At 32.2% G+C, this 130923-nt stretch overlaps 2 protein-coding genes across 2 annotated transcripts; one reads left to right on the top strand and one right to left on the bottom strand.

Annotated features, from left to right (window-relative positions):
* Positions 1-1108: 1108 nt before the first annotated feature.
* On the top strand, positions 1109-16478 carry LOC148275802 (protein stoned-B-like; the record flags this gene model as incomplete). The annotated part of the gene is made up of 10 exons (XM_088235178.1): positions 1109-1283; positions 8388-8603; positions 10396-10540; positions 11311-11439; positions 11624-11729; positions 11853-12021; positions 12488-12602; positions 12722-12885; positions 12989-13143; positions 15882-16478. Coding segments are annotated over 10 exons (1589 nt in total), but the record flags the coding sequence as incomplete, so codon positions are not given.
* A 32045-nt stretch (positions 16479-48523) lies between these two features.
* Positions 48524-119744, bottom strand: LOC148275801 (uncharacterized). Its single transcript, XM_088235177.1, has 5 exons — positions 119267-119744; positions 92944-93056; positions 72026-75888; positions 51698-51844; positions 48524-48707 (listed from the first exon to the last, which is right to left on the bottom strand). Exons 2-5 carry the CDS (start codon positions 93034-93036, stop codon positions 48524-48526), a joined length of 4287 nt encoding a protein of 1428 aa, XP_088091303.1. The 5' UTR covers positions 93037-93056; positions 119267-119744.
* Positions 119745-130923: the final 11179 nt, after the last annotated feature.

Below are 130923 nucleotides of genomic sequence, written 5' to 3'. Positions count from 1 at the left end.
TTCTTAGTTTTTTTTTTCTTGCAACTGGCGGGAATCGAACCCGCGACGCCAGTTTCACAGTTAGCCGTTTAACCAACTGCGCCAGCACCAACTATGCACAACACTCTTTCTTCTATCGCTCTCAAACTATTTTTTTTTTCATCTATTGATATATTTAGCATACTCCTTAATTTATAAAAATAAAATTACGATTCATTATATCTGGCTGCGATACGCTCCTGCTTACTTTTTAATAATGCCCACGCTTACACACACCGGAACACAACTCTACATACCCTTGTTTGCCCAATCCCGAATTAGAGGACGTCAAATGGCCACCCGAATTCGAAGTCCTAGTAAAATACACATTTTAGAAATATATTTTTTACTTATATTTATGCTCAAGTTCATTGCGACCATTGTTGTCTATTCGATATCATCATACACCCGGTAGGCATATAAAAAACGACCATCACTCTCATACAAATACACCCTTTTGTTGTACCATAATTTAATATGTATGATTTTTATATAGAAACTTCGCTGGTCTGTCTTTAAACCTTATATTTATTATTTCATTTAATCATTGTTTAAGCTATGGTTCCAGAAAATAAATAAAATACATAAATACAATAAATAAATATCGATTGGAATATTGAGCAAAAAAATGATTACTATCACTTATTACTATACCATTATCTGCGAGTTTTCTGTCAACAAATGAGTTTGTTGTAACTCCAGGGGTGATATTCTAAACGCTCTCGTGGTTGTAGAAAAATCTTTTATTTCGCGTATTTACATACGAAATACGGGAGATGAAAGTGTTTTCTGCTGCCGCGAAAGTGGTTCAAAATAGCACCGCAGGGTGCACAAAAAAAGGTATATATTAATAAATATTTAAATCTTTAAAGTCGTATCATAGCAAGAATACTCATCAGCATCAAAGGAAAGGTGGAAACGATTTCAGGCTTTCTAAGGTGACACTGGAGTGGAGGCATAAAAAAAAATGAAAAAAAGGTGACACTGAACTGTCTCTGCTTTTAAGCATAAGGGAAATATGCTGTATTTGAATGAATTATCGTTGTGGTAATTTTCCGCCCTTGATTTGGCTTCATGTTTCGTCTTCCAGAAGCCGAAGGAAGGCCAGCTGTGCAGCGCACGGAGTCCCAAGAGACTCCACCAACCCCGCTGTTTGATGAAGACACTTCCCAACCACTGGAAGACTTTCCCAGAGTTCACTACGATGGGCCAGGTTGGGAAGTCCAACTTCGTCAGCCGAACAAGAAAAAGATCACAGGACAAAGGTATGTGGAAAATTATTCAAATCTCTTAGAGCCTTAATTTATTTGTGCGTAACAGAAATTTTCTAAGTAAATCTAAATTAGTATATTTTTTGTTTTTACAATAATTTGTTTTTTTTTTATGGAGTGTAAAATTACGTGTCAACGTGAAGCAAGACGATATTTTAATTAAGAGGCGGATCCAATAAAGTGGTAGGAGTATCTTGTAGCTCCGCCTTATAGAATTGAACCAATAAAAACGAAGAGAATCTATCACGACAAGATTGAGAGATACATTCGTAAATTAAAATATTGTCATTGCGTAAATTTAATTCATTCACCTGAATTTATCCATGAGGATAATAATATATTTATAAATGAAAGCATATTCATATTTATTTCTAAAGAAACTGTAGATATAAAACAAAAATATTTTAACCTGAATATAATGTGTCCTCGGGTCTGTTTAACTTTGCTCAACCTATTCTAAAATTGATATTCTTTGTGAATAAAATTTTAAGCAGTTTCGGTAGGTACGGGCGTAATTCAATTTTGTGTATATTTGAACAGGGCTGAAAGGGTTAATCCACCTTTCATATTATGAAACTTGACCACAACCCCACTTCATAACACGTATTTAATATTTTTTTTATGGAGTCCCTAATCGCAAAAGAAAAATAACCTAACTTATTTTGAAAACGTATTAAATATTCACAATGATTTTTACAATTCTAATGATGTAACTACCAATGCATGAAAAAGACGTTTTTATTCATAATTTTCGAATTTAAAAACGAGCATTTACAAAAGGGCTCGCAATAGTTTTTCTGTCACTCTCTCGTAGATGCCTCTCCGAATGCTGAGCAAAAAGACAACTGCACGTCGGACTGATTATGCCTAGCTTAAATCAACAAAGTCGAGGTTTTGTATTCCCGTTTTCCGTACCCCAAAACTGAACTGAGTATGTTTTTTATTTTAATAAAGAGTATCAGAATGCAATTTTTCGTGTCGGTACCTTTTGAATTTTTCAAAAATAGTTATTTGTATACGGTACATCCGAAGACGGCAGGTAAAACTGGGTGCTTTTAAGGTTGTTTAGATGATCCTTAGCTCACGTAAGAAACAATTTTACAAAAAAATAAAACGATTTACTCGATAAAAAAATCCACTCCTGTCTAATTTTAAAGATCGTATCCATCTCACTTCACACTTTCCATCTTTACAAGAGCAACATGACAAAATACTTTTTATATTAGTTCCATATGTCAAACAATGTTGAAATAAAATAAGATGAGCTTAATTCGTTAATTATACCTTGCTAAATAAGCTTGCGTAGCTTTGAAAAAGGTAAGAATAAAAAATATAAAATAAGCGGTTGAAAACAAAGCAATTTTTTATAATGAATAACCACAAAGTTTCTATTATTGTGTATTTGACTGCTCGGTTCAGAATGGTTGAACAAAAAAAACATTTAAATTAATTATTTGATAACTAAACTTACCTGCTTGTATTTGAAAGTTCGTTGAAGAAAGTGCGAAGTATCCAACTTTGCAACACACTTAATTATTGGATATTATAAAAGTTCACTCAGCACCCATATTCATATAAATTTATGTTATTGGCTATAACAATACACAACCACTCCCACGTAAATATAGAACAAGTTAATATTCAAATAAACAACATGAAAGTTTATTTTTAAATACTCAATACACTTGAATGCGTTTGTTAATATAAACTATTTGGGGTTTATAAGAAACGTAAGTGTCCCACAAACAATTATTATTATGTATATTTAATAAATTCGTTGTAAACTATTTTAAATCGTCGCACAGTACGAACTTATCGGCTTCTTTAATCACTTATTTAAAAATTAATACGCTTTTGAAACCGACTTTATGTGACACTTTCTATAAATCGGTTTTACCTTCATTAACTCTGAAAACTTATTTTTGGTGTTTTTAAGTCAAACATTTGTACGCGGAGTAAATATTTTGAGTAAACACAAGAATTTAAAAATTGCCTACGTCCAACTGCTGTGGATGACAAAATATAACTAAATTCATAAATTGCCCATGCACTTAGTGTTTACAATTTATTTTGTTAGTAGTATACAAAATTGGCGACAATCGTGGTAAGGAAATACCCGGTTTTCTCCGAACTACCTAATGGCTAACGGCTAATAGTTTACGGTCACAAGTCATAAAAGATAAGCGACTCGGATCGCCTACCTTCAAATTAAAGTAGTAGGTACGTCGATAAATTGGTTAAAATATTTATTTATTTAATATGTTTTAGACTATAGCAAATTACTTGCCCATTCCCAAAGACACATACAAAACAAAATATAAGTAATCCTTCAAGTCCACAGCTTGTGAGTTACAAAAATAAAGAATTAAAATAATTAAATATATACTAAATGCAAAAATATCAAGCATAAGGCAGATACATATTATACATAAATATGATCAAGGGAAGTGGTAGTCAATGAGAGTATTGATTTTCAACTATTTATTTTTTATTTTTTATGTGAGATCAAAGTAAACGGAGATATTGTGAATCAGGTAGAAGAATTTGTATATCTGGGAACTATGTTTACTAGAGATGGAAAGACAGAAAGATATTGAAAGGAGGATGAGTGCCGAGAACAGGGCGAACGGTGCACTGAAATCAACTTTGGCAAACAAATGTTTATCGCAGGAGGTAAAACTAGCAGTTCAAAATGGAGGTCTAATGCCAACTCTAATGTATAGGAGCGAAGTATGGAATTAGAAAAATAATTATGGAAGTAGGTTAAATGCTGTCAAAATGCGATCCCTCAGGCGAATGTGTGGTAAAACTATGTATGATAGGTGCACAAATGTCGAGATCCGTGACCTATGTAAGGCTGAGACATGCATTATCGACAGAATCAAAAAAGGGGTGCTGCGTTGGTTAGGACATGTAGAGCGAATCGACAGCGAAAAAACGGCTAAAAGGATCTACGATGCGAATGTTGATGGATGCAGAAAACGAGGAAGATCGAGAAAGACATTGCACATTGGACATGTCAAGAGTAGGAATAATCGGCGTGCGTGCATAAGAAGATGTATGAATGTAGAGGAAGCGAGGTCTGTATGCAAAGACAGAGTGATATGGCGTTCTATCCTCTCTGCCTACTCCTACGGGGAAACGACGTGATGGTTTGTTGTTGTTGTTATTATTTGAAAAAAATATTATATAATATATTATTCTCAAGCAAGCGTAACAAACTTCATTAGTCAGACGGTTTCTTTTATTGGTTTTAATATTATTTAACGTGTATAATAATTTAGTAATATGTGTCGGTTATCATCAAAAATGGATATATCCAGACTAAGCATTTTTTCATAAATAACACTTTTCTGAAACTGATTATTGCTATTCGACTAAATTGTTATTTAGACTATATGTAGGTAATAAAAGTATTCTACGTTATTTGATTTGATCGATTAGACTTAGTTTCCGTGTAAAACTTATATATAATTTGGATGTTACTCATTTTGATATATCGGAATGTATTTAACTAGTTTTGATAAAATTAATTCGTGGATTTAACCAAATTCAATTATAAACATCTTTCTTCCGCTTCCACTCCCACCAAGTCTACTATATACCATTGTGTCTTTCTACTTTCTTTTATAATAGTTTTCTGTGTATAAATATGTCCTTAAAAATGTCCATCGGGCGTATATATAAATAAAGATCATAAGGCTAACTGCGTTTTTTTTTAAACTGACAGCTGATATTTTTTTTTTAGATTAGCAGTTTGAATTAAAACACACATACTTTTAATCGTTTATTTATCAAATTATGGCGTAAATTTTTAAAGAAACACGATGTTTTTTTTAAAAATAATCTAAATAATTAAGCCAATTTTTTTTATAATACACATTTGAGTTGGTATTTTAATTATTTGTGGACTAAAAAATTGATGATAGATAATTAATTTACAAACTTCCAGTGGTCGTTGCGAAAAAATAGTAGGATACACTTTTGGCTTATTTAATGCTGATTACAAATCAATAAAAAACTCAAAAACCACGAAAAGTAAGTTACGGTTTAGGCTCAGCACGGCAAAATCATACATTTGAAGGGTTTTATTATGTATGCCGACGATATAGACATATTAAAATAAAATAATATGGCTGGCTCCGTTCTTGGGAGCCAATTTTTAAAATGCAACTTTAAATGAGAAACTTTGAAATAAGATAGAGGACAAATATTCTACACAGTCCCATTTATTTTTGTGTTTAGCATAGGAAAACAATCATAAACATGGCTATCTTAGGCCATGCAGGGGCCCTTGGGCACACGGGTTGCCCTTTTAGAATTTCAAGGCCCCTATCAGGCCGGGGGCCTTGGGCTCGTGCCCTACGTGCCCTTATGAAAAATATAGCCCTGTTAATAAATAAATAAAAAACAATAAGTAGGCCTATAATACTTAATAAAAAAAATAGCAATACGATAAACATAAATCCACACTTTATATTATTTTATCGTGCCGGGTGGATTTTTACTGTGGTGTGAAAACAGCTCGAAGGAATAAGGGTTTCTCCCTTAAAATGTTTTCGGCCAAAGTCTTAGAATTACCTAATTAGCAAATTTGAATATGCGAATTTGTCATTGTTATAAACCTACCTGAAGTATGTTTTGAAACTATAATAGAAAATGGCATCCCTATTTCTCAGAAGGAAATAATAACAACTGTTTTGTGAGCCTATTATTAGGGGTAGTAAACTTTATTAAAATTTGTTTGTTAAAAACACAAATAATTATTATTTCATCATTGTACTCATTCCCCTTTCCACACTCAGTGGTACATAGGGCACTTCATTTATAAACCAAATGCAGCGTTTTTCAATCATCTGTTACATAAAGGTAAGATGATTAGCTGTACGCTTCAGGTGTCAGCCAAGAAACATGAAATATTGCTGTGTCGAACCACTTTTTAGTCAATATTTCATGTTGACCTTTCCAGGAATCGAACCCGGGACCTCTAGAATGGAAGGTGAACGCGCTTACCACTACAGAGCGAAGCAGACGCATTTCCACTCGATTTCCTTATTTAGGATTTTAACATAAGAGCAGCTATCGAGTCGGAAACACTCGTCCTGGGTTGACACAAAGATTTATCAGCCTGGACACAAAGAATCCTAGCAGGATGGATGGGAAATATTGATATTTAAAGATTGTTTAAACTGCAATATTTCATTGTTCCTGGAATGGCACCTAAGGCGTAAGACTGATCACCTTACTTACCTTCATGTGACGGATGATCGAACTATGCTGCATTTGATTTAATAATAGAGTGCCCTATCCACCATTGGGTACAGAAAAAAGTGGAATGAAAATGATGATTTTATTGTTTACTCAAATATTAATTTTGAAACTATTTCATCAAAGTCGTAAATAACTTGTGCTGAAATAATGGGAATTGTTTTGTGTTGAGTGGGATTTGAACCTCGGTCCTTTGATCTGCGAGTTCACAACTCTACTACGGAGCCGTAACCCGCTTTTCAATGAGTGAAATGAATACTATTGTTTTAATAAACAAATAACTCTTATGCGTATATGTTCATGTGTGTATGTGTATGTATGTATATGTGGATAAATATATATATATGGATATGTGTGTGTATACATATGTACGTATATTTTATGTGTACATTTATATTCATTTCTATTTCTTCTTCCTTCTTCTTGTTCTTCCATATTTTCCCATCCCACTTCCTTTTGCCTCTAGCAAACTGTACGTTTTATTTTTTATATTTTTATTCCTATGTGAAACCCATAATTGGTCTCGTTATTTATTGTTATTCTTTACGTATTGTTTATAGCTATGACTGTGTTGGTTTAAAAAAACTCATCATCATCATCTTCAAACTCTTATCTAAACTTGATGATTCATAGGGCGCTGTACTGGTACACCAAATGCAGCGTTTCGATACATACCTAATAAAGCGTAAGATGAAGATATAAATAATTATTCGCGTACATATAACCCCAACAATACATTACAAACAAATAATATACTTTCGGACAAAGGGATTTTGAGTGTTATTCAATTAAAATCTATAACCTACTTCCACTATCTATTAAAATAATTAGTAACGAGAAAATGTTTAAAAAGGCTATAAAAAATGGATAGTAGAGCTAGGTAGAAGTAAAATGGATTGTCTCATTCGCCCAAACCAATATTGAATCAACCGCTCCACAAGTATATATCTTATTTTATTTTTATTTATTTATTTATTTTATTCAGAAAACATACAGTCATACAAAATACGATGTTATGTTAGGTTTTTGTTATTTTCATTGTGCGTTTTGTAATATAAATAATATAGATGTATTAACATATTACAACAGAGATGAAGAATATTTAAGAGAAGGTAATACAAAAGTCTAGGCATCTACAGGGCTTATGACCTGTCAATGGCTGATTTAAGTGGCCACTTTACACACTGTGTAAAGTGGCTGGTTTATGTGGCCACTTTTATATATATATCTATATTCCTTCAATTCTTTCATCTGTTGATGTTGATGTTGAAACCAGCCATTGATAGGTCATAAGCCCTGTAGATGCCTAGACTTCTATATTACCACATAAACCAGCCACTTTACACAGTGTGTAAAGTGGCCACTTAAATCAGCCATTGACAGGTCATAAGCCCTGTAGATGCCTAGACTTTTGTATTACCTTCTCTTAAATATTCTTCATCTCTGTTGTAATATGTTAATATAAACAGCTCCCCAGGGAGTTGAATCTAGTCCTTGTCTACAAAAATTTGGAAAAACTCAAAATATTGTTAGTACAGATGTACATATATACCTAGTTTTTAAAACTATGAATATTTTGTTAATTATCTCTGTTTATTAAGTTAATCTTCTTTGTTTATTCTCTAATGTAAAAACATTTCAAAAAGTAAATTGTTAAGTGTTTTTAGCACGGAAACCCCAGTGAGGTCACATTATTTTTATTATTAATTATAGTTTGTAAGAGAAAAATATGAATAAATAAATAAATTTTATTTATACAAAGTTTTGAATAAATCAATTGGTTGGTTATGTAGAATTATCTGTAATCTGATTTTGTTATCTCTTCATCAGGTTCTGGAAGAAGATCTTCATCAGGCTGGTATTCCAGGGAGACAATCCCGTGGTGCAGCTCCTCAACTCAAGTACGGATAAGGAGCCCTTCCAAGAGTTGCCCTTGCAGGCTTGTTACTCCGTATCCGATATAGCCGCTCAGCAGTATGACCAATATGGGAAAATCTTCACCGTAAAACTTCAGTACATCTTTTATAAGGAAAGGCCCGGAGTTCGGTAAGAATATTCTTTATTCTATCTTATAGTAGTCCATTTCTATCTTATAGTAGTCCATTTATATCTTATAGTAGTCCATTTATATCTTATAGTAGTCCATTTCTATCTTATAGTAGTCCACTTATAGTAGTCCATTTATATCTTATAGTAGTCCACTTATAGTAGTCCATTCCGGTCTGTCCTGTCCTGTCCTATTTTGCCCTGCCTTGTATGTCCCGTCCTGTCTTAGTCTGTTTTGTTCAATTCGTGAATTAATCAAATGGCAAATATCAGGGCTAAATTATGGAATGATTTTATTCTACAATGTTTGATTATGTCCAAATGCTTGCAGACTGGCTGGATTTCCTCCCTAGGGAGTTGTTCGTATTTAAATTTATTTCAACAGAGAGGGAAAAAGTTTTTGAGAAGGGAACATGGAAGTCTAGGCATTTACAGGGCTTATGATCTGTCATTGGCTGGTTTAAGTGGCCACTTTACACACTGTGTAACATTCACCATTCTGCCCATGTTTGAACATCCACATTTCCTCAACTCTTCCATCTGTTGACTTTTGTGAAGTAAAAGAGCTGAAACCGAAATCCAGCCAGTCTGCAAGCATTTGGACATAATCAAACATGGTTGAATTACTACCTGGTAAAAGAAGAAGTATAAAAATTGGAAATTGTTTCCAGGCGTTGCCTAGTAGGTGATTTGGTTCAGCTGGATGAATCCCACCCACGTGATAAAGGTTTCAGCTCTTTTTTTTTTTTTTTTACAAAATACATTTTTGAAATACAAAATAGGTAAATATACAGAACATCTTATATATAACGTTTCATACCTCTCTAATAAAGTAGATACTTGTGTTTAGAGAGGGAGTTCGTTTCACATTTTTTTTTTTTATAAACAAAGTAAATTAAAACAAAGTAAATAAAAATTAAAATTAAAAATAAACAAGGTAAATAAAAAATAAAAAATAAACATTCTTTGGTATGGAGTCAAGGAAGGGGTGAGTCTTAAATGTTTTTTAATTTTAGTTTTAAAAGTTTGATAATTTTAAGTTTTCCGGAAGTTTATTAAAGTTTTTTTTACCTATGTAAGTATAATGGTTTAACGCTGCTGTTGTTTTACATCTGTGCAAAATTAAATTATTAGAAAATCTAGAGTTACTTGCTTTTACTTCACAAAAGTCAACAGATGGAAGAGTTGAGGAAATGTGGATGTTCAAACATGGGCAGAATGGTGAATGTTACACAGTGTGTAAAGTGGCCACTTAAACCAGCCAATGACAGGTCATAAGCCCTGTAAATGCCTAGACTTCCATGTTCCCTTCTCAAAAACTTTTTCCCTCTCTGTTGATTTTATTCTATTTTGCAATGATAAGCTTTATGAAATTGAAATGTTGCTTTGAATCCCCTAGACTGCTTGAAGGACTAATATATCCATCTTGTAAGAGCTGAACGTAGATGACAGACTCAGACAGATCCATCTGTTTACTGCGTGTCTTCCAGTTTTTCAGACATTACGCCAGAAGAGACAAGAACATTATTGGAAAATTAATGGTCGTGGGAGAAGTCGAAGGAAGTAGAGAATAAAGTAAGGTTCCCCACTAAATGGACCAACCAAATCATGTCTGCCACAGGAAGATCGATGGTTTGAGCGATGGCGGTGTGTCGGGAGAGGTGGAGGAGTAAAGTCTCAGCTTGGTGCACAATTTTAAAAACTACGCAGTGCATGCGGGTTCCCTCTTAAAACATCGGATCCTTTTATCAGAATTATCCAAAAAATCTAGCAATTTACCTTTTTTTCGCAGACCTGGACAAGTGACTAAGGCTGAAAGAATCACGAACAAATTAAGTCAGTTTGCCGCTTACGCCATACAAGGAGATTATCAGGGTGTAAAGGAATTTGGGAGTGATCTTAAAAAGCTTGGCTTACCTGTCGAGCACGCACCACAGGTAAATTATTCATATTTATTTAAATATGTTGGTATTAAATTATTTTTAAATATAGCGAATTCAATCTTTAAAAAATAAAGTATTTTTAATTTGTTTTCTCTTAAAAAAATAAACAAAACTAAATATTGTGCTTTCGTCAATGAAACAGTCGAAATAATGAAGAAGATATTACATTTGGTTCAAACTATACACAATACTCTTTCCTCTATCGTTCTTGCTCTAACTATAGTGCTTTTTTTTCATCTATGGATATATTTTACATGCCCCTTAATTTATTTTAAAATAAATTAAGACTCCTTATTTCTGGCTGCGATACGATCCCGCTTACTATTTAATGATGCTCACACTTACATACACCTGCACATTTACTCCTTAAATAATAAATAAATACAAATACACACAGACACACCCTTTTGTTGTAAAACAATTTAATAATATGTATGATTCTTATTTAGAAACTTTGATGGTCTGTCTTTAAACTGTATATTTTTTAATGTTACTATATCATTGTCGACTGTTTGTTTCTTTAAAATAAATAAATAATTGAATTATTTTCTAATTTTTGTTTACTTATTACTTGTATTTTGTAATGTCTTCCCTATACCCTCAAATATAATTTCGGTAGCCAACAGGAGTAAGATATGTTTTAAAGCCGGTATTTTTTATCAAGATTGCCTGTGGAAAACTGCCCTCTTTGCCTACCCCTGGAAAATAGAGTAACGTTAGTGGCAGGATAATTTTTTAATGTGTCGATAATATTTTTTATTCAGGTCTCACAATTATTTAAAATTGGATCTACGACATATGAGGATATGAAAGCATTCTCCATGGTAATTGAAGAGGCATTATTTAGACTCAGTGCTCACAGGGATAGAGCCCTTCATTATAAAATGGAAGAGGTAAGCTTTTATCTTTAGGGATACAGTTACTTTTTTATCAATCGTATTAACTACCGATTATTAAATAACTATGTTGAAATATTTATCTCGGTAAACATTCCTTGGGAGTCAAATTCAATATTTCTCTAAATGTTTCCAAACATCTCTAATACCAAATTATCAAATATCTAACATTATTTTTTAGGTCCAAATAACAGCAGTGGATGAAATTTACGTAGAACAAGATGCTGAAGGCCATGTATTGAAGCAGATTGCAAGAGTTAGGCTTCTATTTTTGGGATTCCTATCAGGTACATAATACAAAACATTTCTTTTTTTTTTTATCAAATCTTTAACTTTTTGGGAAAACTATTTCAAAAGACAAGCTACCTGATTTTAAGATTAATTATCGAATTCGATTGATTGCTTTTCAGGAATGCCTGATGTAGAACTGGGAGTAAATGACATGTGGAGGCAAGGTAAAGAAGTTGTTGGAAGACATGATATCATCCCTGTTGCAACAGAAGAGTGGATCAGGTTAGAACTTGTGGAATTCCACTCTTGCGTTCAACCTGAGGAGTATCAGAGGACAAGAATCATTAGGTGCGTAGACTATTCAAACTTTGACAAAAATCCACAACAAAGAGAACTCAAACAAATACGAGTACCACTTTTCTACAAATGGAGGAGGGTGTTGTGTATTATTTTGTTAAAATCTAATTTTATTGTCCAATGTCCATTCAGAAAATTAGCAAATGAAAATATTCATAATAGATGTTTAGGATGGTAAAAGGAAGAGTGAGTTGTTGTTTGAACATATTGTTTTTGGCGGATCTTTTATTTATTTATCTTTTATTTAAAAATAACATTGCCAAGTATGTCCTTGGTACGAAACATTCCACTCACCCTAGTATTTTGTGTGTAAAAGTAAAACAAATAAATATTGACCCACAAAAAATAACGATTAAACAATTCCTAGTTTAAAAGTTTCCATTGTTTTGTTTATGATGTTCAGTAAAAAAAATTATTTCGAAAAATATTGAATTTTCAAAAATGTTGGTATTTTTAGGTTTAAACCTCCCGATGCTTGCTACATTGAGCTGATGAGGTTCAGAGTGAGACCTCCTAAGAATCGTGAACTTCCACTCCAAGTTAAGGCTGTTATGTGTGTCACTGGCAATAAGGTAAAACCTTGCTATTATAAACAAAAATTCTACCTCAACACTTTAGATATTGATCATTATTATCTACTGTTTTTTCATGTTTGTCGTGTCTTGGTAATTTGTTTATTTGTATTTTGTAGGTCGAGCTTCGAGCAGATGTCCTGGTACCAGGGTTTACGTCCCGTTCTCTTGGCCAAGTTCCCTGTGAAGATGTAATGATTAGATTCCCCATTCCTGAATGCTGGATCTACCTTTTCAGGGTTGAAAAGCATTTCAGATACGGAAGCGTCAAATCTGCCCACAGGTAAAAACATGACTTTTTTATCATCCTTGCAAGGTATCTTCATAGTTTGGTTATTCTAGAGGATTTTAAAAATCTTAAAATCATAATCCGTTTCTTTCTACAGGCGAACCGGAAAGATTAAGGGCATCGAAAGGTTCTTAGGAGCTGTGGATACGCTGCAAGAATCCCTTATAGAGGTTACGTCAGGTCAAGCCAAGTATGAACACCAGCATAGATCCATCGTATGGAGAATGTCACGGTTACCCAAAGAAGGCCAAGGTAAGAAAAAAATCTATGTACGTACATCGAACAATTTTAAATATTTCATTTGTCAGCGTTCAGATAATTATTTATGCGTAGTTCATACAAAGACTGGACATTACTGTATTGTCCTAGTGTGAACATAAATTTAGGCGACCGGACCATGTTTGAAGATATTGTTCTAGAAAAAGACGGGCAGGCTATCTCCGCTAGACAATGGTTTAATCCCAGCAACGCGCGCGTCGTCGTGTATCCACCCGGCAGGACAGTATTGTACTGTGTATATTAACCCTTATACTGCCAAACAACGATATATCGTTGTTGTTAATCCCTATCATAAAGTTCTAACTAGACTGATGCTGACGTCATAATCCCCAAAAGGGTAAATGAATTCGGGAACTGCTTGTTGCACTTAACCGTCAGTGGTATAAAACATTTTCAAAACATAAAAATTACTTATTCGACGGCTTATTATTTAGTTTCGTACCTATTTCAGGCCTACGGAAAATTTAATACAAAAAATATTTTCTTACGCGCAGTAAAAATTTAAGTATTAAATTGTACAGCAAAGTTTCTTGAAAATGAATAAAAATTAATTTAAAATATTTTAATGAAAACGAACAACTTTGAACGGCGTCACTTGTTCATATGAATCAACCAATGATAAGAGGGTTGTTTAAGATTTCCGGTTTGCTAATCGTCAATAAACCAATCAACAGAACTAACCGAGAAGAAGGGGAAGAGACCTTGCGACGTCACACGCGGATTAATGTCAGAAATACAAAACTTTAAAAGATCGTAGCGCTGATAATACGATACATAAAAATTGAAAAAAAAGCTTCGTCTATTAACCATTTTATTTTTTTAAACCACTAAACATCCTCATTATAAATTTATTTATGATGTTTAAATTCACAGTGCTTTTAAGAAAAGGGAAACGACTAAACACAGGAAACTTCTAGCTAGTCGGGACCTGAAACAGTGAACTTTTTTACATTCCAGAAACAGTGAAATAAAAAATAAATCAATGTTAATAGTAAGATTTTTTATCACTTATATGACATCTGAGGAAAATAATTTTATTTGGTGTTTTCCCCGCTATTAAACCCGATTCAGTGATTACGAAAATATTGATGTACTTCCGTAATGAATTACTAATTGAATACTTTACCTTTAATATAAAAGTTCTTATCTAGTGAGGTCCCTATATCACCGGAAAACCTCATAATAAAGAATATAAACAAATAAGTAAAGAGCCATAAAACATAAAAATAATTCACCATGGAACCTAATGATTGTCAATTAGGACGTTTGAATATTAAAACAATCATTTGTTAATTTATTATAATGGGTACCCACAGTAATGGGAAATCAAAATGTTTTAACTGTTCATTAGGTAGTAATTATTACTCTACTAACAAAACGTAATAATTACTATACAAACTCTATTCTACAAACTATTCTACAAAGAAAACGTACATGAGGTATATCAGCTCGATATTGATCCAAAAATACTTCAGAAAAAGCTTCTTCGATTTCGTGCTCTTCGTAAGAGTCATATTATAAATTATTATCACTATCACTTAAAAAGATATCATTATTGTCTAATTCACTTTCGGAATAGATTCAGCTGCTAAGCCTCTGAGTTTCTCGGCGAGATACTATTATTTCTTTATCACTTTTACTATCCTTTATAATTTTGAATGATATATTTTGTAAATTTATTCATAATAAAAAGGACGCTTTGCAGAGTTAAATTGTTAGTTAAAGTAACAAAGTAAGATTAAAAATATATATAAATGTAAAAAATATGTAATTTACCTCAGCTGTTTGTAATTTCGGCAACTGTTGTCTATCTCACTCAATCCATTATGCGTGAACTAGCTATTAGTGAAACGGAATATTTTTCTTAGAAGAGATATCAATTTGTGAGACAGTTGTACAAAAACATTATTTTTTTAAATTAAAATTATATTATGACAACTACCAAGAAATAATATCACTTAGTACATTTACCGGTTACCTTTAAGTTTCAATCTAAATAACTCCCTACAAACATTTGGACATACTCAAAATATTGTTGATTAAAATAACTTGCATAAAAAATTTAAAGTATTTTTAGGCATTACCTAGGAGGTAAAATAATTTATCCAGATGAAACTCACCGACATCAATAAAGGTTTTAGCTCTTTTAGTTTGCAAAAGTTAACAGATGGAAGAGTTGGGGTAATGTAAAAATAACCATGAATGTGGATGTGTAAACCTACCCAGAATAGTGAATATTTCGCAGCGTGTAAAGTGGTCATTTGAACCAGCCAATGACAGATCATAAGTCCTGTAAATGCCTAGACTTCCATATTCCCTTGGCAAAAATGTTTTCCCTCTCTGTTGCAACAAATTTCAAGATATATTTTACTCAATTTTTGTTTAGCATGCATTTATGGAAGTGGTAGGTTTGATAATATATAACAGAGCACTTTGCCCCGCAATCAACAAAAAAACAAGGGTTAATGTCCTTGTGTGAACTCTGCTTTAAGCTAAAACTGGTTAGCAATTTTCATTATAGAACTTCTTTAATTTTTTGACAAGTATTCTCGTCTTTGCGTATTTTTTAATAGTGTTCTGAGTCTCTCATTTTTTCTTCCATTCTCTTTTTTATACCTAATCACATTTTCGAAATTCTGCATTGCCTCAAGGTAACAACGAAAAAGACGGAATTATGAATCTAACTGTTTTCTTTCAATAAACCATTATAGGTGCCTACACTACCCACAACTTGGTGTGTCGCATGGCGCTCACTAGCTACGACCAGATTCCCGACAAGCTCGCTGACTGGTGCTATGTGGAGTTCACGATGCCCGCCACTCAGGTCTCCCATACTGTGGTCAGGTCCGTCAGCCTGCAGAATCACGACTCTGATGATCCTCCAGAGAAGTACGTGAGGTACCTGGCTCGTCACGAGTACAAGTAAGTTTTTGGAAGAGATTTATAAATTGCGTGATACCCTAAAAGCAGTGGCGTAGTCGGGCCAGAGCGCACCGGAGCGGCGCTCCGGCACTTTTTATCTGAGCAGAGCGGCGCTCCGGCTCTGGTCAGGAACAAATATTACGTTTCAAAAAAATATCTACTTAAGTCTCTTCAAACAATTTGAAATAACAACAAACGTATTTATTGCCGATAACTGGCAAGAGTCTAAACATGTGTCCCCCCCCCCTCCCCCTCCCACTTCACAATAGTGGTGGCGGTGCGCTTCGGTACTTTTTTATTTAGGACTACATCACTGCCTATAAGAAAATCCCAAGTAAATCAAATCAAACACATACACGTGCAACATGTTGACTGTAACACTCAAAGATAGCAAAAAATATTATTTTACCCCACAAACATACTTAATATACCAATTTCTTGCCGAATTCGTACATACAAATGCTTATTTATTTTTTTGTCACATTTAATGTTTATATCTTCTGCATAATTTATGAAAACTTAATTGGTCTTTTTAAGTTAAAAAAATGTTGTTTTTAATACTTATTATGTATGACTGTATGTTTTTTAAATTAAATAAAATAAAAATAAAATAAAATAAAATAAAAATAAATACGAAACTAAACTGTCTTAGAACAATTTTGGTCAATCGAAAAATCCCACTTGATTTGATTTTTTTATAATTTTCTTAAATACATATAACAATTTTTTTGGCAATTTTCTGCGATTTGAAAATAACTTACTATTGGGAAATGAAAATCAACACGGATTCGAACCTCGGGCTTTTGATCCGTTGAGTCTACGACACCAGCCACGGCACCACATTCCATTTATTTTCTTTTTCTTGAAATTTTAATGTAAGAACATAAATATTCTTAGTATTAGAAATCTTTCAATTAAAACTATGCAGAAAAGTTTCATTTTAATTTCCAAAACAACCATATCACCCACGCACACACAAACTCATAAAACTAAGATACATAGTTAAAAATTAAAACTGCGCCTGACAAATAAAGAACTGAAATTTTAATTTTAAAGACTGATATATTATATCCTATTTCTCTTCCACTTTCCATATATTGTTACTATTTTCAACTCTATGTATATCAGACACATAAATTTTAAAGGGTTATTTTAATTTTCATTAGGGTTGGTATAGAGCACACACAAGGCGAAGGACCAAACGCATATCTTGCAGCTACAATAGCCAAACAACCCCTGAGGGTAGAAACAGTTCCTGAAGTCGAACCAACTCCAGCACCACCCAGCTCAGATTCGGACTCAGACTAAGCTGCAAAATATTTTTGAAATACAGATCGTGCAATACACCCGCCATGTTATGATTCAACATTCAATTGAAACATTATTGTCACTAGTTTGCAAAAGCGCCTTGGACTAGGAGCTGATAGGTTTTCTAGTCATGAGAAATAAATAACAAGTGAACATGGTCATTTTATTATTTCTGCTCAATTGCTTAGGGCTCTGAATTAGTACACCGGTTTTTTAACATGCAAGATGATTAGACTTACGCCTTAACATTTCAAAATTCTCGTAGTCGCAGCACAATTTCTTTCTATACCTATCACTGCCGTTTACTATTAAATAGACACGTCATTCCATACTAGCTTCATCGAAGATATATTGCGTTGCCCTCGAGAATGAAGGCAATTAATTACTCACGAATTAAAATGCTATCGATTACGCATTTGTGACCTGTCTATTTAATTATATCATCGGTAGCTATAGTAGATAACTCGTTATACTGACACAAACTCTCAATGCAGTCATAAGCTTTTATGAATACATTAAATCAGTAGGAGTTGTGCTTCAATAACTCAATGTTTTAATACAAAAGGAGGACTTAAATATTAAATACTAACAAATCGGTTTTATCTTGTATGTGTATTATAATCATAAGAGTTCTAATCAGTCGAAATGAAATTAGAGTTGAAGATTATGAAATCGCAATACCTTTGGAAATTCCCACACTCCTAGGCTAGATACAAATTGACATGATTTGATAGTCTCAATTGAATGTTTTGATTGTCTCTTCAAACTAGTGGCCGATACGTCAGAACGTAGTCAGAACTGTACAAGAACACAATTCAATTGTGTGCTGAATTACGCGCAAGTATGTGCTGATCTGCAATTTTAGCATTGGAATGATATAGAACTGAAATGTAATCAAATATATTTCCGGTGACATAGCGCATTTTCCTATTTGCAAACTCGGGCTTACTCGTTGGATTGCGGATATAAAAAACAACATGTTCTCATCTTCCTATCTCTATTATTAGTTGTACGAGTGTGCCAAAGTTGAGTTGCATAACATTTGTTTCGGTTTGCTGTAAACTTTTTCTGTGGCGCTAGGTATTGCTATGGCAGTTCCCAGCAGGCCGCAAAATTTTAGGCAATTTAAAAAAACTCATTTGAACCGCTGTCGTGTCATTAATTTTAATTATTCCTCGTGTCCTAGTGTTTCATCAAGCTTCTTACAGATGTCTCCGAGTGGCAACATAAAATCATTCGGAATACTTGACCTCGACGCGTAAAGCGCGTACAAAGGCACACTTTTTTATGCGCATTTTTTTATGGGTGGCCCTCCGAGTACGGAAACGAAGAGCGCGCTTAACCGGTTAAGTAATTTCGTTCAAAGTATTATGAATTATTTTTTATATGTTTGCATTTAAACATTTTTGAAGATAGCACATGAATATCTTATAATATTTATAAAAAAAAATAGTTCTGATACCCTGCGTTTAAAACTAGAATATAAAATATATAAAAACATACAAACGGAAAGTATTTTAAGAAATGACGTATCGGTCTCAAGTTGGCGCCATTAAAAACAAAATTCAAATATTCAAAAGGCCCATTCACGTTACATTATCTGTTTCCAAATTTAATATTAAACATTCGTAGGTACATTTTACTGTGTTGTAAACGTGGTATTTTAATTGTTAAATTAAAAGACTTACCACTACAAAAAAAAGCTTTTAATTTTACTCTGACAATAAATATAATCAAATTATATTTTTGAATGCTTCCATAATAAAATCCTTGAAAGTTTTATCGTATAAATCACTTTATGTACGAATAAAATCAAACTGAATGTCGGCATGGCGTTTCGGAGCATAACATCATTTATCTTCCAATAATTGATTGAATGTTCTCCTGTATAAAAAATATATTTTAATGAGCTACTGTTTATCCTAAAGTACTTAATTCTTTCAACAAAGTAATATATATTTTTTCATTTTAATCCTTGGACCAAGAGGCTTATGTAATAAATATATTATAAACATACTTAATTATATAAATAATGAATGTCATTAAACAATACAAACCCGACCCATGGCAATTTACGAAATATGTTTTTGTTACTATAACTCAATTTTATTACATAATCACGTAATACTATGAATGTGGGTAAAGGGACCTGATTTTTCCAAAAATATATATTTTTTGTGAAAAATTATATTTGGGATGATTACATAATATCTATATTATATTGTATCATATAATATAAATATTTTAGTAAAATTTGTAAGTTTTAATTTAATGCAATATAATAAATTAAATGCAATGGTTATTTAAGCAATAAATGTATGTAAAAAACGTTTGTACTTCAGAGCTGTAAGTGGCATAGTTTTAAAAATGCTTCTGAATTTAAAAAATAATTTAATCTGTTTTTATCAATTTAAATGAACGATTATTAGAAAAAAACAATTAAAAATAATTACTTAATTTTTTTGTTTTCTGTTCTTATGATTTTCCCAAATATTTTGATTTGGGGGCATTTTTAACGAGTTGTAAATAACTTACTATTAAACATTTTTAATCGAGTTGGGGTAGAGTGTGGTTCGAACCTCGGATCCCTGGTCCACAAGTCCGCTACACCAGCCACGGGACGACAATCCGATTTTATTTTATTGTGAAGGCAGTGAATTTATTCAAATTTTACAATATTTTAAAGCGTTCGAAATTTGTTTTATACAGTTTATTCTTAATGTTTTTTTATGGGAGTATTTTTTTTTATTTGCTAAAAATAGATGCTTTTTTATTTATTAATTTTTTTTACAATGAAGTGATTTATTTTGGGGTCCATTTGAAAGAAGAACCATAAAAACGGATAGCGTAGAGATTTAGTATTATGAATTTTTTATCATGCGTAAATCATAAAATAAACTATTATGCTATTTAAATTATATCAATGTAATCATATTTATCAATATTATTACTTATTTGAGTAGTTACTACCGAGTTTTAGAGATCAATAATAATCACTAGTATTAAGTGTATATTAATTAAAAAGGCAAATGAAAAGAATAATGTTATATAAAGTTGATACTGTACTAACTGTATAGAAAAAAAATTCAGTTAAATGTATAAAAAATGTACATGAAAAAAATGCACGCTGGTACCTAATTACTATGTTTATATTTTAAGCTGTCTATTTAACTTTTATTTTGAGTTAGTTTATCCGTTGAAAATAAAGTTATTTTCTTTGGTGTACATTCGAAGTAAGAACCAAAAAATGCATACGTTGACAACACGTATACTGCTTTGCTTGTGAAGGCACTCGAGTCGAAAAAAAAGACGTATTTCCGAGTGAGATCGAAGCATTCCGAATGGATGACGCGTCTGGCATTTGCGTTTCGAAAAGAAAAACGTCTCTTTTCTCTTCCTTACTGTCTTACCTTCTCTGTTACTCTCTCATAGATGCCAACCCGATACAGTACAAAAAAGACCACTGCACGACGGACTGATTTTGGCCAACCAAAATCGACGTTTCGCTGTCCCGTTTCCCGCTCCTCAAAACTGAATCAATTCTAATGTTTTTTCAGAAAAAGTACAAAAAATAAATTTTCTGTGTTGGCTCATTTTCAGTTTTTCGAAGTCATTTTTCGTATTTGTATACCGTTCGTCTGAAGATGGCAGATAAAACTGGGCGTTTTTTGGGTTTTTGGGTGGTTCTAGCTGCCGTAAGAAACAGTTTATCTAAAAAGCAAAAAGAACATAGTCATGTCAATGGTAAATATCTATATTGTGTAAAAAAAAACATTAGTCTAGTGCCACACTCCAGGGAGAAAATACGGGATTATGTTTGTAGGAAGAAAAGAAAGACCACGTTTTCACGAGCCGGACACCGGCAGTATAGGTATAAATGTAGCCAGGGATCTATTTTTTGCATTATGGATTTTCTTATCATGACGCTGGTGATAGTTTATTTCATACCATGGTGTGTAATAAACTACTATGATGTTTAAAATAACCCAATGTAACCATCATAGTGTTTAAAAAATTTATTTCACAATTACCACTATTGAGATTTTAGATTTTAAATAATTAGCGTGTAACACTATTATTAAGTATGTAAATATGAAATCAAAATCGACATTACAACAAGCTATAAATGGTAGATACTCGTAGTTCTATGTTAAATATGTATTAAATAATATGCACTAAAAATATTACGCTTTTACCCACCCATACGGCCATACCGCGAAACTTCAGAGGAACATATTTTACCATGTGATTTTAAAAACATACTTCGGAATTTTTTTTTATTTTAAAAATAGTGGTTGGATAGGTTAGGGGTGAAGCTTTGTGAAAATTACATTTTCAAAGCATATTTTTTTTTAAATAAAAAATATAGGTTTTAAATTAAAAAATATTAGGATTGTTTTAAAGTTCAACGTAAGAAATGTTCCTCTGAAGTTTCGTGGTCTGGCCCCGAAACACCCCGTATATTTATACTATTTTGATCTGTACATTTGATTTTTATTTTGAGTAATTTAGTTATTTTCTTCACTGTACCTTTATTTGAAATAAGTTTTTTTTACTATGCGAAAACCATAAAACAAAACTGTTGCAATGTTTAAAATAACCCCATGTTAGTTTATCAATAATAGTTAGTTTTGGTTGAGTTTTCAGAATTCAGTTTTTAGAGTTTTCAATTAGTGTTAATTAGTGTTAAATTAATTAAATTTGTAAAATTAACGCCACAAACGTAACTCAGAGGAGATGTGAAAATATTATGAAAAACTTAACGTGTACTTTTGAACAGGTAGGTAAATTTTATTTATCTTTTTTATGAAAAAAAAAATCGAAAAGGTGATTTTAATTTATATCTATTGCAACATAGAGGGAAACATTTTTGAGAAGGAAATATGAAAGTCCAGCCTTGTCTACAAACATTTTGACACACATAAAATTGTGTAGATTTAACCAACTGGTGTAGCGAGACCTATAAGAATTAAAAATATTTAGAAATTCGGTCAGTCAAATCTCACCTAAATCGATAATTTAACACACGTCAACAGATAGAAGATTTGAAGAAATATGTTTAAAGGTAGTCAAAATGGTAAATGTTACACAGTAAGTAAAGTAGTCACTTAAACGACCTAATGACTGGTCATAAGTCCTGTAAATGCCTAGACTTTCATATTCCATTCTCAAAAATATTTTCCCTCAATAAATTTAGATCCCTAAACCTCCCTAGGGAGTGAAATCCAGCTCGTCATCAAACATTTGGACATACTCAAAACATTGCGGATTAACATATTTTCATCAATTTGAAACGGTTGCATGCTATTTTAATATTCTGTTATAATAAATTAATATTATTTATGGCACCATCGTCATTTTAAGAGCCATATAAAAAAAATGTAAAAAATATTTATATTAAGACTGTACAATTGAAAACTTGTATGTTACCAAATGACATTACTAAGAATATTAATTTAGGCTCCATTTCATACGACTACGTATTATGGTTATTTTTTAAATTATTTTAATAGCAGTCGAAACGACTAACTAGTGCACTATCAGGCTGACTGCCCTCGATTTTATTTTGCCAGATGCTTAAGAGGAGCTACAAAATAAATAAATATAATCAAAACAATAATCAAAATCAGTCCACCCTAATTTTACTGAAAATTTAAAATTTAAATATAACGTATTTATTTAATGTTAAAAATCATTGAAAGAACTTCATTCTCTTTCCACACCTAATAGTGCATAGGGCACGGCATTGGTACTCTAATCGCGATCATTTTGCTACATAAAAGAAAAATCATCTGTCTTACGCTTCAGGTGCCAGTCCAGGGACTATAAAATATTCTAGTGTTAAAACACCTTTTTAAATCAATATTTAACATTAACCAATTCGGGAATCAAACCCGAAACCTCTTGCATGGCAGGCAAACGCACCACGAGACCGACATGTTTTTCATTTAATTTATTTTCTTTTAAATCAAAAACTACGTTAATTTTTGTCTCATATTTTTTTATATTTTATTTTTATTAGAAGTATTTTTTTAAAATTATTATTTTTTTATTTATGTAATAAAAATATCTAATTCCAACTTTCGTGTAAAAGACATCACTATAACTACATTTTTATTCGCAAAATATCTAATTTCATATCAAAAGTTATAATATATCAAAATTGTTTGTATTAAATCATATTCTAAAACGTTGTTATGTTATCAAAGTTTAAAAACGTAATTCAGTAATATTTTGATAATCATAATCGTAATATGGCAATGTACATAACATATAATATTTAGTTTTTATTTTGATTAGATTGTAAATAAACATTTATGTTTTTTATGGACCTCATCTAATGATAGGTTTTGCAGCAATGTACCAAAAATAGTATTAAGGAATTCATCTCGTTCAAATGTACATATAAATGAACAAGACATATTTGAAGTATGAAGAACTGTTTAGTAAAAATAGTTTAGTCTTATATAATATAAATAATTATAAATAACACCTTGTATCAGTATTAAAATGTTTAAAAAGTAGATAATTGTGATCCTGTGATCGAAATCATTCGCCTATTTTAAAACTAGACATTGCAAAAGTAAAAATACGTAAATAAAACGCACAGTATTTATTAAAAAAAATACACATCGCAAAAAAAATAAAATTATACCCAATTCGACGGTTGTAGTGCAATATGTCGCAACCCTAAAGAAATACAAAAAAAATGTGCAGAAGCGCCTAACAAAAAAAATTGTTTACTGGAAAAATGTCGTAGCCCATAAAAATTCTTTGACTCGAAAGCACTTTTCATAAGATTAGCGCTCCAAAAATAACGATATAATAAATTATGTGCAATCCTACTTAAAAACAATATGTCTAAACACCAGTTGTAATTTTTTTCCCGTTATTATTAAAATAATGTTTACCAATGATAACAAGAATAAATAAAAGATAGCAACGTTATTGACTAATTAATACAACACGTTTTCAACCTTTCCTGTGAAATCATGTAAGCGTGGGTCGCGACATAATGCATTATAACCCTTCAATTGGTTATGCTAAGTTGATTATTTTTCCGATCAAAACTATTCTAGATTTGTGTTTGATATCACGATGGATATTATAATGCGTATTAAATTAATTTGCAACGAAAGAGAATAATAAATTATCTAGGGGCCATTTTCATTTTGAGAGGGTTACTTGTTTTACTTCAATATTTGCATGCAACACATTTTACCAATTTTTACGAGAACCCAATAATAATTATTAACCTTTTTTTTTACTTAAATGTTTTTGGTGAATATGAAAATATCTATTCGTCGACCATGCCGCACTTCCGATAAAATAGAGGCATTTCTCAATAAATCTGATTTTGAGATAAATAATAAAAAAAAATAATTATGAACAACTCTCATAAAAAAGTAGGCACCTTAGCTTTACGATTTATATAACAGTTACATAAACACTTCTTTAAACGCGGTCATTCTCAAACAGTGTCATATTTCAACCATTATCTATGCAACAATCGAGATTTTTTTTGAAAATGCAATTGAATTTTTGAGACAAACCTAAATAAATATGACGCATTGTCATTGCTTTAAGGAGAGAAAATATAACCAAAAAAAACTAAATAAACGAAACATGGTTTCAAGGTATGTTATTTTAATTTTCAGTCCATTTTGGAATTAAATTTTTTTCATTTTGACTATTTTTTTATCAGTTTTTTCTATGTATTGAAATGTCATTTTCGTATTATTAAATCAAATCATGTTACGTTAAATTTACTGATATATGCGGAAATGTGTAAGATTGTTGCGTATCAAGTAAACATAACCAGCCATTTTATGAAACCAACCCTAGATGTTTTGAAATATTCTCCATGCAGTTCTTTAATTAACTTTATTTATATAAGGTAATAAGGTTTCAAAAAGTGTAATTTTTTTTAAAGCAGAGCGCAAAAGACATCTAATAAAATTTAAGTGTTTAGATCATTGTAGACGTGTTATTTAATATCTTGAATAGGTAATTGACAAACATGGATATATAAACATTAATAACAAATGCATACTATTAAATTTGAATAAGATGCTTAAACACTAAACTTAATTGTGATTACAATATAACTTTGGATTCACTTATAAAGATTTTGTGATTACATCAGATTTGTTAGTTTTAAAAATATTAAATATTTGGGACAAATGGCCAGTGAATCAAAATAAAACAGCTTTGTATTATATTGCAAACAAATGTGTATTTTATTAATTAGAAATTTAAAAAATCAAAGACAAAGTGGTAAATTTCAAAATGTAGTAAGAAATGTTTAGAAAATATAGGTTGGCCAATAATAAACTTTAAAATGTATGTACTGAAGCGGTGGTAGTAATATTTGTAGAACTGTTTAATATTATATTTCTATATGCTGTTATGAAGGCGAAACGGCTGTCACAAAATACCAAAAATATAAGTAGCAGCAAAGAGCAGGTGTTTTTATTTATTTTGTAATGCAAAAGATTTTTAAATTTTTTTTATACATGAGTTGCATTATTTTTTACCTTGCTTGTAATATACAAGGTTTATATTGTAAAAATATGATTTTTCTGTTATTATATTACTTTATTTTAGCTAAACTGTTGGGATCAGAAAGGATATTCTAATGTGGACCAATCAGGTACTTCTCAGCATTTGCTCATGTGGAGAGGAAACCACTTAAAACTCTTCAGGAGAAGCCGGCCTGTTGACAGTAGTCAACAGGCCTTTCGTTCCTCTAGAAGAGTGTTCGGCATTTTGCTCCCCATTTTGGTTTATTTTACCAATTGCCTCCACTATATTGATCATGTATGATACTACTTTTCGTGTGAGTTCTTCATTACCTATCACCGATGGGATGTCGCAAAGATCTTCACCTAGGCTTCTGCATCGCGCCTCTAGCTGCTGTCTTTGAAAGCTGAAAAAGGGGCAATGCATCAAAAGGTGAGGGACATTTTGAGGAGTTTCAGCTGTCAATCTCGGAGAGCTTGAAGCGATGCAGGTAGCTCATGAACCCACCATGACCCGTGAGAATCGGGGTGAGCTCGTAGCCAGCTTCCTGCATTCTCCTGAAATCATAGGCATGAAAAATTGTACATTATGGTATGTGAGTAGTGTGATGGCAAAACGGTATATCTGTCACTTTTTCAAAAACATGAGTTTTTACATAAAACATGCTAAAATCTGAATCTCTTTCATATGACAAAAAGGATATATGTATCTTTTCAGGGCAGCGGTTATTAAAAGGTGTTTTGCGGAACCCTGGGGTCCCGTGGAAAGGTCACGGGGGTTCCGAGACTTAAGGCGTATTGTCGTAGAAAACAGGCAATTGACGTCGAAAAAAACATAGCCTTTCTTTCCATGGCCAACATTACGAAGTGCAAACAACAAGGGGTCATGGGTCTTAAAAATATCATTTTTGTCATTTCACTTTTTTTATTATCTAGATGGGGTTCCGCCAAAATGGTAGATCAATATTAGGGTTCCATAGCCAAAAAATTGTGAACCGCTGCTGAAGAGCTGCTTTCAAATTGGACATATTAAAATATGGGGCTCATCTGTTCTTTTCACACTTTAAGCTATGTGACAGAAGGAATTATCTGCTTTATTTTAAAGGAATAACCCGCTAAGCTTCTTTTTTGGTGGCTTGTCAGCGGATGGAAGATAGAGGATATAGAAGGAAGTTGTGAAAAATACAGCACAACATCCAGACCGATTGAGAAAAAAATCTAAAAAATATTTTTTTCTTGCCACTGGCGGAAATCGACCGCTACGCCAGTTTCACAGTGGCCGTCTAATTAACTGCACCACGGCGCCTGTCAAACAGTTATCAGGAGTCCCTTTCTGTTACAATATCGTTTCGTAAGTTCGTTCATTCACAATCCAAAGTCTTATTTCGCTCTCGTTCCCTCTAATTCGATACGAATTAATTACGGAATAAGGCGTCTTTCTTCTCGTGTACAGTTGGATAAATGACACATATATCCTTTTGCCATTCGACTACCGATGCGTTTCTTTCAAATAAATCAATAATAGCAAGAAAAATAAAGTAATGGTTTTATCACTGAAGACATTATAAACACCCTTTTTAATACGTAAGAGAGTCTTCATTTATTTTTTATTTAATTCTTAATTATTTCATTCATTAAATTGATGGCAGGGTAATATAAAACCTTTGTAAAATACAGTTTTAGAATTTAAAGTTTCAAACAAATGCTGACACTCTAAATAGTTACGAGTTTCGTTTTAGAAAACTATTTATCGGATATGTATTTATTGAACTATTGTATTACTTTATCTAAAAAAATTATGAAGGAATTTAACCTACAATTAAGGCACATAATATAAAAATATGTTTGTGTGCCCTACTTCAAGATTAAAAATAAGTAAAAACAATAAACAAAAACCGACGACGAAGAACAGAAATATGCATAATACTGTTACTATCAAAGTGAAATGATTTAGACGGGCTGATAAAAAACAAGAGTAGACAAGCATATTTATTTTGTTATACCCACTGGTCATTCCTAATCGAGTGTTTCAAATTTTATTTTATGGGTTGATAACGTATTGTATAGTCTATATCTTTGAAATATTATTGTTTAATTTTCAAAAACTTAACTGGTTTTGACAGCAGTTTCGCCTACCAGCATAATTAAACAAATTATCTTAATAAGACTTTTAGTGTGTACATAATATTATCTTCATTAGTACGCCACGCAAAACTATTATGACAAAAATCAAGTTAATGCATTATGCCACTGTTAAATTATGGATTCTGATGCGTAAAATATTTTTATCAACCCATTCCATTTAATTAGTAGGCTAAGTTAGTTTGTAATACATCTATTTATAAGTTTTTTTTTTTTATGAATAATGATTTCCATTTTATGATATCGCGATGCGAATCATGGGAGTGAATCTAGTCAAAAAAGTAGTTTGTAGAAAATATGATTATGTAATTAATAATGTATGGTGTAATTGATAACACAGTCACTGGTAAAACGGTTTAAATTAAGTCATAGATTTTAAGCTGCACAAAAACAAAAAGTAATAAAAGAAACATAAATTGAATAGATAAAAAAACCAGTTGTGTAAGACACACTGTGATGTTATTAATTTAATAAGTATTTACGTGAGCTTTAATTATTTTTTTTTAAACACTTTCTGCCGAATTTATACTGATTTGAATTAAGTGTTTGAATTGTGGTTTTGCCAGAACTTAAGTGTTTGTGTGATCGTAAAATTTTATTGCATTTTAAATAAAAAAATATGAAAGGAGTTTTATTTACATTTTGACTGTTTAAAATCTCGCTGCAATATATTGATGACACAGTGGTATGGCGTGATATTTCTACATATCAACATTGTGCTAGGCCGATGAGGACCATTATATTATTATGTTGCATTTGTAGCATTTCAAAGCAATTTCAGACCTCAGAAAAAAAGTACTTGAACATTATAGTAATAATAACGAAACGACCAAAAATATGAGGATGCATGCAAACACAATCATACCTACTCAATTTTTTATTTGAAAAGTTGTCTAAATGTCGTAAAGCTCCATTTTAATATTTAATGACAAAGTTTAAGACTGCATATTATGTTTGTTCACGTTCGTTTGTTAAGTTCGATTCTTCCTTTTTTGGATAGATAAGCTATCCACAGAATTCTTCGTAATTATTCTAAGTAATATTACATGATATTCGGTTTAAAAAAATCATATGTTAGTATTACCAGCATGTCCCTAAAACTTGCCAATACAGTAGCTTTTATTTATGTAAATATTGGGATAAATATTTTTAATTTAAAAAAAATGTTCAACCACGATTTATACTTTGCTTTTTGTAGTAATTGTGTAGCCATGTACATATTATAATTAAGAGTTTCTATAAAGAATTTTGAAAACGAGTGCGCTACGCAAATAAGTGTACCTAATATTATGTTTTATTTTAGTACTTTTTTATTAGTGAATGTCGTCTAACACTAATTGAATTCTAAGGACAAAAACAACGCGCATTAGGTGTGTTTTGTGATTTCACAAACAAAAGCATTTAAGTACATAATTTCAGTACTGCTAAAAACAGAATTCCGAATAAAATTTAGACATTGATTATTTTTTTAGATATTAAATTACCTATTTTGGGTGACTTCAATTGATTATGTATTTCCAATCAATTATTCAATTAACACACGTTTTATGATTTCATTTTTATGTTCAATATGGTTTACAGGAATAAGTTCCTTAATGTTCATGAAGAGCGAAATGCCTGCTACTAAAAATAAAATAAAAAATCGTGCGTTTTTATTAAATAATTTGTTATAAATGTGCGTAAAGATAAACATCATTTTTATGTTTTGCATTAAATTGAGAATCATTATTTTGTCTTTATTTGATTAAGATATTTACAAATAAAATTTGTTTAGATTATTTAATATATTTAGTCACGATAAGAAATATGAAAAATCGATATATAATAGTATGATATTTGAAAAATATATTTAAATCATAAAATAAACTAAATTATTTTAAGGATCACAATACATATATTAGCTTTGCAATAAAATGTGTAATTTTATGTTTATATCATGGTATCAATGTATCATTGTACAGTTAAATATTGCTCTTAATAAAAATATACAGTCATTGTGTTAAGATAATAATATGTGTGTAAAATATATGCTATACAAGCTTATATACGTATAGTAATCACGGTGAATTAGAGTGTTTGCTTACACATAAAGTTGTTGATGTATTATGTAAATAAGAATTTGAACAAACAATAAATTTAATAGGTATATAAAAGGGAATTCTTATTTATTTATTTTTTTAATAGGAGTTAGTTTTTGGGTATTTATTTAGCTAGTAAATACACGCAAACATGTTACATACATCTTTAAATTTAGAAGTAGAATAAAATACGCGTAAATAAAAAATACAGAATTGACATTTGAAATGTTACAAGTAGAGGCCATTTTAATGTTTTGAATTCACATTAAAAAAGGTCCTAGAAAAGTTAAAATGCTGGGCGGCTTTTCTATTTTACATACATGCTTCAATTCATATATTTTTGCCTATTATATTACCTAAATAACAAATAAATGAAAACTGCTGATACTCTTATCATAATATAAATGTGTAGTCATATAATAAATTCAAATTTTTAATTTTAATTTTAATATTATCCATTTTAAATGTAATACAGCTGATTCGTTCAACTGAGAATAATTTTAATAACCGTACTTTTGTTTTATCAAGCCGTCATCTTGGTCCAAGGATTATAATATTACTTAATTAATAAAACTGCTTGGTGATTCGTATAAATATAATTTAATCGTATTGTAAAGTGTTCTATGGATAGCGAGAATCCTTTTAAATGTATTTAAACTATAAACATATTGCTGATTGTGTATTATACTATATACATAGTTATTGAATAATGAAATATTAGTGTCACTATGTTGAAATTGTACTCCAATGTTTATAAAATGTTGTGTTTAATAATACAAGTAATGTTTATAAATCAATAAAATATTGTAGAAATTATTTGGAATATCTGCATTAAAAAACTTAATCAAAATTGTGTTTCATTTTATGTTTGTTTTACCCATTTTATTTGCAACATTTCGATGCTTCTTTTTCTTCTTCTTCGATGGCGCTACAGCCCGAGTCGAGCCTTGGCCTCCTTCAACTTTTACCTCCAACTGCGCCTGTCCTCAGCAGCCATTTTCCAACTTGCAACTTGAACTTCAAATTGCAACATTTTGATACACCTAATGTTTATTTAAAGGAAACATACGTAGAAGTTTTTCAGTACCTTAGCCTTGTACATGACACGTAAGGCTACTAAATACAGGGGTCCAAATATATACAAAAAAAATGTATAATGGAAGAATATCGAAAATCTAAGCCCAGAATTTATGAAATTTATAGATATGTTCAAGTCATAAGTTGCGATGTGTACTAGCTACTTATCACGGGGAAGGGAGAGTTGAACCCACAATAAACCAGGACGCTATAAAATACAACAATTATTTCTAAGTCTGGGTATGAACCCAGGCTCGAAAAAAAGTAATTAATCATGTGTTTTGTTTTGTGATCTCGCCGGGAATTGACTTCCCGTGCGCGAGGCATGTTTTATGGCCATGAGAGCCTCCCGTGTAATATAAGGGTGGAAACACAAAGAATCACAAAAAATATAATTTATCTGTCTTGAGTCACGAACTTAACATTTTTTTATTTCTTGGATATAAAACAATACATTAATTTACCATGAAAAAATAAAAATGGAATATATTACTGATTGTTATGTCGTAATCATTCGCTAATAATAGTCCGTTCGACCTTGGTTGAAAAAAATCCAAATTAAAAACCATTACTAAAAAAGAACTGAAAACCTACCGCATTTGTACTTTTATAGTTAATCTTAAAAGTGTATATTTGGTATTAATAAAATGTTAAGACCCAGATGAGCAGAGTTTCACTGCAGTGTGACAACAGATAAGGTAAATAAAAACAACATAATATATATTTTTAACATACATAATCCTTTATTTTCTTACACGGTAATGAAATATTTGATTTACACCTTTATCAACAACAGAAACAATTAACTTTAACAATACTTTCAATTATTATGTTACGTAAAATTTAATAGATGTAATTATGAAGATATGGGGAATTAGCGAAGACTTTTGTAAGATTCAATTAGTTATTGGCGTATAAAAAAAATATCAATTGGACCACACGACTTATAATTTGTATCAAATTAGATAGGCCTCCTGGCGTGTGGAGCACAAACAATTGGATAAATAGTTATGTTTTATAATTTAAGTTTGATTGTTGATAAAAAATACTCAATAATATTTTTTATTTTTAAGATTTATTAGTATTAATATAATATTTAAAAAAAATACTTTTGGTATAGTAATTTTCAAAACCATTGTGTCAAGAGACACCAAGACGAATAATAATTTGAAATCACATTAAAAAGACTACCTGATATTTTAAATACATTCAGGCTTAATGGGCCTTTAGTATTGTAAAAAAATCGATTTATAAGAAAAGTTTTTGACAATACGAATTTAAGCTGTGAAATCCAAGAATTTAAGACACGCGTACTGCCATTTTTACCCAAAATATTGCGATAAAAACGTTTTACTCTGTTGATCGGTGAAAAATTGTTTTTTTTTTTTACTCCCAAACATATAGATACAAGAAAATGAATCTTGTTTAAATTATTTTAAGAGTAAGACTTTAAAAAGAGCAATGGAAGTAAAGTAACTTTTTAAATTGTACAAAGGAACCATATAATTTGGATTCCCCATATCTGTAGTCATGAAATATATGTTTGCAAATAATTGTTTACGTGGGTAATTAAAAATATTTCGTTAATTTTAACGCAATTTATGTCAAAAGTTCCGTAATAGATAACAAGATAAAAATTATTTTATTTAACTTATTACAGATTGTACAATATTTTTCTTTTTCAATATCAAAAAAGCATTTCAACAAATTTCAAATTATATTTATAATTTGACCAATATCGTTTTTTATATTTTTAAGCCGAATTTTTCAAACATTGTAACTTTTTTAAAATAAAAATTTAAGTTGATTCAAACATCTAAACAAAATCACATAATAAAATGGATGACATAACAAAGTTAACAATTATTGCCGACTAGTTTTGACACATTTATTCGCATTTCTTTCTTAACGCTATCAGCAGACCTACGTTTGTGATTGAGATTCCAAAAAAAAATGCAATTCAGTAATTTTATTACAGATAAAAAATATTATGTAGTTTTAAGTTATTTTTTTCATACAGCTTTTAAAAAAGAAATACGCGAATATCTTCATTTATTTGGTCAGAAATGCGTATAAAGTATGTTTTAATCGTTACTAATTACTAAATATAAATCATTTGTTGAGGTTTCAATAAAAAAATAAACCTCGCATTTTCTATTGGAATTAAAAAATGGTTAACAAATGCATTAAGAATGTGTTTTTATGTAAAATATTACTCCGTATTAATATGTTTTCTATATGTAAATTATTATGGATGAAACGTTTGTAAACTTAAATTACTTTCTATATTTATTAATAAGTATGTATAAAAATGCAGGTATACAGTACACGAAATCCATAAAATAGTAAGCAATTAGTACATTCAGAAGTCTTAAAATTGTATTTTTAATTTAGTGTGCATAGTTATTATAAGTGCGAAAAAAGAAAGGAAAAGACATCAAAAAGGCTTAGAACGAATAAAATTACTTTTATACATACAAAGTTCAAAATATGAAACAAACATTTGACGTATTTGAGGCTAAGTGCACAAATGCAGTATTTGTGAATTTTTACTTAAATTGTTTGGTCTTTCTACTAGAAACTTTCTAGTAATGATAGCATTTTCAAGTCGTTGCGCCGGGCCGTGTGCTTTTCGAATGGTACTGCAGTATGAAAATTATGCTAACTTGAAACATTCCAGAACTTAAATGTCTACATGTTGTAAGTTGTAAATGTAAGATGAAATATTTAATATTGTACATAGTAGATACTTTTCTGAAAAAAATCATTAGGAATTACGGCACTGATGTATTTTGCGTCCATAATTATTATTGGTCATCACATTAATTATTGATCGCATTAATCAAACAAATTTTGGAATACATGAATTTTTTTCACAAATATGTTTTGATCGAACAAAATAATAATTGAAAAATACCGTTGAAGTGACATGTATGTATTACATGCAAACATGTTTTTTCTCGACTTATTTTATACGTCGATTTGTTGTTCATCAACAAAAACAATATTTATGCATTATTTGGCTAAAAAAATACTTGGGTACTTCTAAGGTGGACTTATTTTTTAACTAAATAAATACGATATCTTTTTATCAATTTAAGATTCAAAAGTAATCGTATTCATTTATTACTTTTATAGTATAACGTATAATGAAGTAAGAAATCAATATATTATCACGGATATCGAGGCTTTACTGACAGAATGCATTACGTAAACAGTCTTCAAAAATGATATAATAAATCTTTAATTCGTAAATCTTTAATTTCTCAGATTCGCATCCCTTCCGCAAACCCCCTACCCACCCGCGACCAAAAAATGCGATAAAAACGTATTTGACCAACGAAGCGATCCGCACCAGACGCGGACAAGCGAAGCGGCTGGGTAGGAGAGGGGTAGGGGTTTGTGGAGGGACCGCTTGGCCGCAAAATTAAGGATTGACTATATTTTGAGGCTACAATAATTTTTTTTATTTTTAAACTAACTTTTTGAAAAAAAATTCTTAGGATTTTTTAGCTTACCACGAGGAACGTTCGTCTGAAGTTTCGCGGTCTGGCCCTGAAAAACCGTGTATAGTTAAAATATTTTTAAATATAGATGCGAGATGTTGATTCCAAATTTTATGAATAAAAAAAGATTACTCTTTCACAGCTTTAAAAAATTTCAAATAAATAATAATTGCGGGAGAAATAATGCGTTGCAAGAATAAAAAAGCTTTAAATGCGATTATCTCGGAATTTTTTTTAATGACCTATTACATTCAGCCAGTAAAGCCAAGATATATATGTATATAGTGGAGGCAGCCCTTAACACCCGACTTGTATTCGATCCAACCTAAGTTCCGGAACCTACTTGTAAACATGAAGCAGCGTAAAAAGGCGCGACATACAGGTTTGAATTCACAGTAAACTGGTATAGACAGTTTTTACTCTAGTACGCGTTTTGCAAGGCAATGTTCACGCGAAAACGCTCATTTTTCGGAACGTAATTTCAAAATATCGTTCTATCAAGTATCATCTCTATTTTTATGCCAGATGAAACGCACATTATATTGCATATTCCCCTTATAACCGTCGAAAAATTGTTTCACATTTCGACTTTAAAAATTGCGTACAATTACATTTGTATCACATATAAACATTTGATTGATCGAACGCTAATGGCTTAAAATTCAACTTATTAAATAATAATTAATACAATCTACGTTTTTAATCTCCACAAAATGCAATCCGTATTTTTCAACACTAAATTATTAACTAATGTGAGCAACGAAAATATTTATTTATTCATTATTATTGGTTTATTAAAAATACGATTAAATTCACAAATGGATTGCAAAGCCTTAAATTCAATTGGAGGCAATATACACACCACATCAAGCGTAATTAAAATAAATTTACGAAAGAGAATAATATACATTTTATTAATTAATTTCACTTTTGATCACACAGCACTGGCCTATATATTTTTTTCTATTTTTTTAAACACGCTCTCCAAAAACCTACCCAGATATTGGCGAATAAAATTAATTCAAAATGTATTCAAAATATACAAATGCATGAATGTGTATTAGAAAATTAATCTTTAATAGTACATTTTAATGACTACTATTAAATAATTACTAAAAAGAGATTTTAAGTTTTCAATGGTAATTTCATAATTTTATAATCGACAGCTTTTGAGATTTAAACGGCATGCACTCGTTGGGAGGCTGTCAGCGTGGAAAAGAGAGCTATCTGTATTTTTTGTTTCATAAAGTTTTGACAGCGCCCTTGTAGGCCGGTTTTGCATTTCTTGTGATGTTCAGACACATGAAACCTTCCAACTGATAGGCGATATAGCTAGGCTACATGTGACTGTAGTCTGCTCTTACAGCATATATAACAGAAAAAAAAAGATTAGAAAATGTTTGGCAGGGGTGTCCCTAAGGCAATTTTAACTTAACCACCCGTCCTTTCCTATTTTCCACGCCGACAGTCTCCCAACGATTAAATGTTGTTCAATCTCTAAATCTCTCGATCATAAATTATTCTTGTCGTTGTAAACTCGGTGAATAATATATCTCATGTGAGAATCATTAAATTTTAATAATCATGATATACATAACTCTAAATAACGGTAATTAACTTATATTAAATCGTGATAACCTTTCAATGGATCTTATCCCAAAAGCCGATAGCGATATAGCTAGGCTGCATGTAAATATATAAAGTAGCAACAATATTATTTCATTAACTCTCTCAGAATCAACGGTTGTATTTCAAATATTATACTGCACATAAAATGAAATAGATTTTATTACTAATTTAATATAATATCGTATATAAATAAGCAGGTAACCTTTGATAAAGAAAATAACCATTCGTCCTGGTCGTAGAACAACGACGCATGTGATTTTTTACAACTTTGAGGGCGGTTAATTTTTTGGAAACTGTCACAACTTGATTAGCACCATAGTATGTCCTTTGATACCGGAAAATAAAGCCTGCATAAAACTTTTTCAAGATCAAATATAAAAGAATGCCAGTGTCTAATTTCGGAAACAGTTCAGGTACTTAGGCAATATCATCACAGAAAATCTAGACTCCGACATTGAGATAAAATGCAGAATATAAGCAGCCCGAATAGGATTAAACAAAATGAAAAATCTTCTTTATGACGATAATATAAATCTTAAGCTGAGACAACGAATGGTCCAATGTTATATATGGTCTGTTTTACTGTACGGTGTAGAGGCGTGGATTCTAAAGTTAATATTATAAACCGCCTTGAAGTATTTGAAATGTGGATCCACCGTAGAATGTTAAGAATATCTTGGACCGATATAATAACCAACAATGAAGTATTACGTAGAGCCAATAGAGAACTATTCACCACTGTTAAGCTCCGTAAGATTTCATATTTTGGCCATGTGTTGAGCGGTGATAAATATGCCATCCTTCAGCTTGTTATAAAGGGGAAGATCGAGGGACGTAGAGGGGTCGGAAGAAAACAGCTTTCCTGGCTTCGAAACATCCGAGCATGGACCAGGATTAAAACTGTGGAGGAGCTGTTTCGTACTGCTTAGGATAAGGAAACTTTATCCCAAGTGATCGTCAACGTCAGAGGGACCCGACATGACACGTGAAGAAGAAGAAGGAGTGTCTTATTTCTCACAGATCCATCGTTGTTCTACAATCACAACGAAATTAAAATTAATTTCGTGTTTTTGTAATAATTACGAAGTATTCGAAAGCAAAGAATTTTACCCTAACCCTAAATAAATAGTTAGAAAAAAATGTGGTACCAACATTTAAAATTAATTAAATTAAAACAAAATATTCGTCACGTCAATTCATTTCAACATATCTTTTAATATATATTTTGATTCCTCACTTTTTTAGAAATCGTGTCACTTAAAACTTATTTGTTTATTTATTGCTTGTTCATCATTTTCATATAAATATCATTACTGAATAGTTCCAAAATTCACAAGAATTTAGTCAGAAAATAAAAGATACTAAAATAGGTACATTTATAGAGACTAGATTGCTGTACACGAGCCCATTGCGTTATTTCACGTGATTGGCCCATTTCACACCATGCCAAAAATCCACAAGGCGTGATAAAATAAAATAGGGTGGATTGATATTTATTGTATTCTAATTATATTTATTTATTTGATGCCAGGCAAACGCAATAACCAGTACACCTCGAGGCCGACTAATCTCCACTCGATTTCCTTTTGCAGAATGTTTACCTAAGAGTAACCGTTAAATAAATTTTAAATATACACCAAAAATATTATTTAAATTTACTTGTTATATTTTTATTAAATATTTTATTAACTGATATTTTTGTCAATCAATGTTTTGCAAAATACAAAATTCTGGCTTTTTGCTGATGACAAGAAAATACTTAAAGTTATCGAATATTCCGATGATTTTTTAATTTTTCAACAGGACATTGATTGTTTTAATAATTGGTGTGACATTCTCGGTCTCACAATGCTGCAGGAACGGCGAGAAAGGGGTGACCTGATAGAGACATACAAGATACTCAACAGTCACTATAGCTACCCAAATTTGGATCCCATGTTCAAGCTTAAACAAGATGCTCGTCTTCGAGGCTACAGTCTCAGGCTGGAGAAAACGAGATTCAATCTAAATCCACGGAAGCATTTCCTGAGCAATAGCGTTGTTGATGGTTGGAATAAGCTCACAAGAGCTGATCTCAATGCGTATTCTCAATGGGTTCAAAAATGGACTAGATTTGTTTCGGAAAAGTTAAAGTGCGCCAACAACTAACTTTCATTTAAATAGATTTAAGCTTATCAGCTTTAAGCTGCTCGCTTAAAATTAATAATAATAATCAATTGTTTTCATTTCTTTCTCGCTAAGAAAAAACCGATAGATTCAACCACAAACTAAAAAAGATTTCCCTTTCAATGCCTTCTTCAATAAAGGATCTTGATATACTTTTAGACACCAAACTCTTCTTTCGTGAACATATTGATAACATTGTAAACAAATCACTTTGGTTTTATAAATAGAATGGTGACGGACTTCAAAACTATTAATAGCATCAAAACTCTTTACTGCTCACTAGTTCGACCTCATCTAGAATCTTTCTTTCTTTCTTCTGCAGCCTTATTCTCTCCACTGCTGGATAAAGGCCTCTTCCAAACGTCTCCATTCCTTCCTATCACCCGCTTTCATCATCCACGTTTTACCGGCAATAGAGGCAATGTCGTCGACTCATCTTTTCTGTGGCCTTTCAACACTTCTTTTGATTGCCCACGGTCCCCACTTTATTATTCTAGGTGTCCACCTGCCACCATTTTGCCTCGCTAAGTGTCCTGCCCACTGCCATTTCAATTTCGCTGCACGATCCTAATATCTACGACTCCGGTTCGGTGCATTATTTCTTCATTTCTTATTCTGTCTCTTAGACATACATAGAGCATCCGTCTTGGATCGTTGCGTGCATTTTAATTTCTGGCTACTTTTTTGTGTTATAGACATGGTTTCTAGTCCGTATGTTGTCACCGGCAATATGCACGATTCATTAAATTGTCTTTTCAAGCATATAGGGACTTGTTTATTTTCAAAAATATATTTAAGTTTGCCGAAAGCAGCCCAACTGAGCCCTATTTTTTTGGTAACTCCGCTATCTGGTTATCTTTACCAAGTTTGAATTTGTGTCTTAGATAAATATATTCATCAACCACTTCGACAATTTCTTTTTATGTTCCCAACCATGTCACCAGAAGTCAAAATCTGCTATTTATCAAATCTTCTAAGATCAATTTTTGTTTTTATGTCCCAATGTCCAAAATGTGTAGATGTAGATTGATTAATCTTTCCGCTTTTCGTAGATCTCTTCGCCATTAACACAGTGTGGGATAAATATGGTTGGCGTGGGTTAGCTTAAAGTCTTATAATATCTTGATCGTGTTCTTGAATTCTAGCATACGTTTATTTAATTACCCTTGTTTGTCTTTGCTACATAATTTTATGTTATTTTTGTTCAGTTTCTTGGACATCTATTTCTTTATATAACTGTTGTAAATGGCTTAGGCCGTTCATATAACATATTTTTTTAAACACAAATGTCAATCCGCTCTAATTAAAATTCCCATAAAACCTAAAAAAAAAAACTGTGCCGTAGGGATTTGGACGAAATGTGTGAAATGGGCCATTCCCTGTCAGATATCACGTGGCTCGGCTGGTTTATTTATTTGGAAATTCTAGTAATTATGAACAGACTTTAGGTGCTTTAATTAATTTTTGCTCTTGTCTATCATAATGTTTGCGCACATTTAATCTTGCAGATAATTAATATTATTTTTTTATCAGAAAGCTTTCAAGTGTAGCTTACCGACAACGTATGGTTAAAAATAAACAACCATTTGTTGATTTAATTGAAAAGCAATAATTTATTTATCTTTTTGCGCTAGCGCTTTGTACAAAAATTTTGTAGTACACTGGAACCTTGTTTTACACGGTTTCAAAATAATACGGTCCAAAAATAAAATAGAAAAAAAATCAGCATTGATATATCCGGAGTCTGGAGGAGAAAAAATTGGAGAGTTTCTTAGTGGGGTACCAGGGATACCCCTGCTATAAATACGACTTTAAAAAAGTAATTATGATTGTCATGGTAGTATTTATAAAATTGTTTCATAATATTTATAGATTTCTTCGAAATCTATACATTTTTTTATAAAATACTGTTGCGAGGGGATGCTCTTTGACATCGCGCATTTCTCACTATGAGACGTTGAACAGCGCTGATCTTATGTCACCCCACCCGTTCGCGGGGAGGTATTGCGTGGAGTTGGGAGGGCGAATGCATATTAAATGTAATTCACAAAATCTGGATTTTTGTGGTTACTGCTGAAAAAAAGCCGCCAAATAGCGAAAAACACGTGCAAACTGACCAACATATCAAACAATATTAAACTGTAGAGCGTTGAATTGTAATGTTTGCTGTTTGCACGGGGAGAAAGTAAAGACAAATGCAAATCAATTTTTTTTTAAATGAAACAATAAAAATCACAATTTATTTTGTTTGTAATCCCGAAAAGATTTCATATCCAAGGAAAACTATCTAGCATTGTTATTTGATAGTTTAGTTTTTTTATACATGGTACTGTTTGGAATGAATCCTTGTGTAAAAAGAGTTTCCAGTGTATTGTGTATTTTGAATATAATCCAGAATAAAATTTAACAGTAGATACATTTTTTGATTTAGAATTTCTGTTGACTTTAATGTTAGAAATGAATAATTGTAATAAATTTGCTTTTCAGTGCCGATATAAATTTATTCAATACATATAAACGAGGTAAGCTCTTGGTAACATCAAAATTATTTCCTGTATAAACATCTCATTAACATAACTTAAGGAATTGTTTGAAAAATTTAAATGTTTAAAAAAAATCTTTTACTGCTGGGTCATAGAGGCAAGCGTTTTCCCACGAGGTCACTATGGACACTACTGAGTTCACCGCGCCCGCAAAATGCTTGCTACTATGGCCAAGCAGTTATAGGTACCTCCTTAATATTTTAATAGAACATTGGTTCTTAAACTGGTAACGAATCGACGAAGATTCTGAAACATGTGTTATTATCTCACAAAGTTTTGAATTTGTCCAAATTTTTGCAGACAAGAACTGGACTTCAGCCCCTTAGGGAGTTATAAATATTAACATGTTACAACAAAGACGGAGAACATTTAAGAGAAGGGAATATAAGATAATGTAAGGGAATGACAGCTCATAAACCTCGTAAATATCTGGAGTTCCGTATTCTCTTTATTCAAATGTTTCCATCTTTTTTGTAATATTTTAAAAATCATTAAGGTATTAAGTGTAGAAAGAGGTGTGAAGAAATTACGTTCTCAAGAATTCTTTTTTAGCTGTTACCAAAAAAAAAAACAATTATCAGTCGCTTTTTTCTCAAAATCCATAAGTACACTTTCAGGGGCCTTAATTTTGCTCAAAAAAAAAGCCATGAAACCACTTTTTTGTTCCATTGATAATAAACCACTGATGGTCACCCTGATGCAATATTTGTAAGAGAGGGGACAGCAATCGAGCTCATAACTTGGTCCAGAATTAATATATTTATTTTATTTTTTTGTTAAAATTACTATAGTGTTAAAACTTAGTATTATGGTTGTTAAATAAAAACGTTTCAAATTCCTCTGACTACACGAAACCCTTTAAAGCTACAACAGTTAATTTGATATGCCTATTATTGTAACAATTGTTGTTTCCTGCCTTAAAATAAATTTACAGAGTACATTAAAATGAAATTATTAATAAACCAGTAATTAAAGCGATGTTTGTTTCCTGTTATTTTATTGAAAAATTGCTGTGATTGGTTGTATATTTTTGTATAAAAGCCTCAGTTGGAACTGACAATGAACAGATTTTTGTCATAAAAATAATTAACTTATATTACAATAGATTACATATTGAAAACCTTAATTATATTTAATAAATTTAACGGTTTGAGCGAAACCAGTATTCAAATGAGCAAATACCAATAAATTAATGAAATATGAATATTGTATAATATGGTTTCGGCCGGTGAGTACTGTTATTATGCATTATGAATCAATGGGTACTAACAGACAAATGATGATAATGAACCAAAAAATAAATAATTTATTGGATGCTACATCGATCAAATTTTTTTTTACACTATTTTGAGTATGCCCAAATGTTTGCAGACAAGGTTGGATTTCACTCCCTTGAGAGTTATTAAGAAGATATGCTGTGTTAGAGATATTTGATTGTGCGAAAAAGACATCCGCTTGATTATGCAAAAATAAAATCGAGGTTTCATTGTCCAGTTTTCCGCACCCCAAAACTGAACTAATTTCGTTTTTTTTAAAGAAAAAGTTTTAGAATGAAATTGTCTGTCAGTACCTTTTCCGTTTTTCAAAATTATTTATCATATTTGATATGGCAGATAAAACTGGCTGCTTTTTTGGGTTTTTGGATGGTCCTATCTCCTATAAGAAAGAATGTATCAAAAAAGCGAACCAATAGAGACATGCCAATGATAAATATCTATACTGTGTTAATAAAAAACTTGAATACTTTGGTATGAAGAAAAGTCAGACCGCGTTTCCTTTCAAATTTAAATTTATGGCAATAGAGAGGGAAAACATTTTTGAGAATTATTTCAACCAGTCAACGGCAGGTTTAATCCATGTTAATGCCTAGACTTCCATATTCCCTTCTCAAAAATGTTTACCTTCTGCATTTCAATATTTGTTGGTTTTTTTTACTGGTTTCACTTTTACCGTGTAACTATGTGTCTATGGGGGATTTTGCGGTTTAATATTGAACAAAAAGCGAGAATTCAATTCTACAAATATTATTTTACTTTATATTTCCTCTAGACATTTATTTTAATCAGGTTGATGAAGTTTATACATGGACTTTTGGATTATCTAGGATTAACGTAGGCGTCGCGTCGTTTAGACAAAACTATCTTATATTTTCTTCAATGGTGCCTTTTATAACAAGTGATAACAAATATCATAGAAATACAATAGAAATTAATAGTCAAAAGTTTGTAAACAGCTAAAAATCAAAGTGAATGCTATGCAACTCGAACATCGGTTACCTGAAGGCGAGGTGTCGGCATTAAATATTTGTAATTTAAGGGACGCGGACGTAGAGAATACACTCCTTAGATCCCGGCCGTTTTTAAGCCTAAACTTGGCTTATCTCGGGATTTTCGGGGTCGCCACAAACAGGTCTTCTTTGTATTCCATTGCGCCTTGAAACTGACCTTATCTAGGTTGTATTAAGGGCACTTTATAACGACAAAAAAACCAACCAAATCAATCTCAGGTATGGTAAAAAACTACACAGGTACAGAGGTACATACAGTCCTAATTATATTGTTATCGTAGAAGGGACTTCCTCGCGCGGAAAACCATATTCACAATTGAATTATTTTTACAATAAATAAATTTAATTTTTAGTTTATCATGCAGAAATTGACAATTTTTTTGTTTTTTTTTGTTCTGTTACTACTAATTACAGTATAAAAAAAACTTTGAAAGAAAAATTGACAAGTTGCTTCAAATTTGAGTCCAATTTAAACCACATGGTCGTATCCCGAGATTACGCATAAAAATTCCCGTAAGCCCGGAGTTATCAAAGATTCTCGGGATTGTATTCCCTAAGTACACGGCAAAAACAGGCTGGCTGAAATTTTTCTGCTTTCGAGATATTAATACCACTTTTTTACATTAAATGAGTTCAATTAAAGAAAATCTGTACCTCAGAGGCAGATCCAGAATTTGATAAAATGCCATTTCGATTTTCGTATCCAGTTTATGATCATGTCCATTGATTTTGAAAAAATGTTGGCCTTATAATGAAAGAACCAATGTATTAAGATACTGGAAATACAAATTGATGCTATAAACTATTAGATATTACTTAGAGAAAGTAGATTCTTTAGGCTTGTTTCGAACATTTGATGTTTGGTTTTGCATCCGTTTGCCTCCGAGGCACAGAAATATTTAAAGCCAATAAAACGTGGCTCCTTGTCTTATAAAGCGTTACAAATAATGGTGGCCAAAAAATGGCTGGAAAAAACCGTAAAAAAATCGATGATTGGTGTAATTAGATTGTTTTTGACTATTCAAGTGTGAAGTTTTTTAAAAAAAAAAAAGAAAGCGTTTCTGTTCTTTGATTGTATGTAAAAATATATTTTGAAATAAATATTAAATGATAACCTTTTTTCATCAAATATGTGAACCGAGTGTCACACAAACAAGGTTTTTCGTAAATGTTATTAAATATTTGTAGATAGCCACTTACCGACTTTTCTATGTCTACCGGTTTCGAGACGTACCCGCTTCTTCATCAGGATACCAATTAAACCAACATGAAAAACCCACTATACACCTTCACCATAGTTGTTGCACAGAAATATAATAAATACTTTTTTATGTTTTTTAATATGTTTATACTCTTTTAAATAGAAAACTTAAGAAATAATCAATCAAACAATTTTTATATCTTGTCAATAGTTATTATAACAATACTAATAATGATAATAAATGAAGAAGAATTCTTCGTGTAAATACTGTACCCACAAATGTATCAACTTTTTTAACCAAATAATATCAAACCCGCTTTGTATAGAAATAAAAATATTGATAATTTTTATTTATATCCCTACAGAGATGAGGTAGAATTTTTTTTTTTTCAAATTCAGGATTATGGATATTTGAGCGTTTACAGGTCTTATGACCTGTCATTGGCTGGATTAAGTGGCCACTTTAAGTACTACAACATTCCCCATTCCGCTTATTAGCGAATATCCACACCAGGTAACATTTTTGATTTTTGTATTTATGTTACGAATTGAGAAACCATCCACAAGCGAGTGGAGCGCCATCTATGTATTGATATTGAAGTTAAGTATTTTAATTAAGCAGATTACTTTATTTTTATGTAGTTAAGACTCTTCCAAGTTAAATTAAGTACTAGTAATCGCCTGCAGATGACTCTGCAATTTATTTTTACTTATATTTTACCAGATGTTATTACACAACATTATTTTTGGTACGTGTACTTGTACAAATCTGGATTTGAAATAATCCATAATCCTGAATTTGAAAAAAAAAAAAAAAAATCTACCTCATCTCTGTAGGGATATAAATAAAAATATATACCTACTCCCCTTGGGAGAAAATCCAGATTTGTACAAGTACACGTACCAAAAATAATATTGATAATTATTTATTATTTTTTAAAGAGAAATACTTGAGTTCTTATTATTAACGAAACTATTTTATTTTGAGACCATTTTCTAAAAATCGTAAATAACTTGTGTTGGAAAAATGGAAATCAAGTTGTGGTAGAGTGGGATTTGAGCCTCGGATCTTTGGTGCGTGAGTCCACAATACTACCACGGGACCACAACTCTGTTAAAATAATATTAAAAGGTTATTGCTTAGTAATAAAGAAAAAATAATTTGTTAAATAATTCAGGTGTTTACCAATTAAAATGCCATTTTTGTCCTTCTATTTACGTTGGAAAAACATCAATGTTCATATTCGTGTTAAAGAACATATGAGGTGTCTTAACAATAACAATTTCGCCGAATTCGCAAATCACCCAATCAATTTTAATCATGTTAATTATTAAGGCGCCGTGGCGCGGTTGGTTAGACGGCCAACTGTGAAACTGGCGTTGCGGATTCGATTCCCGCCAAGAAAAAAATATAATAAAATCACAAGACAATAACAAGAAAAAAATCCAAGAAATATTTTTTTCTCAATTGGTCTGGGTGTTGCGGTGTATTTTTCATTACCTCCTTCCATATCCCATCTATCCCACTTGCTGACAAGCCTCAAAATAGAGACTTTACATGTCATTAAAAAACCCAATTTAATAAAAATACAGGAGTTAAAATTTTAAATACAAATAATTGAGGGTTAACAATAAATACTTTGTAAATATTTCAAATTAGGAAAGCTTTTACAAATAATGCTCATTTGATCAATAATCAAAAAACCTTTCAATATAGCCCGTTATACGATTTTCCATTGTAATGGTCGCACTAAAGCTCGAGTTTACTAGGACAGCGGTGCCCGTATTTTAACGGCCGTAGTGAACATTAATGCGATTGACAGCCGTCGTAACGGTGACTAGAGAGTGGTTTCCTATAAAAATGGTGTTGATAACACCGTTAAAAAATAAAACCACTCTCTAGTCACCACTACGACGGCTGTCCACCGCATCACCGTTCACTACGGCCGTTAAGATACGGGCACCGCTGTCCTAGGAAACCCTAGCTTAAATCAATTAAACTCAAGCTCCTAATTCCATTCTCCCCCTCTTTTTCATACAATATAAAATATTTTCATAATCTAATTAGTGCATGTGCTTATTAAAATGCGTGTCGTGTTGGTTTTATATTTTTGAGCAACAACTATGGTGAAGGTGTATAGGGGGTTTTGTATGTTGTATTAATTGGTGTCCTGACAAAAAAACGGGTACGTCTTGAAACCAATAGACAAAGAAAAGTCGATAAGTGGTCATGTACAAATATTTAATAACGTTTAGTAAAATGTTTGACCACTAAGTTAATGCTTTAAATATTAATAACAAGGTTTTTCATCTTCCTTTCTCTCTTCTGTAAAATTCCTTAATCGGTGTTGGGCCCAGTTTTGCCGTGTACCCTTTATCTTCGACTAAATATGTGTTTATTTACTGCAATATTTCATAATCCCTGGACTGGAACTTGAAGTGTAGAACTGACCATTTTACATTCACATGTAAATGATCACTGATACGTTGAGATTGGAGTACCAATAAAGTGTCCTATGCACCAATAGATGCGAATAAAAAAAACATTGATAATTATAAAGTAGCCATTATAGTCTTGTTTCTAAACCGAAGAAGTGTATTTGGGTTCGATTTTTGGTCGGGTCAAAAAAGTTTACAAGGGAATAAATAAATAATTTAATAAAATAAACGTTTTTTTTTCTAATTTCCTGTTTTTAAGTACTTTTAAACATATGTTTTGTGTCTAAATCTACGTATTCCAGACTCTGGTTATTTAAGCAACAAAAGATTGTATCCAGAAAGTCACATTTACATACGCTTTTGCAAAAATACGAATATTCAAACAAGGGCATAGCGGTTGTAAAATTCAATATGCTTTGTAAAATGATCACATAAACTCTATCTGTGTTCAATTATTTGCATATTTATTAGAATTACACATTGAATTAAAGTACTACATTTAAATAAATATTTTTTCAATTTGTGTAACTGTTATAAAATATTTATTATTTTAAGAAATTGCTTGGTAATACAATCGCACTTTTGTGGTTATTTTCTTCAATTATTAATAATTGCTATGAATTATTATATTTTAGTTGTTCTAAAAAGATGTTTATCTTTTTAAACACAGTGGGTTTGAATGTTTAATAACCCTGGGTTAATGTGTTAGTGGCTGTCGGTGAATCAAGTAAACATACAAATTTCATTTGTGTTAATAGGCACAATAGAATTATTTATATGAAAACTTATTGCTACGCATACATAAAGCAGAGGTATTTAAGTTTTGAATGGACTGTACATGTACAGTATTGATACAGACCGCTTGATTTGAGAAGATACATAGGCAAAGTGAACATATTGTACGTATAATAGAATAGTTATATTAATTTTATTAAAAAAATAGATAAAATATAAAAGAAAAAAAATTAGCAATAAATTCAAGTTAACTGTAAAAATCTACACGATAGTATGAGCAGAAAGGGGTTAAATGTGGGAAGGAAAGAAAAAGTGGAAATAAAAAACTCAAATATTCAAATACATAGTGCCATTTCAATGGTGATTTAAAAGTAAATAATGATGGGACGTTTCTGACATTAGAAAGAAGATCATTTCACAATCGAGCAGCTACTACTGTGAAAGAGGAGCAATAAAATTAGAGCGGTGTACGGATATTGAAAGAGTTCGTTACTAGAACGAAGAGATAGCTCATGTTGTGATATAGGTCGGGAGACTTCTCTTAAATAAACGGGCTTAGTGGAATAATAAAAAATATTCTGAAGAAGTGATTAATGTGAAAGTTTGTTCTTTGCCTGATCATTAGCCAGTGTAGTTGCGTGCGGCGATCGGTTATGTGGTTCTTATAAAATTGAATTGTTAGAATTAATTTTCTTAAAGCGAAATAGTTTTACAAATTGCTAATTGAGAAGCACCATCGAAGACTAAACTAAATTGATTAATTAACGATATAATGTATAAATAATTGGTACAAAGTCATTATATGACGAGCCAGCGCTCGCTGGTGCACGGGTCACCAGCGTGCTGAGCAGGAATGACTGGTGGTACTAGAGAGAGGGGTAGGTACGTTGGACGTGGCGTAGAGGGGGTCGTTTTCTTGTTAATGGCGCCGATGAGCTGCGCAGTCGTTTGGAGAACCACTCGAAGATGAACGATCACCATCCTAAAAAAATATTCATTTAATGTAAGACAAAAATTACATCAAATTCGACATATAATTTAACAGAGACAACAGATAAACATTTTGCCATTCTGAATGGTATACACTGCGTAAATGATAACTTAATTTAGCCTGAGATGGGTTGTGGTACCGTGGCAAATAAGTGCATTCATAAGTGCAATTGAGGGTGTTACTTATTTTATGGTACCAGAGAAATAATATTGTTAATTGAATCGGCATTCACTTCGCAACACTTCATTATAAATTATTATGAAAATAAAACTTTGTTATTAGTGTTACACAATTTTTATTCTTTTACAAGAACACTACTACAGTTTCGGGAAAGCACTCCTCCCACCGACGGGTGATTAACTAATATGGTAAACACAGAATATTGTTCACAATATCATAGAATTAAACAAAAAATAATCAAATTAATCGGTGTAACTTAGAGCAGGGGTTTTTTTTCTACTTATCTAAGGTGTAAGCATATAAATGGATAGTTATCTAAAGTACAGATATGAAAAAATGAGGAAAAGGACGTTAAATGGAATTTATTACTGTAATGGAATATACGCAAATCTCCCAAAAATATCAAACTATTAAACTTCAATCTGTTTTCAATGCAGCAGCAAGGCCTTTTACGGGAGTAAAAAAATATTCTCACATCTCACAACATCTTCGAGATTTGCACTGGTTAAAAAGCCCAGAGAAAATAAAATACAAGCTTTGCTGGACAGTATCATCCCTTCATGAAATGGCTCCAAAATACCTATCGGACCTTTGTATTAGGGAAAAAAAATTTCAAAGAAAATCTACTCTTAGGTCAACATTTGATTCAAGAAGAGGAAAACTTGTCGAAATTCGGCGCTCCCCAAACACTAGATTTTGAGATCGTGCTTTTGCTGCTGCCGGCCCCTCTGCCTGGAACCAATTGCCTTCAAACTTACGAATCATCGACAGTCACAGTCAGTTCAGATCCCAACTAAAATCCCACTTCTTTAGACTATCATACCCTCAATTTTAAATCTGGAAATATAATGTTTCACTTTAGTTTAGTTAGAATGTAAGTTTAGGTATACAATTGTAAAGCGCCCTTGAGGTGATTTTTTACAAAAATGGCTCTATATAAATCAGCCAAATATTATTAATATTAATATTATTATTGTATTGATAGTACCTACTCATTTCATAAGCACACCCTAAAACTCCTGCACCAAGTAAATAACAAAGGCAGTAATATGAATAATCTAGAAATAATAGAAATGCTCAAAAAAAATAATTCTGAGAACAACCTAATTAATAATCACACATTTAACCACCCCTCGCCTTAATTGACTATGTTCCTTTGCGACCCCCTCACTCCACTCACCCACTTAGACCCGCGTCTGTTAACACTCTCTTAGCCGAGGGATGTCTTCCCACATATTAAATCTTAGGCTTAATTATTGTAACTTCCACTTGAGTGCTAAATTTTAAGAAATAAATTCCACTTAACGTCCTTTCCCTCATTGATCATGTTTTCATATCTGTACTTTAGATAACTACCCATTTATACGCGAACACCTTAGATACGTGCCCCCCGTGATAAAAACCCCCCTGCTCTAAGGTACACTGATTAATTGGTTTATTTTTTTAAAAATTCTATTGATATATATATATATATATATATAGTTGGATAATTAATATGGAGCCATTTTTGTGAAAATCACCTCAAGGGCGCTGTACAATTAATAAATATCCCAGCACGTCTCGCAGCTACAGAGCGCATGGACGGTTGTGAGTCTAGTTTCTTGTTTTCAATTAAGATCAATTAAAAATTATAACAGATAGGAGCTAGATTACAGGACGTCTTGCAGCTACAGAGCGCACAGACAGCTAGAAATTTAGCCCCCATTTACGCATTTTAAAAATTGACAAATAAATTTAGTGTATTAATGATATTTAAAATTAATAATAATATGAACGTGGTTGAAATGCGATCTCTTAGACGAATGTGTGGGAAATCAATGTATGTCAGGGTTACGAATGATGAAATCAGGCGAGAGTGTAAATCTGAGACAAGTATAATTGATAAGATTAAGAAAGGGTCTCTGAGATGGTTTGGTCACGCAGAACGAATGGACGACGAAAGAATGGTAAAACAAGTATATATGGCAAAAATGAACGGCAACGTTAGACGAGGACGACCAAGGAAGACGTGGCATGATCAGATAAACCAAAATCTTAAGTCTGGTCATGTCAAAAGCAGACAGGACCGAAGGGCATGTATGACAAGATGTATGAATGTGGAAGAGGCTAGGATTTTATGCCAGGATAGACGTGTGTGGCGGTCCATTCTCTCTGCCTACCCCTACGGGGAAATGGCGTGATGGTAGTAATAGTAAGTAATGATATAAAATAATAATTATAATAAAATAATAATAACAATATAAAAGAAGTCTGATTACAACACGTCTTGCAGCTACTAAGCGCATAAACGATTGGAATTCTAGACCCCATTTACAAAATATAGGTATTTTAAAAATATATGAAAGCTAGATAACCAATCATCATGCAGCTACAAAGCGCATGGACGAGTGGAATTCTAGCAAAGTTAAAATTACATCAATAAGTTTACAAAAAATAGAGCGTAGTAGTAAATTTGTCAAGTGTTCATGCCTAGAAGTAAGCAATAAAAAACTAAATAAATAAAACACTGTTTCAACTCCATGGTTAACAAAGGAAGATAGTTGTCCGAAGACAAGCTTTTGTAGACAGTAGGCAGATACCGACGCCATGTGGTCCACTGGCTGCTTGATAATTTCTGGAAACGCACGTGTGTAGTTGTGCACAATATTTTGTGTTTACTATATTAGTTTTATATCACCCGTCGATGGGACGAGTGCTCTCCCGAAACTGTAGAAGTGTTCTTGTAAAATAATAAAAATTGTGTAACACTAAAAACAAAGTTTTATTTTCATAATAATCCAGAGAAATAACATTAGATATACTCGTAGCCCATATAAGTAAATACAGATACCTGAGAAATAAGACTAGATCGGTTACTTCCAGCACTCATGTCCTTGGTAAAGGGTCTTCCTATCTGATGAACCGCTTCCGAGGAGTCGTGACTGCCGCAGTACTCTATAGAAGATTCACTGCAAAAAAAACATTTTATTTTATTGAAATGAACGTCAATTAAATGCCAATACGGCACTATAATGACCTCAGTATTAACGTCGTTATTTTAAATTCTAAATGAATTATACAGTTTTTTTTTTTCGTGGATTTGATTATTTGAGATACTTTTATCAACATTGTTGTGGACGCGCAAACTTAGAGTAAAATTAGTTTGGAGCCCCGGTATCTGTTAGCTGAGTGCTGAACCCAGATCAATTAAGATGAGGGTCTGGTCTCAGCAATGCCGCGGAGAATATACCATAGACACTGCATTAAAAATATCAAAACAATGATCTACCTATGATATAAGCCCAAAAAATGACAAAAAAAGAATTAACAAAAATATGGTAGACGCCCAGCGACGAACCAGCCACATGGTAACGCGTAGAAACATATATTTATATGTTTTATTATCCATAAAATGTATATTAAAAACAAAGCAAACAAACCATCACGCCGTTTCTCCGTAAGGGTAGGCAGAGAGGATAGAACACCATATCTACCATCGCCATTCCCTTTACGCACCTAATGGTGCATAGAGTGCTGCATTCGTATACTAATTGCACTGTATCTTGATATTTTTTGTAACATGAAGGTAAGATGATCAGTCTTATACTGCAGGTACCAGTCTAGGGACCATGAAATATTTTAGTGTAAAAACGCCCTTTTTTTAATTTTTTTTTTTTATTCAAATAACAAATATAAGTATACAATAGTACTACTTTGTCGGCCTCGTATATTTCATATCAACAATGTCGGGAATTGAACCCAAGACCTCTTGCATGGTAGGCAAACGTGCTGACCATTACACCACGAGGCATGTGGTACCGGGACCAAGCTGTATAATAATTGTATTGTGGTATTTTGAGAGTACATTGTTATAGATACGTCAATGCGCGGAAGACGTGTCTATAAATGGCTCCATACACGTATTTATTTTATTCTACTTAATTTATTTTTTTATTAAATTGAAAACATAGTATACACAATTTTATATAATATTCCCAAGGAGTTTTTTATTACATTTTCAATTTTTGTTTTGTAATTGTTTCAGTTATGATATATGTATTAGAATAGGTTTTATTTAATTTCATTAGGGGTTCATATAATAACAAACATATTACAAGATGATTTGAAAATTTACCTGCTGTTTAATTTAAAAAGATGCCGATGGGGCATCTGACTTTTGAAAAGACTACGGTGGGGCATGGCATACAGAGGGCTGGGAAACACTGCTCTAAATAGAGGCTTAGTGGGTTATTACTTAAAAAAAATATATATATATAATAATAACATAACAACGAACCATATAATTTATGCCTTTTATTTCATTATAAATATAAACATACGTGCAAAAAGCATGATTGTCAATTAGGACGTTTGAAAAGTAAAGCACATATTAAAAAATAATCAGTAAATTTATTACAATGGGTAACTACAGCAATGGGAAATAAATATGTCGAAATAAGCTGTTCGGAAGTAATTATTATTCAACAAAAAAAAACAGAATTATCACGGCGGGGTAGGGAAAGAGGATGTAACGTCATATCAATATGTCTCTGCTCAAATACCTCCCTTCATCTTCTCATGGCATGCCGATAATTAAAAAAGGGTGATAAAGGTTTCAGCTCTTTAACTTCACAAAAGTCAACAGATGAAGTAGTTGAGGAAATGTGGATGTTCAAACATGGGCAGAATGCTGAATGTTACGCAGTGTGTAAAGTGGCCACTTAAACCAGCCAATGACAGGTCATAAGCCCTGTAAAAGCCTAGCCTTCCACATTCCCTTCTCAAAAATGTTTTTTCTCTCTGTTGAAATAAATTTAAATAAATAACTCTCACTAACCAACGTAAAAACGCCTAGCTTTGGGTGTTTTGATAATACTTTTAACTTATTAAAAATAGTTTCGGTTTCGACTGAAACTAGAATAGAAATTCGCCGAAATTCGGTTTTTTTTCAGTCGGTCACTGCAAATTTATGGACACTTAAAAGTTATGCTCATTGCCTAAAATCAAGGCGTTTCACAGCTAACTTTTGGTTTCATTGTGAAATACTGTCGGCATAATTTTACAGCGTATGTTATACTTTTCCTTAGAACGGTCTTCTGTCGTTTAGGCAACCATGAAGAAAAATATTTATTTAATTTTTAATTTAGAACAAATTAATCGGATAGCAATGTGAATATTTCTGTTATAACGTGGTTATAACAAATGCCACATAATTTAAAATACACCTTACAGATGAGAAGATTTAATTTGTGGATATTTGCCTTCCTTCTCGTCATTTTTTTAACGGACGGTCATGTCGTCGTGATCAAACCTAACTCTACGCAGAAAGTTGCTGTCAGTTTTGAAGATAAAATGCCTTTTTTACTGTAACTGAGAAAATCAGAACAGATATATCGTTTCCTGCGAAAATACGTTAATTTTTGTGCACAATGGAAATTGGCACTTATTTTCGATAGGCTATTTTTTTCAACTAGCCAATAAAATAAAAGCTTTGTTAGTATCATTTGAGTTACAAAATAGAACTTAATATTCATATGTTTATATTTAACTATAATATTATATACCTAGCTGCTTTAAACCTTTTAACTGTATTTCTTTCATATGTTTGTATTTTATTTGTATACATGTTTTTTATTTGAAATATCTCATACATTTTTTTCCTTCTTAAAAGAAACAGCTCCTTTTTTTATATATTTTTTTAAACACCAACTATACTTCTAAACACTGTTCTATCGGTTATTTCTTTGTACTGTATTTTTTACATTTATGTTTATGCATCATCTCCGTTCTATCTTATATTTCTTCATATTGTTTTTTTTTTTAAATATGTTGTTTATATACTCATTTTGTTTTATACCAACTTTTCTTCTAAACTCTGTTCAATCTTTTTTTTTTTATTAGAAAAAAAAGGAAATATAAGCGTTCTTACGATTTACCCAAATATTTAATTTTGAGGGCCATCTTCAATGAGTTGTAAAAACCTCACTATTAGAAAACGGAAATCATGTTGGGGTAAAGTGGGGTTCGAACCTAGGACCTCTGGCCCGTGAGTCCGCAACACTAGCCACGGGACCACAGCCCGATTCATTTATTTATATTGTATTTTTTTAATTTTATGTTGTTTATATACTCATGTTTTATATAACTTCTATGAAAAATTAATTATTAAAAAAAAACCTATTTAATAGAAAATAAAATAAAAACGTTAAGGTTGTTTTTATTTAATTATATGTTAAGACCCCTGTATTTAGAAGCCTTACGTGTCATGTACGAGGCAAAGGTACTCGGAAAAGTTCGTTATTGTTTACCTTTCAAATGGGATGTTTGATCTCTGAATTTGGTTTATTACCTTTATGAGTCCAATCACCATTGTTGCAAAATCTAAGAAAGCTTCAAGTATTTAAAAATAGAAATAAATGTATTTGTATGTAAATTATCTAGAATCAATACTATTACTTAATGGGAAAAGGAATAAAGAGGAAATAAGAATAGATTAAAGAAGAGGAAGAAGATGTTTCTTCAGACGCGATTTATTTATTAATATACACGGCTCGCAGTGCCTTTTAACTTACGAAAATACATATTTAATAAAATATAAACACTCTAATATAATGTGAAAAGTAAAAAAAGTATTACTTTACAAAAATACTTTAACACAGCAGTATCATTTAAAGAGTATAAAAATAAAAATAAAAATTTAAACAATGTGTGCTTATAAAATTTTAAATTTGAAAAAGAAAGGGACTTTTTTTTAAGGATGTACAAAATATTATCATCATTCCCAATTGCAGCGTATCATTATTATGTTTTGTTACGGAAGGTAAAATGATCAGTCTTACGCTTTGGGTACTAGTGCAGGGACTATGAAATATTCTAGTGTGAAAACACCCTCTTTAATAAATACGTCATTTCAACCATGTCGGGAATCAAACCCAAAACCTCTTAAAAGGTAGCAAACGTGCTGATCATTACATTACAAAATAAAAGTATATTAAATTCAAAGAGAAATAAAATTATTTGAAAATCTTTTTGTCAATAATATTTAGATATAACAAGTTAGATTCAGAAAGAGATACTGTAGAAACATCTTTAATAGTGGATGGGAAGTGATTCCACAGTCGTCCCGCATGGACGCAATTATGAGTAAGAGAAGAAAGAGGAATTGTGGATCGGTATTAATAATTAGAGCTTTGAAAATTAGAATGAAGAGGTAAACCACAAACTGATAAGAGTTGAAATTTTTCACGGAAGTAAATAGATAATCAGAAATTTATTCGTATTTATATCCTATTTTATTTCATTCGAATAAACGGCTCTGTGAGCCATTTACATGTTTAAAAAAAAGTACAATTATAAATTTTATTTTTGATGAAACTTTTATTCAATTACAAAAAACATCCGTAAAGATAAAATCAGAACAATGAGAAACTTCAGCCTTACGGGAAATAAAAGACAATATATGTTTTCTTGCGCACCGTAAAAATTGGAGCATTAAATTGTGCGGCAAAGTTTCCTGAAAATATACGAAAAAATAATAAAAATGAGCTACTTTGAACGACGTCACTGGTTCGTACGAATCAACCAATGATAAGAGAGTTACGGAAGATTTCCGGTTTGCTTGCCGTCAATGGACCAATGAGCAAAACTTATCGAGAATAAGCGGAAGAGAACCTGTGACGTCACACGCGGAGTTATTTCAGAAATACAAAACTTAAAAAAATCATAGCGCTGTTAAAACGATGCACATTTTTTTTAAAAAGACGCTGTATAATAGTCCATTAACGAATAAAAAAACCACCAAATCTCATCATTCAGTTTGGACTTGCCAAAAAAAAATAAGGCTCTTGTGTTTGGCAAGTGTGTACTTAAACATATACACATACAAGTAAACAAATAAAAATATATTTGCATGTAAATCAGTTATATCAATTAACTATCAACAATTACAAATACTCAAAAAGTGTGAACAGGGTAGAAAAAATAAAAAAGTAAAAAATATAATAAACAGAGATAATAATGAAACGAAAAGGTAAATAATTGAATCGAGCTTTGGAAATAATTAAAAAATGTAAAAAATTTTTGAAGACAAGGAAAAAAATGTGTGTATCGCATATTTTCTTAGTTTTACGTAAAAAAAAGCCTTTTTTGTAATTCTTATTTCAAATGTTTTAATTTTATTCATAATTTGAAGTATTATGAACTAGAAAAAGTACTTAACATTTAACTCATGAAATTATTTAAAATTGTATATTTTAAAGAACTGGCCCGAATTATACAATAACGTTTATATCTTTTAAGTAAGTATATATCAACATTTATTTATGCTCTTAGCAAGAGTTTAACTTGGATTGATAAAATAATGTTTGATAAACTGTTTTCCAACTTTATATCGATATTGGGTAATATCGGAAGCAAGTCAAACCAAAACTATTTTAGCATGTAACTAACTTGGCCTTCTAATGGTTAGATCTAAATTTGTTGCAACAGAGAGGGAAAACATTTTTACTGATAGTTAAGCTAACTTAAGTACGTACATGACTAACTGAAGTGAATTTTAGTAGTCATAAAGCTAATTTAATAGAAGGAACAAAGTTTTATTTTAAAAACTAAACAGATTTTGTGACAAGAATTTTTTTTTTTCAAAATTTTAAATACTTTGTTTTGTGAACCACTTTATTTATTTTCTCGGCCGACTACTTTCAGCCACAACTTATTATTTAACTCTTAAAAGGCTGTGCTAAAAAAATCCTCAACGAACGGTGCTGTAATGCAAAAATAAGAACTTTAAAAAAAACATAGAGACATACTGTTTAATAATTCCTTTTCCATAATTATTATAAAAAAGTAATTTAGGCAAAACAAATTAAAAATCACAATTTTTCCCGGTCATTTAACTAGCGTACGCTCCCGCGCACTACCAATAACCGACTGATTTGAACGAAAGATAAAAACGCACACGACTGATGTTTTCTTTGTCTTCTGCATGGTATTTGTATCTAATATTGCTACCTGGATGCTGTTTCATGCAAACATCGGTCACAGTACAGCGTCTCTGTCTTCCCTGTTATAAGTTCTATTCTTGTGGTTTTTCTTATGCAGTTAAATATATTTATTGTTGTATTAGCATCACTTTCATTCATTCAATTATTTATCGCATATCTTGGATCCTTGGACAAAAAAAATATATTAAAACCCAGCATATGTATACAAATTTTACTTTCCAAATCAGATGTTAATTTTTTTTTTGAAGATTAAAAAAAACAACTTTATCGTTTAAGTAAATAAGAGAGATAAACCAAGTCTTGTATAGTCTGTAAACTCACGTTAAATCTCATGCACACAATAGTTAACAACTTAATATACGTACATAATATATCAAAGAAAGTGGGAAAAAATGTTCACTGTTTCTTTCATATCTTTATATATATAATTCTTCTGTATGTGTGATGTCACTGAACTCCTCCTTAACGGCTTAACCGATTTACGTGCGGTTTTCAGCAAAATGTAGATCTATGGGCTGCGGTGTTCATAAATATACATTTTCAATTGAATCTGTAAAAAAAGTTGGAAGCACAAATCTTGTTTTCATCGAACTACCAGAGTTGCATTCAACGAGAATGCATATTTACAAAAAAAATGGAAGGATGTTGTTTTTTTGTGTTTAAAAAAAGTTTGTTTTTAAATGTTTACAAACAACATTCCCCTTTTATGTATCCTAGTCCGGTTATTTCCCTACATTCCTTATAATTTCTTCCCACTTATTTATTTTGTTGGCTTTTTAGTTACACTGAAATAATATTGACTGACATTCAATACATTTTTGAAAATCGAATCATGAATAAAGTGCACCCCTGTTGGTGAGAAGAGCCGAGTTTGACATTTGCAAACAGAATTCTATATTTGAAAATCAATTATTTTAGTTTTGAAATTCAATCATAAACAAGTACCTAGGTACCTGCGAATCAATAAAAAGTCTTTTTCCAAGGTAATAGCAGGTAAGCCAACGTTCTGGCAGGACAACGTCTGTCGGGTCCGCTAGTATATTATATAATGTCTGTTTAGTTATTAATTAACCCTCAAAAAGGCCGCATGCTGTTGCTGAAACTAGTCACCTGTGTAAACAAATAAAGTGGTTCACAAAACAAAGTATTTTTAATTTTCAAAAATATTACATATTGCTATGATTCACAAAGTAAGTGCTACAAACTTCTAAAACATACACCCACGATAAACAATAAAATATATTTCACCACGTTTATTTCGTGCCTGTACACAATAAAATTAAAAAGCTGTTTCGTTGGTTTCGAAAGAACGGGAAAAATATTGGTTCGAAAAGAACTGGAAAATCTTGGTTTCAAAAGAACCGGCAAATCTTGGTTTCAAAAGAACACGAGAGTTTTATTTCTGAATAAAATGGTAAATCTTGGTTTTGAAAGAATCAAAAAAGAACCTACAAACGTAATTTTAAAATGAACCAAAAAACTTTTTTATACGGAAAAACCAAGAATATCTTGTCACGTAGAAACTATCTGATATCCCTTCCAAAATGAACGGAAAATTATTTTTCTGAAAGAACCCGCGAGTCTCGATCCCAAAAAAAGCGGGATCTCTTTAATGTTGAAAAACTCAAAAAAACAAAAAAACTTATAATATAAGAAATTAAACACTGATTTGAGTGTTACACACTGTGTAACATTCACCATTTTGCCTATGTTCGAACATCCATATTTCTTCAATTCTTCCATTTGTTGATTTTAGTGAATTTAAAGAGCTGAAACCTTTATTGTTGCGAAGAGATTTATCTGACTGAATTATTATTTTACATACTAGACAACGCCTGTAAAGTGGCCACTTAAACCAGCCAATGACAGGTTATAAGCCCTGTAAATGCCGAGACTTCCATATTCCTTTATTTAAGGTATTCTCCATCCCTGTTGTAATTTGTTAAACTTTATTTTATTTTTACAAATATAAAAACAAAAATGCCCCAACAAGGCGAAACAATTGTGGAGAAATTTTAAATAAAAAAAAAATTTTAAAAAAAAATCCATCACGCCATTTCCCCATAGGGGTAGGCAAAGAGAATGGACCGCCACACACGTCTATCCTGGCATACAATCCTAGCCTCTTCCACATTCATACATCTTGTCATACATGCTCTTCGGTTCTGTCTGCTTTTGACATGACCAGACTTAAGATTTTGGTTTATCTGATCATGCCACGTCTTCCTTGGTCGTCCTCGTCTCACGTTGCCGTTCATTTTCGCCATATATACTTGTTTTACCATTCTTTCGTCGTCCATTCGTTCTACGTGACCAAACCATCTCAGAGACCGTAAAATTTAAATAAAGTGTTCAGTAGACTCATATCCGTGTTTGATTTTTTTATATTATAAGTGTAAATATGGAGTTCTACAAAATATAAACCAAATCAATAAATAAAACGATAGAACTATATGAGAAAATCATTGTAACGAAAAATCGGGGATATTTAGTTCCTATTTTCAAAGCTTAAATTGATCATATTACATTTACTAAGTTAATGAAGATGTACAGATTCCCAATAAACAGCGGATTTCCATATTTAATATCGTTAAATACGAAAATGATTAAACGTTTCCAAAATGAAAGGGCTTGTAATAATTCACAAAGTTTCGAAACCCAACAGCAAGTGATTTCACTTTTATCGTTTACCGATCAAATCAATACTTTATGGGGTAATTAAATCAAATTGCTTTTGCCATAACATTTTATATCAAGCGTAAAATAAACTACTAAATATATTAAATATGAAGAAGGTGTAACCTTTTAAAGAAAACTAAATTAATTTTGTTTTTAAGGCAATTGTTTTGACACACTTACATTATTGTTCTGGTACTTTCTTTATGAGCAGTGAAATTCAGTTTAATTAAATCCAAAGGACTCTATTTCATGCCTTTGCACGAGGACGATATTAAAATATGACAGATATACGAAGATTCAACAAATCCTTTCGGCGGTGCTGATAATGCTTTCGGTCAAGAAAAAAAAAAATTTAAACCTCGGTTATAATTTTCAAATAAAAAAGTCAATTGTTACCCAAATAGTTTTATTTGCCATCTTTGGTCATACGATCTACAAATATAACAATTTGAAATAATGAATTTGAGATGAATAACTCACTCAGATACTAAAATAATATTAAAATTCCTAAATTCCACACATTCCAAAGGTATCAAAAATTACAATAATCTCCCCAATGCACTAAAAACTAACATATCGATAAATAAATTCAAAGTAAATTTAAAGAAATTTTTTGAACCCATGTAAAAACTGCATTCTGTTTAAATAAGTATTAATGTATTATTATTTTCTGTTTTTCTTTTTATATCCTACTACCATCACGCCATTTCTCCGTAGGGGTAGGCAGAGATAATGGACCGCCACACACGTCTATCTTGGCATACATCCCTAGCTTCTTCCACATTCATACATCTTGTCATATATGCCCTTCGGTTCTGTCTGCTTTTGACATGACCAGACTTAAGATTTTGGTTTATCTGATCATGGCACGTCTTCCTTGGTCGTCCTAGTCTCACGTTACGTTCATTTTTCCCATATATACTCGTTTTACCATTCTTTTGTCGTCCATTTGTTCAACGTGACCAAACCATCTCAGAAACCCTTTCTTAATCTTATAAATTATACTTGACTTAGATTTACTGATTTCATCATTCGTAACCCTGTCATACATTGATTTCCTACACGTTCGTTAAGAGATCGCATTTCAACCGCGTTCGCTCGGCTTTCATCCTTCCTCTGCCAGCTCCATGTTTCACTTCCATACATAAGTGTTGGGACTAAAACTCCATTGTGCACTGTCAGTTTAGCTTCAATTGACATATTTTGATTAGCAATTACTGTGCTGAATGCTCCGTTCATTTTGTTGCCCGCATTCACTCTCCTTCCAATATTTATAAAATAAATAAAAAACCATAACAGTGTAAGTCACTCTCCAAGCACAAGAGTTAGTCTCTTTTTTTGGAGTTACAGTAATAGCATTTACTAGATGTATAAAAATAAATTTGTATCTCCAAAAAAAGGAAATTCGGTTCAATTTTGGGTTGCGAAAAACGGGACAACGAAGCTTCGAAGACCAACGGGCAATAATTGTCTTTTTCGCAAAATATCGGGGAAGCATTTGTGAGAGAGTGAGAGAAAATCTATGTTCAAATGCCTATTCATCATATTTCCCTAACATTACATGTCCTCTTAATGTAATAAGAATCTGAATTAATATATTTTTTATTATAAATAATATGTATTAGTTTAGAAGTTGATAATAACTGACCGCTAGTTTTTTTTGTTTTTTGTACGCTAATCTAAATAAATACGTTACGTCCTAACGCTCCTATATACCTGCGTGAAAAATTTCAACGCTTATCCGTTCATGGTTTACCTCTTCGTTCTAATACTCAAGGCACTCTCTTAATACCCATCCACAATTCCTCCTTCTTCTCTAACTCATATGTTGTCCATGCGACTCGACTGTGGAATCATCTCCCATCCACCATCAAAGATGTTACTACATTATATCTGTTTAAATCTCGCCTGAAGAAACATCTCCTTTCTCTTCCTTAATCTCTCCTCCTTTCCTTTTTCCTCTTTTTTTCCCCAATGAGTAATAGTTTTGATTTAAGGTAATTTATAAACAAATACGTTTATTTCTATTTTTATAAATCTTTAATTTTTAATCTTTTTTTTCTACTGAATATGTTCTGTAACATGAAATTTAAAAATAAAACTTTTATTTTATTGGTTGGTTGGAAGAAATTTCCATTTGGCAACAAGCCCGGCAATGTACAAATGCTACTAATATTGACTTATTTCACTTAAACATACAGCTTTACAATTGTTCTACACCAAAATATCAATTTGTAAAATTGATTGTACAAGAATAATAATTTTAAAAAGAATGAGACAAACAAAAAATGGAGGATGAAAAAATATTATTTCTTTTTAATGAACATCGTATTTTGTTTGATATTGCGACTGCTTTCACATTTCATATATTATTTTATTTGATTACAAGCATTCAAAATTGAATAAAAGCACCTACCCCTTTCCCGAAACTATATATGAAGACTTGTGTCTTCCTTTGGTTACGCATATTCACCATAATTTTTTAAAAACTTATCAAGCAAAAATGTAATATTTCTTAACAATTAAATCGCAAAAATAACAAAATATAGAAAATAAAAAAAAAACATTGTACGCCTCACTGCAGTATTATCAATTTGTGATGAATCAAATACCTATGGCCAGTACAATCACATTATTCTAATATCCCTTTATCACGTGGGTGAGATTCATCCGGCTGAACCAAATCTCCTACTAGGCAACGCCTGAAATCAATTTTGCAATTCTTATACTTCTTCTTTTACCAGGTAGTAGTAATTCAACAATGTTTGATTATGTCCAAATGCTTGCAGACTGGCTGGATTTCTTCCCTAGGGAGTTGTTCATATTTAAATTTATTTCATAATTAACACCAGTTTTTATTATATACATTCAAACAAAACTTATATTTGTTATTACCTTATACCTAAATGATTTTAATTTAGATTCTTTTATTTCCATAATTATATAAAATCATGATTTACAACCCCTGCTTGCACTTGTATATAACATAGAAATTCGTTTAGTCTCCAACCAGTCTGACGCTGTCGGTCACGACGAAACCCGATCACTGGTAAAAAATTATTTAAAAAGTGGAATAAAACTGTATACGTATTTTTATTATTATAATTAGATAAATTTAACTTATCGTTCTATGAAGCAATAGCTCTATTCAATCATTGTATATTCCATACCATTTCACTTACTAGGGTTGGTTCATTTTTATGATGTAAAAACCTCAAAATTATTAATGACGGTTATTTGCAGACTATTACCGTTAGTACTGATAAATATCTCAAAAATATATTACAAATTCAAAACGTAATTCCGATTTCGTGAGTCGAATACAATCATCAAACATTTTAAAAGCTCGGTAAAAAATAACAAGGTAAATTTTCAGCTCCACTTATCTGACTAAATATTTTAATCACACTCTGAGCTTATTTAAACATTTCACCCACACTCTGAGCTTACTTAAACATGTCCACCACAACTTGTTTTCCATTTTCTAATAGTAAATTATTAACATCAATTTGATCAAACCCTAATCCGCACCTGATGGTGCATAGGGCACCCACTAACGTGTAACACTGAGAGTAGCCAATGTCATATAGCATCTTTTTGCAACAGTATTCTATGAAAGACATGATGAATTTCGAAGAAAACTCGAAATATTATGAAAAAGTTTTATGACAATCACAATTAAATAAAAATTTATAGCATTTAAGTAGGAATATTTTTGACACTTGTGCAATAATATTTACACACATGTCCACCCTCATTTCATAATAACACCCACTACCCATCTTCTCACTCACTTACACTAACACAAACACACTAGCATGTATTGTACGAGTATTTAATGTATTTTTGTGGATATCTGTCATTGGTTTTATTCTCTGTATATTTTATTTTTTATATTTTTTTTACATGTATTACTGTTGATATTCTTAATAAATAAAATGAAATGAAATAAAAAATATTCCTGGTTACCCCCTTCAGAATCTCAAGGACTTCCTTACTTTTTATCAGATTTTTTTCAGTCTTAATGTCTAGACTTTCCTTTCTATAGTGAATTTATATTAATTCTTAACAAATTTACTCTTTCAATATTACAATCTAGATCATTAACAATTTATTTTTAATTGAAGGGTAAATTGGTTAGTAAAACTTATATTGATCCCTATTGTCATTTAACAAAAGCCTTTTATTATAAGCTGATTTAAAGCCTTGGAAATCTATTCACTATTTAAACAATCATAATTAGCTTCCTTATCGCTAATGGCGAGATTCAAGGAATACATGAGTAATTAATATTATAACATCGTCAGAGATTTGAAATCCTGTAAGGGACGAAACGTATAATAATTTCAACAATATTTTAAGTAATATATAAATTGAAGACGAGTGACGAGGGACTTTTTTTTTATTATTATTAACACTGTTTTTCTTTAAATACATTTGATTTTAAAATAATGATATCAGTTTCTGAGATGTCACAAAAAAATTCAATTATTCCAAATTTGTATACACGTTTTTGATTTCCATAAGCGGTGACAGATAAATTTGATGAATAGTCAATTAATTATTTTTTTATTTTTTTATAAAAGAAATATTTGCGTTCTTATGATTACCCAAAATGCTATTTTGAGGGCCATTTTCAACGAGTTGTAAATAACTCACTATTAGAAAATCGAGTTGGGGTACAGTGGGATTCGAACCACGGACCTTTGGTCCATGAGTCCGAGACACTAGCCACAGGACCACAACTGGATCGAATTAAATTTATCTCGCAGATAGCTCCTGATGAGCAAAAAGACAACTGCATGTCGGACTGATTATGCCTGACTAAAATCGACAAAATCAATATTTCTTCGTCCCGTTTTTTGCACCCCAAAACTGAACCGATTTTGACTTTTTTTAAAGAAAAAATATCGTAATAAGATTTTCTGGTTCAGTATCCTTTTTGTTTTTCAAAATTATTTATCATATTTGTATACTGTACGTCCGAAGATGACAGATAAAACTGAGTGCTTTTATGAATTTTTAGAAGGTCCTAACTCCCATAAGAAACAATTGATTTAAAAAAGCAAATAAATGAAGACACGCCAATAGTAAATTTATATAGCGTGTAAAAAATTATTCCTCTAGTGCTATATAATCCAGGGAGAAAATATGGGAATACATTTGTATGAAGAGAAGTCAGACAGCGTTTCCTATTAAAAATTAATGGTTTCCTATTAAAATGTATGAAAGTCCTTGTCTACAAACATTTGAACAAACTTTTTTATAGCAAAAAACACATTAAAGAACATAGACTTGAAAAACGTGGTAAAAAGTAATGTGGATCTCCCAAATTCAATAAACAAAAATTCAAATAAGAACATGGTTGACCATCTTACAGTCATCATCAACCCCTCAGACTCTACGGCCAATTTCACTGAGGAAAATAGTCAGTAACCATCTTTAGCTTGCGTCTCTTAAAAATTTTCTATTGTTCCGGCATTATATTATATTGCTTTTATTCCATGTAAAAGAATTGTCTTTGTGCTAAAGATTGAGTAATTTAATATGTTATTTTAAATAATATATTTTAAACAATGAAACAAAAAAAGGATCAAGCAATCGAAATGTTCGAAGGTATTGAGAATTCTCGCGAGTCTCATTTCATTATTCTATTCAGATATTTTAATACGAAGCGAGGAATTTCATTATAGTTTCCTTGCTCTGAAATAATTAGTATTCAACGCTTGTGTGTCCTCTGGGAAAAATTCTCTCTCGAAAGATCACCGAAGTTACACATAACTAATTGTAAAACTCGCCATTATTTTATGTATGTGTCGCTTTTGTGAGAGAATTTTTAAGTCTAAAGAGGGAATCAGAAAAACATGTTTTTAACTAAATTTCAAATAAATACAGCATAATATTTAATAAATGTCAATCCACCCTAATTTTACCGTGCCGTGTGGATTTTGAGGATTCGTGTTAATAAGGCGTACGCGTTCAATAAACACACACTATTGTACCCTTCGGAAGCCTGTAGAGACACACTAATATTTAGGCTATTTAAGTGTATTGGATGGCCTCAACTAGGATTGAGTTACCTTTATAATCCTATGCAAAAATTTCAAATCACCTTTATCGCCCTTACACCATTTATCCCTGACAATCTCTCAGACCTTATAACTCTCGAAGCTAGCCGAAGCGTGTCCTAGTAAGTAAGTAAGATAGCTTAATTATATGAACTTTTCCAACTATGAAAATTTCCGTCTTATTACGAATTAAATATTTAACTTCAATTCGGCCTCCATAAACTCCTCAAGTTCGAGCATTTTGAAAATTAAGTTGTTGGAAGAAATTTCATTTGAGGCACGTTAAAGTATTCCGAAGTTACAAACTTTTTAATAAACAGACTTGACAAACGAGTTTGGAACCATGTGTTTTATGAAATGAAAATGGCTGAACCCACGTTCAACTTATTATTTATGTGCGTCCTTTTCTGAATTTTCAGTTCGGGGTGTGAAATAGAACCAGAAAAAGGAGCAACATTTCAAGAATGTAAACTACTAAAAACATACCTGACAAATCGGAAGCAGTATGCATATGAAAATGAAAAAAAGTCAAATACAAACACTAAATTTTGGAGTACCACAAGGATCTATTTTGGGTCAACTATTGTATATTTTATAGATTTATTGATTGATTTGATGTTTATTTTATAGAATTCCATATTTAAACTTGTAATATTAGAAATCAAACTTAAGTCTACTGAACACTTTATTTTATTTTTTTAAAAGTGTTCCGTAGACTCAAAGCAGTGTTTGATTTCTAATATTATAAGTATATTTTATATATTAATGACTTATCACTGTTCAATTTTAAAGAAAAAAATATTTTAGTATGCCGATGACATTTATTTATTTATTCATTTTACATAAACGGTATAAATTGCCTTTAACATATATTTAACATAAATATGAAAAAAAAAACATACCTATATAAAAACTTTGGACTATTCTGTAAAAATATTCTTGAAAAAACTGACGTATTAACAAACAATAACATAAACGAAGATCTAACTATGTTGACTAAATGGAAACACATAAACATTACTCACACTTAATGAAAAAAAAGCAATACCATCGTTAATAATATTTTTAAAAGTCATAAAATAGATGCTTATGTAAACGAACACCGACTAAGTGAAATTGAAAATGTTATAAGGACTTACAACAGACAGACAATTGACATGGACAACTCACATCAATAATGTATTTGGCAAAATGGCAACTTTATTGAGTCTTTTTTCAAAAATCCAAAACTTTGTTCCAAAAACGGAAAAATTTCATATGTATGAAGCCTGTGTCAAATCAAAAATATACTATATGCAACAACTATAGGGAACAGGAAGTCAAAATGACATAAACAGAATACAAAGACAACAAAATAAAATATTAAAACTACTATATGACCCTTATCTAACACCAACTAAAGAGCTCTTTAAAAAAACTAAACAATTAAATTTATTATTATTTTGTTTTTTTCAATTATTTTACATATTTATTACAGCAATATACAAGTAATTATTTATGCAACAAATTAATTCAGTAGTAAAAGTAAGCATACATATTTTTTATTTTTGCTGTTGGTTCATCTAAACTGCCTAACTAGGAATAGCTTCCCCGTTCTAAGGCAGTAAATTATGTATTTTATAATGATATTTAAAAGTATTTACAGTTTTATCATAATGTGTGCTTTTTCAGTCTTAAAGGTAAACAATGAATATCCAGAGAAAACATAAATAATACCAAAATCTCTATATCCTAAGTCCCAAGTCATTACTAGTAAAATAAGCAACCAGCTTACGTCCTTCTACATCGGACAACAAATTCTCTGACTCCCTCCGACCAATATGGATTAAGAATGCAGTCAACACCTTCCTCAGCCTGGCAATCCCACCACATTTCCACGAAACTGGGATAAGGTTATACCCTCGGGCCTATATAATAATGTAAATGAACTTTTTCAACTAGAATCTTTAAAACTTATTCATAAGTTGGCAAACGATATTATTGTAGACGAACAACTAAAACATGAAAAGAATTGTAATAAACATGGATATAATACAAGAATATCAGAACAATATCACATAAAACATTTTAAAACGTGATAAGAACAATCGAGACTAATAAACCAGGGACTGAAATTATAAAATAAACTACCGGACGAAACTAAATAAAAGACTCAAAGAAACTTTTCAAAACACGTAAAAAATGTTATTATCAACAACAGAGTATGAATTAAAATTATATGTTATTTTTGTAAAATGTATGTAATATTCCGTAAGGGTTAATAAATAAATTTTCAAAAAAAAAAAACAAAAAAAGCCCTGGACGAGTGATACAAAATTACAACTTTAAAAAATCTTCTTTACAATCTCAATCCTGGGGATTGGTTTGCAGCAAAGTCCTGCATCTCGTCTTCCACTGCGCTTTATTATCTGCAGTCCTCTTCAGTTCAGCATATGAGGCGCAGTTCAAGTCCCCGCATAATACTCTTGTCGGGGGCACTCTCTGAGATTTGTCCCCGCAGCCATTTCTCTGTTGTGTCATGGCGCATAATGTAGCCGATCCATTGGGCTCGCTCGACGTGGTTTCTACAGGAAATTCCTAATATTCTTCTGTAGCACCACATTTCAAAGGTCTCTAGTCTTTTTTATCTCCTTCGGTGAGGCACCATGTATCATAGTCGTCCATCAATTTGGCTCGAAAATCTTTAATTTTTTTGGTGAACGCATGCCTTGCTTGATGTATGCGACAGTCGACTTCACTTTTTGATTGTGCTTGCAAGGCACACAAACTCTTCGCGTTTTTAAGTGTTGCTCCTAATATGACTCCACTTATTTGCTGCTCATTACGGGCCACAGTCATCACTTAAGTTTTGTTCCTGTTTATTTTTATCTTATATTTATTATTTAGTACATTCTCCACGGCTGTTAGAGCTTCCGCAAGTTTTTATTTTATTTTACCAATCAGCGCGATGTCATCAGCAAACCTCATAATATACACGTTGTTTCGGGGCCAGACCGTGAAACTTCAGAGGAACATTCCTTATGGGAAACTTAAAAAAAAAACCCTCATAATTGTTTTCTAAAAACTTAATTTTACTTATATTTTTTTGTAATTTAAAAATAAAGTAAATCTTTTATTTCTGGGAGATGCATCCCTTCTACAAACCCCTACCCCTCCCCTACAAAAAATATAAATAAAACGCATTTGGCCAATGAAGCGATACGCACCAGTCGCTGACAAGGGAAGCGGTTGGGTAGGGGGGTGGGTTATTCTGAGAAATTGAAAATATACTCCATTTTTAGATCATAAAAAATATATTATATCATCAAAAAAATATAGTTTTTGGAAAAGGCATATAAGGTTTTTTTTAAGTTTACCATGAGGAATGTTCCTCTGAAGTTTCGCGGTCTGGCCCTGAAACACGAGTATATAAAAAAATCATAGCGCTGATAATACGATTCATAAAAATATTTTAGATTTTTGGCTTAGTTTGATTGTCTATAAATAAATTTGAAAAATATTTAAGAACCACTGAACTTCCTCATTACGAATACTAACGCGAGAAAATTAATAGAACTTTCGAAATTTGTAATAAAAAACGCTTTATTGAGTCCGTGTCGTACCAAAGGTTGGAGATAACTATTTTAAAGTGCTAAATGATAAAAAAAATGTAATAAGCTCAGATAATACACAATAACAAAAATGGTGGCATAATCGATGACAAGATAGGTATAATTAGGTACATAATGGTAGACTAGATATTTTCGGATTATTTTGAAACAAGTTTGATGGGGGTGAGTTAAGAATGCGGTGCTTTGTAGAATGGTAAAAGGTGGGGTTTATAACTGGGAGTGGTAAATGTTTATCGTATACACGAACGAGACTTGCACGCACGACCAATCTGGGCGAATTATGTATGTTTGAGTAACTTAAAAATTAATTTGGTTTAAACGCAATAAAAGTTTAATCAAGGTCAAAAATAATAAACTCAATGGTTACATTTCATCGTATTTAAAAAAATAATTATGAAGAATCTAAACTGCTTAAAATTAAACAAGAACTCAAATTTTACTTGCAGTGATGTCCATAGAATCAAAAAAATTATTAATTAAAGCATGACTTATTCATTTATATATTCTCCTTCGTCTTTTCCACATCCGCTCTTAAGTGGGGCATATGGACAACAAAAGTTGCCTCCAAGAGACCCTATTGCCCGCCAGCACTCTCGCCTCCTCCCACGTCAATCTACAGCCCCTTAGTTCCGTCGAATAAAGTCGAAAGATCGTCGTCGACGGACTTCTAGGACGGCGTTAACGCACAAGTTTAAAGAACAGGCGTAGCACGTGTTTAAGCCAGGTCCACCGCCGCATCCCCAAAACGCTCGTTAGGCTGCTGGGTCCGTTCTCGGACTTCAATGTTAGTTATAAAATAGAACCTTATGCGTAATATTTTCCTCGAGCTCTCAAAACTCAAAAGTTTGGTGTTCTGAGCTTTGGTAAGGTGACAAGATTCGCACCCATATAGGAGTACTGGTATTGTACAATCGGCATTTCGTGTTGACCGAGTATAGACTAGAGTTCAAAACAACGGGCATCATGTTAAAAGTTGCTCCAGCAATTCCCAGCCGGGTTGCGAACTCTTTGTGCATGCTTCAATCCTCAGTTGTGTGAACACCGAAGTAATTAAAGCTGTCAACTTTCTCGATCCCCTGTCCATTATTTTAGAGAAACTATTTTAGAGAGTCAGGGCAGGATATGACTTTTCAAGAACCGCATTGTCTGCATACTCCAAATCGCACAACTTTAGGAGAGTTCACTTCTACTCGTATGCCTCGATCAGGTGGTATTAATTTGCATAAGATAAAATCCATTAATATTTTGAATAAGAACGGTGCAAGGACGCAGCCTTGCCTTTTAAATATTAGAGTAGAGATAAATTCGCCTCATAGTGTTGGCCTCTTTGCCTCTCATTATTGAGGGCCTGGGTTAGATTCCTGTCAGGTTGGATGTAAAGCATTGATTGTAAAGGTTGTTTGTAGTGGAATATTTCATTGTTCCTGGACTGGCACTTGAAGCTTGGGACTAATCACCTTACCTTCATGTAATAGATTATAAAAATATTGCGGAAAGCGAAATGATGATAACGAAATATTACAAATTTTGAATTTTGTTCACTTTTTGTTATTGGACGAATTTTAAATTAATTTAAATTTAAAATGTTTTTTTTTAAGAAACTTAATTAATAGCAACTATAATCTTTGCACTTAAATAAATATGCTAAAGTCTATTTTTACCTTAATTTTTTTTACTGCTTTTATTGAAAGTAATTCTTTTATAATAATATTTGCTCTTTTCAGAATCACAAAAATAAATTGCGCAAAAATCCAAAGTTTTAATCAAATTTTATTCAAATTTATATTTACCTGATAACACTCCGCCTTTCTTTCTTGGATTCAGTTTTCAATCTGGTTACAGGAGCACTTATCCCATCAACATCACCATTTTCTTCTAGCAATGGTTCTTCATCTTCTTCTTTTTCGGGGCTTGCATCATCGGGGTCCTTCCCCGACTCGTGGCACTCACATTTACAATCTTCAGGATTCACATAAGTATATACAATGTTAGCTTCACTCGATACCTCTATATTGGTTCTACTCGGAATAGTCTGAATTCGTTTGGGTAGTTTTCTTCTCTCCGGAATATCTTCAAAGTTAATCCATTGAGACTTTGGCACTGGTGCTCTAGGAGGTAATGGTGGTGCAGGATCAGAATCAGATTCGTGACTCGTTGAGCTTTTCCTTGTTCCGGCATTTGAGATTCCTTGTTCCGCGAATTCAAACCAAGTTTTTGAACAAGGTCCCGAAGAAATTCTGCGTGGAGATTTGGTTTTTTGTTTGACTTTTGTTTTTTCTTGAGATTCATCTTTCTCTTTTGGCAAACTTATTTTTAAACGTTCAACTTTTATTGAATCTGGTGTGTATACTTCGTCAGAACAATATTCTTCTAAACAGCTTGGATTTATTGGTGTTGTTGATCTTGGCCTTTCTATTGGGAATGTTTTCATTTCTAGGGTTAGTCTTTGTTTTACTGGAACAATTGGAACTGCTACGGATCTTTCCATCGGCAAGGTTGTCGGAACATAAGGAAGTTCATCGTCAAAAGAATCTTGTTGGAGCACCAGCCCCTTTCTTTCGTGATCTATGGGTCCTGGTTCACGGTGACCGGCTTTTTCAAGAGCTAGTAACTGTTTTTTCCGTATGAAATCTAATTCAGAATCTCTTTCACTTTCTGAAGAATCGACTGCAGCATCTTCTGAAAGGAAAGAATTTCCTCTACTAATTTTATCTAGAGAGTCTCTACACATAACTACTGGAGAACTTTCAAGAGTTTTTTCGCTAGAAGCTAGACACAAATCAGATTGCCGCGAATCTGACATTTCAGATGAATGAATACAAACTTCATCCGTTATTATTTTAGCAACTTCTAAATCAGTTTTACTACTTAGTTTATCAGATTTATTGTCGATAGATGGGGAACGATTTACAATGTCGTCTGAGCGTTTTTCACTAATTGGGACTTCGATTACACTATCTTCGGATATTTGACTTTTGTTATCAGACATTTGACTCGATTGACTATCGGTTTTCGATAAGCTAAATTGCAAACTAAATAATTGATCTTTACTGCCTACTTTCGTTGTGAAAATGATATGCTTTTTTGTTTGATTACTCATTTTATCATCCTCATTTTTGATTATTTCAGGCTCAACATCTATTGCACTGTGTACACTATTGTTTGTTTTGTGTATTTCATTATTGTGTTTCATTTCGTTGGCCTGAAAAATATTTTGCGTTTTTTTTAACTCTGGGGAAGGTTGAATTGTTTTTTCTACCAGCATGTCAGGAAGTTTTTCTTGCATCTTTAATTTTTCTTTGTGTTCTGTTCTCACATTTGATTGAACATGGTGAATATCTACTTTTTCTTGCGTTTTTTCATCACTTTTTGATAAATCTGTCGAAGACGATAGACTGGTTTTAGTAGATTGATCTGAGTTTGTACTGTTTTTGGTTGATATATTACTGTACATTTTATTTATTTCTTCCTTATCCTTATCTGACATTAAATCACAACGTACTAATCTATCCTCGCTTGGGGAGTGCAATGGAATTCTAATGCTTCCATCAGGCAAAATAATTTGCTTGGCAACGGGATCCGTACATTTGGTTTTACTTTTATCTGGCATATTGACAATTTGATGACTTATTGAAGGTCTACTGGAGCTGGGAGCGCTTTTGGGTCGATCAACTTTCAATTGTAGAGATTCTTCGCGAAAGTTCATTTTCGCTGGAGGATTTTCTACTGTTACATTTTTTTCATCTTCATCTGAAGGAGTATGTAATGGTATTCGTATAAATCCATCTACAGGAGTATCGTAATATCTTAATTTTGAATTACTTCTCAAATTTTGAACGCTCTTGGCTTCCGAGCTATATTTATATTCCATAGTATGTAGACCATCCAAGTTTGGTAAGCTTTCCCTCGCTACTGGGGAAGCTGATGCACTTGATTTTCGAGGCTTAAATATTGCCAAAACGGATCCTTTCGACTTACTTGATGTTGTTGGAGTAGCAGTACTAGATTTATCTCTATCTCTGCTTTTACTTCTTGACCGAGAGCTGTGAGTACTTCCGGCTATCTCTTTGGTGTTTCCGGTTTTATTTTTAGACGAACCTGTCGGAGAATCGGGACTCACAATTGTTTCTCTCGATTTAAATAGTGAACAAAATGACGATTTTCTCGAAACATTAATGCCAGGTGAAGGAGTACGACTTCCATTATCTTTAAGTGGAATTCTCTTTCCTGTTTTGGGGCTTCCCGTGGGAGTTACGCTCGGAGACCTGGAGTTATGACTTTTTACCGGAGCAGTGTGCTTACCCTGAGACTCTAATTCACCAGAATACCGACTTATTTTATTTAAACTTTCATCACGTTTTACTAACTGTGAAAAATGCGGAGCACTTTTTTTTGAATGGTCTTTTAAATTTAATGTTACTGGTTTTTGCATTCCTTCTTGTTGGTTTGATTGTTCACCGTCGTCTTCGTACATGTGATCTGGTTTTAATTTTATTCTTATATATTCAGTTCCAGATGCGCTTTCACTTGCTTTTGTTGGTTGTTTTGAGGTAGCTTGTTTACTACTATTGTTTGAGCGAGAAGGTTTAACTTTGGGTGGAATGACCGGCTTTGATAAGATGTGCAAGGTATTTTCTGGTTTTCTCTCATGTTTATAACTTGCTCCTAAAGTTGAAAGAGTGATAACGGGAGATGTTAATGATTCTTTTCGAACTGATTCAATAGAATGTTTTCGGGCATTATTTGTTTTACCGGGCTGAGCTGCTGAAATTGTTAGTTTATCAGGTAAACGAGTTTGCTGAACGACTGGCGGTTTAATAGTTTCTCTTGGTTTTTTCACAGATACGCCTTCCGCTAATATGGCATCTCTGGGATCATGTTTCCTCGAAAGTAATACTTGTTCAAGAATTTCCGAATGATTTTTATCATTCCCTACCACACAGACATCGTTTTCTAGAGGTTTAGGTCCACAAAACGATGTTTCCAGCAACATCTTATGTGGAGACGGTGATCTTGATACGCCAGAAATAACGGATAACCGGCTTTGGCCCGATATATGGCTAACATTACTATGGCCAGAAATATGGCTCATATTCGAGTGTCCGGAAGCGTTAGAATGCCCGGAGCCTTGGCTTCCGATACTCGATAGTCTACTCGTTCTTCCAGATATTGAAAGTAGTACAATATCTGAACATTGACTATCTTTTCTATGCGGATCTTGCACTTGATCCTGTTTGAATATAAGAGGCGATTTACGCGAAGGCTGTTTGGATGTTTCTTTTTCAGCTATCCCCGGATTGGGTTCCAGAAATGCCAGCTCCTCGGTGGAGGATCTGAGATCAGCGGTGCCATCTTCCGTGAATCCTAGCCCTAGCTTGTTCCCTTCCGAGTCTCTGTCTTCGACTCCGAAGATCGCATTTTCCGGAGAACTATCTCTGGAGTCATGGTGACTGGAACTGGACGCTCTGGAGATGTCTATCCTTGGGGTGGAGGGGGTTTGGAGATTTAGAGAACCGAGAGGAGTGTGCGGACCCAGACCTTCCATGGTATGCTGTGGGGCGGAAGGAGGGGCGTGAGGCCCAGGAGAGGCACTGCTGGTGTCTTCTGAGATGTCTGGCAATCGGATTATCGGCTTCTCATCAGGACTGTCCTGCTGCAATGGAAAAAAAATACTTAAGAATTGTTCCCTTTAAAAAGTACCACATCTATATTATCAAGCTCAATTATATTTAAACTACACGTTTGTTACCTCGTTTTACGTTTCGAATAAAACGTTAATGGATTTTTTTAAAATATTTATTGAACAATGCGTAATAGTAATATAAATACTATATTCGTTATTAGTATCGTTTGCCTATCATGGAAGAGGTCTCTGGTTCGATTCCCGACATGGTTAAGATGATACATTTATTTGAAATGGTGTTTATACACTAGAATATTTTATAGCCCCTTCAGGGTCCAAGCAGTCCACTGCCACCAGAAGCGTAAGACTAATCATCTTACCTTCATGTAATAAAAATTATCAAAATACGCTGCGATTGATTTACCGATGCAGTGCCCTATGCACCATTAGGTGCAGAAAGGGAATGATGACGATTCGTTATTAGAATGCCTTACTTCGCTCTTTTACTTGGCGTATAATATAATATTAAGTGTTAAAATAAGTTGTGTCGCTTTTTTCCAAATTTAACAATGAGAAGGTTCATTCACCAGACACCAGTCTTGAAGATGCCTACTGAGGCGAAAGCGCTCGTTGGTCAAAACAACAAAAAAGTCAAACTAAACCAAGAAGTTTCATTGATAACTTTATTTATAATTTTATCAAAATCATTAACTATGGAGTTTTATCAAGAAATATCAACAAAAAATATCAATATGTAAATGTGTGTTATGTCAGAGGCAAAAAATAATTATAAATGTTGCAGTGTTTCAGTAAAACATTATCTTTTTTTTTCGTAATATTCCATACACAAAATATTCGACGGAAAAAGTCTGACAAGAAACAATAAAAGTTGACGTGTGGCAGGAGAGCCTATAGATAAATACGGATTTCTTAGTGTTAAAACTTTAGAAAATTATAAATATTTCAGTGCATAAAATATGTTTACTTGAATAGGAAATTGTTTAGTAATAATTTAAATCGTATTAGTAATAGATCCGATAGTGTACTGCCGGTTTTAGGATGCAGAACTAAGTTTGCATAGAGGCACTCCTCACATGTCGGTCCAAGATCCTTCAATTTGCTAACCAAGGAACTACAAAACATCAAATCAATGGTACATTTTAAAGAAGGTTTGAGGTCTTGGATTAGCGTGGAAGGAACAGATACACATTCTTTAAAAAAATAATTTAAATTAAAAACAAATGCATTCTGCAAATAAATCATGTTTTCGTAATATCAGCATATGTTAATTTAGTTTTTCTTTTCTTTTTTTCATATTCATGTCATTCTGTATATATATGCCATTAACTTTTTTATAATTAAAAAATGAATGGCCCACGCTCAGACGCTGAAGTCTTTCTGGGCATTTTTTCCAATTCATGTTACAGCTTAATTTTAAGATGTATTTTTCTAAAGTGTATTTTTGTAATTATATTTCTTTGTAAATAATATGTGTGGAAAAATAAACAAATAAAAAAAAAATTTAAAAAATTGTCAGTGGGTTTTCAAGAATAGCATTATGACAAAGCAATCGAGATGCCCAATCGACTGTTGTCGAGTGAGTGACAAAATGTCATATCTTTCCAGCATAAGGCTCATGGACACATCACAGATGAACAGCATGGGTTTAGGAAGGGCCACTCGGCTGAAACTAATTTAATGACATTTACTGACTATATTACGGCTGCATTAGATGCAGGACATCAGGTTGACTGTTCATATAACGACTTTGCCAAAGCCTTTGACACAGTCGATCATGATGTTATGATAAACAAGCTGCGTGAGATCGGTTTCTCGGATGGAATACTAAAATTAATGGCGAGCTACCTCCGAAACCGAAATCAATACGTTTCATATGACTTGTTTGCATCATTTTTTTTTTAACTTACTCAGGTGTCTCCCAGGGATCCAACCTGGGCCCACTGCTGTTCTCTATTTTTATCAATGATATTAGAAAAGTTGTAGCCAAATCACGTTTTTTATTATTCGCGGATGACTTGAAACAATTTTTGAGGGTAAAAACTTTGGATGATTTTCTTACTCTCCAGGCGGATATAATAAACGTATCTGAATGGGGAAGTCGAAATAAATTCTTGTTCAATATTTCAAAATGCTAAGTTATGTCTTTCACCAGGGCCCACAAAACGCTTTTTTTCCGCCATAGAATGAATGAGCGGAATCTTATGCGGATTTCAAAGGTTAAAGATCTAGGCATCACTTTTGTGAGTTCCCTGATATTTCATGATCAGATTGAAACAGTTTGTAGTAGTTCGTTGAAGATGTTAGGATTGTACTGCCAGGGTTTATGGTAGTACACGAGTACTGAGAGTTCTTTATAACTCATTGGTGCGAAGTAGACTCGAGAGTGGCTCGATGATTTGGGGACCGTGTGAGTTAAAGTACTCTCTTATGGTGGAGAGGGTTCAGAAGAAATTTCTTCGGTTTCTCCACGTGAAGGAGTGCGGTTATTATTCATGGCTTTATTTCACTGAGTTCCTCTAGGGCAGTGATTCTCAAAGTGGTCTATATCGACCCCCAGGGGTCTATGACAACCTGCAAGGGGTCTACGTCAACGAAAACAAAATTTGGGGGTTCATGAAATGAAAATGGGGGTCCACGATGGTGGATCTCAACATACACTGATAGTACTTCTGTACTTCTGGTTGCAAACAAACATACCCGTTACTTATCCTGTATTATAGAATATAGCGAGCAAATTTTTAATTTCCTTTCCATCGTCATACCTAGTGGAAAGGGGGTTCAGCGCTGTTACCAATCTCCTAACGAAAAAAGAAACATACTGGACATCATTGGCCGAGGAGATTTAAGATTAAACCTGACCAAATGTTGATAATGTATTATTAAAGCATCAGGTTCATCCTTCCCACTAAAAACATTTACCTATTGCTTAGTTTATTTTATGTTTATTTTATGTTACGATTATTTTATATAACAGATACAAAATTTTATTTTGAGTAATTTAAATTCAATTAATAAATGTACAAAACTTAAAATTTGTTTTAACTTTAAGTTTTTAACACTAAACTTCACTACAGTTAGAAATTTATGAAAAATCAATATCAGGTAAGTAGGGGGTCTACCAAAAACCGAAAAACATGACAAGGGGTCTAGGACACAAAAAATTCTGGGAACCTCTGCTCTAGGGTATGCTCGGTTACAGCAGTTTAAAGGCCAGAAGGAATGTATATTTAACTACGCACTCCTTTCGATTGACAACCCTGAAATTATGCGGAGCAGTGGCTTTTATGTTCCGGATAATTACCTTAGATAGCGTCAGCATAGACTGTTTCACATTCCAATATACAGGACCAACCAGCCAATTATGCCCGTTGGAAGGGCTATCTCTACATTGAACAATATTACTTTGGACATTGACATTTTTCACGTCTCTGAGGTAATTTTTCGGTACAAGATTCTCTTACTTTTTTAACACATTATTCTCTGGATATCATGTATACTTATGTGTTATTTTTATATATACCTAATTTTACCTTATTATTTTAATTATTTCTACATGTATGAATTAAAATATTCCAGTTTGTAATGTACATATATATGAATAAATAAAATTTAAATTAAAATCACCCCCCCCAATCGTGTAACGGCGCCGCGCCGTACCGTGATACGGTACGACGTCGTGCCGCGGTACGGAGCCGTGTGCGGTGCACCGCGCCGGCTCACGGCGCAACCGCTCGGCAGTTGATGTTTCTCAAAATATTCGTATCACGGTTCGTACTTAAACTTGCAGTTTTTGTCTAGACATGGTCCGCGAAAGACGTATTCTTCTCTTGTTATGGCTAAGACGATGAATGAAGAAAAAAACAGAACCTAAGAAAATATTTGACGAATCCATACCTTTCAGAAATGAACCAAGATGGAGGCCTTTTTAAGAGAAAATATGAGGTGCTGAAAATATGTGGTGATAAGTTTAACCAATATTTTAGAATGTTGCCGAGCGCTACTCTTTTTACACGGTACTGTGTGAAACGTGCCTCTCGTGTTAAAAGAGGTTCCAATAAAAGAAGTGTTGGAAGGCCACAGAAAAGATGGGTCGACAACATCGCCTCTATTGCTGATAAAACATGGATGATAAAGGGGGTGATAGGAAGGAATGGAGACGTTTGGAAGAGGCCTTGTGGAGAGAATAAGATAAGAAGAAAAAGAAGAAAATAATGTAATAACTAATGCGGAAAGAACAGTGACGTAACTAAATTAAAATTGAGTACATAAGAATATTGAGGAATAATCTACCCACTTACGTTAGAGACGCTCCTTCTTTATTTACATTTAAATCAATATTAAAATGTCACTGTCTGTATGTTTTAGTTACTCTTTTCTCTTTCTGCTTTCCTTTCCATCACCTCTCCTTTCCTCTCTTCATAGTAGAGAGTAAATTTTTAGTGAATTTTTGCTTTAATTTTTTGTTTAAAATTACAAAATATGTCCATGTACTTGTAATTTTCTCAAGCTGCATGTTTTGGGTAGGTAGGAAGAAATTGCCTTAAGGCAATACGCCCGTCCTTATATGTATAAAAATTGTAAATGTATATAATGTGTTAAATTCACAAATAAATACTTTTGTGGTTTGGTATTTAAAAAGTCACAAAATAATTATCTCACATAAAGTTAAACTTTGATTAATGACGCGTTTCCTTTCGCACAAAGGAACGAAAAATCTGTGTTAGCGTCTTTCGACTATTTTTTCCCGAGAAACATAATTTTGTCATTAAATTTCCCTGTCATCCCGTGGTTTGTGCGACAATTAATGAGATTTTTAGCGCCGAAAGTCATTCATCACAGTTATAATAAAGTGCTCTTAGTGATTCATGGAATTAACCTACTTTATATACACACGCGTATATAAACGAACACAGACCTCATGTTAATTTGAAGATTTATTGCACCTTAACTGAGAGATGAAATGATAAAAAGCGCCAGAAAATCGTGTCTCAAAACAATTAGATTTTAAAGTTTATATTTGAAGCACTAACTTTGTGGTTATTCATTATAATAAAATAAATAAAACAACTTTGTTTTTAACCACTAATTTTTATTTTTCACCGACCGGTTTCAAAGCAAACAAGCTTCTTTGTCAAGGTTTACGTAACTAATGAATTGATTCCTTTTTATTTTATTTCTATCATGTTCACTAAATATTACACGTGGACCCAATAAATCAAGGGTTTTTTTCTCTTACACGGGTGGTAATTTGATATCATTATTTTCGAAGTAAGCCAGGAGAGGACTAAAAGAAATATTGTTTATTTGGTTATTAATTATTGTTTTCTTATTATGAATCGCTTTTTTAATTTCTAAGATTTCTAAGTTGTCTAATTTAAATATTTTATTTTCAACATGAAGTACTTTTAATCCAGTGTCTTTTTAATAATTTTTCTGAATTCAAAAATCATCTGATAGAACTTCAATAAAGACACTGGATTAAAAGTACTTCATGTTGAAAATAAAATATTAAAATTAGACAACTTAGAAATCTTAGAAATTAAAAAAGCGATTCATAATAAGAAAACAATAATTAATAACCAAATAAACAATATTTCTTTTAGTCCTCTCCTGGCTTACTTCAAAAATAATTATATCAGATTACCACCCGTGTAAGAAAAAACCACTTGATTTATTGGGTCCACGTGTAGTATTTAGTGAACATGATAGAAATAAAATAAAAAGGAATCAATTCATTAGTTACGTAAACCTTGACAAAGAAGCTTGTTTGCTTTGAAACCGGTCGGTGAAAAATAAAAATTAGTGGTTAAAAACAAAGTTGTTTTATTTATTTTATTTTATTACAATTAGATTTTAATTACTTTTTATACAATTTAAGTTATGTTCACATTTTGTGCGAAATCTAAATATGAATGATTTATTTGGGGTTGTTTATTTGACTTTAGCAAGATTTATGCAGGGCATTTTTTCTAGAAAAGTTAATGAAAATATGTGAAAAACAGATTAAGTATGTATATATATTCATTAAACATGTTTTAATACGTCTTATAGCCAAGATTTTTATATTATTTATTTACTTACTTATTCAGTCAAAATCACACTTTTCAGGCCGTGTCCGTGTTAAACCATAATAATTGAATAGAAGAAACCATAGAATCGGGTTGTGGTCTTGTGGCTAGTGTCTCGGACTCACGGACCAAAGGTCCGTGGTTCGAATCCTACTCTACCCTAACTTGATTCCCATTTTCTAATAGTGAGTTATTTACAACTCGTTGAAAATGGCCCTCAAAATTAAATATTCGGATAAATCATAAGAACGCAAATATTTCTTATTATTAAAAAAAATAAAAAATTAACAGTAGTGAAAAATACAAAGTAAAAAAAAAACATAATTAAAATAACATGTGATGCAATAGAATAACAATCCAGTTTAATAAAGTATAAATAACAAATAATAATGTTCCAAAGAAGATAACATAAAAAATAAACAGATATTAAAATTTTAACCATACAAATTTCGTTACTTGGATTTGTATTTTGTTTGCATTAAATTTACAGTACACAGGAAGAAATCAGGAGGAGAATAATGGCTGCCAACCGTTGTTACTACGCGCTTCAAAAATAATTACGGTCCAAACTAGTACGAAAAAATACTAAAATAATACTGTACAAAACTCTGATTAAACCAATCAAAAACCTGGGTTATGACAAAAAATATTGAGGGAACCATTGCAGCTTTCGAAAGAAGAATCTTCAGAGTTGTCTATGGCCCTGTGAGAGAAAATAACCATTGGCGTCGTCGCTACAATGGAGAGCTATACGATATCTACTGAGCGCCCGATGTAATCAACTCCATCAAGGTGGGACGCTTGAAGTGCGCTGGCCAGTTAATTAGAACTGACGACGAAAACCCCATATAACGCCTAACTCTATCTGTGCCACAAGGACGACGAGGACCAGTAAGGCCCAAAATACGATGGATGGACTGCATCAGCGCAGATATGACAATTTCGGAAGTGAGGAACTGGATAGGAAAGGCAGCAGACCGACAAGCGTGGAGGAGACTCCCGGATTCAGCCAAGACCTACCCAGGGCTGTCGAGTTTATGATGCATTAAATAAAAGTAATTCACAATAGAAGAATCATTCTAACATTCAAAAAGAAAATTATAGTTCTGAGTTTGGACGTAGGTAAATATTTGAGGGCATTGGAAGCAAAGATAGCAAAAATGGCCGTGCCATACAAACATTAAGAAAGTTTTTTGAATTCGTGTTTCTATTAAAGCTTATTTATTAGTTTCTTAAGTTAAAATTCAGTGAAAAGGACATTTCTAACATAAAGACTATCTTTGGCGTTAGTGTAGCAGTTTTTGTTCTTTTTATCGAAAATACCAAAACGGGAGTTTGCTATTTTTGCTTCCAATAGCCTCATTTGACAAAATCAAATCGAATTTTAATTAAATCAAAAGAAAAAATTTTATCATTTCAGTAAAACATTCGATAGAGAGAAAAGGAGGAAAGATGATAAGGAAGTTCATTGCTATGGGAAATTGGATATAAAAATGTTTCCGTACACGCGGTAAAAATTAAAGCATTTAATTATATGGCGAAGTTTCTCGAAAATGCATGGATTTTTTTTTTAAATGATAGCGTTGTGATGGATTTCCGGTTTCCGAAAAGCCGATTCGCCAATCAGCAGAACTCACTGACGAGAACTTGTGACGTCACGGGCGGAATAATTTTAAAATTGTAAAACTTTAAAAAGACATGATGAATATTGATAAATGTTGGCTTAGTTTGATAGTCCATTAATTTTTTTTTTTAAACGATTGAACTTCCTTATTAAAAAAAGCAGCAAAAAAGAACGGCATCACTGAAAGAAAACTACCATAAATAATTTCACAAATGTTAAACTAAATAAATATGTTTGTTTGTGGAAGTAATAATCATTATACTGCATCGCTTAACTAAACTCGGAGTATATTGATCATCTGTTTCACGAAGGTAAGGTACCAGTCCAAGAATATGAAATATTGCACTGTAGTTACCTTGTTAATCGATAATTCATGTCAACCTTCCCAGGAATCACACCTGGAACCTCAAGCATTGAAGGCGAATGCGCCAACCACTACACTACGAGGCGGACTTATCTCCGCTCAATTTTCTTATTCAGGAGGCCATTGAGTCGAAACCATTCGCCTAGGATTCTGGCTCTATTTCTCACACAGAACTTTATTCTCAATCCGCCCGGATAACGAATACATTTCTCGGTTTGAAAAATAAATGGAATTAGGAAGTTCAGTGCTAGGGGAAATTTTATTTTCAAAATGTGTTCTTACACGCAATAAAAATTAGAGCACGTGCGGCGACATTTCTCGAAAATGTATGAAAATTTTTATAAAACTACTTTTTAATAAAAATGAACTACTTTATCAATTACGTTTTGTGATGGATTTCCGGTTTCTGGGAAGCCATGCTTTGCGTGTTTCTATGCGTACGGAGTTCTCTTTGTAAATGTCTCAACTCACCGACGACAACTCGTGACGTCACGGGCGGAGTAATTTCAAAATTACGAACTTCTAAAAAAACTTCTAAAAGTCAAAGCGCCTATAAGGAATAAAAGAAAAAAAAACCACTTGACTGTGGTTATTGATTTGACTTTCTTGTTAAATATGTCAAATATTTTGATTAATCGTTGACCTGGTATTGTCGATTAGATGACCTTTTTAGATTTGTTAAATTTTAGAATCCATCGTTCGTTCTCTTTATTTTCTTTATTGTTTTAAAGTTTTCAAATCCACTTAAAATAACGTACTTTATAAATAATACAATAATATACAATATACACGTGTGTTTCAGGGCCGGACTGCGAAACTTCAGAGGAACATTCCTCGTAGTAAACATTAAAAAAAAATTCAATCCGAAAACTTTTTTTTATAATGTGAAAATTGAGTAAATCCTTAATTTCTAGCACCCCTTCCACAAAATTAAGACGCATGCTCAAAAATAAAAAATCAACAAATTATCCAATCTACCTCCGCGAGAAGATTCAAAATAGCACCCCTGAGCGTTCAGTGTATTCAACACTGTAATTTTGCCTCCTTATCTTTTAGCTTGTAGAAAACCCTCGTTTATTTAAAAATATCTAATAAATGCTGTTTTAATGCTTCTTTTTTTGCTTATTTTTATGTTTAGATTAGTTTGTCTAAACAACCGTTTATTTGGTTGCTAAACGAAATGAAAATTTTCCGTTTTTCTTTACAATTTCTTTGACTCAAAAGATCTGTCTACACATCGCATGTAAATTGACTGTTAGCAAAAGCCTTTTTCATTTAAACACACATGTCTGAAATATATTATGCTTTTTAAAGGCGATTGCGACTTTTAAACTTCGAAGTGATGTTTGTCACAAAGAGGTTAGGCACGAATACAGAATATGTTGACATCGACTCTGAAATTTGTAAACTAAAAAGTCTTTCAAATAATCACACGAAATTTACAAAAAGATCTGGCAAAATATATGAGTAATGTAATATTTAATTATATAATCGGCGCTTAGTTCTTAAATCGTTTACTAAAATATATTTTAATGCAAAGGTTGTTTTTTTTTGTTAATATTCTTTTAACTACGCTGTGTAAGAAGAAATTGCCTTAAGGCAATATGCCCGCTATTATAACTATATATATTGTGTTAAATAAATAGTGTTAAATAAATCAATACGTCAAAACATATTATTACAAAATTTTCGTATTTTTGAACATGCTGCACCGGGCCACAGTGTTTTTTGAAGTGGTAGATTTAAAAAATCTAAAATACCTCATTAGCCGGCAGTGAATAAATTATAATTTTAAAAATCCTATATTATTTGTGTATATTTTTGAGTCCCTAGGTAACATATTTTTTTCAATAACTTTTTGTTATTCATCATATTACTTATTTTTTTGCGCAATCCTACCCCATAATGTTATACAAATATAAATTAATATACAAATATTTTTCTGACTAATTTTTTCGATAATAATTTACATTTGTCTTTGCTTTTCTCTCTTGCAAACAGCACACATTACAATTCATTCATTTTGCGGGTATGCTTCTTACTATTCATTTTTTTAATTTAAAACTGCAAATACAAAGAATGAGTATTTCGGCGGGCTTATTGCTAAAAGCAATATCTTCCAGATAACCAAAAAACAGACAGCTCAAAAGAAGAGATTGGTCAAAGTTTTGTACTAAAAACCCATAAATATATATCAAAAGATACATTCCCATAATAAAATAAAAACTTTAATAAACTCACTATTTAAAAATAACAGCTGTTTTTTAATGGGGAGATAAGGCTTGCACATATTAACATAAATACTTTTATGTTTTAAAGTACATTATGTTATACGGATTAACTTATGAGGACTGTGGGGTCAGATAATGAGTTTTAAAGGAGAGAGAAAGAGGAACTAAGGCAAGAAAGGATGAAAAAAATGTATTTAAAAAAAATAATTAAATAAAGAATAACAAAGTCTGTAAAATGTTTACAAAGGTTGATAGTGACTCTGCTATGAGTAAACCAAGAGTTTACGAGTGGTATAAGCGTTTCCAAGGTGGCCGTGAAGACGTTGAAATTGACGAACGGCCCGGACGCCCCAGCACATCAACAACCGATGAAAACGTGGAAATAGTTAATGAAATGGTTATGAACGATCGCTAAATCACAATCAAAGAAGTTGCTGATGATGTTGGCATATCGAATTTGTCCAAAATTTTTGAATTTTGAACAAAAACAGCGGGGAACGGAAGTTGCTTAGTTGTCACTAAATGAAGTCAACGACGATGTAGAATAACTAAAACGTGTTATAACAGGTGATGAAACATTGGTTTACGGATATGACGTCGAAACTAAGACTAAATCGTCCCAGTAGAGGCATTCTGAATGCCAAGACGAAAATCGCCGAGCACGCCGCGCACGTCTAACCTTAGCGGCTGCCATAGACAATGAAAAAAAAATGACAATCGGACTCTTTAAGCCCGCGAAATTAAAAAATTCCATTAATTCATTTTCTAATAATATAGCACAAATTTTACCACACAATATTAGGCCAGCTTTTTATACTAATAATAACATAGGTAAAATATTAACAAATTGCAAAGATAAGGATGATAAATTAAATCATTCGGGAATTTGTAAATTAAATTGTTTAAATTGCCCAAATTTCTATATTGGAAAAACTTCACGTAAATTTAAAGTTAGAATCAAAGAACATAAATGATGTCTGAGTAATAAAAAAATTTCAGAATTCGCAAATCATCTTATATCCGAAAACCATGAATTTAATCAAGAAACGTGTGTAGAAATTTTGCATGTCAATAAAAATGGTTTTCGTTTAGGTAATTTAGAACGATTAGAAATTATGAAACTTTTACTTAATTATCTCAATTCGCTCTTCCAAAATATTGAACATATTGTTTTATATATAAAACCGGTAGGGATTTCATTAACTTAATTTGCCAGGGAATTTACGAACTTAATCCGTTAGGAGTTTTATTATTTTTATTTTATTATCCGGTAGGAACTTCTCTAATTTAATTCACTGGGGATTTCGTGAACTTATTCCACTAGGGATTTAATGAACCTAATCCGATAGGGATTTCATAAAGGCCGAAAATTTTTCAACAAAGACAGATTTCAGAAAAAAAAAGAAATATGTAAGCTGATAAGAGAAATCACTTTACAACAATATAATATTCACCATTCTGTAAACAAATATTTGGATATACTCAAAATATATTCCATTTACCACTCTAAAAAGCTAAGGAAAGGGAAGCTTCCGAAAGTACCTCGATGAAATTTGCCAGCCAGGGAGTCCCGAAGGGGGAGAAATAATCAAATTACAAATAGGGGATGGTGAGAAAGCTTTGACACGAGATGAAATCATTTACAGGAAATAATGAGCCAACTTATTAGTAAATAATTAGATAATTACGTACTAGTCAAATTTACATTTGAAAAAATTGACACAAAATTAAGTGTCAATGAAAACAGATTTGAATACAAAAAAAATTGTCAACCCGATAACTCATTTTTTTTTATTCTCATTTCTTTTTCCGCACCTAATGGTTCAATAGGGCACTGCATGTTTTTTAATTATGTACTTTTTTATTTTATATTAAAAAGTAATGCGTAGTAGGAGAAGACCCATGCTTAGGCAGACTAACATATATGTTTATTTATAAATCTCTATATACATACATGCACACACACGAGTGCACCCATGCACACTCTTATATATATATATCATCATTATTATTCCCTTTTCGCACCTAATGGTGCATAGGGCACTGCATCGGTACACCAATCGCAGCGTATCTTCATCATTGTTGTCACATGAAGGTAAGATGATCAGTATTACGCTTCAGGTACCAGTCTAGGGACTGTGAAATATTCTAGTGTGAGAACACCCCTTTATATATATATATTTTTCATGTCAACCATGTCGGGAATCGAACTCGAGACCTATTGCATGATAGGCAAACGCGCTGACCATAGTAAGTGACATTCGACATTGTGTTCGACATTTCTTTTCGTTTCGTCATTGTGTGATTTGCCGTTGCTCAAAGCAAAATAATTTAAAAAGTGCAATATCACCGGCCATATACATAATTCTTCTGTACGTGTAATGAATTATTAATATTGAAATACTGAATTTAAGTAGGTAACTAGGTTTTTTTTTATGGTAGAATTCCAAAACATAAAGTTAACGTTTTTTAAAAAATAATAAATGTCAAACTCTGCTCTTCTAACAACGGGGGTGCACTTTTTTAGGATGGCGATTTTTATTAATGTATTTAATATTGGTTAATATTATTTTAGTATTACCAAAAATCCAGTAAAAATAAATAAATGGGTAGAAATTATAAGGAATTTAAGGAATGGGTCTGATTGAGATCCTCAAAAAACGAAGTCTGTTTGTAAATATTCAAATACAAACTTTTTGATTATGCAAAAAAAACACCTTCCAAATTTTTTTTATATGTATTTTCATCGGATGCAACCCTGGTAGGTCGACGAATAAAACATTTATGTTCCTAACTTTTTTTTTGCATATTATGCGCAGCGCAAAAGCTCAATATTATGCAAAAAACCGCACGTAAATCGGTTAAGCCCTTTAAGAAGAGTTTAGTGACATCACACGTAACATAAGAGTTACATATATAAAGATACTTATGAAGGGTTCATAGTCCATAATCAATGACACACGTGCGAAAACGTTTCACCAGAAATAGAAAGCAATCTCATCATTTTCTATAGAATCCAATACAGCAACTCTAATAGCGTTGCACACGAAATCAGAGGCATTATTCTGCAGTACATTCACACCGTCTCTATCATGAAAAATTGACTCCAAAGGAATGTGGTCTATAAAGAGACCACAGGACGCAACGCCAGTCAGTCAGCCCAGCAAGTTCTGTTGACTTTAGTCCAGCTCGACAAAGTCATTCTGTTCCAGCATGTACTCGTAGTTCAAGTGCAGTCTCTTCAACCCATCATCGCCGGTACGCTCGTGTTACACAACCAAGTGCTGTAGTTTATTCGCCATGTAATAAATACGCATCAAACAGCAACCTCGTTTTTTCTCTGTCAATCTCTAACTGGGGTAGGAGCTCTAACCCTCAACAACCTAATCCTACACTTATATGTATTGTTGTAGTGAATAAATTAAATTAATTCAAAATATGTAACATCACTATCATCGTCGTCGTTCCCTGTTTGCAACAAATGGTGTATAGGACACTGTATTGGTATACCAACCGCAGCGTATCTTGATCATTTTTATCACATCAAGGTATAATGATCAGTCTTACGCTTCCGGCGCCGGTCCGGGGACTGTGAAATATTCCGTAGTAAAAAGACAATTTTAAATAAATATTTCATTTCAATTATGTCGAGGATCGAGCCCGAGACTTCTTGCGCGGTAGCAAACCCGCTGACGCTGAGACCACGAGGCACAACGTGATAAATTATTTTCTACCACAATGATAAAAACATTTAAAATTCAAAATGTATGAAATCGTAAAACTTATCACACTTATCACTGCCCATTTCTCGCAAATCTCATTTATCAAAAAGGCCATCACAATTCCTGTTCGTCATCTCGCAATCATTAATAATTTTGACGGCTCTCTCTATAACCAAAAGTATTGATGTTATTATATGCTTAAATAAATATTATTTTAAAGATAAATCCATAAAACTCACAAGTCGTGTCCGTTTTTTTTTCTTATTTAAAAATGAGCATCATCATCATCATTCTCTTTCTGCACCTAATGGTGCATAGGGTACTGGATTGGTACACCAATCGCAGCGCATCTTGATCAATTTGTTACATGAAGGTAAGATGATCAGTTTTACTCTTCAGGTACCAGTCCAGGGACTATGAAATATTCCAGTAGGAAAACACCCTTTTGAATAAATGTTTCATATCAACCATGTCGGGAATCGAACTCGAGACCTCTTGCATGGCAGACAAACGCGCTAACCATTACACCACGAGGCCTACATGAGCACCTGAAGTAAAACAAAATGGCCAATGTTACACGCCATTCGAAAGAAAATTTTATGCTCTACGAGACATTGTATTTTTATTTTTATTTTACATGTATTATTTTATTTTATTTTAAGCCTTCAACATGGAACGTCAAGTAGATCGAAATGAGCATTTTTGAAACCTCCTTCTATTCGCGTTCAATCAAGGAAATAAAGGAGAAAACAAAAAGTGAATTAATTTTTCATTATTAATCTTTCAATACATGATTGACGAATTTATTGTAAAATAATTCATCAGAACCCTGGACGAATGTTTTCGGTTCGATCGCTACTCCTAGATAAAAATCCTGTATAAGGGAATCGAGTGAAGATAAATCTGCCTCGTTGAGCAACGATTGACGTGTTTGCCTCTTGAGGTCCCGGGTACAATTCGAAATATTAATTCAAAAAGTTTTTTGATCTCCAATATTTAATTGTCCCTGGACAGACACTTGGATAGTGGGGCTTATTTTTATGTGGCAGATGATCAAAGTGCGCTACATTTGGTTTACAAATGTAGTGCTCTATGCACAACTGGATGCGGAAAGCGGTATGATTATGAAAAAATCTGTCCTCACAAGGATAACCCGTGTCCAGGACACATTACAATATACTTTTTTATGTATTACCAACGAGAAATAAATTTTGAAAAAGTAATCTGATTCGGGTTTTGAAAGAAGTTTTTTTTGTGTTTTTATTAGAGTTAATGATATTGTGAACGAATATTGTATTGAAGGGTTTTCTCCACTGCTCGATAAACGGCTCTTCCAAACGTCTCCATTCTTTCCTATCATCCGCTTTCATCATCCATGTTTTACTGACCATCGAGGCCATGTCATCGACCCATTTTTTCTGTGGCCTTCCAACACTTCTTTTGTTTGCCCAAGGTCTACACTTTATCTTTCTAGGTATCCACCTACTATCATTTTGCCTCGCTAAGTATCCTGCTTATTGCCATTTTAATTTTGCTGCATGATCCATGATATGAACGACTCCGGTTCGGCTCCTTATTTATGAATTTCTTATTCCGTCTCTTAGACATACCAAGCATCTGTCTTTCCATGGATCGTTGCGTACATTTTAGTTTCTGGCAACTTTTCTGTGTATGTCGTCTTCGGCAATATACACGATTCATAGACACTTGTCTTTATAAGCATTCGGGGACTTGTTTATTTTCAAAAATGTACAATGTGTAGTACTTTTAATTAATTTAACATTGACTTTACCCTCGTGCATTTGTTTTTTTTTAAGATTATTCTTGGAGCTTTGTTTTGTATTATGTTGAATTTGTTCAAAAATTTTCGTAGTTTGATAGGATAATGCGCTGCTTCGGTAGTTGGTGTGTGGTTGATTGTGTTGTAGGTGATTCTGCATGAACCTTTTTCACCAAATCTTCTGTTTTTCCCAAAATTGAAAATGTTTTATTCTCTGCAATATTTTATGTGACCTTAGTGTCGTGATGAAATGTATGTTTAAAGTGCACATTATATAGATTAAAAATGTTAACAGTAAAAATAAAGTTTATTAGAACATTCATATATTATAATGTTTGTACTATTTTAAGACCAAAAAAAAAATACAGATTGTATATTTTCTATACGTACAGGCAGAATATTTATAAAATATAAAAACAATTAAATCCACTGGTATTCTGTACAAATAATCTTAATACATAATTTATATAAAAAAATATTTTTTAAATCTAGACTGCAACTTACAAAAGCATGGAGAAAAAATTGGTTTGGCCGAATGACACGATCCATTTTACTTCTGCACGCCTATTACTTATTTTTAAATGCTTTTTTTTTTAACATTTTCTCTTTACTTAGTGATTTAATTAACAACGGTGCTTATATATTTCAGTTTCAGAATTAATTTGTTTTGAGTTATAAAAAAAATTAAAACTCATTCTTTCCGTCCATTTCTGCCCATTATTATCAATTATTTTACCTGTTAACATATTTATGTCAATTTTATCTACCGACTACTTTGCAAATCCAGTCTTAATAACTGGGTTCTGGTCCTGTGGCTAGTGTTGCGAACTCACGGATCAGAGGTACGAGGTTCGCACCCCGCTCTACCATAACTTGGTTTCTATTTTCTAATGAGTGAGTTATTTACAACCCGTTGAAAATGACACCCGAAATTCAAATATTTGGGTAAATCACAAGAACGCAAATATTTATTTTTCTATTAAAAAAAAAAGTTTTTTTATCTACCAAGTTAAGACATAATTATAAAAACAAAAGCATATGTTTATTATAAATAACCGAAATCAAAATATTTTTTTAGCTTTGAAATAATAGATTTAAGTAATTATTTTTAAATTTTAATATATTTACATGTTACTATATGTATAGGTATAAAGATAGTGCAATTTGTATTTATTTCTACTTAAATTAAGGTGCAAATTATATTAAAATTACTTTTACAAGCGGTGATTTGCGTATGAGCAAGACAGAGGTAAGGAAAGAGACAGAGATACATACTTTAGCCCTCACCTCATCCGAGACGTCTTCAAAGGAGGCGAAGGGCGCAGGCCCCATCCTGGCTTGGCGGGGGCTTCTAGGGGCGCCCTCCATGTCTCTGAGCCCCCTTTCACCTGGAAGGAACCATACTTGAAGTCACTTATTAATGGCGTTGCCAGGTTCGGTGACTAGAAATATTTTCAATGAAGGTCTTAAAATAAGGAGTTTCGGAGACTAAACCTTAGCGTGTTTTCATTTTTATAAGGAAGACAAACGGAGACGATTGTTTTTTTTATTCAGAATTCTGAATATCATTATCATTAGTACATATTTTTTTAACTCTTAAAATACAGCTAAAAATTCCTCTAGAGACGTTGTTGTAACGTCGTATTTCTAATTCCTATTCGAAATATAGGCATTTAAAAATAAAATGTACATACTTTATATTAATCCATTTTCAATAATTAAAAAAAATAATATTACGTGGGTCAGTCAAAAACTAATGCCTCCTATTTTTTTTTACTTTAATAAAGTTAGTTAAGTGAAAAAATTTAATTTGGCGCTATTCCTCAAATCTACTGCAGTAGTAACTTTCCGCGTCAACAAGTGGGAGCACTGCAATCGCTTGCAAAATGGCTGACATCGATGTTCGTATTAGACAGCGTTCTATGATTGAATTCTTGAATGCAGATGGTAAAACGCCCGTTCGCATTCGTGAAAGACAGAAAAATGTGTACGGTGATACAACAGTGGATTTCATCACTGTAAGATGACGACCAACACCCTTTGGCTGACAAAAAGCGGAGCGGCAGGCCGTTGACTGCGGAGACTTGACGCAAAATTTAGCGAGTCAATGACATCATTCACGGTGACCGCAGGATAGCTACATATGAATTGTGTCGCATTCTCTGCCTCAGCAAAGGCAGTGTGATGACGATTTTTTAACAACTAGCATACTCAAAAGTTTGTGTTTTATACCACAATAAAATACATGCCCTTGATAACAGATGGACCAAAACTGTGGAATTGGACGGATATTATATTAAATAGTGACAAATTAATCGTCAATAGTGTCGTTTTCAACCTATGTAATTGCATTTTAAATTCTTGACAATTAAAAGGAGAAAAAAAATCGAGGCATTGGTTTTAGACCTATAATAGCAAAATACGACTTCATTGTTTAAAAATCTATCAAGTATTGTATTCTTTGTAGACTAATGTGAAGTAATAGCCACAGAAGAGTCAATAATTAGTTGAGTTCTTATCATTTACTTCAATATTTCAACTTTCAGACAATTTCCTTAATGTCGTAAATAACTTGCGCTGGAAAAATTGGAATCGGGTGGTGGTAGAGTGGAATTCGAACCTCAGACCTTTGATCCGTGAGTCCACAAAACTACAATGGTGCAACAATCCGATTCATCTTTATCATTTCTGTATACACACCTAATGGTGCACAGAACACAGCATTGGAATACCAGATGAAGCATACCTTGAACCTGTTAAATGCAGGTAAGTTGATCGCTTTACGCTTTAAGTGGCGGTCCTGGGACAGTGAAATTTTGTGAAAAACTTTTGAAACACATAAATATCTCATTTCGGTCCCCCAGGATTCGACTCAAACCCGGAGAAGTAAACACGTCTGTCAGTTTTTTTTTGCTTTGTACTATTGTTTGGCATTATTTTCGAGTAACAAAATCAATATTATCGTTCATAGTTAAATGTCTAAATCAGAAATTGTTGAAGGATGATAAAGAACATCAGAGACTGATTGTTACCAGGGCTTTGTAGCAAGGCCACTAGGACTCTTAAAGAAGTTTATGGTGAAGTGCTAACAGCAGGTAGATGTCAATTTTGGTTTCAACGGTTTGAATCGGGCATTTTTTATTTCTTTTCATTCACTTTACGTACCTAATACTGCATAAGCCACAGCATTGAAACACCAATCACAGCGTATCTTGATCATTTTTTTGTTACACGAAGAAAAGAGGATGGTCAGTCTAACGCTTCAGGTGCCAGTCCAAGGACTATAAAATATTCTAGTGGAAAAACACCTTTTAAATAAATATTTCATGTCAACTCTGTCGGGAATCGATCCCGAGACCTTTTGAATGGTAAGCAAACGCGCCGACCACGAGGCCGACGATCAGGTAATAGAAATGTAAAACGACCCTTAAAATTTGTGTATCAACGACAGATGTGTGAAAAATGCGACACTGACCTGTTCTTTGGCTTTATTTTCCAGGTTTGGGAAACTAAAATTTACATAAATAACTAACCCATGTATGAACGGGTATATTTTTGTACTATCGAGTTGTAAAATTTATGTAACACTTGTCAAAAACAAAAATTAAACCGCTCTCATATGAAATTGAAGAATGTCGTTATTTTCCGATGACGACTCATTAAAATCCCTGGTCAAGTTAGATCTTCAATTGGCCATGGGGGAATTATCCCAACTCAAATCCCCATGAATTACAACGCATCGAAAAAAATAAGAATTTGGCTGAAAATGCGCGATTCTTTTATGGACCTCGTTTTACATAATAGGGAAATATTACATACTGAGACTACTAAAAACATATAAAATGGATTTATAAAAATGAATCGTACTTTTAAAATGAAATTGTAAAAAAAATGTATTTTTAAAAACATGTTTGGCCTCGACAAGTGTGACGTCAAGATTCGTGACGATGTTCTATTTAAATTTTAACAGTCACAAACAAAGCTCGAAATTCAACCAAATCGTGACGTATTAGGAGCGTGGCCAATGCAATTACCGTTTTCACGGGAATTTAAAATTATACATTTTAAAATATTTTTTGTGCTACTTCTTCTTCTTCTTGCGGTGCCTTATCAGGTCCCCCCGACATTGGCAATCACTACAGCGCAAGCATCTCGGTCCTGCGCCACGATGCCCTCGCCATAGTGATTCCTGGGAAAAGATATGCTACTTATAAGTCCAAAAAAAAAATTTTTTACCCGGCATAGACGTTAAATAATTTAAAATTGTAAAAAAAGTGATATTTCCCTCTTCAGTAGTAAATAAATTATTGAATGAGGTTTTCTAATGTTTTAAATTAGTTAATAAAAATGTGATTAAAATAAAAATATTTTTTCTTTGAATATGGCGGAAGAGAAGCTCACAATTGAGTTAAGTCACAAAGCTTTAAGCTTCTGTGAAATCCACTTAGTAGATTCACCATTACATTACACCTTTATCGAGGGTTGAATATTTCCAGAATTTTCCAGGATATTCGGGAAAACAGACAGAAGGAACATAATTTAAAATTCATATATGGAAATGAGGCAAGCATAATAAATACAAGTACCAAAAATGTTAAATATTAAAAATAGAAACTCTTCTAGAAACATAAAAAATATTTGGCATTCATTACAAAAGATGGGACAAGACATAGAACTAATGATATAAACAGGAGGAAATGCAATATTTAAAATACACATACGCTTACTATATATCCTGATCTTTTAATGTTTTAATTACTTCAATTTTTTTTTTTTTAATTAAACGACCCGATGACACCGATGCTTGATTGTTGTCAATTGATATATTTTATTGGTTTGCGAGCACCTGGTAGAGTCACCCGACGTAATACACTATTCTACTGCGGTCAATCATCGACTAATTTAGCGTGAATTCACCAGTAGTATGGACGCATGTATTTACGAACCAATATGCTAGGAACATAAGATGTATGTAACACAAGCCTTATAAATAAAAAAAATAAATTCATGTTATATTATATTAAATAAAGATATCATAAACTTACCTTTTTAAAACTTTTCATCTGTATTTTTTAAAATTACATATCTTTAAATTTTATTTTCTCATTTTTAACTTTTTATATTTTGTATTTTATACGTTTTCTTTATATTTTTCATTATTTCTTTATATTTTTCTATACCAGCTATATTTCTTAATACTGTGCCTTCTTTTATTTCTTCATACTGTATATATTTTTTAAAATTTTATTTTGTTTATATACATAGGGACGAGGTTGTTAATCTTCTTAAAGTTCGAGATTAGCGGAAATTGACTCATCTCTTTTCCTTCCATACTTTTAATTGCGTTTTATGTATCTTGATGTATTTATGTTTTTTCACTACGTATTGTTGTATTATTTAATTAGGTATTCACTGTTTTTTGGCATATTATTTATTACTCTTATTTCTTACTACAGTACAGAGTGAGTTTCTAGATTCCATATCTAAATTATTATCATTTTAATTATGTGTTTGTATTTTTTTTCCCATTGATTTTAATGGTAGTATTTTAATTTTGGCGGCCTTCGTTGCGTAGTGGTCAAGACGCTTGACTTACAAACGGAAGGTTCCGGGTTCGATTCCCGGTGAGAACACAAAAATTAAATGTGATTTTTCTCAAGCCTTGGTGTTTTTACAGTAATTAAGCCTCCTGGTCTGTTGTGGTGCAAAAAAAATACAAATTAAATATTTAATTTTGTACTCATTGTTATTTGGCATATTATTATTTTCTTTAATTTCTTATTTTGTAAACCATATTTATATAAATTTTTGTATCATTTTCCATTGATTTCGATATATTTATTATTTTGTCTATTTGATGACGTATGTAACTTAATTTGTATAATTTATATCTTAATATTTATAGTTGTTTTTTTTTTGTTATTATTTTTTGTTTTATTTTTTTATTTTTCTTAATTGAAATAACAGAATACTGTTGCATCACATGTTAAAAGCATTTAATTTATTTTACTATGTATTTTTCAATCATTATGGTTTAACACAATGCATACAACGCTTTCCGTAAATAGCATCCACCCTTAAAACATTCAACTCTCTGAAAAGTTCGGAAGTTAAGAGAAAGGATTCAAAACATGGTATTATTTTAATAATTCGTTTTTGTAAAATATTTAGGTGTCTTAGATGAGTGTTGAAAGCCCCTCCTCATCCAACTATTGCATATTAAATAATTGACTGTACTAGAGCATAATAAACCATCGATAAAATACCTCTAAGCTTTAAAAATATGTGGAGAAATTTTCTTAGTCTTTTGCAAGTTGAATCTATTTATTATCTCCATTTTACATTTTGATCAATTATTATTCCCTATATCTAGATTTTACGTTCAGAGTAACACATTAATCAATCAGCAATCTCAGCTATATTTAAAATACATCTACCAAATCCCAAAAGGAACACTCCCACACTACCAGAAGTCAAACTAAAGAATGGGTCATGGGGTCTACCACAAACTCTGAATTCGGGCAAAGAAATTTCAGGTTTCTCGGCCCCAAAATATTCAATATGTTACCCAAACATTACAAAGCTATGACCCGAGTTCAATTAAATAAATTTGAAATAAAATGGTTACTGGTAGAGAAAAATCGGAAAACTTACTCAAAAACATTCTACAATAATAAATGGTATATATATTGTATAACTATATAATAAATTAACTAGTAGGTAGTCGTGTTATTGTTTATTTTCGAAATTTTCGATTTACTTTGTTTTATTTTTTATCTTGTTTTGATTAAATTTATGATCACACACCATTACATATATATATATGTTTATAATTTTTTTACTATATTTCAAATATATTTAAGTAAATGGCTGTTCTTTAATTTTATTTGTATTATTTTACTCTATTTTCCTACTTTAAAAAAAAATATTTCTTTAAACTATTTTTATGTGGTTTTGTTTAGTTTTCTTCTTCTTAGTAATATTTTTCAAAGCATCAAAAACAAAATTATGTATGCTCATTATTTTATACGTATACAGTATTATGTCTGTACTCTTTTTATTTGATTATTAATTAAAACTAATGTCTGAGCACCCGACGACAAACTATTATTGAATAGTTTGTCGGGACAAAATATATTTTAATACTTTGTTTTCTTTATAATGTAATTGTAATGTGTATATTTTATTTAATACTCTATGAAAAAAAAATGCACAAAAATGTCTGCCTTTAAACAGGTTGCACCTAGTTAGACAGACTAGACATAATCCAGAGAAATCTATTACATAAATATGTATAAAGTATATGTGTATAAAGAATTTGTAAATTTTGTTAATAAACCATTATTATTATTATTATTATTATTATCTAGTAAGTAAAATCGGTTTTAAAAATCTTTTTCTTAAATTAAATTAAAGTTTAGTGTGTAATATTTTTTTTTTAATGGGGAAACCAAACAATTTAAAACAGTGTCAAAAAAATAGTTTGTTTATTATTTTTTATATATTTCGTTATCAAAAAAGAATTGATTTACTTGTATTTAATTTTTAATTTTGTTGATATATCTAAGATTTTTTTATATTTTATGTAAATATTATTATATTGTGTTACTAAAATGTTTAAAGAGAGAAATCCCTTCAAAAATACTGCTTTTGCAGTTTGGCGGGAATTAAAAAAAATGTTTAGAAGAATGCTTATGTGAAAAAAAATTCAATAAAAAAATATTTAAAATAAGTCGATAACTTGTCTATTTGTCTATTTGATAAACGCATCACCGAAAACTATTTAAAATTCAGAATACCATAGAAGATAAGGTGAAATGTTTACGGGGGTCAAGTCGGTTGCATGCGGAGACGGGGTTGAGACAGTTTAATACGATAAGATATACTCATTATGCTGGCGAGGTCAAAATAAAGCTGGGGAATTCCAATATGGCCGTTGGAAGTTTTGGAACCTGGCCAACTTTGGTAAAGGCATGTTTCAGAACTATAATAAATTAAGGGTTATGGCCGAGCTTTACCCTTCGTAACATAACAGGTTTGATATTTACAAGAAATCAAGGTAGAAACTCCATTTCTTGCAAGTTGTACAAATTGCCTTAAAGAAAACAAATTGAAATTCCCATAAATATCACCTTTATTTGTGGATGTTTGAAGCACTTGATGTGCCATGACTGCAAGTCATTTTTACATAGGAAAAACATCACCTACTTTAAAACTAGAGTTAAAGAACATACGAGATGTCTTAAAAACGATAATTTTTCTGAGTTGGCAGACCATATCCTAACAAATAGTCACTCATTCAACTTTGAAGATGGCGTCGAAATTCTACATATAAACAAAAAAGGATACGCAATTAATTATTTTGAAATATTGGAGATTAGAAAGGCTGTAAATAAAATTTTTAATATTATTAAAAATACACAAGCCCCCTCTCTTCTCTACCCCCGTAGCCACGCCCACTCTACCTTCACTGTGAAAAATTTATATATGTTATGTTAGTTTGTAATTAACCCTGAAGAAGGCATAATATTGCCGAAACTAGTTGGTTGTCAATTTTTTAAAAATATAAGTGGTACATAAAAACAAAGTGATTTTATTTTATTTTAATATATTAAATAAATAATACCGATTACATCGCGGCATTATTAAAAGTAATTTGTAACATAACTTTACAACATGTATCGTCTTTTTTGGGATCCCGTGAAGTTTGTACTCGTTTCGGCGTTTTGGCTACCATTGCAGTCATCTTCAGGAGACACTATGTGGCTTAAAGATGACTTCTGTAACGGTGGCCGAAGCGTCGGAACGAATCTACCTCCCACGGGATAACCCAAAAAAGACGATGCATGTTGATAACTTCTTCTTTTTTCTTGCAAGTCGTTTCCTCCATGCTGAGGATCGTGACCACCATAAACACTTCTGATTAGTCTGTTCCACTCCAGTCTGTCCTCAGCCCGACGAACCGACACATCAAATTTTAGCCCCGTAGCCTCCTTTATTTGGTCAGTCTATCTACACGAGATTCTACCCCAGCTTCTCGTACCTTCGACTCGGGCAGACATTATTGCCTTTTTTAGATTGTCTGGCTCACGTCTAGCAATATGTTCAAAGAATGACAGTATCCTCCTCAGACACACCACTGACAGACAAGTTGTAATATGGAGATCTTCCAGTATCGATACATTCGTCCTTCTGGCTGTCCAAGGCAGACGCAGCAGCCTTCTCCAACACCACATCTCAAATGCATTAATCCTCTTCCTCTTCATTATCTACGTTTCAGCCCCATATAGGAAAGTGAAAAATACCAGGTCTTCCATCAACCGCTTTTTTGTGTTTATTGAAATACATCGATCTCGCCAAATCTTCTCAAAACGGTTCGTTGCTTCTTTGGCCATTTGAATCCTGCGACCAATCGCAGATGTGCAACTGCCGTTGTTGGAAATAAGCGAGCCGAGGTACACAAAGTCATCCATCAGCTCAAGGTCTTGCAACTGCCTTGTCTTTAGGAGACTACCAGCTCTGTCTACAATCATTAGCTTTATCTTATTTTAGATTTATTTTCGTTATTTGTGTTAATAACAGTAACTACGAAAATTTACGCACCAACAATAAAATAAAGAAAGCGACAATTTTAGGTTAGTATCTTCACTGATGTGAAAGATGTCGATCTCCGAAGTGATTATGTTCAGTCGCATGACTGCTGTTTCTATCGGCATGACCAGAGGCGCGTAGTCTTTGCTGTTGAAGATTGATATTCTCCAAAAAGGCTATGTTCTCAATATCACCTCTTATCAGCCTGAAAAATGGGTCAGTGTGAACCCATTCCTTCGAAGTAAAAATATGTTGGTCCCCAATATGCCCACGCAAAATGCAATGGGACACAGCCATGAATAGCTACCATACTCCCTCTTGTAGAGACACCTCAGATTTTTTTTCTGAACGTTCTCCAACATGATGCATTATCAAGCCTGCTCTGGATCAACAAATGGTCACTTTAACCAGCCGATGATAGTTCATAACCCCTAAAAATGCCCAGACTACCCAGTTCCCTTCTCGAAAATATTTTCCCTATCTCTTGCAATAACTTTTATATATTATTGCCGAGTATAAAATCCATATTCGTAATGTAAATTAATTTTTAAATATTTTCTGCAAATACGCATCACCAGTAGATTAATTTTATAATCTGAATGAGCAATAAGAAATTTTGTTCACCTTAAATTTTATTGATGTTCTAATTAAAAAGTTTTTCCGAATCTAATTGATCTTAATTAACATTGAAACTGTCAAAGGGGAAAAGTTTTCAGGAACGCCGGAGCTATTCTAAACATTTCAATTAGATGAATCTCACCCCCATAAATAAAGGTTTCAGCTCTTTAACTTCACAAACATCAACAGATGAAAGAGTTGAAGGAATATAGATGTTCAAATATAGGCCGAATGGTGAATGTTACACAGACGTAATATTGTACACATAAAAAATAATGAACATATATTTATTATATTTTTGATGCTTTGAAAAAATAAAAAATTACGATGATTTTGTCTGATCAACTTTTGGACCACTAGTAAACAAAGAACACAACAAAAAATAACAACAAAATATTCCTCTAACGTGAATTACTACGTACCAAAAAGTAAAACCAAAGGAGGCATTTCTCTGTGGTAGGTCCGAGGATTTTTAATTTACTGGATCAGGTGACAAAGGAGTCTGAGTCATTTTCAAAATTAAATTATGGTTTGAATAATTCCATTGCTTGAACGGGAATGGATTATTGCGATAGAATGTGGAATAACTGGTGAGCGACCAATATGTATTTAAAAATGTAAGAATTGTCAGATTTGTATAACGTTTAAAAACTGGAAAAATGGTTTAATTTGATTGCATGTAATTGATCTACTTTACAGAATTTTTTTAAAAAACAATTTAAAACATTAGGCATCAAAACATCATTTTAGAATGATGATATTGTTATCCTATTTTTAATTAATTTTTCCTTTAATACAATCCATTCCCAGAACAATAAAATTAGAAAATTTTCATCTCAAATCATAACAAAGTCGAATATAACTCCGACAGCAAAATGAAAACTTATCAGAATTTCAGGAATCGCGCAAGGTCTGAAATTAATGCTAAGATTTTATCATTTTAGGGTTTCAGGCGAAATTTTCAGTAATGTAATGAATAATGAAAAAGGTTCATTTATTGTACGAACTTCAGAATTTAAGCTAAACCTTTTGGTACCTGAATAAATATCCCGGTGGATGTAAATATATGATAATGTTAATTTATAAATTAGTATACAGTTTAGTAATAAATAAAAAGAGAGTTCGGGGTTTTTAAAAAAAACCATTATTAGTAAATAGACTATTAAACTAAGCCAATTTTGAAAAAATCTGTTCATCGTATTATCAGCGCTATGATTTTTTTACTTTTGTATTTTTGCATTCCTATTAATATATTTTTTTAATGGGATAAACATAATACCAAGTTATGTAAAAGATTAAGGACAGTTATAGGCAGCATGTTTAGAATAAAATATTTTGTTCCAATAAAAACATTAAGACTTTATTTTTATATCTAAGAATTGCTACATGTGTCCAGTCAAAAAACTTTAAACACTAGAAACTATGACAAAAGCAGTAGGCGGACACATCTTTTGGTAAGAAACAAATCTATCAGTTTTGAACTGTGAGTTGTCAAAAGGTAATAGTGCGTCTTCCCGTTATTGTTCTGAGATTGATAGTGTTTTTATAAGTAAAGGTGTGGTAAGTGTTTTATTTGATGCTATTTCTTATGCAATTCTTTGAATATATACATATTTTAATTTAAGAATAATATTAATTATAATTGTAATACTCGTATTTCAATAAAAAAGTACTTTGTAAAGTTGCTTTGATCCTAATTTGTAGATAAAATGTAAGATAAATGATAACTTTTCAATGTAATACGGTGCCAGGTCAAACTAAAAACTAGCTTTTCTGTATAATACCTTCCAGAGAAAAAATAGAGAGGTATTTAGGAAGACGTTATTTTAAAACAAATCCGCCGCTTTTAAATTCTGGTAGGTATGTGTGAAAATAAATCTTAAATTCGTGTATATTTGAATGAACACCCGGTTTGAAAGGGTTAAGAGAAGTTTGTTAGGTTATTCCAATAATTCGGTTGAATAGTAACTTCCAAAATTAAATATTTAACAAAGGTAATTTCAAAATCTCATTTGAATTATTATTTACAATGATATTGTTAAATAAATCAGATTTACGATAATAAATCATTTAATTTTAAAAAAGCAATAGTAACTATGAATTTATTTTATTTTGTGTACGCCCCGTGGACTAATGGCCTGCGCGTTTGCCTTCCATGTAAAAAGTCTCGGGCCGATGCCCGACATGGTTGACACGAAACATTCATTTGGTAAGGTGCTTCTATATTTGCATACTCCCAGGACTGGCATCTGAAACGTAAGACTGATCATCTAACTTCCACGCAACAAGAAATGATCAAGATATGTTGCGTTTGGTGTACCTACACAGTGCCCTATTTACCATTATGTGCTAAAAGGGAAATGATGATAATGTTGAGTTGAGTTTTTCATGATTTTTTTTTTTTAATAAAAGAAATATTTGCGTTCTTATAATTTACCCAAATATTTAATTTTGGGGGGGCATTTTCAACGAGTTGTAAATAACTCACTATTAGAAAATGGAATCAAGTGGAATAGAGTAGGATTCGAACCACAGACCTTTGGTCCCTGAGTCCGAGACGCTTGCCACAGGACCACAACCCGATTATTATGTTTTAATGCATCTATTTCAATGTAAACTATTTAAATATAGACAATATTTTGAGTTTGTCCAAATTTTTGTAGACAAGGATTGGATTCAACTCCCTGGGGAGCTGTTTATATTAACATTTTACAACAGAGATGAAGAAAATTTAAGAGAAGGTAATATAGAAGTCTAGGCATCTACAGGGCTTTTGACCTGTCAATGGCTAGTTTAAGGGGCCACTTTACACACTGTGTAACATTCACCATTCTGCCTATATTTGAACATCTATATTCCTTCAATTCTTTCATATGTTGATAATATTATGAAAAAAAGAAAATACGAAAAAAAATATTTTTTCAGGCGTTGCCTAGTATGTAGGTGAAATAATTCAATTAGATGAATCTCACCCGCATAAATAAAGGTTTCAGCTCTTTAACTTCACAAACATCAACCTTTATTTTTCAACAGTGTGATTTTGAAAGAACGGCGTTTTAAAATGGGGAATTCGTATTATTTTCGTGCTTTTTATCAGACTACCTTAATCGGAAGACTAGTTTTTACTATGAACCCAGATGAACACTTTACTAGATATAGAACCCTTGTCCATCGTATCAACCCTTGACATTTACATGACGAGCAATCGAAAGGGTCAAGTGCTTTCAATATTTTACGTCACAGTTAATCGCAGAAAAATAAAGGATTTTCTTTCTTAAAAAACGTTCTGTAGCTCACCTCTTTGTTAAGAGAGTGAAAAATTTAAGTGGTTCCTCAGATTAAATTCGATTTATAAATTATTTCTCATGTACGAAACGTTATTCCAAAAAATAATTATGTCCTAATGTTTATAGATGTCAACATTGCCTAGTGGGTGGAATAATTCAGAAAGATAAATCTCACCTACATGAGGGTTTCAGCTTTTTTGTGTACTTCCCAAAAGTCATCAGATTGAAGAATTGAAGAAAATGGATGTTCAAACATTAGCAGAATTGTGAATTTTATACCGTGTGAAAAAGTGGTTACTCAAACAAGCCAACGATGGGTCATTAGCTTTGTAAATGAGTTCCAGAGACGGCCGAATTCTACAATGACTGAAACTGAACTCGCCATAGCAAATTCGCGTACAGAGGAGGTCATTTGCTAATTATTGGACCTTACTTTACTAAGCTAAAGTTTTATAGTTCAGGAGATATGTCATTTTTTGTACTTTATTGAGATTTTTCCAAAAATTTGACCTTCAAGCATTCAGAACTTTATTTTTTTGTTCTTATTTTAGTATTTTTTTATTATTTGTTGGTAATCATAAACCAGGTTAAAAAAATAAGATAAAACGCTTTAAAAAAAAAGGTGACGTACTAGAGAACTAATTTAGAGTAGAATAAATAATTGAAACGCCGTAGTTTATTGCAGGTTAAATTCCATCGTCAAGTTTTTTTTTCGGTATTTTTTTTAAAAGCGTAATATTTTATTTTCAACCCTAGTTTAGGGTAAGTTCCGACGTATTTTAATCATAAACGTTTATGACTACCAACAAATAGTAAAAAAAATACCAAAATAATAAAAAAACATAAAGTTCTGAATGATGGAAGGTCGAATTTCGATTCTCCCAAACTATAAAACTTTAGGTAGGGAAAGTGAGATCCAATAATTAGCAAATTACCTCCTCTATGTGCGAATTTGCTATGGCGGGTTTAGTTTCAGTCACCTGTATATAAACATACTGAGTGAAGAAAAGTAGAAAGTTATTTTATTTAAAAAATATGTTTTCTCACTAAGAAACAAACGGTTTCCAAAAATACTAATATCTAGTAAAGTGTAATTACTTATTTAAAAGGACGTAACATATGTACATATAAACTATATGAAAACGGAACAATATTGTAAATCCAGAAATCTTATAAAAAAGATAAAAATTTCTTAATTAGGTAAATGATATTTATGACAAAAATAACTTTAAAAAAGACAATTATTTACTGCCTTAGAACGGAAAAGCTATCCCAAGTTACGCAGTTTAGATGACTCACCAACAAAAAAAATATGTATGTATACTTTTACTATTCAATTAACTTAATAATAATTTAATGTAAATTTCTGTAATAAATATGTAACAATTAAATAATAATAAAAAAACGGCGTTTCTTTATTCATTTCAAAATGTTTGCTATCATATAAAAAAGAAAGGACGTAATATTCCTTATTATAAAATGATGCCATCATAATTAAAAGTGCGTAACTTTCTTTATAACAAAATTCATAAAAAAGCGCGAAAAACCTTTATTATGATTTTTTTTTTAATCCGTAATTACTAGTATTATTTTTTTTCTGTTACAAACCAAATACAAAACACTTGTGTATGGAAAAAATGTACAATATATTTCAATATCTGAAAACAGTGTAAAATATAGATGTAATAAAATAAATTATAAACATTTAACCAGAAAACCTTGAAATATTTTATTAAAAGTTTTTGAGCGACAGAAGCTATGTTTCAAAGTACTGTGTCCCTTTGTTATAAGGTTATTAGCCCCATTGGCAGTACAACATAGTTAATACGTAATTACGGTTTGGAAAAGAAATACATGAAAACTATTGATTTAAATTTGTTTATGAAATAAATGTACATTTCTATAAACATATGTTTTACCACAAAGATAAAAAACATTTTTGTGAAGGATATGGAAGCCTAGGCATTTACAAGGCTTATGTCCTGTCATTGGCTTGTTTAAGTTGTTACCTATACAAATTTGGAAAAATTCGAAATATTGTAGCGACATTTCTATGTTCGCTGGCTAACGAACAAATGAAAAAGGTAAATAGTTGTGCACAGTAACTGTGCGAATTGGCAAAAAACAACAAGATTATATCTCGTTCCACGCTGAATCATATCTGTACCTTGGATAAACCACGGAAGTCACATTAAACGAAATGTTCAGGAAACAAGATTTTGTGATATTTCCAAAACACTTATGAACTACTTTTGCACCAAATGAGATAAAAGGCCTCCGTGGCGTAGTGGTCAAGACGCTTGATTCACGCACGGAAGGTTCCGGGTTCGATTCCCGGTGAGAACGCAAAAATTAAAATGTGATTTTTCTCAAGCCTGGGTGCTCTGTGATGTAATTCACCACTGGAATTAGGCCTCCTGGCCTGTTGTGGTGCAAAAAAATAAATGTAAAAAAATGTAAAAAATAATTTAACCTACAAAGAACTTTGGAATTTGGTAAGGTATTCAAAATAAAACACTTTTATTTGATTTAATTCCACTTTCATTATATTTTAATACGAGTGACGCGTTTCGTCTTGTAAGGGCATTATCAAACTGACTTAAATATTGACAAATTATCTAGTTTGATAATGTCCTAACAAGACAAAACGCGTCACATATATTTTTCAAAAAAAGTTGAATTAAATCTAATTAAAGTGTTTAATTTTGGATACCTTACCAAATTTCACTATGGAATTCTGCAAATAATCTACATACACAAGAAATACTATAAAGAACTTTCAATGAATTATAATGATTTTCTGAGATAATAATACTACTTATTGAAATGGTGTATCTGGGACAAGTCGATGTTTTTTGCATTAAAACAAAGTTGACTTCAGATTTATTTTATTTATTTATTTTTCTTTTCTTTGACGCCCATGGGGCTTTTACATTATACATACTATATAATAAGAAAAAGTGACACATTAAACATAATTATCATTTTTTCAAATATAAAAATTTAAAAAATATATTTTTAAAATTTAAAAATAAAGTTACATAGTTAACATAATACACTATTAAGACATAATGCATACATTATATTATCAAAGAGAGTTGCTAAATCATACAGTCTCAAAAGATTCCTCTCTAGCAAGCCTGTTTCAACCGGTTAATATCAAATAAAGGCGTCACACGGTCACCAGGAGATAACAGACAGATCTCTCATAATATGGACTCCAGAAATCAATTCAGAACACATAATATTAGAGTTTTAATGGTAATTAAAACTCTTATTATGTTTCTATTGATTTCTGGAGTCCAGGTAACACCTACCTGGTGCATTATGAGCTTTATGAAAAAACAAAATCCATGGATGATCGGGATACCAAATTGGCGGAAACGGACAGAGCGACCATAGATTAAGACATTAACCCAGGAATAGACGATACGAAACCACAGACAACGGGAAAGAAAATGAACGCTTCTCTCAAGAACTTCTTGTTCTTGTAACATAAATTGGAAAAAATAACCACAAAGACTTCAGCGTCTGAGCGTGGGCCATTCCTTTTTTAAATATTAAAAAATATGACTATGAAAAGAAAAGAAATGAAAAAGAAAAGAAAAACCAAACTAACATATGCTGATATTACGAAAACATGATTTATTTGTAGTATGCATTTATTTTTAATTTTAATTATTTTTTTAAAGAATGTGTCTATCTGTTCCTTCCATGGTAATTCAAGACCTTAATCCTACTTAAAACTGTACCAGTGATTTAATATTTTGTAGTTCCTTAGTTAAAAGATTGAAGGATCTTGGACCAACATGTAAGGAGTGCCTCTGTGCAAACTTAGTTCTGCATCCTGGAACTGACAGTACGCTATCGGATCTGTTACTAATACGATTTAAATTATTACTTTACATTTCCCTATTCAAGTAAAATAATTCAGCCAGATGAATCTCACCCCATCTACAAAGGTTTCAGCTCATTAACTTCACAAAAATCAACAGATGGAGGAGTTGAGAAAATGGAGATATTTAATAACAATAACCTGCATAGAACGGGAAGGCGGCTACGTGGAAAAATAAGTTACATATATACAAACGATGCACTGTATTTTTTATTTTTTTTATACATAAATTAAATACTCTTACTTTCTGGATATGCCTTGTATAATAAGTATATATAAATGTTATATCAACATTTCCTTGAATTATTTTATTTTTATTGCGTAGATTAATTATTAAAATGAATTAAAGAATTTGTTAACAAGTTTCATGTACAAGATTTTGCTACACCATGTCTTAATAAATAACTTATCTTTATTATATTTTTGATTTGTATTTAATTAATTAATTTTGAATATGAAATTTGTATAATAATGTGTGTCGTAATATTGATTCTGCATATTGATTTGTATATAAGAGGCCCAACTCAACCCGGAATTTTCTAGCAAATCGAGACATGAAGACAATAATAATTGTGCACCAATAAAATTGTGTATTAAGTGTACAAATAAATAATATGTTAACAAATTTTTTTTTTTTTTTTTGACAGAACAGTGAATTTTGCACAATGCGGAAAGTGGCCACTTAAACTAGCCAATGACAGATCATAAGCCCTGTAAATGCCTCGAATTCCGTATTCCCTTCTCTAAAATGTTTTCCCTCTATATATATCGAAATCGAAATTCCACCTGTATTAAATAAGATTTTTCCACCCACGATTTGATACAAATACACGAGTGAAGACGTATTTTCCGAATAGGCTTTCTTGGCAACTTGTATTCTGTACAATGCTCGACGCTTCAATATCCGCTTTACTTGGGTACAACTTATTCGGAAGACATCAACCCCAGAGGCGGGTGGGTTTTTATTCATAGGAAAAAGGTTAAACATCATCATCATCAGTGCAAAGAGCACTACATAGGTGGATTTAATTCGTATAATGTTAAGTCACGAGAACTTTTTAATTTTTTAAATTAAAAATGAAATTTTATTGTTCTTAGAATTGACTAAAATATTTCAATTTTGGGGTACGTTTTAAACGAGCTGTAGATAACTCAAACAAACAAACAAACCATCACGCCGTTTCCCCGAAGGGGTAGGTAGAGAGGATACAACGCCATAACACTCTATCTTGGCATACAGACCTCGCTTCCTCTACATTCATACATCTTCTCATGCACGCACGCCGATTATTCCTACTTTTGACATGTCCATCTTCAAGTATTTGATGGACTTGATCGTGCCATGTCTTTCTCGGTCTTCCTCGTTTTCTGCATCCATCAACATTTGCATCGTAGATCCTTTTAGCCGTTCTTTCGCTGTCCATTCGCTCTACATGCCCAAACCAACGCAGCACCCCTTTCTTGATTCTGTCAATAATGCTCTATCTAATAAAATCTCTCCTTTATGAAATATAAAAGATTCCTTTTAGACAGTTCACCTGTTTAATTATACGATGCCAGTAATTATTTACTCGTATGTACTCGCAGGTTCAATATTTTATTTTGTACCTTTTACATTGTTTTTATATTACTTTTTTCTTTTCTTATTTTTTATTTAAATTATCTTATTTCTATTTACTTTATTTTTATTTTATTTGCAACTTCTAAGTGCCTAACATTTCTGAATTGTTAAATTGCTTTTATTTTGATGGCGATAGTGTATTGATAGTTTTCACAATTTTCGTTTATATATATTCTTATTTTCCGTATACAATATATATAAAAACTGTTGTTTTGTTCACGAATAAAAATAAATAAGTAAATAATTGTCTTACATACTTAACTATTACTTAAGTATGGTGTGAGCATGAGTGTCCTACACTAATATACAAAGAAATTGTCAATATTTCTGTACATAGTGTTTGTTTACCCAATAAAATGACATAAAATAATAATAGAAAAGTTTTGTTGACACAATTCTCATTTTCTTTACTATCTCTTGTGCTATCTATATTGTACTGTTCTACGCTTTCACAGTCAACAAACTTACGTTTCCCCTTTATTACAAACTCAGGGCGCTATCAATAATAATTTCAACCGATTCTGACAGTTTTACGAACCGAACGCTATTGACGGATCGGAAAATATTATATCAGATAAACCTGCATTAATAATCAAGAGACCAAAATAAGTTCAAACAACAAGCAAGCTCAGCGCTTTTGTTTTGTTTGTTAATATGTAAATCATCAAACTGCCAAAAAAATGTATCTCGTGTTATCATCGCCATGATTTTCCGATTTTTGTCATTTTGATATTACTCCGCCCGTGACTTCACGAGTTGTTGTCGGTGAGTTGCCTTCTTCTCCTTGCCAATGTCCCAGTTCATCCAGGTTCGGGCCTCCTAGAACGCAAGCGCCAAGATCTTTTGTCCTGGGTTGTCACAATGGGATCATTTAATACTGCCAATTCATTCTCAATAGAAGACCAACGTGTTGCTGGGAGTCTGCCTCTTCCTTTAGTTTTAGCAGGGATGTTGAGCGCTCTTCTAACTGAATAGTCCTCATCTCTACGCATGGCGTAACCATACCATCTTACCCGGCTTTCTTTCAAGTTTTCAGATATCGGTGTCACTTTCAACGACCCTATGATATTCTCATTGCAGATCCTGTTTATCCGTGTTACATCACCTACCCAGCGAAACATTTTCATTTCAATTGTATGCAGCTGTTGTTCGTGCTTTTCGGATATAGTTAAGCATTTTGCACCGTACAACATTGCAAATCTTACCATTGTTTTATATACTTTGCTTTTGGTTTTACTGGGCATCCTTTATTGCAGAGTACGCCAGAAAGAGATCTCCTTTTCAAACATGCTGTATTGGTACATTGATAAACTACACTAGTCGTTAACATAGACCCAAGGTATTTGAAGTCACCTAAGATAGCATTGTGTTGTTATCAATAAGTATATCACAGCTTACGTCTTTCGTCACAAAGTCACACTCCATGTGTTCCGTTTTTGTACGACTTACTCTCAGTCCGTGCTATTCCAGCTCTTTCCCCTGCGTGTTGAAGGTCTCTTGTAGTTCTAAAGCTTTCTTATCTACGAGTACATTATCATCAGCGCACAGTAAGTACCATGGTATGGGTTGTTGTAATGTCCTTGTGATGTTAAAATTAATAAACTCAATGCTGGTCCTTGTTGAACACCCACATTTTTGTGAAATGGATCACTAGTGCCTGCTACCCCTTCACTCTAGTGCTAATGTCATCGTTCATATCCTCTATAAATATTACGTAGGCTTCTGGTACATTGCGTACTTGTTGATCTTTCCATACAATGTTTCTGGGAACTCTATCGAAGGCCTTCAAGGTTAATAAAGACAATGTAAAGATTTTCCTAGCTAGCCCGATATGTTTCTATCGACACTCGAATAGCCGGATAGTTTCTGTTATTGATCTGCCAGTTGTAAACCAAAACTGGTTCTGTGTAATGTCCGTTATCCCCGATAACCTTAGTCCAACAACCCTTTCCCAAAGTTTTAGTACGTGAGATATTAGTGTGTGCTGCTATTTAAAAGTAGAATCCCGTAGCTGTCAAAATACATTAAATCTTGCAAAAAAGGCTAACCGAAAAGCGAAAATCTATCACAACACGTAACAACGCAATAATTGATTGATTACACTGGGCAACGAAAAAAACTCTTTTTTGTTGTCACAGAAAGAAAAATATGTGATTCTTGCAGAATTTTTTCTCCTAAATTCCAATATGATCAGTTTATCTGCATCACACAAGGTTTCCAAGGTACAGGCATTTATAATTTTAAACAATTTAATACTTTCTCCATTCTTAACTGCATGATATTCGAACACTTTACGTAGTAACTTTGACTAACATTTTTAAATGCTTGCCATGCAGCTTGCTGCATTCTCCAGTGGATTCAATAGTTCCTTAAACTTTTCATGATGAAAAGCATGATGCATTAGTAATCGTATTTGAGGACCCACAAATATGCTCTCTTTAATTTTCGAATCACTAATTTTAGGAAATTTCTGTTTGTCCGTGAGTTTGACGAAATTCTGTGGGGATGGAGAAATTCCTGACACATATTTGAAAACGGGATAAAAAAACTGCATTAAGTGCATCTTTTGTACTCGTGAGATAAAAATCATGCTGACCGGTGTTTTTGTTCAAAAGAACCTTTGACGACAATTTTTAATAAAATTAAACATTTTCTAAGAACTCTGCCGTTAAATGAGGAAGTTCAGTGCCATGGAAAATTGGACATAAAAAATGTTTTCTTACATGCAGTAAAAATTAAAGCATTTAATCGTACGACGAAGTTTCTCGAAAATGTTTGATCGATTTGAATAAAAATAGACTACTTTGAACGTCACTCAAATCAACCAATACAAGAGCGTTATGACAGATTTTTGGTTTCCGGGAAGTCAACTCATCAATCAGCTGAACTCTAAAAAGATAACTTTTTACGGCAAAATTACAGAACTTTCAAAAATCATGTGGATAATACGATACTTATATTTATTTATTTTTTAAATTTGGTTTAGTTTAATAGTCTGTTGAGAAAAAAACCGCTTAAATTCCTCATTCTCGTCTTTGGAAAAAAAAAAATATTTTGTATTTATAGTTAAATATTCATTTGAACATATTTTGTACAATAATGTTCGAACAATAAGGAGAAATCTCAACAAAATGTTCATACGAGGTTTTCCCACAGCATGAATTATGTAATACCTAAAAACCGTACGACTTTTGCTCGGAGACATCTCTCCTTTATCGCACCGAGAGTGTTTAATATTTCGGAAGAGCGTATTAAGCTGTCAAGGACAAAAACTATTTTCAAGAGAGAAGTTAAGAACTGGATTTTTCTTAGTAGGGGGGATTTAAGTAGGAACCTCCTTGATGATTTTCCGAATGTTTGAGTTCGCTGTTTACCATATTTGTGAGCTATATATTTATTTTTGAAATTATTTTTATGTTTCTAATCCAATATAATATTTGTGATGATCTGTCTGTGTCAACTAATTACTCGTCCTAACTAAACACAGAACTTTTAGTCCCATAGAGTTAGGACTTATGTCAATGTGTAATAAAGTACTTTTAAGTAAATAAATAAAGAACTCGAAAACATAATGGAGACAGATTAAAATAGTCTAGCTGACTGGATGAGATTAAATAAATTAAGTTTGAATGTTAAAAAAATATGTTATATGATTTTTGGGAACAAACAGGACTTAAATATCAATATTTATCTCGGAATAAGCTATATTAAAAATACCAATGTAACTAAATACTTGGGACTATTTATTGACTCCAAACTTTCATGGAGCTACCAATTTGAGCATGTAAAATCAAAATAGCACCCGTACTGGCGTATTGCATAGACTTCAAGGCTTGCTTCCTCATTCCGTTTTGTTTGCCGTCTACTACGCTATGATTCATTCCCACCTATCTTATCTATCATGTATATGGGGTTTTGCCAGCAAAAATCAGATCTCTGAAATAAAAGTTCTTCAGAACAGAGCTTTAAGATACATTCTTGGACTTAAATGGAATTCACGTGCCAAGGATATCTACCGACAAACAAAGATACTTCATTTCAAGGTGATGCCACTGCATGACATAACCAATACTATTTTAAATATCATAAACTTTTCTGCTCACACAAATTTAAAATACACATTTAGTCATGATATTCACAATTACAATACTCGTTACTCAGGTCTTCATGTGTCGAAGTTTTGCTCAACAAAGTTCGGCAGTAGATCTTTGGAAAATACTGGCCATTCCGAATAAAATAAACTGCCCGATGAGCTAAAACATGAAAAATCGAATAAAAAATACAGAAGTGTCACATTAAAAAAATATTACTTAAATCTTTTTAATGGTGATAATTATTAAAGTAAATTATATAGATGGTGTAAAGTATTGTGTTTTATGTTTCTTATACAATAATGTTTTCTTACTATTTCGGATGTATTAACTACTCGTATGTATGATATTATGTACATATTGTCAAAAAAAATAAAAAATATGTACGGTCCCAAATAAGTTTCTTTAATAGCTCCTGTGAGTATAATATGTACTTTTTGTATTATATGTTTTATTAATAATAAAAAATGTAAAAAATTAATAAAAACTATACACTTATTTTTAGTATTTACATATAATTTTTTAAACCTGATGTTTGGTATAAAATAAAACTAAAATTTATTTTTTAAAATCAGAGATTCCCGCTTTTAGGATGAAATCCCTTAAATATTCATTTTACGCTTGGGAGTTTCAGAAGATCGATAAAATATGTTTTTATTGCTTTAATATTATAACGTATGTAAATCAAAGGGATGTTTTATTTTTAAACTATGAAAGTGGCCTTCGCGGCCATTTTGTTGGCATTGCGTGACTGTCGATTACAAATACACGAACTTATTAAATAATGCTTCGGGTTGGATTCCGTAACCATTGCATTGTTTATGACAGAATGAGAATTATCGATCCCATATGATCGACATAACGATCGTTCTAGTGTAGAGCCATCGCCGTATCCTGGCGGGTGAAGAATACACATCTGTGAAGGAAATAGAACCTGAACCCTGGACCCTGATTACAGTGGGAAGTTAACTCAGTTATCTTCAATGAGGAAGTTCTGCTCTGCGGGAAATTGGATATAAAATTAAAGCATTAAATTGTGCGGCGAAGTTTCTTGAAAATGTGGAAATTTAAAAAAATATTTTAATAAAAACGAACTACGCATGGCGTCACAAGTTCTTCCAAATTAACCAATGATGAAAGAGTTGTAATAGATTTCCGGTTGACGGTAAATCAACTGACGAATCAGCAGAACTAATCTAGAAGAAGGAGTTGGAGTAGGAACTTGAGACGTCATACGCAAAATAATTTTAAAAATTCAAAACTTTAAAAAATCATAGCGCTGATACTATGATACATCAGACTAAAAAAAATATTTTTTGGCTTAGTTTAATAGTCTATTAACAAAAAATAACCAATACAGTGCCGTATGCACCATCTGTTGTAGATGAAGATACGATGATAAGAGACAATACACACGTCATGAACATACCTATCTGAATTGTTGTGTGGCTCTGGGGTGCTGTTCTGACTCTTCACAACCCCCTAGAGCAGTGTTTCCCAAGGTGGGGCATACGCCCTACCGATGGGGCATAACGCCTCAGAGGTGGGGCACCACGCTTCAGAGATGGACACGTTGGCATTCCACATATAAAGGGGAAAACTCATCGGTCGTACAAAAAAATGCCTGAGATGTACAAAATTGAAGTGTACGCCAAATTGTACTAAAATAGATTGAAACTTGTTACAATTTCAATAATTATCTAAAAACACAGAATCTGTGCATTATGTAGGAATAATGACATGGATTTGCGAAGAAACTAACACAAAATATCCTAATATTACTTTGCATGCCAGAAAATTATTATTACCATTTCCCTCATCTTATTTGGTGGAATGTGGTTTTAGCGCAATAAGCGATTTACTCATTAAAAAAACGATTGGATATGACTAATAGAGATATACAGGGGACCTAAGACTGAAATTAACTAAGTTAGATCCGGCCATCAAATTTCTTTGTAGCGAGCGCAACTGAATTTAATCATGAAATAGGCATCAAGAAATGTGTGTTTGTACTCAATTTCAATTGTCACTTGTGTTTTATTATTGTTTTCATTTTTATTTTATTCTACTTAATTACATTTTCAATTTGTGTTTTGTAATAATTTCAGTTATAATATATGTATTTGAATAGGTTTTATTCAATTTCATTAGGGGTTCATATGTTTACAAACATATTACAATATGATTTGAAAATTTACCTGCTATTTAATTTTAAAAGATGCCGGTGGGGTATCTGACTTTTGAAAAGACTACGGTGGGGTATGGCGTAAAGAAGGCTGGGAAACACTGCCCTAGAGAGTGATTAATTTGGGGATTTTTTTACATGCGGTTACATTTTGCTTCACATATGGTCACACTGGAGATTAAACGTCAAATTATGTATGAAACTGTTTGAAAAACAGATAAAACTAATGCGGTTTAGTCGATTCAACTTAATTAAGTGTTCTGGGTAATGCTTAAGGTCGCAATAATGTTCTAAATTAATATCATCATATTTGATTTCATGTGTGTATATTTATTTGATATTTAATCATACATGAAGCCATAGAATTAAGAATAGTCCAGAAGGAGCGAAGAATCATATTTGAATACATCAGACTGTGTACAATAATTCCCCCACCATGCCTTACTTTCGCCGCGCGCATTCGTGATGCCGTCGTGTAATGTTGCGCGATGGGAAAAAATATAATTATAACACAAATGTAAGATAAAAAAAAGCAATCTGTTAATTTCTCTAAAATTTTATTGTGCACGCAGAAATATTGATTGACACAACAGAGTAGATAAGTAAAGGGTCATTTAATAAGAGTAATTGAATTTTTCTGAACTTTGAACTTGAAATATAAAACAAATTTTATTTGACATAAAACGGATATTTTTATATCATGTTAAATAAAATCTAAAGATAATGTCGGTCAAATGTCCACGATAGAGTTGTTTAATCCGAGTTCCAATTTTCATTAGTTCTCTCATTAGATGAGCAAAGAAGGGTAAAAAAATGTACTACCCTGGCAATACTAACGAAATGTTCATTTTGTTTCTTCGACAATCTGACAGATGGAAAAATAATTCAATTTTTAAGTAATGCATTTGTTACATACACATTCATTTACTAATTACACATGAAATGTGATTACATCCTGTTTCATTAAGATCCTAGCAGTATTTCTTCACTTCAAAAGGATATAACACGGCATAGTTGAATTCAAATCAGGAGTTGCGTACTGAGCGACGTTTACAAAGAAACTAATAGGTCAAAACGTAAACCTACTCATTTATGAGTATTTTAGTCGCCTTCTTTTTGATGTTCGTATGCGGTTTCTAGACTTTCATTCTATGCATGAAGCAAAGAGTAAACGTACGCTAAAAATAAAGATCCCCAATTTAGTCACTCTAGGGGGTAGAGATGATTCAGAATACCACCCATGGTAGTATTATTTTCAGTCATTGTGAGGCCTAAAGTGGTGATTTTTCCATGTGTCTGAGATCCCGAATAAGATCAACTGAAGTCCGCAGGGGCGATTATTGACGCTCGTAGGGCAGATGAAACGAGGCCCGAAGGGTCGATCAAATAAGGCCCGAAAGGCCGAATTTGCTAGTATGTAACAGTGAGGTCAGCGATGACTAATTAGTTTCGATAGTTTCGAATTAATTGCCCAAAATATTACAGGATTAGAACCTACCTACTCGTGACAATAAATTTAAGTCATCAGATTACTTTGTAAGTGGGTAGTACCTGTCTGAATAAATTACATTAATAATTCTACAAGTTTAACAGATATTCTCGATTGAAAAATATAAGGTTAATAACCATAAAAACACAATGGGTTGGTACCTCAAAATCGCTGAAAATTTGGATTGATTGTAAAAATGTATATAAACATAAATAATATAAGATAAAATAATTTAAAAACTCTCATGAGTATTTTATCGATATATTCTAAAATAAACTGTGTTCGTGTTTTAATTACAAACATTGATTATGAATTTTTGATTTTGTATTTTTTTATTTAAGAAATTTCCCCAATAAAAAACCCCCAACCTGATTTTATTCTCGGAAATAAGGGTTAAAATAGAGATACGTACGTTCAAATTACTCAAATACAAACAATTTATTGGAAAGGAATTGATTACTAAGAAAGGTACGACTCATTCATTAAATAATGCTTAGTAATTAATTAATAATAAAAAATGCGCATAAAGGAAAATCGAAAGTTGCTTTCAATTCATCACTATGGTCCTATAGTGGTATAATTATTTACAGTAGGATATTTATAACTAGATTATGAGGAGAAACAAAATAATTGGTCATCGAATTATTAATGGTAAGAATAAATAAATGAATTTGCTAGCAGAGGAACGACAATACATCTAAGGCAAAATCAGGCTAAGTTAAAGAGGCTTTTTAATTTCATACACTAATATTATACTATACAAGGCAACTAAACTAATGTCAGGCTTCGAAAAGTTGTCACGTGAATACAATCATTCGTACCTGATTAAACACAACATCAGCGCCTTCCAACTTAACCACCAAATAGTCCAAGAAACTACACTAGTTCTCGTGGAGATTAAACTCGGGACACCATTATAATTAACCTCTCGAAATAAAAAATCCGGACTTATCGGAAACACAGCTCAAAACTGAACAGCACAAATGTCAAATGATTTCCTACACGCGACATGCTTCGGTTGACTAGAACGGTTTCCACAATAGCGCGACGGGGTGATCAGTCGATAACTAACGGGTATTTGGTGTGTTAGTTTGGAGCGAACATGCCGCCATTTTGTTGACAGTTGTCTTGTTTCGCGACGCTTTTGTTAAGTTTTCACGCGTTTCCGACATGTTCCTGGCTAGGTTTTCACTCGCTGAGCGTGGATCGACCGCCCGATGGAAATTATGCAACGTCGGTCGGCGAGTGTGCGAGAGTGGTGTGTGTGTGCGTGCGACTGCTGGGCGAGGGAGTGTGTGTGAGACCATCCCTTACTTCCTATGTAGTGGTGGAAATCTCAAAGGCGTACGCTCAAGGTCTTGACTCGAATTAATTCATTATTCAAATGCAATATCTGCTTTGGAAGCTTTCTACATGTACTGCCATAAACGGGAATGGGAACACATTAAACAAGACGCTTACCTACCTACCTACATAGATATAATAAGAACTCGTATATCGAATGTAAAAACGCCAAAAGACTGATGCGCCAAAAAGTTAAAAACCATTATCATCATTCCCTTTCCTTACCTAATGGTCCATAGGGCGCTGTATTGATGCACAAATCGCTGCGTATCTTGATAAAAAATGTTACGTGAAGGTAAGATGATTAGATCAGTCTTGCGTTTCAGAGCTGGTATTCCGAATGCATTTATAGCGTGTTTACGTACTAAATACGCGTTGTACCACGCTACATACTCTTTTTGTTTAGTTTTTGTGTCGATGTATATTACCAAAATTATTACTTTGCTAACTGTATTTAATTTTTGGGTAAATTTAAAAAAATCATTTTTATTTGCTAGAATTTTATTCGTCCATGCGCTTTATAGCTGCAAGACGTTTGGTAATATTAGCTTTGATATAACCTAAATTAACTAACTCAATATCATTAACTCTACACCAATAATTTTCAAACATAAAATTCAACTATAAAAAATTTGGTCTAGATTTCAAATCGTCCATGCGCTCTGTAGCTGCAGGTAATTTATTTATTAATATATACGCCCAACAGGTATTTTTAGGATCGTATTTATGCATAGAAAATTATTATAAAGGAAAGTAGAAAGACACACTGGTATATAGTAGACTTGGTGGGAGTATAAGCGGGAGAGAGGTGTTTGTAATTGAATTTGATTCACTGATCGTTTGAAAGAAGACAACTTGTTATGAAAGAAATCAAGACTGGTATGTTTGTTGGCAGACCTAAGAATTCTGGGCATAGGGGAATGAAAATCATAGTTAGTTCTATGGTTATCGGTATGAAAGAGTAAGTTTTGTCTGAGGTTTCTAGTTGGGATATTTAATTTTATTGAGCTCAGTAGTTCAGGCGCATCAAAGAGTGAGTTGAGAATTTTAAATAGGACTAGAAGGTCGGATTTATTTCAACGGTCTTAAAGAGAAATATTATATTTAAGCTAGTTTATAACTCATTATACGTATATTGGTCTCTGGATAAGCCAAACCTCTAGCCTATCTTTTTCAAAAATCGATGTTGAACTGATTCAAGACGTGGGGGGATGTTTATTGTACGGTGCCCTTGGGGTGATTTTTACGAAAATGGCGTTAGAGAAGTTATCCAGAATAAATAAATAAATTAATGTGTTCAAAATACCACCCCAGGGCCTTGATTATAATAGGAAGATAAAGACATCATACCTTCATCTTGACGGTATAGTTAAAGATAAATTATCTTTAGCGATTACGAAGATACACTGCCGACCTCCCACCTTCAAGTTTTGCATAGGTACATCGATATGAAACAAGAGGAAGCGTACGTCACGGTACACATATCTACGCACTGAAATGACATAGCTTCAGTATGACGTCATAGTTGAAGATAAAAGTCTCCCAACCGACTACGAGTAACTGACATAATAAATAAATCGATTTCATAAACGTCCTTTAAGGGGGTTTTTAGATGTGAACGCCAAAATGTCCGTCCGATATACATGGGTGTCAGCTCATATGACGCAATACATTATTCTGAGAAAAGTGAAAAGTTTCAAGGTCAGACTGCGAAACTTCAAAGGAACATTCCCCATGGTAAATATTTTTTTTAAATCCTAATATTTTTCTTTTTTGTGACTTTTTTTTGATCTGAAAATGGAGTAAATCCTTAATTTCTCGAACCAGTATCCTATCTCTCTCTCTCTCTCCTGTCTCCTCTACCCAGCCGCTTCCCTTGTCCGCGTCCGGTGCGCATCGGTTCATTGGTCAAATACGTTTTTTATTTTTTTTTGCCGGGGAGGGGTAGGGGATTGTGGAAGGGAAGCTAGTTCGAGAAATAAAAGACTTAGTTCATTTTAAAATTGTAAAAAAAAAACTGTTTTGGAAAAAAATAAAATGAAAATTCTTTTAAAGTTTAGGGGTCTGGCAAAACAAAACACCGTGTATAACGGTAGGATTACATTGTTCTAGCGTGTTGTAGAGTGGTGTGTTTGGGAGCCGTCTACGCATCGCTTCTATAGATATTGTATGGGTAGAAATACATTACTCTAGTGTGTTTTGTCGTTGCGCCTTAGTTAGGTTTTTTAATATAAATTTATTCATAACACTATTTATCCACTTTCACAAACTTATCTTGCTTCGATAAACTCTTCCATGTTAAAAAAAACTCTTGCCTGAAAATCGTGTCTGAAAAAAAAAGATGCAATGAGTTACGACAGAAATCCTTAAGTGAATTATTATATACAACAAAATTATTAACTTGGGAAGTTTTAAAATTTATTTTTAATTTTCTAATTATTTCATTTTAATATTTTTCATAAGGGCGTGTGGGATAATTAAAATTAATTGTTATATAAAAGTATAATACATGGCTTCAAAAGAAACCTCCATTTTTTTCGGAACCAAAAACAAACATTTTTTAATCGGGTTGTGGCCCTGTGGCTAGTGTCTCGGACTCACGGATCAAAGGTCCGTGGTTTGAATCCCACTCTACTCCAACTTGATTCCCATTTTCTAATAGTGAGTTATTTACAACTCGTTGAAAATAGCCCTCAAAATGAAATATTTGTTTATTTCATAAGAACGCAAATATTTTCTTTAAAAAAAAAACACTTTTAACTCAAAATACAACCTTGATCATAGCGCGACAAGAGAGAATAAAAGCAAATTGTTTTCACGAAAAATATTTATACTTTTGAATGCACCCATTTGTCGACGCTTGTATTTATCATACAAATTAAGCATTATTTTGTTTCTCTAATTATATCGAATATACCTCCATGACGTTATCGTTCAAGAATTCAAAAATGAATTTCTAGCGTCTAGCTTGCATGGGACGAAACACCGTGCGGCGCCTGTCATGCGTCAATAATTGGAAAACCATGTTTCATTCAAATCATTCGTGGAAATAGTCATAGACAGGTTGTTGGCACGTTAAATGCTCTATAAATAGAATTATAACATACCAAAAGGCGCGTAGAACCAGGTTTCCATACATCGCACTGTATCCAAAAGTTTCCCAACTACCCCCTTCTTGTAAGACACCCCCCCTGCGCGCATGCGTGAAGTAGCCGCATAATGTTGCCAGGCCGTGAACAATTATTATCATAACACAAACATAAGGTAGTTTTGTGTTATGTTATGTTTGTGTTTTATGTTTTACCACAAAAAATATTTTACTGCCTGGACTATATAAAAAAAACAGGTAATTTTATTAGGCAAACTTAAAAAAAAACATGAAATAATATATTTTTTAAGTTAATTGATACCGTTCAATATTATACTCAGGCTTATTAATAGAAATCCGGGTAAAAATTTGACTACCCTGACAATACTAACAAAATGTTCATTTTGTTTATTCCACAATCAGACAGATAGCAAAATAATCAAATTCTTAAAAAAATATTATGTGTGAATGAGGAAGTTCAGTGTCTTTTTTTATTTTTTTATTTGTTAATGGAATATAAAACTTAGACAATTTTTTTATATTTTATTTTTATATATCGTATTATCAGCGCTATGATTTTTTAAAGTTTTGTATTTCTGAAATAACTCCGCGTGTGACGTCAGAGGTTGTTCTATGACAGTTCATCCGATTGGTTCGTTTACGGTGACCAAACCGGATATCCTTCAAAGCTCTCATATCATTGAATGGTTCATATGAACCAGTGACGTCATTAAAAGTAGTACGTTTTTATTAAAATATTTTATTTTTTTTCATACATTTTTAAAAAATTTTACCGTACAATTGAATGCTTTAATTTTTACTGCGCGCAATAAAACATGTTTTGTATCCAATTTCCCGTAGGGCTGAAGTTCCTCATTCGCTACTTACACATGATATGTGATCCCACCGTATTCCCATTTAGTCCCAGCAGTATTTTGACACTTAAAAACGACACAACACGGGATAATTGAATTTAAATCGGCAGTTGCGTACTAAGCGACGTCTACAGAGTAACTAATGGCCAAAACGTAATACTACTCATTTATGAGTAGTTTAGTCGGCTTCAGTTTCTGAGTTATTATAATTGTACGGCTCTATATAAAAAAATACCAATTAAAATTAACATCAACTTGCACTCCAAATTGAGTAAGGTTCGATCCCCTTACTCAATTTGGATAGCTCAATTCTCGGCGATTGGCCATAGTGGAGAGCGTTTGCGGCGCGGCGCGGGTGCGGTGTAGTGTCCATAATGAGTGCGCGGGAGCGGGAAAGCGCCGCGTACCGTGCCCACGCTGCGCCGCAAGCTTCGCCACTATGCCCAAGCGCTAATTTCATGTAAAAAATATTTATAAATACTTCAAAATATCCCCAAAATTGAAATATTAGAGTAAATGAGGAAAACATAATTTTTAAATGTTGAAAATAGGTATTTACTTTAAATTTCCTGCTGCAAGAGAATGGCAATGGTGTCATGGATCTAATTTGGTATATTTGTTTACGTAAAGTTGAAATAAATCCGAGCGTTGGCGTTTCATAGAGAAACAGTTTTCCGATCTGTTTACATATTATCAAATTACGCTAGAGCAAAATACATCTCAAAATAGATTTTCATTCGGTATTCTAAATTGTATTATTAGTGCAGCGCGTGAAAAGAAGCAGATAATTGGACGAACGATTTCGACTCGATACTCGATGCGATGGCTACTACCAGGCAAGTATCGTGCAAAGGAAATGAGTGGAGATATGTCACGGTTTGCTGATTAGAGCGTTGGTCTACAATGTCTGAGATCAATGTCGACTCCCGGCAGGATCGACTTGTGCGAGTAATCTTGTCAAAGGAATTTTGCAAGTATTACCTTTGAAAAAATCTTAGTTTATTATTTCTTCACGTGATATTTTATGTTCCTTAACTTTTGTTTTTTAAAATATAAATACAACATTAATTTGACTGTTTGGGAAGAGATACTATTCGTCGTAGAATATTTGCAGAACCTGACAGCTTGGCAATAGATTCGCGTTTTTTATTTTAGTTGTGTTGTTGATTAGAATTTTATAGTTGTTGAATAGGGAAATATCACTTTTTCTTACATTTTAAAGTAATAAAGGTCTATGAAATACTGTCCAATAAAAAAAAATTTTTTTTGCTTATTATTAGTGGCATAGAAAATATGTTTAATGTTGTAATTTTGAATTCCCGCAAAAACGCTCATTCCATTGGCCACGCCCCTTGTACGCCACGATTCAAATTTATTTAGAACATTATCACGAATCTTAACGTCACAATTATCAAGTCCAAACTTCCAAAAAAGATCTGCGTTGGTTTGGACATGTAGAGCGAATGGACAGCTCAAAAACGGCTAAAAATATCTACGAAGCAAATTTTGATGGATGCAGAAATAGAGGACGACCGAGAAAGACTCGGCATGACCAAATCTAACAAATACTTGAAGATAGACATGTTAAAAGTCGGAATAATCAGCGCGCGTTCATGAGAATATGTATGAATGTAGGAGGAAGCGAAATCTGTATGGAAAGGTAGAGTGATGAGGCTTACGGGGAAACGGCGTGATGGTTTGTTTTTGTTGTTGTAATATGGGTAAAATGTGTATAATCTTCGCATATTTGTGTTTGTCTGTTTTCTCTATCTTCTGTTAAATAAATAGTGTATTCATAGGATGGTGAAAAAATTTACAGTTAATTTTTGTATTCAATTATAAGATTCTGTTAAAATATGTCCATGAACTTGTATTTTTTTCAAACTGAACGGTTTGGGTAGGTAGGAAGAAATTCCCTTAAGGGAATATGCCCGCCCTTATATGTATATAAATTGTAAATTTAGATAAAGTGTAAAATAAAATAAAATTAAATTAAATTAATGAATTCATATCGTTTGTTTTGTATTTTGCTCTTTTATGTATTATATTTCTAAATTAATTAGTTTTTAAAACCCTGTCACATCCGAAACCACGATGATCAATATGGGCGAGATGAAATATGTATTAGCATATTTAAAAAAAAATTAGTACAAATATATATTTTTTAAAATAAAATATTTAAAAAAACAACTGGTTGTTTACTTCTGCAGAGGAGAAGTGAGGGGAGCAGTATCAGACTTCCCCCTTCCCACTCTTCGTTTAACCCTGTAGAAGTAAACAACCATTTGCTTTTTTGATATTTTATTTTTATAAATTTTATTCGTTCTAAAAAATATTTTAATGTGCCAATATGTTTTCTTGCTCGTACTGATCATCGTGGTTTCGGGTGTGATGCTGATGTGCTTTTGCCTCTGCCTGGAACCAATTGCCTTCAAACTTACGAATCATCGACAGTCCCAGTCAGTTCAGATCCCAACTATAATCCCTCTTCTTTAGACTATCATACCCTCAATTTTAAATCTGGAAATATAATATATCACTTAAGTTTACTTAGAATGTAAGTTTAGGTATACAATTATAAAGCGCCCTTGAGGTGATTTTTTACAAAAATGGCGCTATACAAATCAGCCAAATATTATTATTATATAATGAACACCCTGTATAGTTGTAAGATGCCAGTGATATTGTGCAAATATTTTATACTTAAGAACTCATTGGGATTATTATAAATAAGTAAAGAGTTATATATATGTCTAAAATTAAAATTAAAAAAGTTCTTTACCACATTTTTTCTGGCCTGTTTTGAAGCTACACAAGCTTTGTTATCAAGGTTAACTTCCCTTGATAAGAAAGCTTATGTAGCTACGAAACCGGGAGGTAAAAAAAAATGTTACAAACAAAGATGTATTATTTTCAGTTTAATTATAATTAATAGCTATGAAGTTAGTGCTTAATAGAGTATTAATCTAATTCAAATTATTTTTTATTTGTGTATCGTAATATCAGCGCTACGATTTTGAAAGTTTTGTATTTTTTAAATTACTTTGCGTGAGACGTCTTAAGTTCTCTTCCCCGTCTTCTCAATGATTCGTTGAATCGTCAACCGGAAATATATTACAACTCTCTTATCATTGGTTGATTCGGAAGAACTAGTGACATTATGCAAAGTAGTTTGTTTTTATTAATCATCCTCATCATCATTCCCTTTCCGCACCAAAAGGTGCATAGGGCACAGCATCGGTACACCAATGAGGAACTTCAGCCCTACGGGAAATTGGATACAAAAAATGTTTTCTGGCGCGCGGTAAAAATTACAGCATTAAATTGCACTGCAAAGTTTCTTGAAAATGTACAAAAAAAATGACAAATTATATTTTAATAAAAACGCACTACTTTGAACGACGTCATTGGTTCGTATGAACCAACCAATGATGTGAGAACTGTGAAGGATATCCAGTTTGCCTACCGTAAACTGGTCGTCTGGTCCGAGAAATTAAGGATTTACTCCATTTTCATATCATGAAAAAAATGTCACAATAATTTTTCTTTTAAAAAAAATTATTAGGATTTAAAAAAATGTTTACCATGAGGAATGTTTCTCTGAAGTTTCGCGGTCTGACCTTGTAACATCGTGTATATACCACTTTTCTCAGAATATTTTGCGTTATATGAGCCGACACCCATGTATATCGGACGTAAATTTTGGCGTTCCAATCTAAAACCCCCTTAAAGGACGTTGATGAAATCGACGGATTTATTTATTATATCTTAGGATTCAAAACATAGGATTCAGAAGGATTTTGGCTGGTTTGATATTCTCGCACAAATTAATATCTAACTATATAGATGCCCATGATATCCTTGCTCAGATAAACATTAATGTACCTCGCCGTAACTTGCGTTTCAATCCTGTCTTTGCTGTGGGAAATTATAAAACTAACATCGGATTCTTTTCCCCTCTGCCAAGGATCCTCAGAACAATGAACGCAATCTCACTAAACGGTACTGTCGATGTGTTCCTACAGCAAGGGCAGGCATTTAAGAAGCAAGCGGTGTTGTCTCTCCTGACTCGCGATGTCACACTTGCCATTTCCGTCTAGATTATGCTATATACATACCTTTTGTTAATTATACACTTTGTTAATTTAGGTAGATTTTAAGAATGTTTAGATTAAGTATAACTCATTTATGCCAATCTTTTAGGGATTACTTAAGCCTGTTGATAGGATTTTAAAAAAAAAAATTTTAAATAATTAAAAAAATATATTTTTTAATTTGATTTTTATGTTTTTCACATATTGAAGTGTTTATATTCTTTGAAATATAATATGTATCTTTGTAAGGTAAAAGGCACTGCGTGCCGTGTATATTAATAATAATAAAAAAACTTATTTACGACTACGAAATAGCCTGAAAATTTAAATATTTTAGTAAATAATGAGAACTCAAGTATTTTTATTTTTTAGCTGTTTGGAAAGCGAAAAAACAAAGAGTTTAATACATTTTCCGTGAATTTTCTCCACCCTACGCTCGTGAGGGTTCAATGCACCGACGCGCACGCGCGGTTCTTACCCACCGTGAGGGGCGCTACAGGTCCAACCGACCCTTCGGAAACTGAGATCGTCAGGTTCGTCCGAGAATTACAACGAGCCCATCATTCGTACATCGATTTCCACTTTGTTGCTTGGTGCAACGGCCACGAGTAGGGCCCGTTTTAATGACCGCTTTTGCAACGGGTGTGGACCCGTTTTTTACACCGGACCGTTGTCCGTTGGACAACGTATTGGCTAGCGTTACACGGATCGTCAAAAGAACTCCCGTTTCTCACTGGCCCGTTTTCACGAAATAAACACAAGACAACAGTTAACACGCGCCTGAGAGACAAACTGATTAAATAAATAAAAACAAGTTTCTTTTAAATTTATTTAAAATAAAACACTTTGTAAATTTACCACACAAGAGTTTAATACATTAAAACACGACTAGTTTCGGGTAATCAGTATTACCCATCCCCAGTTTTATTGTATTAAACTCTTGTTTGGTAAATTTACAAAGTGTTTTATTTTAAATAAATTCAAAATGTTTTTCCACAAAGTAAATGCTGAAACAATAAATAATATGAGTTTCTTTTTAACCACTTTTTTTTTCCTACAGATTAGCGAATTTGAATTACTTACTTATAAAGTTATAATTAGGTAAGTATACCTTGATAAAGAAGCTTGTATAGCTTTGAAACCGGTCGGTAGAAAAAATAAGTGAGTAAAAACAAAGTTGATTTTTTTATTTTATTATAATAAATAACCACAAAGTTAGTGCTTCAATTATAAATTTTAGATAAGTTAATTGTTAAAATCCTCAATCCGTTTAAGAGCTGAAATATTTAATAATGTGGATAAAACAACGCAAACAGAAAGGAATAAAATAGAGTTTCTGTTTGAATAAAAACGCATTTTTTCATAAAAAAAGTTTTTTAAATAATTCTTTTTTTTTTACAGATTTTATATTCTCTGGAAGAGGGTTATTTTTTAATTTTGCGTAGGTAACTTGTAATGTTACGATTTTTCGGGAAACAGTGACTACACTACAAAGGATAAAGGAATCGTCAGAGTAATAATTACTCTAAGGATTTTTCCTGTATATTTTCTTTTTAACCCCTGATCAGCCCTCCCTCCTTTTTTCTTTCAAACAAATTAATTCATTACAATATTAAAGAGTACAAAAAAATAAAATATTAGGTAGGTACAGTTAGATTAAATTTTAATTATTATTTTCAATTAGGGTTCTAGCATTTTCTTTAAGTTTGTTTAAAGTGAGGAAATATTTGTTAATATTTGAAAACTTTATCAAGGCGTTCTACCAAAACATGATAACATCGACCAAAACCGAGTTACATGGATCTACAAATTATAGTAAAGATAATAACAACACAAACAGAAAAGAATAACAATATGAACACAAACAATAAATAACAAAAACATATGTACAACAATAACATAAAATTATCATTGTAATAATAAACCAAAATAATTTTATTAAGCAAGTAAACTTAAAGTGTTCTATTTTGTTTTGAAATCGACAGGAAAATATTTAACTTGCCATAGACGTCATTTTGCGTAGATACCTATTGCAACTGTCAGGTGACTGTTCTTAAAAATATTGTAGGTACTATAACATTGTAAATAATTTCTTACAGTACAATACGTTGCCGTTGTTTTTAAATTAATACATATATGTGCAATTATAAAATATTCTCCTTAGCATTCTTACCGCATCTAGAAGTGTATAAGAACTGAATCAAAACACCGTTTGCATGGCTTTTTAATAACTTATTAACTACCTACTTGATATACGAATATTTCTACAATCAAGTAAAATACAGAGATAGTGAACCCTTTTGAAAGGGGAATATGGAATAATAAATTTGAATATGTTTTCATGACGAAGAAAATGTTACATCAAATTTCTTTTGAGGAATCGAAAAATCGATATCGATGTATGAAAATAAGTAGATTTTCTACCCCCATTGTTTCCCACTTCGAAAGCAAAATGACAGTTTAAAATTACGCGGGAACGACAAACGCATGCGCAAATTAAGTTCATCAACGCGCAAAAGGGAGACAAATTCGCCGTATCAAATTTTCAAACTTAAATTCTATGCTAAAAATTATATGTTAAAACTAAAATTGAATTTCTTTAATATGTCAATGTATCTTCATGCTCATACCGATTACTGTGGTTTCAGATGTGACAGGGTTTACCACATAAGATGTATATATAATATACTATGTTTTTAGCACAAATTGTAAACTACATATTACTCATACATACAGCATGGCTACCGCCGACAGTTTCCTGTTAGTTTTTTATGGAAATCCAATAATAAAAAAAGATGTATGTATCTACATAATATTTATTTATTTATTTTACAGAAACAAACAGTCGACAATGATAAACATAAAAAATACGGTTAAAGACAGACCAGCGAAGTTTCTAAATAAAAATCATACATATTAAATTGTGCTACAACAAAGGGGTGTGTTTATGTGTATTTGTATGAGAGTAAGTGTAGATGTGGGTTTGTGTATATTTGTGTGGGAGTAAGTGTTCAGGTGTGTGTATTCAGCAATCATTAGTGTCTTGGCAACAACGCAGTATCCTATGTTGATTTATG

Source organism: Micrasema longulum, unplaced genomic scaffold (genome assembly GCF_059751315.1).
Source record: "Micrasema longulum isolate JH-2025_06_02 unplaced genomic scaffold, ASM5975131v1 h1tg001342l, whole genome shotgun sequence".
Classification (NCBI taxonomy): domain Eukaryota; kingdom Metazoa; phylum Arthropoda; class Insecta; order Trichoptera; family Brachycentridae; genus Micrasema; species Micrasema longulum.
Note: the sequence above shows the minus strand (reverse complement) of the source record. Positions and strands in the feature narration are given on the sequence as shown.

Excerpts from the sequence above, each read along its gene's own strand:
- LOC148275801 (XM_088235177.1), bottom strand. The coding sequence starts at position 93,036 with ATGGAGGGCGCCCCTAGAAGCCCCCGCCAAGCCAGGATGGGGCCTGCG. Across the intron at positions 75,889-92,943 it reads CGGATGAGGTGAGGGCTAAA|CAGGACAGTCCTGATGAGAA; the intron begins GTATGTATCTCT and ends TTTCCATTGCAG. Across the intron at positions 48,708-51,697 it reads TTTACTTATATGGGCTACGA|GATGGTGATCGTTCATCTTC; the intron begins GTATATCTAATG and ends ATATTTTTTTAG.